The 144,179-nt window shown below is 40.3% G+C and overlaps 4 protein-coding genes across 14 annotated transcripts in view; 3 read left to right on the top strand and 1 right to left on the bottom strand.

The window, feature by feature from the left end:
• Positions 1-1,396, top strand: part of tead1b (TEA domain family member 1b) — a 45,187-nt gene extending 43,791 nt beyond the window's left edge. For all 7 annotated transcript variants that reach the window (XM_035628310.2, XM_035628309.2, XM_035628312.2 and 4 more), the window contains one exon: positions 1-1,396. This exon is cut by the window's left edge and continues 1,899 nt beyond it. The gene's annotated coding sequence lies outside the window, so the exon portion shown is untranslated.
• A 2,105-nt stretch (positions 1,397-3,501) lies between these two features.
• rassf10b (Ras association domain family member 10b) lies at positions 3,502-5,666 on the top strand. The gene has a single exon (XM_035629397.2). It carries the CDS (start codon positions 3,745-3,747, stop codon positions 5,071-5,073), a length of 1,329 nt encoding a protein of 442 aa, XP_035485290.1. The 5' UTR covers positions 3,502-3,744; the 3' UTR covers positions 5,074-5,666.
• A 14,686-nt stretch (positions 5,667-20,352) lies between these two features.
• On the bottom strand, positions 20,353-26,064 carry btbd10b (BTB (POZ) domain containing 10b). 5 transcript variants are annotated; one of them, XM_047331664.1, is made up of 9 exons: positions 25,935-26,064; positions 25,404-25,554; positions 24,661-24,857; positions 23,889-24,204; positions 23,621-23,723; positions 23,183-23,303; positions 22,340-22,537; positions 22,130-22,240; positions 20,353-21,380 (listed from the first exon to the last, which is right to left on the bottom strand). In XM_047331664.1, the coding sequence occupies exons 2-9, from the start codon at positions 25,505-25,507 to the stop codon at positions 21,055-21,057; spliced, it is 1,476 nt and encodes a 491-aa protein (XP_047187620.1). In that variant the 5' UTR covers positions 25,508-25,554; positions 25,935-26,064; the 3' UTR covers positions 20,353-21,054. The 5 variants fall into 5 exon arrangements, with proteins under 5 accessions (XP_047187620.1, XP_035484770.1, XP_047187621.1 ...); XM_035628877.2 differs by having other exon boundaries at positions 23,889-24,198; XM_047331665.1 differs by having other exon boundaries at positions 24,661-24,854.
• A 48,041-nt stretch (positions 26,065-74,105) lies between these two features.
• galnt18b (UDP-N-acetyl-alpha-D-galactosamine:polypeptide N-acetylgalactosaminyltransferase 18b) lies at positions 74,106-142,472 on the top strand. The gene is made up of 11 exons (XM_035629164.2): positions 74,106-74,813; positions 103,961-104,156; positions 106,304-106,470; positions 113,618-113,801; positions 114,437-114,634; positions 115,380-115,494; positions 128,846-129,031; positions 131,411-131,548; positions 134,822-134,917; positions 137,989-138,153; positions 142,177-142,472. Exons 1-11 carry the CDS (start codon positions 74,576-74,578, stop codon positions 142,321-142,323), a joined length of 1,830 nt encoding a protein of 609 aa, XP_035485057.1. The 5' UTR covers positions 74,106-74,575; the 3' UTR covers positions 142,324-142,472.
• Positions 142,473-144,179: the final 1,707 nt, after the last annotated feature.

The raw sequence follows: 144,179 nt of genomic DNA, 5'->3' as shown, positions 1-144,179 counted from the left end.
CATATGATGTATTTGAAGAAAAAAACGATTTCTTTGCTTGAGGTCAAAGACTGAAAGACCTGCTGATGACGCACAGCCGCTGACTGAGCGCAGGATGTCAACTCAAAATCACTGCAGCCGTCTGCTTCGTGCACACTTGCAGGTTCAAGTGTTTAATTTTTGATTTATTTTTTTTGAAGTGAACACTTTTTGGGGGGTAAACATTACATTACCTTTGACCATGACGTGAGGTCAGGGACCAACGAGCTTTTACATTTATTATCTCTCGCAAACAAAAACTTAACGTTTAAAGTTTATAATCTTTTCATCATTGTATGTAGAGCAATTTCTTCAATATAATTTGGAACCGTTTTAATTGAGGCTAAATCTGAATTTTTTTCCCAAAACCTGTGCGAGATGCTTCTTCAGACACAAATCTCTCCCAACTGCTATGGACGAGGCCGTCGAGGTTAATATACTTTTCATCTTCAAGGACCATAGATACTCAGACACTTACTGTTCCTTACATTTTAATCATCTAATGTATTTTAATCAAAGAAGCTCTAGATAATTGCAGACAATGTGTCTGGTGGATGCAGATAAAAGTTCAATCATTCAGTATTTTATTTTGATTTTGTTGCCACAGCCCTGTGGACACCGGAGTGTTCAACAGGCCTTTTCTCATGTTTACCCTGTGTATCTGTTCACATTTATTGATTACTAAGTGAAATGTTCTTATTGTTCTTGTATACAGTCGTACTTGGTTTTGTGATGACATTGTCTGTATATTGCAAGCCCCATAAGGTGGGGATGATGTTACTGCTGCCCTGCTGGTACATGTTGACATGAAACACAAAAGAAAAAAAACAGCGGCAGGGCTGATGCCTTCAGTGGCGTGACTGTCTGTTGGACCACTTCTAGAGAAAATGGTCACCTACACACACACTGAGGAGAAAAAAAATCAGATACGTTGAGGAATCATGCTCCAAACATATCATCAGTTTAGCTCTTGTAATTTGTAATTCTGTAGGTACTGGTACCTTTTTTGTTTTTCTGACCATTTTATTTCGATGGTGGCTTTAAAGTGACTCTACACATCGCTCACATATAGTCGTCCTACACACACCTGGGTTTTGTGTGGAGACATTGTCTTTTTTTTTGTAAAAAGGTGCTTTGTACAAAATGATATATCTTGGCTTTTCTTGGTACAGATGTGTGATATCTTGTCATATCCCAGACGGTAAAGTGCTGGAGCAAAGGAGAGAAGAAGCAGCTCTGCTATGTTTCTGTGTTCTGCATATGGTCGTGTCTTTGCTCCGTAACATTATGATGCCTTCTTGATAATAAAGTAATTTTGTAGCTTTCTAGATACTTTCTATGTATGCAACATTGAAGTTAAATAAATCTGAAACATGTTCCCCTGGTGTTGTCACTCCGCACGAAACATTGATCATAATTATTGTGCTGAAGCAGTATTGTCCAACACACTGCGGTTTATTCTGTGCTGTGTGGACGGTTTTTACTCTTTAACTGCAAACAGCTCGGATCAACAGCAGATGGAGCCTGTCACTTTTTCCGCTGTCCACATCCCTGTTTCACATATTTTGATGTGGACTACTGTAGTGACAGAAACCATCACCACGGGGAGACATTGTAGGTGTAAAAGCAAATACATTAAGTACCAATAAGATTTGAAAATTGGCTCATTTTATCAAGTACACCCTTACTGATGATGATTTGAATCATGTGTCAATCAAAAAGTATCAAAAAGTCACACAAAGTATTAAGAGTTTGAGTGACAAGCGAGATCACTGTCTAATAATACTGTAAATGCTTGACTGTTTGACTTATGACATTATTTATAAAATATAGCATCATAAATCTTTAATAAATGTGAAACTCCTGTCCCAGTTTAACAGGTGGTTATAGAGGTAAGTGTGGAACAAAAGTATTTAGGATTAGGAGGGCCATCAAACCCAACAACAAGAATTTAGTCCCATTGACCATTTGGCACATGAAGATTTGTTATCTATCTTTTTTTTTTGTTTCAGTGCAGGATTTGAATTTACACTGCAAAAATGGGTTTGTCTTTTGTAGTGCATAGCGCCACTGTGTGGACATATATCGAACATTACACCCTTACAGATGTGAGGGGTATAACAAAATTATTATTCTCTGGTCCAAGGGAGTTTTTTTCATGTACATATCAACTGTAAGTGCTTCAAGAGTTGATGTAATTTGAACTGAGGTTGGGCTGACACCAGTGTGACGAATGTGATTTGGGTCAGCGGTCATTAGTCTCACCGACTCAATTTTATATATTTTTATCGTAGTATCTAGCCATACAATTTAAGTTTATTGAGTTCAATTCATAGGATTGTTCCCTTCGGGTACTTTAGTTTGTGAGATGTTCTGACAAGGTTCTCTAGTGTAAAGGGGTTCAAAGCAATGATGCTGACATGGGCAGCACTTTAAGTTCAAGACTCGCCATGGCTGAAATGTGGAAGTGATTCTGACAGCATTGAGTCAATGAGAAGGAAAAAAATAATGATGCTAAAGCTCACAGAGTCAAAATCTTAGATTATAAGAGACTCCTATGGAGACAAAAGAAGACAACAGAGAATCAGTGACATTTCACTCTCAGCCTCATCTAACACTTGTCCAACATTGAATTAACGCTCAGCTACACACACTCATGGTTTTAACCCTCAGGTTCTGCAGATGCTGAGCCCTCTCACTCATATTTAACAAAAGCAACTTGACTGGGAATATCCAGAACACTGAACACTCCACAGCTCTGCTCACATTTCCTGTTGTCTTGCGCCTTTGTCTTTCTATTTTCAAGTCACTGTTGATATTTTTGAAAAGGAAACCGTTTGGGGCTGCTTCAGATATGAAGATCACCTATTGAGACCCTGCGTAGAGACTTTTTACCCAAATTAGTTTCATTGCAAAAAGATAAAATCAAGAAATCAAGTAACAACACTTACACCTGAATCAGGCAACGTGAGAGACAGTGAGGCTAAACAGCTGAGACCATTTCCATCAGAAAATGAATTATCTATTTAATTCTATATTTTTTTTAAATGTTTTGGAAAGATATTTTTCCAAGGAGCTGGAAGACCAAACTAGAGCTAATTGCATGTTCAGGCTTAGTCATCTTTCTGTCCCCATGCAGCTTAAAACAAACAAACAAACTATCCACCACATCCATTTGTGATCAATAGTGATAGTGGAACCTTGTCCGCTCGGTAACATTTTAATAAATAAAATATTTCATGGTGGTTTAAACAAGAAAAATATCCTATCCTTTTTTTTTTTGACCACATAAACCCTCAGATTACATCAAGGACCTGAGATTGCCGCCGTGACACAGAACATCTCCAAGATCCCCGGCAGACAAAACATGGGTTTTTCAAATCTTGTGCATGTGCAACTCAAGTCACTCCGTCAGACACAGAACCACAGGCCGCTCCGTGGGGACACTTGGGTCATGTGACCACAGCGGAGGCAGTTCTTCTGAGGGGCGAAGTGTTTCCTTGACTTGGCCCCAGCGAAGTGCACGAGAGGACACATGGAGCTCCGACAGCTCCAGCCGCGTCTGCGACTCCTCAGATGCGTCGGCGACGCAGCGCGCGCGCACACGCACACAGGGACTGAGTTTGGACGCCGCGGCGCTTCTCACCAAACATGTGGATTCAAAATGATTTCCCAAGAATGAGATTTTGTTCTTAATTGGCGTATAGAACACACACAGTTTAACAGATGGAGGAGAGTAAGATATCGGTGTGGGTCTGCCGAGAAGAGAAGCTCGTCCTCGGCTTGTCGAAGCGCACGACCTGCGCAGATGTGGTCCAAGTGCTTCTGGAAGACCAAGGCGCACAGCGCGGCCTCTCCGCGCCACAGTCGTACTGTGTCGTGGAGAAATGGAGAGGCTTCGAGCGGATTCTGCCGAACACAACCAAGATTCTACGGCTCTGGGCCGCGTGGGGAGAAGAGCAGAAGAACGTGAAGTTTGTTCTGGTGAAGAGCGACGCGTCCTTGGCGAGCCGCGGAGCCCGGAGCGCAGAGGCGCGCGTGGTGCTCAGCACACAGAGCCCGTGGGTCGCCAAAGGCTCCGCGAGGTCTCCGATCGGGGGCATCGCGCCCGAAAAGCAGCGTAGGGTTGTCAGGAAAGCCTTCAGGAAGTTGGAGAGGATCAATGAAAAGAGAGCGCGAGTGGCGCACAGAGACGCGCGCTCCGCCGAGAAGATGGAGACTCTGGTTCATCTCGTGGTGTCTCAGGACCACACGGTCCGGCAGCAGGTCCAGAGGATCTCGGAGCTGGACGCAGAGATCGAAAGCTGCGAGGCAAAGGTGCACTCTGACAGAATCAAGCGGCACGGGGTTAACTATGTGCAGGACACGTACTTGGTGGGAGCGGCCGCAGCCTCCAGCTGCGACGGGGACGACCCGTGTCCACCGGAGACACTCGTCCAGCTGGAGGAGTACGCGCGGCGGTGTGAGGAGGTGGTGCGGCTGCAAGAGGAGCTGTGGGAGCGGGAGGCTCTGGTGGACATCATCGCGACGCAGATGCAGGAGGAGCTGAACCACCGCTGGATGCAGAGGAGGAGAGCGCAGCTGCACAACAGAGACTCTGAGCCCGGCGAGGGCGCGCAGCCCTTCGCACGCCGCGCAGAGGCAGACGGGACGGCCGCGAACGAGCTGCAGCTGGAAGGCGAGAGGCTCAAAACGCAGCTCGATGCGAGTTTATACATCGGCCTGCGCCTCAACACGGATTTAGAAGCTATCAGGAGCGATTTGGAGCTGAGCCAGGAGATTTGCGCGGCGAGGGAGAGGGAGACGAGGGATTTGCTGGAGGAATTGAGCATTTTGGACACAGGGGAAGGGGCAGCCAGTGGGGAGAACTGTGACCACGGCACAGACGACAAGACGGGGATGATGAGCACTTTGGAGAGAAAAAGTGCGTGGGTGGAGCAGGCCAGGGGTCTGTCGAAGGCTCACAGTGTGAACGACGACGACTCGGACACTGGGTTGAGTTCCCTGCACAGTCAGGACTCGGACTGCCACCCGGTGTGGGAGTCACTGGTTTAGGACTCCACCAGGGAAGTCTGTCATCTGTTGGTCGCCTCTTACCACTTCAGTCTCAGGGATCCTAATCACTCTGAAGTGGACCATGGGTCGCAGTGAACTGGGACTGGACACTGACCTTTAAATGAACTCCATCAAGAAGGTTGTTGTCTCATGTGTTAGTTTGATTTTCAGCAGGATTATGCAAAAAGTATAGGGGGAAATTGATTTGCGCCACACGTCAGTGGAGGGATCGGGGCCTGGACAGGGGCAGAAACACGCAGTGTGGATCCAGGATTTATCATTCGTCACCTTCCTTGACTTTCCGAGACAGAGCATCCGCTAACACCTTTGTCAGTTTCTCAGGGAATAACGTGTGGATAAAGAATAGACATATTTGTGGTGTTGAGATCTACGGCTTTGGCCAGTTTGATGCAGATTGTTGGACTACTTCCCCTTTTCTTTTGACTGTAAGAGCTAGACAGACGCGTAGTGTAGTTTGGCCTCGGTGGAGTCATACACTCCACCGAGTGCCATTTTTATAACATCGGCCTTAAACTTTGTTTTTTTCTTATTGTTCTCTTCAAAGCTAAATAAAATCTAATACCGGTCTTGAATGTCGAGTTCATTTGTTCCTCCATTCTCTTGTTATTGTTGGATCCAGGGCTGCAGGCTGCTAGTCAAGAGATGATACTAGACCAAAGTACCAAACATGTCCAAAAATCACTTGTTGGTAAAACTGATCTTTTCCACAGTCCAAGTCAAGCCAACACACACACACACACACACCTCAGAGACAGCAGGGCAACACAGCCAAAGCATAAAGTCAGAGGTCTTTGGGATTATCATGCAGAATGTCAGCGTCTCAGTTTCCACCGTGACCCAGACACAGAGCAATAAAGCAAACCTCTTTGCTGTGAATCATGAAAGTCATAATAACATCTGAAGTCAAAACAGTGGAGTGACAAAGCTCAGGAGGTCTCCTCTACGTCCTGGACGACTCAAAGCAGAAATGACGTCTCTCCCTCACAGAAGATAAGAAGTGACACTTCACACACACACACAGGCTTCGTCTCCCTCTCAACCGGAATAGTATCAGGGCCGAACATTGTTGAGGTATTTTACATGAATCAAAGTATCAAGGTCTTTGACACAACAGCATGCGGCCTTCACATTTCATCTGCCAGCTCCTTTTTCTTTTCAAATCTTAAAGAAAAACAAACCAGACTACAACATTTTTTTAAACAAATTAAAACATGGCATGGAACCAAATCTTCAAATACACAAAGAGTCAGAAAAAAAAAGCATGAAGACTATTTGGATGTCGACTCATGTGTGAGGAGGCTTTGGTCCCAGCTGTATTTACTCGACTGTATTTCTTATTGATGTCACAGTGAGAATGTTTTTACATTTGATAGTTCACTCTTCGCTCCCTCTCACTCGTGACGAACGCTGAGCTCATGTTCTCTTTTATATATGTGATGATTTAACTTTGACCACATCTGAGTGTGCAACAAACTGCACCTGACTTTTCTGCAAGATTAAGGATTCGTTTTAGCAGCCAAGTAAAACCTGTTAGCTGAAAGCTATTTTAAGGTTTCAGACATGACATTGTTACCCAGCAAATACCATTGTCTTCCAAGGACGTCGACCTTAATGGACCAGGCTTCGGCTACGATGAGACCAGTCCTCAGTTCCTCTGTCATTCGGTCACACGTGAGCCTCCGACTCTTTTAGCGCCACCCTCCCGGCTCCCGACCTCCCGTTACTTTCTAGCTGCAATTATGGCAGCGTGCTCATACTTTCAAGATATCTGGTTGTGTTTATTTTTCAGAATATATGATTTGTAAAGCCTAAAAAACTTCAGCCCCCAGTATTATTGTGTACCGAAATTTTGCTATTATGTTTTATAGAACGTCAAAATTTCTCAGTAAAAATTGGAGAAAAAAAACAACTTCAGTGTGATTTCAGCTGTTGCATCATGAAACGTGGCACATTAGTGTTTGAATTTCATAATTCTTCTCAAACCACACACATAGTAACTCTGGGGCTTACAGACAGAGCTCTGAGTTTGATCTGTAGCCCTGGAGCATCGTTTACATGAACACCTCTGCTCTGCTTACATACAGTACGGTAAACTACAGTAGACGCCACCGCCTAAGAAATTAAATATGATATTGCTGATGCTCAATCCTTAATAAATTGAGTGTTGAAAACGTTTCAAGCTTCACCACTAGAGTAAAAAAAAGTGAGACTATAGTATTGAGTTTCCTCCCTCGATAACCCCGCCCATGTGCTGCTTTATAACTGAATACAGTGATATGCGGGACAACAGAAAAGTATACATTACTCGTCAACCGAGTTCAATACCTACTTAATAGGTGTATTGAATCATTCAAAATCACAGGGATAATAAGAGAAGAAGCCAGTGTTTTCTCAGCATATACAGTGACCGAGGTACGGAGGACGTTGCGTAACTGTCGTATGTGTGCGTGAATATCGAGGATCATTCGGTGTGAAGTCTGCGTTCCCATGTGTACTGTGTTACACAAGCAATTGTTTATTATTATAATGATATGTTGCTGACTGTCTAACTAATTTTATCTTCCAGAGATTTTCAGCTTAATTAATTATTCACCTATAATAATTTTTATAAAACTTCTAATCACCACTGTGATTGTGCAGTAATGGGGTTTTAAGTTCCAAAATATAGAGCCAGCTGGTTTTCTTTTTTCTTTTTCTAAGTTTAGAAAAGGACACAGATGCACAGCTGGGAATATATGTTAATTCTGGAGCGAAAATGAAACAGCAACAACCGCAAAACAACTTGTAGTGGACTTAAAAAAAAAATCCTGCCCATTTTGGGACTTAACTTCAATATATAATATAATATAAAGCTGGGTATGAAGCAGAGCAATCGTCATGCACAACAACCACAGAGCTGAGAATCTTAAAAGTAAATATTAGCTGTAATTTGTAACATGGTAAAATGTCATAATTACTGATAATACCGTTACAATGATGCCAAATGTAACAGCAAAAAAAAAAGTTGTCCTTCTTACATTCGTCTTTCAGCTTTCAAATCTTTTGTCATGCGATGTTTAATATCCCAATTTGACGACAAAACAATTTGCATGTGAGTCACTGATGAAGAGGCAGAGAGAGAGAGAGAGGCAACACTTTCCTCCTTCTTAGTAGATATGGGAATTTAACTTTTGAACTGGCAGAGAGAGACACTAGAGGAATTATTTACTGTCCACCACATCTAAATGTCCAGCAAACAACAGCACCCTCTCTTCTTCTGTTGTCAAGTGGCTGGTGAGTGTACAGTGAGGGAAAGCGCTCTGCTTCTAAAACTTAAAGGTATTAAAAATGCCACGACAACATTTCAGATGTGCAACCTTTGGTGAGGAACTGAGGATTTTTGCGATTTGCAAGAAAAACAAAACTGAAACAGAGCAGTGTTAGTTTGCAGTTCAGCAGAGAACTGCCTTCAGGGCTCCGGGCTGCTCCGGGCTGCTCCTCTTAACGTATGTGTGTACAGCTGCTGAATTTCAGCGGCTGTGATCGGTGAAGTGTTCTTCTTTTGTCTTGCTCTGCAGCTGAGGTCTTGAAAAGAGCTCTCTTTTAAAAAGATAAAAAAACTAAAATGGACAGAAGAGGTCTCTCTGAGAAGGAAGAGGCAGAAGAGCGGCATCATGACAATCCAAGAGTGAGAAATAGTGCAGTAATGAAAGGATCCTTTGATTTTATTTATCAAAACTTGTTTTCTGCTAATCAACTAGATGATTCAACTCCACCACGGATTAAGAGCCACGGACATATTGCTGAAGACAGCAAACTGTGGGTAAAGGCTACAGCTGCAGTCATTAGGATCGACCACAGCGACTGGATTAATAACCATGAAAAACCAGATCATGGTCAAGAACAATTCCTATCAAGGGATCATTTGCATATTGATTTACACAAAACAACTGTTTTGTTCTCCAGTTTTCCTACATTTGAAAGTCTGAGTACAAACCTCACAAATACTATGGACCCAACTTTCTTAATGCAAGTGTGGACACGTTGTTATGCATTGAACACGGCAGGTGGACTCTGTATTGTGCTCTGCAGCTTCCCCCATCAACTTGTTGTATGTATGCATCATTGTTCAAAAAGGATATTTCACATATATCATCCAACTTAATGCAGACTCCACAACTTCAGTGTTATTCCAGGGCCGGAGCAGCAGATGTGAACTACAGAAATCCAAACCCTCCCCACAGCAGGGTTCACAGTGCTGCCTCCAAGGCCCGACACATCACTCCATCCTGTCCACAGTTTGTAACCACCCACTGTCAAAATGAAGGTTGTTGTTTTTTCTCTTTACAGGTGAAAGTTAGATCTAATCAGTTTTGACGAGCAACTAGGAAGATTTCAATGCACCCTGCTCCTGGTTTACTGCGACTGACCTGAGCCTGTAAGTTTTTTTTGGTTAAGAGGCAGCTCATGTGGTATCAAACATGATTTGAGATTCTAACAAACAAACTCTATCAAACATTTCGGCCCAGTTGTGCCAACCATCAAACGTCTCTCCTTACCAACTGGAGGAGCCAATGCTATCCATGATTTCTATTTCTTGCATTTATGTTAAGATGACATTTCACCGCTCAGCCAAGAGGCTTCTTCAGCTCTAACTAAGATGTGGTGGAACCCAGGTATTAAACCTCAGCGTGGTGTGGGCAGTGCTCATTGGTATTTTTGGATGGCATCTCTAGGTCTAGCCCAGAGCCGGAGCCAGTGGAACCTGGTGGAGCAGCACATGAAGCAGAGGCATCGGGCTCTTGAGCACGAGTTGTGTTGACTCGTGCAGGGGCCAAAAAATGATGTGTCCAGGAATCCTTTCGGGTTCCTGGACATCTTCTGATATCTTCCTTCCAACTCTGCAATCTTGTCTGCCAGACGGCCACATCTGATACATGGATATGGGGAGAGGCGAGCGGAGCCATGAAATGGTAGATGAGAGTGGCAGTGGAACAGCTTGGGGGGCTCAGGTACTTACAGTACATGAAGGGGCCTCAGCGTTGATGTGGTTTAGCACAAGCAAGAAAGGAGCGTCAAGCAGCAAGAAACTTACCAACACATGCCCAACAAGAGGCCCTGGTACAGAAATAACAAAAAATCTAAATTAAGTAGGTAGTGTGTGGCATTCAATCGCATAGGTCTCTTATCTTGTTGGATCATATGGCCAGAGACGTGGCTTCAAACTAGAAAAAATATGTAGATTTAATGTAGAGCATGTAGCGGACAGACACAGCGCCTGACAATGGTATGTTCCTTCCCACAACTATGACTGCATGCTACGACCTGAGTCTGATCCTTTGTAGAAGTGAGGAGCATATCACTGGCACAGCGATGTCTTCATCATTGTGGTCAAACTCTAGTTGATCCCCCCAACGATAAAAGTGCAGGGACACAATCATGTACAAGCCAGACCTTAAGTGCCTTTGTCCTTTGAATTTAGGGCAGCGTCGTTGTCAGACAAGGGGAAGAGGCGTGTTACATGTTGTGTGAATGGCAGCCCTTCCTCCCTCTCAGCGCACACCGCAGCACTCTCCTCTGGGCTCGACTCTCGTGCGGCTTTCTTTTCACTGGCCACTTTGTGAGACCGACGATCATAAATTAACCTGACCTGATAGAAAATACAACGCGATCAGGCAACAGTGTAATACAGTATTCTCAGAGGAAAACAGGAGCACATTCCTTGCCCATTGTTTTCAAAAGCGCAGTCTGCGTGGAGCATTTTTCCACATCTCTGAATGGAGTTGCATAAATGTGCAGTTTTAAATATGTGGAGTGTTCCCAGAACTCTGGAGCCACTTGAGAAGATTTGCAGGAAGCTGAAGTGTCCTTCTCCAAAGCTTTTCACTGAGCCGCCCTGATTAAAAAGACAAAAGGTTTTCAGGAATGTCAGTAATAAGATGGAATATTTTCCTCCCTGGTATGCGGCCACAGCTTCCCAGAGCCTGTCTGATAGCCCCTTCGTCTCCGTAACCACAAAAGATTATGTCTTTAACTACAACCTTCTGGCCTTCATGTACAGAAACATGTACAACTCACATCCTTGTGCACCCTAACAAAAACATGCCTGGTGGGAATAAAGAAAACGTCACAGTCTTTGTTCGAGGGGGTCACCGGTGTTCAGAGGTCAAGTTATCAGAGGCCGAAGTTACTGAGGCATCGCTGCCATCTGACTCTTTCAGCCGGGGGGGTCATGAAGGTGAACAGTGGGGAAGCAGGAGCTGAGAGACTCGGACTCTGGCCCCTCGTGGACACGGAGCGGAGGGTTTCCTGAGGTGGGGCCAGAGGTCCCTGCATGGCCACTAAATTATTGTGTCGCCTTAGTTAACGCCAGAAAGAGCCGAGTCTTTCCATGCATCAACGCTGTCTAAAGGAGAAAGTGACATCCTGAAGAAGAAAAAAGTGGTGTGTTTGGATAAATAATCATGCAGGGTTCTGCAGGGTTCAACAACTAATTTAAGAACTTTTTAATACTGCATAGATTCAAATTTAACGGCAGTTTCACGATCATATGGCGGTCGAATTAAGAAAATCTGATCGAAAACCAGTTGGGAAATTACAACCTAAACTTGCTTATTATTATCTACATGTTCATTCTGAACTTTCCAGCAGTGTATACAATAATTAATATAAATGCAAACTGAACTCAGATTAGTGTATAAATAGATGGTTATGGTTAGAAGTATTGGAAGAACTTTAAAAACATAAAGTGCCGCAAATTCTGTGTGAAAAAGAAATACAAAAAATTCCTGTATCTACTTTCTCATCTTTTTCTGCAGCACCAAAATAAAAATGTCATGTATGCGGCCATGCACACGTGAATATTGTCTTTTGTCAAAACTACTGTTATTTGGTGAATCAAGTTTTGCTGGAAACTGGAGACATTTGAATGGTTCCAATGATTGATGGATCCTCAAAACATTTGCCCATTAACTTTTCATTCTACTGATTAATCCACTACTCACTTCAGCTCCACCGCTGCAGGTATTTAGACAATCTGTCACTTTCACGTGTACTTTCTTCTCTAATAACTACCCTAACACGTCAGGCACCAGAACATCTCTGCTACGGTGAAATATGTCAACACCACTTTTAACGGCATCAAACTGTTGAGTGGAAGAAAAAAAGCACCATGTCACATTAATTACACTGAAATCAATTTTTTTTTTCCTTCCTGTTGTCAAAGCAAATTCTTGACATTTCAAGAAAAAAAGAAGAAAAAAACAACTTTCTCTCTCTAATCCCTGGAATGTGTCACTCTGTGCTGCCGGGCCTCAGAGAGTGATCTGCCACGAAGTCACTAATGAAGGTATTGACTCGAGAGCCAGGACTTCAATACCGGCGCTGAGGTGTGAGCCACTCAGAGAGCACTTTGCCTGCTGTTGGCGGACTGGGGCCGCCAGTGTGCCCTCATTAGACCTCATTTTGCTGGTGGCAGGTGTGTTAATCCTGTAAGGCTGGGTGCTGACCCCGGGACCCCGTCTGGGGGATACTGTACAGCCTCTCTGTGAGCCGCTCAAGGCCTGTCGCCTCCTGTAGCAGGAGATGTAGCCCAGATCTGTCACCAACAGGCTCATTAGCCTCCAATAACCTTTCCCGGTGGAAGGAGGTGGGGCAGGTCTGTGGTGTCTCACCAGGAGATCAGATCATTTGAAAACATCTGGAATCAAAAGTGTATTTAATGGCACGTTTCCTGAGCGGATGACACTGGAAGGTGGCGTTAAGAGACGACAGCCATCTGAAAGAGCCACGCAAGTTCAGAGTGCACTGGTGGACAAACCCACCGGCCGGCCAATGTTTCCATCATACAGCTAGTAATGCAAACATAGAGCAGCTTTAACGAAAAGAACCTGCAGAGGCAGAGGAGAAGGCTTAGTGGTGGGTATTCGGTTTGCTGCAGCAGCTCTTGTTGCTCTCCGATTGGTCAAACTCTCTCAGTTGGCTTTCCATGGCTCTTTGCCTGGATTCACTGGTCGCACTGTGTTCAGTTTTAATTGAAGTGTCTCAGGTTTTGGTGCAACGAAACGCCACATTACATCTGACAAATGTTCAACAGCTTCAGGTGGTCTGTGGCAAAACGGTGTCACACCCATAGAGTTGCAGCTCAGTTATCTCCTCCTACGACACAAACAGTCTCTTATCGTACACAAGAGAGGAGGAGTCCATGGGTGTGCTTGGTGTATCAGTTACAGGAAAACTCAAGATGTCGTCTGGGTGTTTCTGAAATCCACTAATAAATTGTCTTCCTCTCCACAAAAGTGAATGGACTTTGCTCAAGGCAAAAAAAACTATAAGGTCTTTTCTCCAGAACAATTTCTGTAACCCACCCACCCCCTTATCAGGCTAATGGGAAGGTTTGGTCTCGCATACAATGGGAATGGATTGTGTTGCAATACCTTTGTGGGTCACACACATACACACACACACACACACACACACACACACACACACACACACACACACACACACACACGGATGTTTGTGATTATGTTGCACCTGCTAAATGAAGTGAGCATTGAAACTTGATAGCAGCTGTTTTTTTAATGTTAAATATTCCTCCGATTACACATGAACTTATAAGAATGTTATAAGAATATTTGTGTACAGGGCCTTTCACATTGTTAGTACAAAGGCTTTCAAATTTCAGAAAGAGCTTACAGTAAAGAGCTTAAGTTTTACTTTTAATTGTATGTTAAACCGATTATTAAATGTATACTGCTTATGGATGCTAAATTAACTAAACTTAACAAACAACAAGTTCCCCTAACTTGGTGTTTGTTAAGTTTCTTTGGTAAGTTTTGACTGATTTGGAAGAAATCTGTGACAATGAAGATGAAAATGTTTGAAGATTATTAGTATTAATTCTTTGCTGCTCAACAGCAGTTTCCGAAAAATTACATTTGAGATGTTTTGATTATGATACCAGTATCAGAAATGTCTCTTATACTTCCGAAGATAAAGGATCGGGCATCGGCAAATAAGCAAAAAAAATTACACTTTCCAGCGCAAAGTATTGCCAAATTGTTGACATTTTAGCTAACAATGGTTAAAGATACACTACTGGAAATCACTTCTTCTTCATGGTCTAAAAACAGCAGTATCGGATTGGTACTGCCCATCCTCATCTTCAGTGTCACTAAGGGCAAAGCAGTGGGTTCATGCAGACACTGATTGTCAATGAATGTACATCTTCACAAAGATAACTGCAAAAGTACAAGTTCAGGATGAAGTTAAAACATAATATTTGTCATCATAGTGATACCATATATACAACAAATAAAAAAAGATGTGTCTACTACATAAAGTTCTATGTGGAAGACCCAGATGGAGCCTTACATTGACTTCAAAGTGCAGTTTTTTCAAAGCCCTCTCCCTCTTTACCCCCACCACAATGTGTGCCCAGTGGGTTCTATGCAACAATTCCAAAAGATAGAGAAGCAAATCAAACCTGCAGGGATGATTCTATCTATCTTGAGAGACACACCAGCTGCAGAACTAGACTCATAGGTCTCTCAGCAAATAACTCCAGAGATGACACTGATCAAAGACGCATCACAGATCACATATCCAGACTTTGAAGAGAGGACTCTACTCTCTCTCTCTCTCTCTCTCTCTCTGGTGAAATCTGGCTCAATAGCCAAAGTTAAACACAAAGCAGCAGTCAATGTCTTATCATTCCCCTTTCCCAAGACCATTACTTATTCTCTGCTCCATGGACAAATGCTCAAAGACTGTTCCTCAAACAGAAAAAGTAAAAGTCAAGTGTGCAAATAAAGAAAAAGGAATTTCTGCCAGTTCAATATGTGCGGGCAGGAGAACACCCACAGCACTCAAGTGCAAACCTCGCTAATGCGATAATAGGTGGGGCCTCTCCTGAGTGTTTCCATGGAAACCAGTCATTTAGACATCTGTGGGAAACTAAGCATCATGAGGAAACCAAACTCCCAATAGGTGCTGAAGGAAGAAACTTAAATATCGATAAATACTAAATAAATTTTGCCTTAGTGTTTTCCCTTCTTGAGAGAAGAGTCATATCCAGAGAAGAAGCACAGGGGCAGTTCTGGCACATTTTCCCCGGAAAGGCCAATTGAATAATTTCTGAAAGGAAGTGCTTGTCTTAGCCGGTTGATAAGACAAGTCAGTCATGTAAAGGAACAAACCAACAATATGCCAACAGTAATTGTTGAAGCGCTGCAGGAATCATGCTTTCAAATTCTGGCAAACTACAATTTCAGTGGATTTTTAATGTAAATAAACATTAAAACAGGTACTTTTGAAGAGATGGGAGATGACATGGTGAGTCAGATGATAAAAAAGACCACAATCATTTGGCCGGAGATAAGAATGTTTACTCATGAGATTTTGTTTTGACTAGTTTTTTTTAACAGATAAACCTTGTGATTCAGTGTCTTTTATTCAACAGCCACAGTTTTCATGAGTGTGAACTTGGACAGACATAATAGAGGATAGTCATCATCTGATCAAAGCTGCCAGAGAAAGTCTCTTTGAGACCAATTTTACCATGAAACCCAAATGTCGCAGCCCCAGCAGCCCCTGGATATGTTAAAAATTTTTCCTCATGACTCACTCCTGACAGATTGCGCGGTTGGTTGCATTAGGGTTCGTGATCACGATCAAACAGTCCTTGTCAGGCTGGATAGAGAATTTGCAACAAGGGTATATTTGAGAAACTAGGGTTTTGGTATATGTTCTGAACCATAAATTATAGTTTACCTTACAAAAATACTGAAATCCATGTAATAAACAACAGTATCTTCATTCATGTAGCTCAGCCCTTAATGACACGATGAATTAAGACCATTAGCTTTTCATCAAGATTCCAAATTAATCTCTTTAATAAGTGAGACTGAGACAAACATTATCAGACATCCTGATGCCATGCAGCTGACATGCACTAATTAAGTTTAAAAATTCAAATATATCATCACATTTACATAGTTGTATTCGACAGGAGCAGAGTAGCCACCTTTATTTATTTTTTTTATGATTTCTATGACACAGACACAACAGACACTAATCTGTCCATTAATACATTTTAGTCTCACGTTACTTTTGTCTGACTTTGACATTTGACCTTTGGCATCGTTGTCCCGTCTCTGGTTTCACATTGTGTTGCTACGTTTTTGTCACATTGTTGTTGTTCAAGTATCAAGACACAAACTGTCATGTTTGGTTACAGTAGGCGGACAGGAAAACTGAAGATTTATAATGCTTGATATAGACAATCTCTATAGACTTACTCTCTATAAAGATGCTCATTCGTCCGGGTTATAGGACATGGACATCTACACGTATGTAAAAGTATCAGACAAATGGACGAGACAAAGTGTCTCTGAAGAACCCAACGATGAAAAATCTTGAGGAATAAAATGACAAATTGAATTGCCTTTGTGGCAGTGATTGGTTAATTCTTATTTGATTTAGACAGATATGTCTCAGCCTCAGAGAGTTCAAGTTTTTGTGTGGAAATGTAATATTACATGTCCTTTATTTTTCCTGAAACACAACTTGTTAGACCTTCAAGCTAACTTTTTGAGACTCTGTTTTCTTGTTTATAAAAGCTCTGCTGTCATATGATTTAAAACTTAGGTAGCTTTAATCTGCATAGGAAACCTGATATGATACGGCGAGAACATATTCTTCTCAACCCCTTACAATTACAGAAAACACTTTTTAACTTAGGGTTCAGAAATGCAGCATTAAAACAGGCCACATATTTTTCATTTGATTTCCCGCACGTCAGTATTTAGTGCACTGACACTGCATTCTGCAAACAGAGCAGATGGTTGGATGCAGTTTAATAAGGTGTAATGTTGCATGTTCACATGTCTCGGGTTGAATTATATCAAATTAGAAGACACTAGACCCTGTTCTCACCCATCTGTTGAAAAAGAGGGTGAAAACAACCACAAAAAATCTTACTTCAGAATCTATCATTTCTTAAAAGTGTCCTGAGTGTCTGATGGAAACCAACGAAGAAATGTACCGGTCTGATCTCAGAGCTGAACTGGATATTATCACATCCATTGATCCAGGCACGAGTTACACATCAGAGCTGAAGACATGTTACATGCATCTCCAGCTGCGCCTGTGACATATGCTCCAGTCTCACAGCCAACACACCAGATGCTGCAGGTGTAAATGAGAACACAAGTGTGTGTGTGTGTGTGTGTGTGTGTGTGTGTGTGTGTGTGTGTGTGTGTGTGTGTGTGTGTGTGTGTGTGGACGTGCGTGCATGTGTGTGTTCTGGCCTCTTCCCAGTGCAGATGAGCCATACATTTGCACTTTGAATCTATTATATTTTTGAGAGATTTCACAGACTTTTAAAAACCTCTTGGATTAAAAACAAAATTAAAATACAGTATATTATTCTTCTGTGTTGCACTCTGCTGCCCTCATGTGGTGAAAAAGGGGCGATGGCATAAAGTCTGCTAAAGACGTGATCTTGAATGAGGTCATATTGAAAACAATGCCTCTTTGAAAGGAAAGACTTTTGATTTCTTGACTTTCCAGCTTATGTAAATGTGATTATGTGTGTGCTACATATATTATATTTAACCTCCTCTCCCTTTTCCCTACGTAAAACTTCCAACTACATAACATCCAATACTACCAGACCCACAACTGCTGCTGCTGCAAACAACAATCCTAATCACGGTGGCCAGTAAACTGAGGTCAATCCTGACACTTATCAAAGACAGACTGTTTTCTTTTGATATTGATTGCTATTTCTATTTTTTTTTTTTCAAAAGCCATTTATGAAGCAATTTCCTCAAGTCAAATGAAAATAGAGAGTGGTTGCTCATTATTCCGGGACATGTTTTTCATCCGTTTTAATAAACGATGCCTTGTGTCTATGTTTTAACAGTGGGTGAAGGAGGTTTATCAATCAAGTCACCTCTTCAATTATAGCCGGCTGAGACTCCATCAATTTCTAACGTCCTCGGGGACATTCTGTTGTGTTGAAACAACTTGCAGCTTTTCTGTAAAAGCTGTGTATTTTCCTGCATGTGTTGTCAAATTGCTAAATGTGCTTCTGAATTTGATTTATTTTTTAAATGTGTCATATTTTTCTGTTGTCAACTTGATGAAGAAGATTTCTTTATTTGGATTTGGATTAATTATAGATTGAAAGATCAATAATTAGTGTCAGATGTTGATGCTGTACCATAAAATCCAATTATTCTGATAAAAATGAGAACATGTTATACATAAAGTTTAAGTTCAGTTTGATCTGATGAAACCAGAGATGCTCTTATCTTGCCACTAAAACTAAAAACAAAATTATTACATGATGTCACATTGGAAGCTCATATTACTGACTTAGAAGATCAAAGGGATAACTTTTACAACAAAGTCTGATTTGATATCAATGCCTAATGAATAAAGTTGAATTCAATATTTATATGCACTCATTTCTCATCAAAAAATAATTATGCTCAGATTTAATTTTCTTGATTGATGAATAATCCAATATCACTAAAATATTTTTAAAAGGCAATAACACAGTGAAAATGCTCGTTTACTTTTTAAGGCCTGCTGCCATTTTAACATCTTTGCCTCTAGAACAGCTGGGGATATAATTACTTATTTCATGAAGATGACATTGCTCATTTAGCAGAATGTCACAGGCAAGGCTTTCTTCTTACAGTGTCTATGTACAGCGATCACACTGATTAGTGTGTGGTGGGCTGATCTGCTCTGGTGGAATTGCAGAGCTCTGATGTGGTTTCTGCAGCAGAATGAAGCAATGGGTGAAGAGAGAGCTGCAGTTCATCTTACCTGTGGACAGGTCATCCATTATTCGCCCTCGCACTCCTCAGTCGCCGTCTGTTGCAAGTACTGCAGATGAGAGAGAAGATCAATACCAACTGCTACAAGGTAAAAACAAAAGACGGCTAATTCGTCACACAAAGAAGCTGCTGGTTCAGTTTTATGATCACAGGGACCAAAGAGGTGGAGCACATTGTCTCTTCTTGATACAATAGTGATGTAAGTAAAATTGCCCTTTTCTATCCTATGATATATCATGTTGTATCACACTGTTTCATGACATTGTTTATTTAATACCATTTTCTCCCCTTTTTCTACTATACTAAATTGTATATAGTACCTTTTTTTATTGCTCAATATTGATCACTATTAAAATTTATCCTCTCTGCACCACAAATGTGTGAACCCACTTTCACTGTAAACCGTCCAATAGTTTTTAACTAAGATGTCAATCTTACTGTGGCACTGGACGAAAAGTAAGACCATCACCAGCCCAAGCAGGACAGGAACCATAAATATCCATGAGGTAATTGCTGAGTCTGTTTGACAGGATGACATGTGATCTTTCCTCAGTCTTTAAAATTTTCTTTGATAAAACAATCCTTCTGCTGGCGGACCTTACAGTTGTTTATGATCAGCCTGGTTTGGGTTTATGGGAAATCCATAGTTAGTCATTTAATTTTTTTTTTTTTTTTTTCCAGTTGTTGATGATAAGAAATCATGTCTTGATTAACATTTGTATCACTATAGAAACATTTTAAACACAAGGTACTGGACATCAGAAAATATTCAAGAATATTTCACCTTATCTCCTCCAGTCCCATGACTGGGCCCTAGTTTAACCATGCAAGAGTAATGATGAACGCACAGAGGTGCGTCTTTAGATCGCTCACCTGCTTTTTTGGTGTGATTCTTCGGTAGTTGCAGCAGCATAAATTGTTAGAAGGGGGGCTGGGGTGAAATATAAATCAGGTGTGGAGATTAATAAATTCACTGGTCTCATTGCTCCGAAACAGTCAAGTTAATCAAAGCGATGCATGATAACAGCACAACAAATGGAAAGAGGCTCCCTCCAGAAAATTGCATTGTTGTCTGGGTGTTGTGGAACAGCATCTCAAATCAGTCATTTACAGAAATAATTTCTGTACCTCAAGTCAAAAACGGCCACATCATACAGCTTTTTCACAGCAATGCATTTTTAAGAATAAAACATTGCTGAAAACAACAGTGGAAAGGAAGCAATGACTCACAATTAATGAGGCACTATGACCGGATATCTTCCTCTTGAACAACAGAAAACAGAGTAACAAGGGACCAGTATGATGTGCAGTAATGTATGAGGTTGCTCTGCAGCAGTCTGGTGTCTGGTGAAATTCATCATGTCTGAGATCAATCCAGTGAAAACTGTCTTGGATCTATCATGGATCGAATATACAAAGACAAGTGTTATTTTGAGGTCTTTATTTCATGATTTGAGATTTTTTTTATCATTCAACAATTTCAAGCTTTGCACAAAAAGATTTTGAACACAAGAGCCCTTGCTCTGCTTAGTATCTTGGCCGTGGGAGGAGCATAACATCACATATCGGATCCGGTCAATAACTACATAACCCTGTTACAAGATTCAAAGACATGACGGGAGTTCAACTGGAGATTATGACACTAAATGGTTATTACCGATTTTCTCCATGACCAGAAAGTCATACTAGCGAGTCTTGGATTCCCCCCGAAAGCACATTTAGTAGTTAGGCCACCCAAGACAATAAAAATAAAAATCATCAGTGAAATAAAACAGTGACACGAGTGCTCAGCCAAACTTATCAAATTAAGGTACGATAACATTGTAAATAATATGTTATTTATAAGTGTTTTACCGATTTTTTTCCCCCCCAAAAAGAAAAATAAATTCCTTTGTTCAAGTAAAAAACAAAAAGAAAATAATAAGAGTGAACTTTTCGTTTCACCAGTCTGGTATCCCTCATGTTTCTTCTTCTAAAGTCATCCAGGTTCTTGAGGCTCTAAGGCTGCAAAGGAGGTTTCAAGGCAATATGGTTATGGTGCCCGTGGCGCTCCACGCTGCAGCATGCTGGGAGTAGGACTACAAGAGTAGGAAAGGAGCAGAGGCATTAAAAGAGGACCAGAGCGTCCTCAGACGGCAGGTGAAGGGGCATCCGGGTCTGGCTCGTTGCTGTAGTTGTTGCTGTAATGATTCCCACTTGGTGGGTGATTAGGTAGGATGTCCAGTTCATCGACTTGGGGGCCGGGGTGCATCAGCTGGTCCTGGGGGATGTCAGCTGCCGCTGCCGCCAGGTTGGTGATGGACTTGGACTTAACACACTGGAAGTCCACGTGGCGGCTTTTACCCTCCTCCTTCTCCCAGGACATGCGGATGAAGGGCCTCTGGACGTAGTTGTATATGACCTCTGGACGACCTCCTGGACGTTTCTTGACTTTCTCTTTATATGTAGGGTAACCTGTCGCAGGCAAAGATAGGATAAAACTGTTGGCTCAGTTCATTTTATCCCCCAGAGAATACAACACCTGTCATAGGTGCAGACAATATCAGCAGGCAGATAAACAGTTGCTCAGAGGATGTGCTGATATAATACAGTGCATTCAGAAAGTCCCTTTTTTCACACTATTATGCTTCAGCCTTATTCCAATATCGCTCTACAATCTACACTCATCTCACAATGACCGAAGCAAAAAAGTTTTTAGAAACATTCTCTAATCTATTGAAAAGGAAAAAATGAGCATTAAAAAAGGATTCAGTTCTAAATTTGCTGAGATATTACATTCATGATAATGAGACAAACGGATGGACGGTAACAAACCAAACATAACGCCTCACGAGTGTGAAGGTCTAAAGAAAACAACCTGCTTTGAGATATTAGTTTTAAAAGGTCCCATTTTCCTACTACTTTAATTTAGGTTAGCCACTTAACTGGACACCAGTTAACTGATGTTTTTTTTTTAAATTTGCATGTTAACCATTTTCCCTGTACACCAAACAGATTTTTGTTTGTCTTTTCTTTCTGTTTTCTGGACAACAAGCATGACTCTAGTAGTAGTAGTAATTTGCTCATACATGCATCTGCCATTAGTGAAACCTTTGGCTTGTTTTACAGCACATGAAACAGTGGTTCGTTTGAATAATATGAATTTCACTAAACGCTAACACTTCTGAAAACATCACCGGTTATCACTGAGAAGTTCCACCCACCTTCAATGCCCAGTCTTATTTTCTTTAATCCTCTATCCTTTAAAACGGACTTGGCAACATCTCGGTTTTCGATATACTTGAAAAATCTGTACAGTTTTGTGCTGTAGATTACTGCAAGAAGAAAAAGACAGAAACAATATTGTTCATCACATATTTGTGTTGTGTTCATGCATAAATCTGTGTCTGCACTCTCTGTGTTGGCGTACTCACTTTGTGAATACTCTTCTCCCATTTGCGGTGGATATTCTTCATCCCAGTCCACCACATCATCATCAGTAAGGACAACAATGTGACATTCCCTCTCTCCACTCTGAGCACTGGCCACCATCAAAGGCAGAACCATTTCCTCCAGGTAAAACTCAAACTGTCGCCGAGCCCCATCGTTGGAAAGCTCATGCATCAGGGCACCTGACAACAAAGGAGATTGAGAACACGGGTCAGCGGAGCGGAGATGCTGCGTTGGACATAGTGATGTTAATTTGAGTTGACGACGACGCTTGTTAAAGTACTTTGTCAAACCACCTCTTTAACAGCCATGTAGAAAAACCTGCCACCAGAAGCGCCTGAAGGCAATAAATCACAGCAGCAGCAGAGGGAGGAGGACAAGGACTGATATGTTTTATATTCTTTCTTTAGTGGCACATAACTGAGCTAATAGTGACTTAACTGTTGTGCACATCCCCGTTGCTTCTCGAGAACATAAACATTAATATTCACAGAAACTATTTTAACTTCTATATTTTTTTCTTCCCATGAGAAGACGTGCCATGTTGACCCACAAGCCATATCATGACACAGTGGCTGAGGGGTGTAATCCATCAAGTTTGTACAAGAGATTATTGATTACATGTTGGTTTCATTTTGTAATTTTTTTACAGCGTGTGTTTTCCCAAAGCCACATTTAAAAGCAAGACAATGCAACTGCAAAGCAATGAGTAACATTGACTTACGCCAATACATTTTTATGACCAGTCAAAATCATATTTAAGTTATATACAAGTTGAAAGGGTAACACTATCAAGTCCTGACCGGAGCCCCAAAGGAAATACTCACTGAGGTCTCTGCATTTGATGGTGCTGTAGTCGAAGGAGATGCATAGATAGTCACATGCCTCCCGTAACTCAGGGATGGAGATTCCATCGGGACAACGGATTATTCCCGATTTGTAGTAGTCCTGTCAACAAGGCAGTAATTTCAAACACTTATATTGCATTAACCTATAATATAAAATATACTTATTTTATATTATATATATTATTAGGTGAAACGCTCACTATATGAAGTCAACACATACATACATACATACTAAATTCCTATAAATGTCACCTCTATGAACTTATAGTGGTATGTTGAAGCTATCCTAAAAGGGTTGTTGACTTATTTTTATTAAAATTTTAAGAAGTTATAGTCTGCTGTTAAATTGCTTTAAATAATAATAAATAATTTAATTATAGTCTACATTAATAGATTTCAGTAAAAAGACAGACTGACCAGAATTGCTCGGAAAACCGTTGAGCTGATTCCCTCGGCCACCTCGTACTCCCCCTTTTCGTTGGGCCGTGTGAAATTATGTTCTCTTCCAGATCCAAACATTCTGAAAGAAAGGAGCTGTGGTTTATTCTGTGCATTACAGAAACACTAAATTAGAAATTTCCATAACACTGAACATGCATTCAATTCATATATTACTGACAATTATTGTAGCTACAGTGAGTAGACATAGTCAAAGAATGATGATGAGGATAAAAGTGTATCATACCTGCCCAACATGGTATTGGGCTGTGCAGTGAAGATGGAGGGATCTACTACAAAACGTGTATTGTCGACAATCAGAGTGACTCTTTCTGAGGTTCTAATGTTTCGGTTCCCGACAGTGGCACTCGCTCCTCCCTCTTTGGGATTCTCGTAGACGAAAACCATTTCTCCGACTCCCAAGCTTTTGAAGGTTCCTTCAGTGCTCGACAGGCTGCTGTTGCGACTGCTCACCATCCCACTGCTGCTGGAGCCGCTGGGAGAGATCCTCTGAGGCCGTGGACTACTGGGCCTTGATGAAGGGCCACCATCACGCTCACGTTCTACACATAGACAGGCATAACAATGAATCACTAACGACAGTTTTCCCTTTTAACTTGGACATACCATTAGAAACTACACGACATACATTTGCCACCATTTAACATCTTGATTTGCAAGTTATTGTATTCATGAAAAACATTGGTTTCATCATTTGCATCTATTTGAGAAAAGGGCTATGGCTGGTAGGAAGAGATCTGCACCAACCAGACTGGAAAGGGCCCCATTAAGAACATTTGTCTGGTATCTACACAGTCAAAGTACAAGCAGACTTGGTCTGAACACAAACAGGTGGATTAGTGCTGACTTGATCCATTCACAGCCAAAAAATGCAGAGATGTAAACCATGTCTGAGTGAGTTGACATATGCGGTCAGCTGTCCAACGGTAGCTGCCAAGAGCTGCAGACCCCTACCATGACATCCACATAAGCCTTCTTCTCTTTCCGTGCATACTAACCACTGTTGTGCTGGCGGGTGGGTGAGGTGACATTGCGAATGCAGGGGGTGAGCTGGCCTTCTCGCTCGTGTGAGGAGTCCCTGGAGCGATCGCTGGAGCGGCGGCGGTCACGTGAGCGGTCACAGCCACCACTGGCACCATGGAGACTCATCTTCCTCTGTTCTGCCACCACTCGAGATCCTCGGGCCTGACTGCTGCTTTTCAAAACAAAAGCATCAAGTTTTTATTTTACAGTTGTTATGTTACTTGTGACACACTTGCACCTCAGTCCCATGGTTCACACTGTCCTTCATCCTGTATTCTCAAAAGTTTGAGGTATGTAAAACACGGGTCTCTAAATCACAATACAATTCCACAGTACTACAAATAGCAGCCTCCAAAATTACCATGAAACAGTTTCAACAAAAACTGAATATGAAGTTATGATTTATTGAAGGCCAACTGTATAATAAAGCATTCGTTTTAGCTTCTACTGGTTGCTTTAGAATTAACTTCACTTGCTACAGGACAATGGAGGCAGGAGCAATGTACAACATACAGATACATATGTTACAGATAGAAAGTCTGCATTTATTTGAAATGAACCAAACAACTTGCCCCCTCATTATTCCATATCATCGTTTAAAGATGAAGAAGCGGACTGTGACTGGTCGTTAGCCCATCATCACAGTGACTGACGCTACGTCTCTGCTGAGCCGCAGGGGTCCGACAGATGTTTATTTTTTTCTCTCCAGCTGGCTCACCTCGAATGCTTGCAGAATTTGCGAGGTCGGCTCGTCGCGTTTCGACCCCAGTTTTCGGTATCACTGGAGTTGCTGTCATGTGACTGCGAGCGCGCTGCTGCCATCACCCGCACAGGGGGGAGTCCGGTCTGGATCTTTCAGCGTTCATAATCTGGTTGATGGCAAAATCAACAAGTTCAGCTCCATCTTCAGACGAACCACAGGCTCGCCGCTAACAACAGGGTGGGTGAGCGAGTTCGCGTGGGCCGTCGACTTGTCAAAGGTGCTTGACGGTCGCTCTGGAGTTGGTCGGCTGCATTGGAACAAAGTCCTGACATCGCTGCAGTCAGACCGAGTCATCTTACGATCGGGTTAGCTAGTGCGCTGTTAGCATTCGCGGCTAGCTACCGTTAGCTGGCTTTGCTAGCGGTCCGTTAAAATGCACCATAGTGGGAGACTGCTCCGTGGCTGGTGGCACTGTACCAACACTACTGACATGGCGGCTGTCATATCATGGTCGGTTAAGGCAAAAGTATTAAACATCACACCTACCTGGCTGTCTACGGTTTCCGCCGAAGAATAATCCGACTCCTTCCGTCGCTCACCAGACTACTCCTTTCAAAACACATACCCGGGTGACGTCAGGTGTGACGAGCGTTTACGGCCTGACGTCTTCTTCTTCTTCTTCTTCTTTTTTATGGCGGTTGTCAAACAACGAAATGTTGCATTACCGCCACCAAGTGGTAAGGAGTGTGGATCAGAATTACAAAACAAAACTAAAAAAAAACTACTATATTATTATATTCTCCCTCACACCTTTATTTCCCAAAGGTACAGTATTAAATGACTATAACATTCATCCTGCCAATTTTGCTGCAAAATGTTCACGATATTCATCTTGAGCTTTCTGGGGTTCTGAGTGAGTCCTGTTCTCTTGGGCCCTTGTCTTTTTCGGCCTGACGTCATGACGCACAAAGATTTAAATTATAGCCCCAGCAAAACTTTCAAATTAACTTGGACTTTTGGCTGAAAAGATAAGTGGATTAAAAAATGTGATTGTTTAGAGGGTTATTGATTTGTTTCCGGCAGGTGGTGGACGATTCTTACTGGAATTGGGGAGCTGGGAGCTGACCGAGGTGACAACAGGCATGCCATATGTTTCAGGAACGCACATGAATAGGAAAATAAAACACAAACACACAAGAATATCAAAATTAAATCTAAAAATCAACAGTGATAGAAAAAACGTATATAGATATACATATATAAACACATTAAAGGTGGCTAAAGAAGTGTTCGATGAGATAATGTCCTTTTGTTACAAGATTCAGCAGTTCTAATGTTCTCTGTTCTAACAGTCTTTGTAGAAAACTGAGTTGAGATATTCAAGATTTAGAAGTAAGTCAAGTAATAGGCTTGTGGTAGGTCCAATATCTGTTTTTCAGACACCTGGTAAATGGGTGTCTGAAGGATGGAACAGGCCCCCAGCGACACAGAAACCATGGTGTGCTGGGGGCTCGAACAGGACAAAAGGCTCGAGTCAAGTAGAAAGCGTGATGACAGTGTGGACTGCAAAAAAGAGGTGGGCTAGAGACTTTGCTTTTAACCCATTAAAAGGTTTATGGGTGTTCACATGACATGACATGACATGGATAAATTAATAGGGCCAACATCCTATCTCCAATACTGTACATACAATGTGATCTTAACTTTTGAACTTAACCATTTAAATAATTTCTTATTGATCATTTTGATTTACAAGACACTTGAAAGCATCTTTCTGTGCTCTGGGTAATTCTGACAGGTATTTCTCTCAATGATAATGTAAATACTTCCTCCACCACTGGCCAGCATTTATCAAATTAATGGCCAAATTTATGAGGGAATACTGACAGACATCATCAAAGTCGATTATTAAGGAAGCAAGTATTTATTTAATCAATTTGTGTCAACTGTTAAATCATCAGGCTTCTATCATTTTTTATAGATACAACTAGATGAAAAGGATACATTTTTTGTAAAGTCTAAGAAATAAAATTATAAAAACTTACAAGACAATTTACACAGTGAAAATTACAGCTACATCAATGCCAATGTCATTCACATAATTTTAAACTCAGTGAGTGTCTAGGTCAACTTTTGTAATGTTCCAGCTCATTAAGGACACTGGAAAACAAAGAGGTGAAGAGGTTACAATGTTGGAGATGCACAACAGTGAGATTTTGACGATAATCTAAAGATTGAGGTGAGAAACTTCAAATGGAAATAATTTCTACAAGAACTTTTGCAGAATTAATGTCAGTGAAATAAGGGGTAGAAAAAAAGGAGCAGAGTAAAATGTCTCAATCTGATTCATAACCTCAAATTACTACTTTACAGCAAAGTTAGCAAGCAATAACTAAATTAAGCAATTACACGAAAAGATGCCAATGCTGATCAAGTGAAACAATATATACAATAGATGTAAGACTAGCTGTTTAGTTGGTCCCTATTTGCACATCATGATATACAGTAATCTACATACTGTATATTTAGAATATTTAATTTTGACACCAACAAGCCTTAATATTATCTTTAAAATAAATAACGTGGTGTATGAAGGTCTACTTTTTCTTCCATATAAGGGCCTGAGATAATCATTCTGTTGATCATCAATCCTGTTGCTAGACAATGCAAAAGAATGTAAAGGAAATAATTAAATAAATTACAAATTAAATATTTAAAATAAAAATATATTTAATACATATTTAAATAAAAATTAATTAGAAAATAACACAAAAGATAAATCAAATAAGGAATAAAAACAGATAAATAATTAAAAATAATAAAAACAAAACAAAAATATAACAGCTAGAAAAAAACATTCACTTTGAGTTCCTCAAATTGTGAATGGGGCTTCTGTGTATGTAAGATACATGACAGGAAATTTGCTGTATTCAGTTTTTCCACCTGTTCGATCCAAGAACATCATTTGGAAAAATATTTTTAATATTCCCTGTATGTCCATGTTGTGGCTTGGCACTGGCAACTGTGATGTCCTTTAACTTTTCCTGAAGCCAATCCTGTCTGTCTCCAACTTGTTTGTGTTCCCGCACATTGTGCATGAGCTGTACCTCACTGATGGTTCTCTTTCTGTTAAACAAAAAGAAATAGAAAACACAACTGAACTGAACTGAAGAAGATCAGCATCATTCATTATAGTTATCAACTTATCATTATGTATTTTCACTCCAAAGATGATATTTCACACTGTAAAGACACAAACCAAAAACAGCATTTACCTCAGTGGTTTAGCCTCTATGTGTAAACTGGTGAGGCAGATTATCAGAACCAATGTTTCCAAGAACCTCAAAGAGAACATGTTCAGTATCTGAAACAAATCAAATTAAACACAACAGTGGTTAGAAAACATATTTTTTTATTGCTTTCTGTGTTTGTCAATCATATCCAACTTCACAAATAGAATTGCAGATACTGATCCACTGTCATGCCATTCTTACCAGATTTTCTGTTCTTATATCCAGAGAGTATGGCAGGTTTCGTTGAGATCTGTACTGTATCAGTAACGCCAAGTCAAACTTGGTGATCAGTCTTTTTGTGCGAAGAAGGTTCTCCCTTTTATACACAGCGTAGCCCTCCCCTGGTCATCAATAAGCCATTTTCACTGTCGATGTTGTCACTTTTTCGAACGCATCGATGGGGACAGGCATCTGCATGACACCACCTCCACCACCACTCACTACTAACTCATCTTTCAACACCTCTGCGAAGTGCCTTGGTCATCAAACTGTTTTTGAACTTTTCACCCTTCGTGCTAAATAATGAGAGTTTCGTTCTAAAGCATATGTGTACTGTATTTTATGAAACACTGGTAAACAATTATTTTCTTATTGGACAGAATGTCTCTAATTGGACATGTCTCATGCATTGGGACTGCAGTGAAAACATATACTCTTTGAAATGGCAATGACTGTCACGCTTAATTTATTAGCAACGCAATTTATTTTATGGTTCACCTCATGCAAGCATCTAAAGGTTGTGAAGAAGTGGAAGTGGGTCAGCCCCAAGGAAATGAAGCAGAGAGACCAATCCAGCGCAGATGAATAGCCGCTTTCACCCAGAGAAGATGTCAGAGGAGATAGTCTATACTTTTTTAATGCAGGATGTTCATCATAGACCCGGGGAAGGCACCTGCTCTTTCACGGAAGTTCTTTCACTTTCCAAATTTCCTGAAAAAGTCATACCATAGAACCTATAGATTGCTATCTCTTGCATCAGCTGTGGAGCTGTCACAGCCATGTGGTCTTTAGGAAATATAACGCAGATCTGAATCACTTCATAATCAAACATACCAACAATTTCCTAGTGTTTTTGATGACTAAAATAGCATTCTTATTTAATTTTTTTTAATTTATTTTGCTTTCTTCAAGAAAAAAAAAGTATGCTGCTGTATGTGGATTTCCACAGTGCACCTTGTGTAGATCACACATAATATCAATATGAATAGGTTGACAGAGCTATATATATATATATATATATATATAGATAGATAGATATACTTTTTAAAAAAGCAGCTTTGACAAACATAGTTATCTTTCTCTTTTCAAATGTGTAGCATTGCCGTTATATGATGTATGGGTTGTGGACAACCTTGTCACTGTGTCACAAGGTGCATTAGGTAACCATGAAAGACATTTTCTAAATGTGGCAAAGGAATGGCTATGCCATGACTGAAGGAATAGGTGCCGCAGAAGGACCTATATCTTTCTGTCATAAAGGTTCACTGCACAATATGGTATATATTATACACAGTGTCCGCCAATAATAATGCACACTTTCTGTAGTATTTGGTTTAGTTCATAAATTTTAATTTATAATGTGGCATTGCATCATTTTATCATCCCACTCAAATGTCATGAGTATGTTAATGATTCAGTGGTTCCATATTACCCTATCATCAGGGTATGTGATCATCGCATACTGTACACGGCAATAGCTCAATCTAGTGTCAGATTAACTGTCTGAGTATTGGACACTGCTCTGTGTCTGTAAAACATCACTGATCTCAGCAAGATTATAATAACAGCCCAGTATACCTGGCTGAGGCTGGTCCTCCTCTGGGAGGAACAGAAGGGTAGAGAACACGCAGCGCCATATTGCTGATGCTGCCCTTGTCTTCGTCAGCCCTCCCCGTCATGCACGCACTGTAAAAAACACTCGGCACCACCTGTGGTTTCAACTGAGCTGGATTTTTTTTTGTGCACATAGTATGCTCATAGTTTTCTCAACCAAGTCGCTCTCATTACCTCATGCAGCCAAAATGTGAACCATGTCAGCAATGGTATGCTGCTGGTGTGCAAGAGGACTTGACAGGGATTGATGGGACGAATTGCACACATATCATTAACATGGGTCACCCCCATGTCACAAAGAAAGTAATGCACATAAAAATGACTCCTCTCTTTGAACTATATATAAGTGTATTGGCTGTAAATAGGCTGCCTTCCATACACATTAGGGTTCTCAAAGAGTTTTAATAAATTTTCAGATGGTTACATTCACCATGTTTTCTACTTCTTCGTTGTTCTGTCACACGTGTTCCTCCATATATTACAATAATAATAATTTGGAAAGCAAATGCAATCCAGTGTATGCAATATGTTTTCTGAATGCATGTGTCCAGCAGGCGATAGGTTCATGCCCGTGGCCTCTGTATTGTATGTTTAAAGATATGGAAGGACAGCGAGCCCATGTAATGCTTTCCCTGAAATCTATAAATGGAGTTACTTTTGTCATGAAATGAGGTCACCTTGCTTGGACGTATCATGTAACGAAATAGAGTATATTTAGATTGTTGACATCATCCCGCCTTTGCCAGTGACACCAAACAAACACAGAACACATATCTAAATCATGCCAGCTGGATAAAGAGTTATTGTTTCTGAATAAATCATCCTAATATCTTTACAGCCAACTCTCAGTGTAGCCACTCAACAGTTGCCAAAGTAAATGTCCTTCCTTTATTCCATGAAACAGGTTTGCATGGATAAGCCATGTACTGTCGGTGTCATTTCAATGTGGATAGCCACACTCACATCAATCTATCACATTGTTTTGTAATGTCCATCTGACATACCAGGCACAGATGGTGGTGGTGTCAAGTGAGTAGTTAGTATCTCTTCACTGTTCACAGACTACAAAGAAAGAGCCCGCCAGGAGAGGGCCAGCATCTCCACTTGACCCCGACACCGATGCGGATGGTAGGTTTGGTTACGTTACCTTTTTTAGCAGCCACACAATTCAACTATTTTTAAATGAAGTTTGTTGATTTAACAGCATAGCTTGAGAGGGTTTCTCTGTCACTGCACACAAGCGCTTCAAGTCCATCCTAGTGCCCAGTGTGTGTGTGTGTGTGTGTGTGTGTACGTGTGCGTGTGTGTGTGTGTGTGTGTGTGTGTGTGTGTGAGTGTGTGCGTGTGCGTGCATGTGTGTGTGTTTTGAGATTGAGATTTTGATCTAAGAAGGAATAAGACATAAGAGTCATTGTAGTTGTACGAGGAAATTTTGTTTGGTAGCTCTCAGAGACACCAGCAGCAATATAGAAAACAACAAGAAAAATCAAGAATATATTCAAAATTTAAAAAGTATATATACATGCTGGATGTATAGACAGTTGGACCTGGTTTAATCTGTTGTTGTAGCACAGCGTCAGTGGCCTTGTACTGATAATGGATGCATCTTAACCAGTCCGAGGTATCAAACTGTCTTTGGTAATAAGCTACTTCCTAAATTTCACTGCAGTGTTTAGATATAGTGTAATATACAGTTCAGTGTTGTCAAACAGTATTTCCCCAAGCCTGTACATTATAATTTAAGGTTTTATCCACAAGAGGGCGATCTGATGCAACAGTTCAGTTTAACAGAACCAAATCCAAGGAAATGCTTCTTTTCTTTTCTTTTTCTTCTTCTTGATATTGTTATTAAGATACTTTGTTGGAAAGACTTTGAGAATCAGTATGTTGTTTGAACAACACTGAGCTCATAGTCTGCACCTTTAATTTGAGAAGTGATGAGGCAAAACAATTATATGAAAACACAAAGAGATGTGATATAATAAAGAAATACAGAGCCCCCTTGGTCTGACAGTGAAATAACTATAAAACTAAGGGCAAAAACATAAAATGACAATCTAAACTTGTAATGAAAGACAAGAGATTCTTCCAACATCCTGACCCATAAGGAGATATGTCATCGAGACACTAAATTTAACACCGGGCAGTCAAAAGGAATCAGATCCAAACCAGCTGGGATAATCTTTAAAATGACCAAAAAACATGGCAGCTATTGGAAGGTCTTCGTCACTGTGCCCTTTATAATATACAACACCAGAAACCAACCAAAACAACAGTTCAGTTTAAACACTGTTCAGACTACACAAATGTGCAGGTATACACGCGGTTTAAATTAACATACACAGTATTAAGAGATTAGCTTCTCCAACAGAAGTGAAAACCTGCCTGATTGATTAGTATACACCCGATAAACTATTTATCCGATACCTACAGTACATGCTTGTGTACTGTGTTTCTGAAATAAACAAACCAAAGGCACCTTCATATATTTTCTGGTATCAAATGAAAAATAACAGACCAGCATTGTCTGGGATAAAGAAAAACAGCGTTAAACAGAAAATCACACAAGCATCCACTTTTAGCTGAAGAGAAAAAAACACCTCCTGCTGGACTTCTCGGTTTACACTCTGGTCCCATGTGGTTTGTTCTGAATGCAACACGAAGCCAATGAGATGGATTCAGCGCAAATGGAACTTACAGTAGAAGTAGCTGGTCACTGCGTATTCATTTATGTTTTAGTGTTGTTACTGTACTTATCTTGCTGCGTTCTCCTCTGCACAAAGCCTTGTACGTGATACAGCAGTCAGTTTGCTCTAATCACTGAGCACAAATGTGGTCTGACGGCTGCCACTTTTCCAGAATGTTGATTGGCTTTTCATATTTTAGTTTGGATCCGTGCCACATAAATGTAACTGTGGTAATGATAATGTGTACTGACCCAAACTGAGCCACTGCTCTGCAAGCTAAATGGCAGAGTTGGCTCACCAGCCCAATGTACCTGCTGCACGATGGAGCCTATAGAGCTTACCACTGGAATAACCTGCAGAAACTGCAGCGACCTAAAGAGTGAGAAAATGCTCCATGCAATTAAATTGGTCAAACATCCTCCAGGAATTTCATTTTTGTGTCTGTCACGAGTATACGCTTTTTCCTGATTTTGATCAAACCTCATGACCTTTCAGTTGTACAGCATAAACCTATAAACCAGAAGCAGCCACATGATGCTGACCTGATCATGAACCTGATGGGTAAAAGAAGATGTGGAAAAAAACTACAGTTCATGCATGAGAGTAAATTGATGCAAAATTATTATCCCCCGGCCAACTTTTTGCCTGAATCATTTTCCATTTGAGGATATTTATCACTGCCAGGGCTTCACTACATATCACATGCATGAATTCAATTTCTTTTTGGTTACTTTACTATCCCATCAAATAATTAATAATCACCCTTTAATTATATTAAACAGTAACACTGAGCTATAACAGCTTAATCAAAAAATCTCAGGACTGAGTCAAGAGTATTAATTTCATTTAAATTACCTACAGTGCCATAATGATTCATCATAAGTGCGGCAGTTTTTGTCATTTCATTAATCTGGGGTTACTGCTCATATATATTTGTCTTGAAGTGATTGGTTATGGATGACCACATACACACAGATCAACCAGCCTTTCTTGAAGTGCTGTTGTTGAGCCTATATCAGCATGGCAATAGCAGTGTATATTTTTTTGAAATACAAGCAACAAAAGTGGATTAGTAAGGCATGGTTTGAAATAAAAAAAAAACAAGACCCTTTTCCGTTGGTGTTCTGCGTCACATATTGATTTTTCTGTCAAATTTATTTTCAGAGATTGGTGCATTGCCCACAACCCAAAATGAAATTCATAGGAGTCCAAATGAAATTCATAGGAAAATACTGATACGTCCAGACTATAATTAGATCTGATCACTATGTCCTATGTTTGGAAAATGATTTCTCACCTGATTGATTTTCCATCCTCTCATGCACAGTTAAATCTTTTGTAGATAACCAGTATAATCTTGATAGTTGCACATGCAACAAAAACAAAGCTCAGACACAAGGTCTGACACCTTCACCTTCTGTATAACATGAATAATATAGCGTGCAAATGTTGTGTGTACATTTTAAGAGTCAGATACTTCATGCAGTAACTATCATGGAAAGATTTTTGGCTTGTAAGCCTCCACTGTGTTTACACTAGAAAACTGAATAAAAACTGAATAAAGATGAGAGCAGATGCAGCCAGTGTGTGATTCATCGTTTTGAAGCTACTATTTTCAAAGAGTCAGGTAAGAATCAATCACCTGGGACGAAAACACAAACATACAGGTAGGATTGCTATAGAGGGACTCAGCCACCCAATGGGGCCAGCTATTGAAATGTGGAAACATTCAACTAATAGAGAGAGGACCGGTAGACAATCAGTCATGCTTGTTTTGATCCATTGATTCCTCTCCTACTGTGTGACAGCACTTTAATCTGCTCATGGCAGTCAACAGATTCCTGATTCACTAAGATATAACTTTAATGAGCCACTGCGTCTTGAATAAGAGAAAGATTGCATGAAAACTATATTGCTCTGGAAATTAACAGCTTTGACGTGCCCCAGTAGTGCCATAGCAGGAAATTGCCATTGCAGGTGGTGTTAAATATTTACTGTAAATCATGTGCTGTAAGTTTAAGGCTCATGATAGGAGGAGAGGAAACCTGCAGCCTATTAAAATGCGTATGAGGGGGGTCAGGCAGATCAGAAACAGGCAAGAGGTCAAGACACATGTAAAAGCAGATTTTTGGGAGCAGTGAACAGGTTGGCAGGAGAAGACCGGGGCAGCTGGAACCAAATGGCAGGGAGTTGATGATCTGGCAGACGGAAGAGGGTAAATGGCCGGTGTATTACTGTTCTGGTGCTCACGCCAAGTTCATATCCTATCATTAATAATGTTTCTAGAAACAGCGGTATTACCATAGGGAAACACCCTTTACATCATCCTCCTGTTGTAAATCCCAGCCAGGATTCTCTGACAGCTACAATATCTTACGCTTGGCAGAAAGAACTACATTAGTCTTTGCCAACCTGACATTACAGGCAGTTACATCTAAAAAAACAAAAACATATACAGTATAATATATATATATATATATATATATATATATATATATATATATATATATATATATATATATACACACACACATATATATCAACACCATTACAAATGATTCACATAATTAAAAAGCATTTCTTACATTTTGCATCTGGGTTTAACAAAATATGTGATTCATTGCCCTCATGAGGTGAGAGAGCACAAGACCAGTGGTATCTGTTTAGAAAAATAAGTGCGGCTGTGAAGGAGGTTGAACATCCAGTGTAGGGCGAGTGTTAGGCATGGTTTGACCTCTCCTTCGCCACCAACAAATGACTGCTGCAAATGGTAATGGCCGTGGTTTGAAGGGGGGGGGAGGAGTGTGTGTGTGTGTGTTGGGTCTGCAAGGCTGTTGCTGGACCCTTCTCTCAAATAAGGCCAAAGTGGTACGTTTCACTGGGAGACAGCGGTGACGAGGAGGAGGAGCAGAGGCAGTTTGCTGATGAACTCCTCACATAGGAGTCACTAGACAGTCAGTCGATAGCAGTGGATGCAGGGGCAAGGGCTATAGGAGTATGTGCACCACCTGTTTATCAGGAACTCCTGAACAATGTAATATGATCTTTGAACAATTACTCTCCTTGTGACCGATCATGCTAAACTATCAGGAATGAGTGATCATTGTGTTCCTCCCTTTACATATGGGAGGAAACAAAATAAGAAAATCCTTGCTATCTCTCTCTTTATATTTTATAATTCAACTGAGTTAAACAATCTAAGCCTTTGAGCAAACTGTCACGAGTCCCTTTGCAATAATACTGTATTTGTGAAGTGAGTGTGTGCATCTGTTCTTCACACTTTCAGCAAGCAGACTATTTCAGCAGTGAGCAGAGGCACTTTACAGCGACATGTCATATTTTGTGAATTGTTTGCATCTTGTCAAATTGTTCATCAGTCCTGATTTTGTATCAACATATTTGATTCGTAGCAATTTGGTAAAAACATGTAGCTCTGATTTCTCCGTGATTATCTGTGACTTGTCTGAAGACACTGCTCCAAGTCAAAAAATGATTGCCTCATGTATTTTGGATTTTGCTCAGACTTGCCGCTGCTGCTTCAACCAGAGAAGAGAGTTAAGATAAGATGAGATACGATGCATTGATGGATAATGTTTTCAAGGTCTGTGAAGGATAGAGAGGAGCCCACTAAGAAATGCACAAGCTCACTTATACTCGGCAGATTTTTAAATATATTTGGGAGCAACAGATGTTGTTGATGATGATCTTTTTTTCAAAATCTGAATTATTCTCAAAGCAACTACGCTTCAAGTCTATTTTCCATCTTTGAATATGTGGAGTAGCATGATGTGTTGGTGAAAACCACAGATTAAAGCTTATTTCACTTTTGTTTCATTATGAACTAAGTAAAAGTAAAACAGTTGACATGTTTTTTGTCTACAAAACCAATTTGTGACTGCACACTTCACTCAGCCTGTACCCAACAAAAACGTGCAATGCTGAACAAAAGGACAAAAGGAAAATAGATGTCTTTGGCTATTATGGAAATTTATGTTGCACTTGTATTTATGTATTGTTTATATATTGCTCTTAGTTTCCATTTGAGTAGAATGAAGATATAAACAAGCTTATTTCAGCTTGTAAGTTAAACCAACATTGTTATATTTTATGCTTTGCGGATGGAAAATGACATTTGTGTTAGATATTCTTAAAAAACAGCTAAAACATTTTACAATGAGTGAAATCATATAGATACAATATCGATTATAATTTACTGTAATGGTAACTCTTTATCGGAACCCACCTTCTTTCCCATTTAAAATCATTTAATAAATGGATCACAACATTAGATAGTTGTATTTTGTATTAAAATGTTCAGTATTCATCAGCAATTAACCTTTGTAGACATTTTTTTTTCATTTCATCATTACAGTTTTTTGTACTATCGTTGATTTCCGTTTATACAGCAACGTCCACTGATAGGTTCACATAGGAAAAATATAATTGTTGACAAACAAAAATTAAAATGAATAATCACTTAAATCTACTTGTACTTACATTGCAGTTTATCATAAACAATGTATTAAATAAGCAGCCTGTATACTGCCTATAAATGCTGAACAGAAGATTAACTTGGCATGAGAGCAACACGGTTTATAATGTTAAGTTACTGCCTTTCAGGATACATGATGAAATACTGCTTACTGTCTCCATGGTAACCTCAAGAACTCTGTAACTATGGTTCGCAATTATCAGAATTGTGGAGAAGGGTGAAGCCCACTTGTTTAAATCCTACAGTATATGCTATATTAAAAGCGGACCATTAAAAGAGAATTGTATTCTGTATTCGAAGGACAGCGGACAAACTTATCCTCCACTTGTTTGTCTCTAGCTGTGCTGGTCAGTGCAGCTGCAGGGGCTTCAGTTTGGTCTTTTTTTAGGGGTGAAATGGATTTGGAATTGAGAGTGATAAGAGGTTATTTGCAGTTTATGTTTAAGAGTTTTGCAAAGGAAAAAAAAAAAGGAAAAAGCAGGCAGTGCTGCACTGCTCTAACAAGGAGTGACTTCTAACCTGCAGACTTGAACAGGAGACAGGTGAGTGCTGAGACTGAAAATGAATTGCAGCATTGTCAACTAGAATAAACCACAAAACCAACTCGCGAACTGTCCCCAGGTTGAGCATTGCAGAAGCTGCTCTGTGCACAGGAATTACATCACCAGAGATGAAAATGTAAAAATTCTTACCTGAGATCCTCCTGAAATCCTTCAGTCTGGAGCAAAACGATTTTTCATTAAAATGCTTCAGTGCTTATGTGTATTTTCCTACAAGCCATGGACGGAGTGCTAGATGATTTCTGAGAAATCTTAGACCTTAACATAAATCCAAGTGGTAAATGTTTATAAAAAAAGTGGCATCTTCTAACCACACAGAAAAATTAGTAAAATTGTGGCAGCAGTCTTTGAAGGAACAAAAGGACTTTACAATAAACCAACGGTAAACTACCAGCAAATGACTATGCAGTGAAGTTTGAAAGTGTTTTTTTTTGTTGGAGGTTGAATAAATAAAATATGTTTGTATCAAATTGTGTTGATAAGTTATAGTATGATAAAAGTGTTGGGGAGGTTAACAATGGCCAAAGGATAAACTCAGAGAAAGAGACGAGTAAAGCTCTACCTCAGTGAGTCAGATGTTGGCAGACTAATCTCTTTGTACCAATCAGAACATTTTACAGCTTCAGAGGCCACGTGGGGATGCAGCAGACCTGCATATTAGAATCTTTATTTTGGTGTGCAAGTGCAATGAGATTTTAAAAATGAAACTGAAATGGACAGAGGACTATAGATAGAGCATTACACAAGGGCAATATTCGAGATTCACGTACAGCATTGGTCACATGCTCATACTGTAGTGAAATGCAGGGTGGTGTTTTCCTAAGGCTGTTAAATAGGCAAGTGAGCAATCTGCGTCAATAGAATGCTGTGTGATTTTTTTTTGTATAAAAAAAGTTACATTAACATATTATTTTCATGAAATAAAATGTTGTACATATATTGAAATCATAAATGTCCAGAATTTCCCAAACAACAACAACAAGGTCGAGCAAATACAGAGGGCAGAGTTCACCATCCTGATGGAACGAGGCTTTTCCTCTCTGTGTTGGACGTACGAGCTCCAGGTGATAAAGCTACTAGTCCGCCTATCTATCAGATTCTCTGGACACGGACTCCTACACTTGGAGTTGATCACCCTCTCCACAAGTGTCCTATTGATCCCCCGGGATGTGTTACTTACTTCCTCTGTTGCTTCATCACAAAATCCACAATCGTCTCTTTGGAAATGCTGACATTCAGTAAGCAACCTTGACTTGCAGCAACAACCTCAGTTAGACGCTGCTGAAGGTAAACTGAGGTCTATTAAAACCACAAACTGATCCCGTAGCTGGAGATTAAACTTAAATGTGATTCTATCATGGTTCCTATGTATACAGTATAAAATGTGCGTCAGTAATATTAGCAAAAAGACCTGTTATATGACCTGAACCACCAAGCTACCTGCTGAGACTCACCAATTTGTCACAGACTCAAACACACACTTAGACTGTGAATTAAATTTCATTATGCATGTCTTTACAGTTTAGTTTTTTTAATCTTTAAAGGGTGTAAGTGAATAATTTTCTGCGGTAGGAACCCTGGCTTTAGAGATTAGGCTCACTGCAGCTCCAAACGAATTTTGAATTTGAGAAGGTTGCATGCACAAAGTGAACTGCAGTCTCCCATAAACACTGCTATCGGTGAAAACCTTTGTTCTCTCGGGTGTCTGGGCTTAGACCACTCGTTTCCACACTGTCCTGTCAACAAAGACAGGATTTGGAATTTTGTTCCAAGGTGATGTTTGCAGAGGTTCTATGTTTATGAAAGGAAAAATAAAGTGCTTACCAACAGTGTGGGCAGTGCGTACACATCATGATGCAGATGCATGTGCATAACTAAAAGTAAAACAATATAATTAGAATTCAAACATTTGCTTAAATGTCTAACACTCGGAAAATTTGCATTTGGGAACGGTGAAACTATTCTCACAGTCTCTCCTCATGAAAATCATTATTTCTACCTTGGAGCAGAAAAATAATTCATAGCAACAACAATTACTGATCAGTGGGTATATGGAACACTTTTACACTGAAGAGGAGTATGAGATTTGGAGCCAATTATTTCAACTTATTCAAGTGTCCACCATAGTGAAGTCTCACTTTGATTGCATTTCATACAAATACTGTATGAAATGTAAAAAAAAGAAGAAAAAAGATACAGTTACATTTCCATGATACCAGATTTCTATGCAAAGTAATGTAAGATGGTAAAATATAATTTTTTCCAAATGTTAGATTCTGTTAATTGGCAGTTTGTATGAACCTTTGAACACATTTCAACAGTTAGCAAGAGATACAGAGACAAGGGTCTTTCTTTTAATAATCTGCGTTTTTGGGGATAAATCCTGTAAAGTGGAGGCTGTCTGGTAGAGCGACGTGGTCATCAAACATTCTTGACCTTTTGACTGCTGAAGAGACAAGCTGCTCCTTAGTGTCAGATGTCATGGAGCACAATGCAAACTTACACCAGAGACATTTGTGATGCGAGTATTGTTATGTACCGAGCTGTGTGGGAGGGAGAAAAAAAACAAGCTACCAGGTTTCACTGCAGCAATGATGTGGAACAGGGGATTTTTATGCAACTTTGAAACATGGATTCCATTAGCCTGATATCATAAACTTTGCATAATTCAGGAGTCGAGAAGAGATTAAATCAACTCCCTTCAGTCCAACAAAGGAAAACCTTTATTCAGAAAGATTCCACAAAACAATTTGTGCAAGCATGATCAATAAGGTGCGATAAACCTAGAGTCCTTGCTAACGATGTGGTCCAGCGTGCCTACAAGCATAATGTGGAAGTGTATAAATGCCAGTGCGATTATGGCAAACACTAAACAACTGGATTAGTACAACACGCTCTATAACATGCACTTGTTCATTGAAGTATTGTTTATGAACAATGCAAGAGCTCTGATAATTCTCATTCCATAATCTTAGGATAATACCATTTACAAAAATTGAAACAAACAAACCAGAAAAAAAAACTGTGTTGCCATCAATGACTAAAAGCAATAAATCTCACATGAATTATTATCTCAAAACAAAGATCCTTGTTTATTGTAGTCATTGATTTTCTTAATTCAGGACTATGTTGCAGCTACAATATAAACTGATTAGTGTCTTATTAATGTATTTTTTTATTGTCATGAGTCTGTATAGGGTCCACTGTTTTTTAAAAAAATATTTCATATTTAATAGACCCTTTACAAAAATGAAAAGCATTCGAAGCATGTTGTGCAGCGTTGGGCAAGTATATTTAGATTTTCTTAACTTCATCTTTGCAAAATGAAAATGTCAGTTATTGATATACTGGGTCTTCTCTTCAACAGGGTCAGTGGAAATGCTTCACCTCCCAAAGGGTACTAAAGCCTCTTTAACACCTCATACAGGTACAGTAGTTTAGAAGTCAATTATTCCTAATGGTCTGGGATATTTTTGATCCATGGCAATTCCCTAAATGAAAAATCACTGAAATGATATAGGCCTATAGCAAATATCTGTGATAACTGGATGCTACTTTTAAAATCCATGTCCCCATGTCCTCCATGTATTGATCTCATAAAAAGATGTTTTACATAAAATTGTGTAAAATGTGTCCTTAACCGTCACCCCTGATAGAAAAACAAATTTGAATGTGATGGGGGCGAGTGGTGCTGACAATGAATACATGGTAAGATTTGTCTTCATACAGAGACATGTTAAAATATAATTGCAACTATTATCATATCATTAACATTATTATAATTTCATAAATGCATGAGCCAGGAATGTTTGTTAACTAATTTCTTACAAATCCAGGCTTGTGCCCAGAGACCATGCGGCTCACCACAGGTTGTAATGAGCCTCCGACTGGCACCAGTGGGGGGGCAGGGAACAGATGAGAGTAAGAAGGACTTTTATTTCCTCGGCTGTCGTTCTCCTAATGTGAGCCATATTGCATGAATCTCTGTTGGCAGACACACGTTTAAACACTGCCATTCAGCATGCGTCTTTGTGTATTAACACTGCCCTTAGTGCTAGACGTGCTCTGAATGTCGGGTTTTGCTAAGGCTGCTAATGCTGCAGCAAAAATCCGGCAAAAGAATTGTGTAGTGTGAACAATGAAGATCTAGATCAATCGGCAACAACTACAGCAAATCAGAGCGCAGGACTACGGCGTGGTCGGGGGTTACCCCTGGTGAAAGATCATGTACAGTAGTGTGTGACCAGCTGTCGCCGGTCAGTCATGTGGCATGAACTCACAACGACTGCAAGGCTCCTGATCATAAGACAGCAATTTGCGTGGTGTGAACTGCACAGTGATCCGCCGACTTTGAAAGTCAGGAACTTGGCATAACATAAACAAGGTCATTCACAGAGACACGCTTTCAGGTAAACGCTGATGACAGCTGTATAATACAGAGTAAAATTACATGCAAGCATAAATCACAAAGGGACTGGGCCCTTCCTCATTGTTTCTTTTTCTGTAATTGTTCATCTGATGGTGACATCTATAGAATATTGACAAAGATACATAAACATGTGCACCAAACAACACAGTACAATAGCTGTGTGGGTTACAGTAAATGGTACCTTAGTGAAGCTTTTTGGTTGAGGCTGTCAGAGCTTTTGATAAATGTTTGACGTTGTAGCTATGTGGTGTTGTCTTGGAGTGCATTTTGTTCTGCAGGTGTTCAATTCAGTCCGTTCCCTCCCTGATCCGAAGCACAAGAGTGAAAACATGAACGGCCACAGTACAGTTCAATATACAACAATCACTACCAATTGACATTTGTTTCAACAACTCACAGCTTAATTAATGACCTATATGTTTTCTGCTCGGACCTCAAGCTGGTCTGTGTGGAACACTGCACTGTGCCGCACGCACGCACAAACATAACGACACACACACACACACACACACACACACACATACACACACACACACACAGAGAGGCTTTCATCATTCCATGTACCTTGCGGTCATGACAACTGTGGTCAAAACAGGGAGGGGTTACAGGTTTCCGTCTGTCCCCAGGCCTTCTGCTCAGGCTGAAAAAGAAAAGCTGGATATCTGAAGCAAACAGCCAGAAGATTTCTCCTTGAAACTGAAAACTTAAAAGTTAAAATATACATACATGCACTGCTGCAAGATTCAGGATGACGAGTTTCCTATAATCTTCTTTTGAAACTTTTTTTTCCCAAAAATCACAAGTAAGTATACCCACAGGATCTTTGACATTTTGGATGATCTTTTATGTGATGCATAGCTCTTGTTTAAATGTGCACCACTAATCAGCACACTCTTTTGTGTTATTGTCTAATATAAACAAGTCAAAGCAGTCAATGCCAGAAATTAGTAGAATACTTTCAACAAAATGAGGTTCAGTCAACTTAATCAATCTTTTCTCAATATCCAGCTAATAACTTTACATTTAAATAATTTTCAATCAAATCTTTTCTGTTATCCGACAACACATTTTTCCCCCCTACAAAATATTTGATCTTCCAGTACAATATCCACCTGCAGTGACCAGAGCACTATTAAACATTATTACAGAAACAAAGAGTTCAGTTGTGACATCAGACACAACTGATTTATTTACATTCAACAAAAACTATGGTGACAGGTGACAATGATGACAATGGATGCAAAGTCTGGTCCCTGGTACGACAACCCAACCACCTCCTGGCAACACTGCTGCTGTTAATAAATGTAGTGGCCTCTGAACATAATCCAGCCAGCGATGACCATCCCTACAAAATGTATTTCCTATCGTAGATTAGTTGCATAGAAACTTAATTTCTAGAAGACAGGGTTGCCCAAGGTTAAGGATTAACCTTCAGGCACAACAGGAACCGGATGTCCTTTAAGAACCACCCAAGGAGATGAGGCGCTGGTTAACATTCAAAGGGGCTCTGGGGAAGTTATTATCTTTCTCCTACTATATCAGGATTAAGCGTTACCAACCACAAGGGAGCTGATAGTGTATCTTATCCATAATAAGCTTTGCAGCATCCAACTGTAACAAACTATGATGAGGCCAATGGGAGACGCTGCGCAAGACCTATTCTCGTTTTATTTTCATTCTGAGGCCAATAATTTGGTCCAAATATCTTTTGCAAGTAAAGTAACTGTTTGTTTACCTTGTTGTTCTGTCTGTTTTGGATAATGGATGGAAGGGATGTGGCAGGGAATGATGAGGTAGAGAGAAGGCCTGACGTGCAAAGACAGATCTCAAGTCTGGTGCCGTGTACTACTACATTTCTTCACTTTGAACATGCTTATAATTTCATTACAATGGGAGAACTGACTCATTCTAATGGATTTCAATCATCCAACCCTCATTTTTGGGAGGTTTAAAAACATTTTCAGATTCATGTTTAATCAGATGCATCCGACAATGAAGCTTTTAATCAAAATTGTATTTTTTACTTTCACTGCTCTATACTGTATGGTGTGTACAGATGTGTACTGTGTTACTGTGGCAATTTTTGTATATTCTTCAGAGAGAAGCTTTACAACAGACCAGAGTTTTTGTCAAAGGAAGTGTCATGTAGTGAAAAAAGCTCTCTGCAGATGCCTGGTTGTTCAGGCCCCTTTGTGTTGAACGGCATGCCTGAGGATGTGGATACAACAACAAGGATGCGGAACAGACCATCAAAACACTGGGGTGAATACAGAAGAGAGATAATAAGCACAACTCCAGATTAACAGTGTTATTGTGTCCTGTGTGAAGATGCCAGAGCTCTCATACGGGAAACAGATAAGTAATACCTCGGGGTGAAGGGGCTGCCTGCAAATAAGTGGTATTCACTGGGGAGATGAACACTACAGAACATGCTGGAGCAAAATGATCTAGATGACTGAAAGAGGAAGTTAAGAAAATGGCTGATGTTCTTATTTACTGGCGGTAAATCCCAGGGGAACACACCAGACACACCATCAGAGCAGTGGCAGCGGAAAAGTAATTAGACCCTCCCCTAGGAGCATGGCCATTAATTGGAATTATTCAAGGGTGTCATTGTAGTCAGAGGTCAGAAGGGGTGAACGAGAGACAGTCAAAAGAAGTAAAATGTAAGGGATTTAAAAATACTTTTTGGCAAACAAACCGGGGCCAACAGAAAATAAGAAACAGAGGAGCTTCTCCTTTCTCGCCTTTAGTATGACATTTAATTTATCCTATGCAATTTTTTGGTATTTAAATATGTAATTGTCTCACTTAAGTTTTGAAAGCAGGTAGTTATTTTGGTGCCTTTTTTTTAAAGGCCTAAAGAAAAAGTTCAAGCTGTAATAAACCATTAGTAATGTGTTTTACTTAAAATCTTCTTTTTTTTCATTTTCTTGTTTCCAATCAAGGTGAGTTACTGCGTGATTCATGGCAAAATAAATGAACTAGATGTTTTTACTCATACAGCAGGTCCATTGCCAGACCTAAGAAGAAAATAAATCAATGTCACAAGTGGACAAATTATGTGTAATTTAGCAATATTATAATTTTCATTCTAGTAAATTAAATATGAGGTTGGTCCTTCTTTGCTAAAGTAAAGTAAAAACACAGGCCTGAAAGACAAATTGTAAAATCTTTTACCTTTGATTAACACAATCTCTGACAGGGCTGAACCTGTGAGCCACCGCCATGCTGCTGCGTAAAGTCACTGATTCTCACACTAATAATTTCACTTAAGTTATATGTGCCCTGTGCAGGTTCAAATGGCCTCATCACTCATTCTTAGTCCCAGGTCAGATCATCCTCACTAAATCCCTTCCGCAGTATGAAACCTAATCAGAGATGGTCATTTATCCTGCTGAAGGAATATTACTGCCACCGCTGAACTAAAAGTGCTGTGTGTGCAGGTACACTACACACGTTTAATGCCCATCAACCTGCTCATTAATATTATGAACCTATTTCCACCTCCTCTCATGGGTTATTGCACTCACATGCACCACATGCTTTGTTTGGCAGATGGGGTTGGAGATGGTGACCCGGGGCAGTGAACGCACCACATATTTGGCAAAGATAAGGAGCTCTCATGCCAGATTATGAAACAGAACAAATCATGAACGCCTAGAAATGACAGTGGTGCTAATCTCATGTTAATAATTTTGCATTTTCTCTCTCATTTTCTGGCTTCCATGTCAATAAACAGAAGTTACATTATTAGAGCATAACTTTAATTACCCGAATATCCTGAATGATGACAATCATTTTCATCTACAGCACCCTCAGTTACATGTCACCAGGCTTTGGGCTGTAACTACAGATAAAACAGATGGCAGACAACTGTACTGAACGAAAAGAAAAAAAAAATCTAGTTTGACATTTTGCATTTGTTGGCTCAGTGCTCTGAGCCCTGACTCGTGTCGCAGTGGATGTCTTTTTTGATACAGGCAGATGGGAACAGAGGACTGCAGATAGAAGAAAATAGGTGAAAAGAAGAGAAGGTGTAATAAGTTGTACTTGCATGTAACCTTTTGTTTAACAAATCACATCCATAAGCGACTACCATTTTTGTCAGAGTACAACCCTGGTTATGGCCCCGTTTACACCTGGTATTGGGATGTGATGGTTTCTGGATAATGACATCTGATCCATGGGCTGTTGCATTTATGCCTGGTGTTAAAATGCGTAAGCGTCAACATGGATCACTTCTTCAAAAAGTTTCATCTGGATCAGGACAACCAGGACTACTGAAAACCCCATGTTCTGCTACAGTATGCAAGAGCAAGTATCTGTGCCTGTTTGTAAAAGCAACATTTTATTGGTTCACCCATCACATTGTAGAGTACTACAAAGACGAGCAGGTTGAATAGCCTCCATAAAACCAGTGAGTTCTTTGTATTTTAAGGGACAAGAACCTGCACAATAACACTAAATACATTCATTGGATTGTCAATTCCTTTTAACCTCATAACTCTAGGTAGCCTAAAGTCCACTTTATCACTATAATGGTTAAATAAATTGAGTTAGAAAAATAAAAAAATGTATACATACTACAGGATACAAATGTTGTATTATGTATTATTGGAACAATTTCTACTACATTTTATTCATGAAATCCACCCTGAATCCGCTCTTCTGCTGGCACCAGGATAATCCTGTTGTTTGTTTTTTTTTACCTGATTTATACTAAAAACTCTTTTAACTCTTCTGATATTCTTATTATTCAACTCTGTCTGTAGTCAAATAGTTCAATGCTTCACCTTAATATACTTGACCCAGCTGAGTGTGCAACAGGTATCATAATAAAACAACAAATGGGACAAAAATTAGTCAAAGAGAAACATGATGAGCTGGAAAGTGACAGCACGGAAAATCCCTGTCACATTAAATCAGTGAAATGCAAGACGGTGTCTAAAAGGGAGGAAAAACCGACAGCTCAGCACACACTGAGCGGGACCCACGCACTCAGTGGAGGCTTGTGTAAGCAACGGATGCTGTCACACAGTCAGCAGGCAGGCAGCGACTGTAATGATGCAGCCACAGACCGGGTTCCCAATAGTCGGTGGGCATATTAATGCTGTGTGAAGAAGAAGGTGAGGAAAGAGACTGTCAGTCACAAACTAGACAGGGATATAGTTGGCATTTGACAGTGAAAATAGAGCTCGGGCTTAAAATCGCTTTTAAGTGTGAATCTCAAGTTTGAAGATTTTCGCTTTTGAAGGGAGAAGTTGGCTCCTGTCATGGAGTTTGACAGGAAAATGCCCTGGTGGCTGCATACATTTCGTTGGACCACTAACAGTAAACACACATCTCCTGACTTACTATGAGTGAAAAAGTAACACCTACGCCGTTGGTGATGAAGTTTCCCAAACCCACAATGTGTCTCTATTTAATACATTCGATGCCAATAGGCAACAGTGTTGTTTAAAATGCAGCTTTGAAAAGATAACTGCACCACGTGTTCACATAGACAGGCATGGAATGAAACTCAGCAGCTACCTACAGGGCAATAGAGATTCACATCTCTCAGTAATATAATAAATATAAAGTATTCAGCCAAGCCAGATGATAAATGGTATTTTATATTTGAAAATGATTTAAATGGCACATGGGTCAGGTAGGAGGGCAATAACTGTAAAGAGCAAAAAACCATACACAACCTGTGATTTGTCACCTTTTTCAACCTCGATGAGTTTGAAAGCGTGAAACGAGGAGACAGAGGTCAGATAAACAGAGCGGTGAACAGAGTGAAATCTATCTCAATCATTATTCATTTCATCATGAATGAGCTGTCAAACTAAACTGTCAACACCTAGATCATTATTCACTGACTGGATCAACAACTTTGTGCGTTGGAGCTCCACACACAGGCGACTGAACATGCAGAGGCTCTGGCTGAGCAATTAACCTGACAATGTTGGTTGAATGCTGCTGCTGTTGTTGTTGTTGTTGTTGTGTCTGAATAATCCTAACCTTGATAAAGTGCAACCGTCATCTCAACATCAGCAGCAAATAACAATGTGTATTCGCGAGAACTGCAGCCGCCCTCCCTCTCCTGGCTGCCATGTTTACAATGGAAACAATGCAGGAGGCAGAGGTGCTAAAAAAGTTCTGCACTCATTTAGAATTGCACAATCGATTCAGCAGAACCAGAGACACTGTGCTCTGTGCAAAATGTTGCTTAGCAATAAAAACATGGGTCATAATACGCCGCTCATAAAAACCACAGACGTTTTTCATGTCCTGATTTAAAAAAATCTGTAACTCAAATAGATGTTTGGGAGGCATTTGCAAATGCGTGAGGTAATTAAATCAGTTAAAACAATATTTTGCAGTGGACAGGACTTATTAATATATTGTATACAATACATCACAATCAAACTTGATATACTCAAGGGGATATACATCTCTAGAGTCCCTGCAAACTAAATGGATTTTTTTTTTTACAAACATCTCTGAATAATGGCACTGATAAAGCAGACTGAGACATCACAATCATCTGACAAAGACAAACACAAAAGGATGAAAGACAATGTTAATCTTTATAAAGACTGGGTATTAATACCTGTAAAAAAGAGACAAAGTACTAGCTGCAGCAAAAATGATAACTAGCGGGGAATATATGGTTTGAGATGAATGTAAGGGCTTTAGTGTATGCGGCCAAGTGGATTCAGGCAGCCAAGGATGAATAGATATGACATATGAGAAGAGAATGGGATGGGAACGGGATGGGAATGGATTCAGCAAATGCTCTTCTGTCCTGCACTGAAGAACAAATTTGTGCCGAGGCCGGAATGAGCCAAATCTATAACACTATAGTACATCTGCTGAAATGATACACAGATGCTTTATGGAGTGGGGGCAGACAAACATACAGCACCATCTCATGAAACAAGTTCAACAAAGTCGAGGTTTCTGTAATGTAGTCGGCAACTGAGAGCTGTTTAGCAGGCAGTAAAAATGGGACACGTGGGAAAGAAGTGGATCAGTAACACTGTGTTTGTCTGTAAAGAAGAACAAATAATGATCACATTGAATAAATATGAGCAACACCAAACTGCAACATTAAAAAAATAACAGCAGCTGCTGCCAAGCTCTGAAAGGATGACTGGAGGAAAACTGTGAGTAAATAGGCATATCACTGCCAGGTCATTAAAGCGCCGTGGGGCTTTTTTCTCATCAATAGAGTACAATGTCTTCACACTGAGGTGGTGGATGGATTTTCAAATCACAAAGTTTGCTTTGCTCTGCGGCTGCACTCGTGTGAATATGAGTGCAGTCGATTGTTTCATTCTTGAGAGAGGAATTTCAGCACTTGTCACATTCAGTGAATCAGTGAATACATTCAGCTGGTATGACTCTCTTTTGTTGCCTGGATTTTTTTTTAAACAGTAAATCATCATGTTTCCTCCTTCGTCAGTAAGACTTTGGTCATGTTTTTCACCGAGTTCATGGCATTTTGATCCTCACAGGCCACAGCAGGTTAGCTCAGCTTCAAACTGAGTCGTTGGCAGTGGGACAGAAAAGCCAGGGGTAAGCCCAACTTTAGTTGGGTAACCTCCTAATCCTTCTTCGTGAGAAGGGGCCTTGAAAACAAAATCTCTATGTCAGATCTAATCCTAGAAGTCCCCATCCCCCAAAATTCTTTTCAGCTAAGCTTCATGTACCCAGTTGCAGTCCAAAGTTGAACTTGTGAAAGGAAAATTAGCTGCTTTCATCTTTCATAGCCTTCACTTTTACTTGGGTACACTTTACCTGAACGTTTACAAATACTGTGGCTGCAATTTAATATTTTACAGCCTCTATTTTACCATATATACTGAATATGGTTTAACAAAAAGAAGAAAAAAAAGCCCCTTGAAGAATTCGAACAAGGTAAAACACTATAATAAAAGCAATGAATAGCAAAGCAGCCTTGAAAAACATTCCTGTAGTTTCATTGGAAAACCAAATTACCTAGATGGAGTCGAGATCTTTTGTACATAAATCTACAGTCAAAAGATGAGGACACCTTTGAACCCTAAAAAAATTAAAGAAAAGTTAATGGATTGATTTTATTACCAGGACATGACTTTAAAATAAATATTTTCCCATTTTAGTTCGTGGTTACGGTGTTGTGTGTCAGATTCAGTTATATTCCCCTGCAGTGATGGAGAAACCGCCTCTCCAGATGTCACAATAGTTACAATAAACAATAGCTCTCAGTGGAACCACGCCACTGACCTCGCTCTCAACTTCTTCTGCACACAAAGTCTCCCCTGTTTCCTTATCAGCTCACACAGACTCGTATACTCGGCCCTCATTACCATACCAAAATGCTTAAGATATGTGATATACACCGGCTTTCTCCTCTAATCTCACTCAGTGCAGTTGTTGTAACATGATGCACATCAGATAAGTCTCCGGTCTGTACCCTGTGTTCCTGACTCACACAGGTGTGCCATTCATATTAACCAACAATTCTCAAAGTATTTATGTAGACAATTATTAACAGAATGACTCTGTTTTAAGGAACAGATAGATACTCAAAAATGTCCACTACTAACCAATAAACAAAACTGCAGAGTGCATCAAACTTAATCTGTACATAATGGAAATTCATCTGAATGGACACAAACGGACCATCATCATTTTGCACCATCGCTGACTGGTGCAGAATCACACAATGTTAATTATTTATAAAATGTGATGCATTGCGCGATTGTAAGCAGAAAGTAGTGGAGCATATAGACCATGGACACCACTTTTTTCATTCTATTGTGGAGTATTTTACAGTATTTATTGTGGATCGATTACTTTGTAAGTTGAATTACTTACTTTTTAACCACCACCTCATACATGGCTATGTCAATTTGCACAGACATCCGTGGTTGTGGAAGTGTGAAGTGTCCTGAACACTTGATCACCAGACCTTTCCTATAGTGCTTGCTGACAACTGCTGAACAGAATGCCATGAAATTTGGTGCAGATATTCCCCAGCAAATTATTACTAATCATCTTTGATGAGCATCTCACTTTTCCTCTATTGCTGCCAGCGAGTCAAAATTTCAAAACGTCCTTCAATGAACTGGTACAACACATCTGATAGAAACATACAAACTGATAGAATCTTAAAAATAGTTTAAAAAAATAGGTTTTGTGCGAATTAATTAATGTTATCAGGCAAACACACCCAAATAAACACACTGTGGGTTAAACCAGTGAAAACATGGTAAACACGCAAATGAAACATCAGCATGTTAACATTGACTCATCAGTTTGCTGATGTAAGACTGTACCTGAGTTCAGCCTCAGAGCTGCTAGCAGCGTTATACTAGACTCTGGTGCTTTAGGGTTGAGATAAGGCAGAGCCCTTGAGAGAGAGAGAGAGAGAGAGAGAGAGAGAGAGATTTTGATTTTTAAAACACAATGTTTATTAAGATTTACCAGAGAACATCACGGTCCACTACAAATGAAATGAAAAGAAACCACACACAACAACAACAACACAAAACAAAAAAATAACTGAAAAAACAGAATAAATCAGGTCATAAAAGATGAGCTCTCCCTCCTTCACTGAACACACAGCCGTGGTGAAACACCACTGGTTTAAAAACTCTTGTATGTCGTTCATCAGAGAGTGGAACCTGAAATCCACTCTCACCCTGGCTCTCACCAGAGACACGTACATTTTTGTTAGCCCTTGTCCGGACACATTCCCTACCTTGTCTTTCCTGCTTTTATAAATCGACAGTTTGGCCTGACCAACCACAAAATTCAGAGCAACTTCTCCAGTCACTCCAATGGACCAGTTTTTTTTTCTCTCCCAGCAATGGTGTCAAATGGAGCTACTCGATGGTTCTCGGAAGTGAACAGCAGCGCATTAGAGTAGCGGCAGAATGGAGTCAATGGACCATCTGTGTTGCACTTAATAGGGTAAGACGTTTGAATAATCAGATTGTATATTATCAGCACATCTGAATCAAATCTACATGTGCATTAAAGCATGTTAGTGGATTATGATTTATCATGCATGTCGGTCTACTTTATTGTAAATCGATACATTCATTGACTACTAATTACCAAAAATGGCATTTCTGACGCTCTGAATAATGGATTCGAATTGCGCGCCAAAAACTTGCAAACATTTTGGACTTCCGTGTTGACGACTGTCATTCAACGGCGCTGGGATATGTGTTTTTCAGGACACGCCCCTCATGACGCCGACCCTCCTAGCCCTGTGACTGGCTAATTTTAAAAAGGAATATGGCGCGTACTCACAAAGAAGCACTCAGGCGCTAGCTCGCGTCAGTCCCTGGCATCGCGTGGTTCAGTCCGCTGTGTGCTCGGTTCACGGTCATTCACCATTAACGGATCGAGCTTTATATCCACATCTCACCCCAACTCTCTCCCTCCGATCCGGACCCGGACCGCGCGGTCCGCTGCCCGTCTTCCGGGATCTACGACCCGGCGCCCGGTGCACACAACACAGATGCAAACCGGACAGGAGGTACCACTCCTACTGACTTTTGGGCGACGTAATAGGGACTCAAAGACTCATAAGCCTTCACTTGGATATAGACTTGTATATATTGACTGTGACTCAGGGGTTGGGGAACAGTATTCTTTTGTGTGGTTTGTGGAGTTTGCACGTTTGTATAATGTACACTGTGGGGGGCATTGACATTTTATTGCATCGTGTTACTTTTTTCTGGCTTGAGTGTGTTTATTGCTGGCTGTACACTGCACTGTTAAACTTGACCACTACCTCCTATTAATATTATGGTGCTGTTATTGGGTTTGGGTCTGTTACATCTCAAGTGGCAAATTTCCCCATAGTTTCCCCACAAATAAAAGATTTTCATATCTTATTTTTTTATGTCATCTTATCTTTCTCTTCTCATTTGAGAAAAAATTGAGACATCTAGTTTTCACATTTCACCAAGAGAAGTGGACAGAGATGGAGAGAAAACGTACAAACTTTATACTTATTTTTTATTAACAACTAATTTTAACACTTCAAAGCAAGATGACGGTTTTCCTCTCCATGTCTTACTGGTGGGATTTCCGGTTCAAGTGGTGCATCTTTTGCTGAAAAACCCCTCTGCTCTTATCTCCACCCTGAGCCCAGGATAAAACAGGACAGGACTTGCTCTCTTAAGTTGGCACTCTTTTGGCAGTTTGGCTTCTTGCCTGTATCCTATGCTGACCTGGAAATGAAAGGCATACGGTGAGGGCTCTGGAGAGATGACAGAGCTGTGTCCCGGACTTCCTGACAGAGCTGATCTCTAATGCCGCCATGCCTCTCCTTAGCTGTCAATCTGCTCTCCCTCCACCCGATAACCGGCTGCTCTTTCCTTCTCCTAATTGTGTCTCTTAAGCTTAAGTTTGTCATAACATATTGGTGCACGGCATCACGGTGGTTATGAGCATGGACAGCGTTGACTGCTCTGACAGCTTGGTGCTTGCCAGGCTTATGCCTCAGATGGCCTGTGGTGAAATTGAAGATTTTTTTTCCTTCTTGATTCTTGTTCATATTTTAGCAACATATATTGCGGTGCAGAGGACAGAGTGTAAGACCACATCATCCATCACCCCGCAGTGTTGCAGCATTCCAGCTGAGGTATAGTGTTTACCCTTCACTGTGCATTCAGGAATCTGGGAATTAAAACATCAAGCAAGGAAAGAAATTAAGCTGGCAATAACCTGCTTATTAGATATAGGAAGGTATAAATACATTGCTATTGAAATGGATAATTTAAGTGCAAGATGTGCCATATGGAAACTTCAACAGCATCAGGCCCCTAAATGACTGTGGAAATATGTTAATATGGATAGTGCCTCTCTCTCAGTCTCAGAGTAAACTGATCAATCACAGGGGAAACCGAGAATGTCGTTCTAAACTGACATCACATCCACCAGTTTGCATACAGATAACATTGCATCTACTACAAAATTATTTGCTGAACTATAAGAAAGATCAGCCTTCTGCAAGTGTTTGACCTGTTTATAATGAATATGGACATGAAAAAAAAATTGTCAAAAACAATTAAATTGTGAGAAATCCAACATATTATCATTATTGTAGACAGAGGTCAAGAATATATGTTCTCTATCCAGTAATTTAGAAATAAAGCCCATGTACAGTATGACGTGTCGCACACTCATGTTAAGCGTGGCCCTCTGCAGAGGTGCAGGTCAGTTGACTGGTTTTAAGAGATTGGACAGGATAAGTCTCAGCCTCAGTAACTGGCCTTGCTGTGCTACAAGGACTAGACTACTGATATCACTGGGTTTCCGACCTGTGAGTCATGCAGTCTCTCGGGATTCAGCTGACTGAACATCTGATAAGTGTTTGGTTTTCTATTGCCTGTTCTGTTGCCCTGATTATTAACTTGTCTTTAGGTCTGTAGATGTCTCATTCTAGAGGTGTTGTGGTAGCTTCTGTGTCCCAGACTCTTTTTCAGTTTCTTCCCACGATCCAAATGAACAGAATCATGAATCTTGTTTAGGGTATTATCCTCCTATCTGCAATGTCCCCATAATAATGCATAAGAAAAAAAAATACATTATATTACTGAATAATGATAAAGAATAATAGTAAAAAAGTCAACATAACAAGATAGTTAGACTTTACTCTTAACTGCAAAATAATAAATAAAACAATTTGAGCATCATGCATAAATTCCCACCAATTACTGGACAGTCTCTAATGATATTTTGTATATTCATGTCCCCAAAATATTATTTATAATTCTTTTGACCCCTTGCACCTCTGTCAGGTCAAGGAAAAAAAACAACCTTTGTTGAGCACATCCATGCTTCAATTGGGAATAAACAAACATACAAAAAAGAATCAAAGCAGATTTTTATCAGGCTACCTTGCCTCTAGCACCATCCTCAGAGCATTTTTTTTTATTTTTGCTGCATAGCGTCATAACCATGAATGATAAAGGCTTGAGGGAGGACTTAGGACTTTTTGACTTTGTCTGTACTCAATTATGTCTGAAAAAGAAAACATTGCTATGTGGTGATATTTATCAAACTCATAATTGGAAAACTACAATATCCTACGACATCAGACAAGCTGCAGTCTCATTGATTTGTCTTTGTGTTGCTCCACAATACATGAAGCCAGTTTAACCTTTTAGGCAATAAACCATACAAAGAATATTGCTGAGTGAACATAAGTTAAGCTGTACTACATACTCAACCACCCAATAAACAACACAATGAGTATTTATTGACTCACCCCTAACCCTTACATTTCCTGAGTCAAACCTTGATTCAAAAAATACAACAGTTTGTCTTTACAAAGCATCTGTGATGGTTAAGTACAAACACAGGAGAAGACTGAGTAAAAACAAGCTTGACTTCCTGGATGATAAACACGACAAGTCACAAAAGGTGGAATTGGTTTAGAAATATCACTTTCTCTACACATATCTTATCAGAAGTAAGGCACAAGCCAAGATTAGAAAAAGTTTGTGTTTACCTGGCTGACACAAGTTGTGCATGCGTTGTTTCCACAAATGTTTGGCCTGATCGTGCAGTCTCTTGGCAACTGCCCTAAAAGGACCACTAATTAAAACCTGCATTTCAAAATTCTAACAGAGAGACCATCATAATGAGTCATATTTTTAGTTAAAATGATCTATAATGCACAACAATTTGTTTTTTATTGTACTGTAGCAGCAACACTCAAACGTTTATTTGACACTGGCTCATGCTAAAGTCAAATGGGTTTTTCCAGATGACTGCAAACTCAGCTAATTTTCACAGTATATATATTTTTTTACCCAGTCATTTGTTTCCCCAAATTAATTAAGTTTATTGAGGTAAATTGCCGGGCCGCAGACACTTTTCGGTGTCTGTTAGGGAGCCATGGATGAATGGGAAATGGGTTTGGAAAGAAAAAGCTGGCAGATAAAAACTGAACAAAGGAATCCCTGAATGCAATTAAGCAAAAGAATTAGAAGTGTCTGCAGTGAAAAAGAAATGTCCTGCCTCAGTAGATCCTCACACTCATGCAGAGAAAGGGAACTTTGGTGTACTGATAAAGTAAAGCCTTTCATTCCTCTATGCTGGGAACCCCCGGTGTCCAAGAATTGAGGGGAATTTCATACCTCATCGTCATGCTGGAGCCGTGAAGTCAACGTGCATAATATTAAAAACACCTTATTCACTCTGTGGTACTATATTTTCCTCTCACAGCAGTGGGTGCTGTCATATTGGATATTAGCTCATTAGTGATGATGTTAAGATATGATTTGACATAAAAATGTTTCTCTATTGTAATAATGTGTCCACAGACTTATCATTATCACCAGCCTGTCTATGCAGTGAGCCGTGATAAATGTATGCAGTGTATTTACAACTGTAGATCTGCGTGCATAGTGCATACATTATGCATTATACAGTAAATGTTTACTTTTAAATACTCTTGGATGATCAGGGGATAATTTACTTTGAATGAATGAAAACCTGTGTGTGCATGTGTTTATTACATATAGCCAAGCTCTGCCTGCCGCTGAGAATTGTACACTTTCCGCGTGGAAGGAAAAAAGATACAAATAGTCAAAAGTGAACATCAAGCCTGTAACAACACATTAACCTTTTGGGTTTTGATCTATGTTGGAGGGATTGATCTTTATCAGTAACTGCTTACTTTGGTAAAGACAAGAAACATTTGAGGGTAAAATTTCTTTACAAAGGTTGCGAGAAAATCACAATGAGGGATTTTCATCTTTGATTGTTGCACTTGCACATCATCATTAATTGATTCCTCTCTCACTTAGCTGATGATACAATTCAAGCATAGAAGCAGATGCACAAGATGATTGATGTGATTTGTTGAATAGATGTTGGCGAGAAACAGAGGATGCTTGACTTCTGAATAATTTATTCTTGCGTGATTTGTGGTTTAAAAATAATTTTGGCAGAGTTTGTCCTGTTTAAAATAATCTGTTGGATTTAGCGGTGAACAGAATTTTTATTCTGGAGCGCAGTGAAGCTTATAATAACTAAGAGGGAAGAAAGCTCATGTGATAATAACAATCAGGAATAGTGACTCAGATAGTTTTTTCGCGTAAACTTTTGATTTAGTCATCATTACACATAACACATGACAGCAAACAAAAATCGGACGTCTACAACCAGTGTAAAAATCGTAATAGCTTTTACTTTCCCTGAGAGTTTTGACACAAAAGTTGGGGAAGTCCTATCAAAAACATCCAGATTCCCTTTAATTGCCTACCCAGACATGATTAACAGCCACAATTTGATTCTGCTAAACAAGATATAACCGTACATCATGCACCATCTGCAATGTTGAAGTATAATGATATATACTGTGATATACACCATATCATTCACTGTTCTTTTTATTGCTTTGTTTACTTTCACAACAGCAGGCTGTAGTGTAGCTAACCTTAGCAAACAGAGCTTACGAAAAAGTTATTAGAAGCCCTGACAGCTTTGATTCTAAGAAAGATTTATGGCTTTGTTTCCCCCTCTTTTTAATTTAGTGTACTGACAACGTTCTCTGTTTTAACCCGGTTGTGTGGGAAGAGAAAAGTGAACTTTCGAAACGCAAGCATTTACTGAACTTACAGAGGGGTTTATTAGTTTTGTTTTTAAGAGCAGGAACAGCACCATCAAATTACATTATTATGTCAGTCATGAGTGATTGTTGAGTGAAATGTGGTCCTGCTCTTGAAAGATGATTATGATGATAATGTCTACTCTGTTCGTCTGAAAGAAGCTTCAGTGACGGCATCATGTTCTCGTACCAAAATCACAGATTAAGGCAGCATCTTGTTTTCGCTGCTTGTCTAAATTTCAAGGTACTGCACTTGTACGATGAAGTATTGCTGCTCTCACGTTGTTAAAACAGTGAACGAATGAGTAAGAAAATTTGTCGATTTGTATTTGTTGCTTTTCTGTTTGACTAAGTCCATTATATGGAGAGTGGCCAGCTGCCACTGCCGTCATTGACTAGTGTAGACAGACGAGGACTGTGCTTGCTCTACCGTACGATCCAGTGTTCTCCTCTGTGCTCCTGTGTCTTTATCAAAAAGTCCACTCACAATTAGAAACTTACAATCCACCTCTAGCTTGAAAAAGAAAGGACTGTTTATTAGAGGACATGCAGTAAAATTGAAATTGCATGATCCAGATGATCAACATGTGGTTATTATGAATTTTTATATTTGAAAAAAATGTTACTCCGCAGTAACATTAGACGTGGGGGCCATACATAATCATTTTCAGTAGCCAGAGGCAAATATCTAACATGGATCTCGCAGGGTTTTGCTTCTGTGCATATGCAGCACATTGTTGGAGCGCAATGCATGACTTCTTTATTTTGCATTTTGAAAATCCCATCCTGAGCACAGTCTTTCAGCACAAAGCCTAAAGGGCATCCTTTGTTAAGATGCTAATCTTTTTAATACCCGACACTTAGAGGATTAAAGGGGCTGTGTGGGTATGGGTGCAGGCAGGTAAGTGAGACTGCGGGGTTCAGGCAGGTCTGCACCTGAACAAAACACTGGTTGGTCAGACATAAGGTTGTGGGTGGAAACATAATGTATTAACAGCCCTGGAGGAGTATCAGTGCTCACTGAAACATAAGAGCCACGAGATGCTGTTTGATAGAGAAATCAGACACAGATGCAGCTAAAAGAAACAGTTTTTAAGTAAGATCTTACTGTATGTTTGTGGTAGTTGGAGGTAACATTGGTCTTTGGTATAAAGTGAAAAATAATTGCAGCAAATAGCTTTGGGATTCATTTTTTGCATTCTACCTTAGATTTTAGGCAACATCATAAAACACTGTACAATCAAGTTTCAGCAAGCTAGAAACCCTTCTACTTATTACCGGTCAGTGTCCTCCCATCCACAACAACATAATGATGCTTTGTATCAGCAGTTATACATGAACATAATAGACTGTTGACTGTCCTCTACATCTGTTACCAGTTGGAGAGTGACAAGTTGATTTATGGGACTTGGAGGAAGAGCAATGAATCAATTATGTTGATAAGATGAGCTCCTCAAGGTCACTGTCCAGTTATTCATGTACTCAGTGACTGGAAGTCAGATAAATATATGCAGAATGGGAACTAATAATCAGTGAATTATTATACAAAGACCAACAACAGGCATCAACAGTCATCCTTGTTATTTGTTTCAGGTTTATGTATAGTCTTTTACATAGACAAATGGGAGACAAGCTTCCAGTCAATTCAATGTTGGGCCTGGGCTGCGCTGACAACCCCGATTTTTTTCCCGGCGCACACACAAAAGTGACAGATAACGGACGGTAAGGAAATATTTGCTGATTTTTACTAAACTTGTATTGCTTTAGAATCGCTTACCGCCCCTTTAGCTCTGAGTTTGGACTCCACCCACTCTGTCTCTGTCTGTCTGCTGTTTGGTTTTGAACAGGCAGTAAACAGTTTTTTTGCTGAAAGCCTAGTGTGCCTGCTGCTATGCAAACAACACTATGAGATCAGTGAGAGTGAACCAAAAAAGTACGTTGTGGGCGCGAAAAACCAAAACCACAACAGTTCATTGTTGTGGTTTTGTAGGTACTGCAGGTAGGTTTCTATCCGTTCATGAGCGAATACTTTTGCTTAAATCTATAGTCACATGATCCATTGTCAATATAACTGTATATAATAACTAAATGTTATTGTTATGTTCTTGTTGTCTAGCTCTGTTGTCCCTGTTTTGTTTGTGTTAGTCTTTTTCTGTGTAAGTACTCTGAGAGCTCAGGAAACCGGAGTCTAATTCCTTGTATGTTTACACATGCTTGGCCAATAAAGCTGATTCTGATAACTATTGATTATAACTGCTGTTAGAAAAATACCTGAGGAAAAAGATGAGTCATATTAAGCACTCACTTTAAGGGATGAAAATGTCCTATATGCATTTTAGCTTCTACAGACTGACCAGAGTTTAGACTTTTTTTAGACTTGGAGAACAGGGTCTGAGAAGGTTTCTCCACGACACATAAAATCTTTCCTTCTCACGCTCAATTCACAGAAGTTTCCCTCCAAGCGGTTGAGTCCATTTGCACACCAACAATCCCCTTTAACTTCTCCTAATTTATGCAGCAGCTACTGAATTTAATTTAGCCTCAAAATGAAGCTGTCACCTGTAGTCACGGCCAATTTCTTCAGTTTAACAGAGGCTCGGGCGACTGTAGAGATTCCATTGATTGGTCACAGGAAACTAAGAACTTCCACTTTGCTCAGCAAAACGCCCAAGACTTCTTTCCGAGGAGGCCATTAACTCTGATCAGAGGGCGTAAAGATGGGCAGACTTTACCAAGGCTGAGGCTGTTAAATAGAGCCTGTCTGTGGGCTGCAGGTTTCATTGATGAAGCTATTGAACGTGCTCAAGCTGTGTGAAACTCCCATAGTGACCCAGCAGGGAGCTCGGGGAAAGAAACAATTTAGCCAGCTCAGTGTATAAGCAGGCGGCATTACATCCCATTTGCAAACATAGGTATGGGATTGGATGCTGTTGTTTGAGTGAGCCAATGTAATTTTACTGCTCAATATGGCTCAAGGACAAACTCTGTTAGTTTGTGTGCATGAATGGCTTGTGGTGCTCCCACGTCTCAGTGAAAACATACCAGGGGTTTAGTCCATGGCCCTGCCTTACTTTTTGACATGAAAGCTCTTATTTTGTATTACAACCCAGGCTCCTGCTAATGTGTTTCAAAGGAAATGTAATGCCGCTTTAATTACTTATTTTACTAATGCAATGCTGAAATGTTTTAATGACATGAATGTTGTTGCACTCTTTCTACACAGAGCTACATCACCGTTGTTCTGGAGTTGCGTTTCTGGCAATCTGGTCAATATATCACCTCAATAAGTCCAACATACACTCCTCGTTAGCTCTGTGTCTCTGCTGTGCAAACAACAGCATGAGATCAGTGACAGTTAACCATAACACAGTAATATGTTGTGGGCTAAAAACTCGTTCACTGGTGGCACGTTTAATTTGTTGCAGTGTGATAATGGCTTTTGTGGTTATCTTTGGGCACACATGGCACTGGCATATTCAGTGATGAAAAAAATCAGAATGTTACTAAGATTCGACTGAAACCACAATCTTTCCCTGATCTGAAGCAGCCAGACCTACAATGGATCAAACATAATCCAAAAGAAAAGAAATCAATCGCAGTATACACATTGTTTCTAGGAGACAGGGTTGTGTATTATTCTGTAGTATTTGACGTGGCTACTATTGACTTTGAAGTATAAGGTTGTCTATTTGACCACTCAGCTTTTACAGGTGAACACATGTTTGCAGTTTAAAGATCTATGCACTCACTAACAGAACATATCACGTTGTTAATAGAGAAACAGAGGTGTTTCAGCAGGATGGGTTTTTGTTTTTTTCTTAAGCTGAGATTAAAAAAAGAAGGCTGTTTTGACACTGCTGATGTTATACCTGCTAAACATAAAGCTGTGAGACATGAGAACTCACAGGTTCAGGCAGTGGTGTCCCTAGGAGCCTAATGTTGCGTTCACACTGGACGTGACGTGTTGCTTTACTCGTGCGTGTTTGGTCAAAGTAATTTATTACATACAGCGCCATAAATAAGTGGCATCACTTCTTTGGGTGAGACGAAAACGAATTGTTAGGATGACAGTTAGAACCAGTGGGTATGAAATAGGACATAAGTGAATGAAGCCAAGATTGAATTTAACTAACGTTTGCCTGAGGGGGTGAGATACCCCTTTGTTTGAAGTTGCATCTTTTCCATTCGTTAGATCTCATAATTAAGACAAAAGAAAAGCATTGGCTGAAAGAAAGGCTTGTTGACTGATCTTGGTTACTGTTACAACCTCTGTTATCATTTCAAAACAATTCAAAACTGAGTGCTAATTGCAATTAGTAGAGTTCTGCAAATGAGTAAAGAAGATAAACTGTTATAATTTTCGAAGCACTTGAAGATCCAAGCATCACTTAACTGTATGACATGCAAGAGACCCAATGAAAACATCATATACATTATAACTAACAGTGATTACCAACTTAGAAATAAATATTTCAATTGTTTAAACACAAATTAATTAAATGAACTTAAAATTAACAAGTTAAGACAATTGAGGTTGAACAAATTTAATATGTTTGTGTGTTACCAATTTCAGTATTTCTTTTTCATGGTATTTTTTCTTTTTTCAGTGTGTATAGATTGATCCGATACATTGAGTCACATGCAATGAAACATTCCACCTTAAAAGTTGCCACAACCTTTGACCAGCACAGTAAATGAAATTACTAGTAAAGATGAAAAGGAAGCAAAACATCCTCTCAATCTTCGTTCACTCTCCTGACGGTTTCTTTATTACAAAGCCAGCCTGTTAGACTTGAACTACTTGTGCTGCATCCACAGTGTCTGCTGGAAATGAAAGAAGGTTTAGACACTGTATGATCCCAAAACCCAGCCTGTTAGATGATCCTGACCTCCGTCTGCTCTGCAACCTTTCCTCGGAAAAGATGTTTTAAATGTGGCTTCATTTGCTCAGCTCAGCCCAAGCAAGCGAATGAAAGCATCACTACTTGCAACACCAACTGCTTGTGTCCATTCGCCTTTATTGCTTAATGCTATGTTCAGAAACTTGTACATCCAGTTATAGTTTATTAATATATCTAAATTTGTTGCTGTGGAAACGAGCCACAACCCATGAACATACATGTGCATCACTCCAGTACGAGCAACTAGCTCTACACCTCTGCAAGTCTCTGGTCTAGAGACTGTGATGTTCTGAGTGTTGGCTGCTGCTCACAAATCCGGTTAATATAAAGTAAATGAAGCCTGCTATTTTTAGACATCAGAATAAGGTCAGAGATATTTTAAGGTAAGCTAAGCAGCACCTTAACATTGTTGGGACTAAGTTGTGTTTTATATCAGCAAAGCAGCCCTGACTTCATAACCAAAGGAGACAGGGTGCTGTCGGATTACTGCTGTGGATGGAACAAAGGTTAGTTGCTCATAACCCCTCAGCCCAGCAACCGAGGAAACGATGGGAAGAAAGAAAGTTGCGTGATTGGAAGCTAGAGATCGAGTCACTAATCAAAGCGGCTCTGATCTGTAACTCCACCGGCTGGGTGTGGAGAGCTCCCCCCTGCTCGTCCTGATGGCACATTCACACTAACCTGCAGTGACAAGACGGAACAAAGATTCACATTTTAAATGATTTTGCTTTTTTGTCCTCTTGTTTAATGAACATCAAATCAGAACGAACTGGGGGCAAGTCTTTCTTTTCTTTCTTTCTTTCTTTTCTTTCTTTCTCCTGTCCATGTCTCCCCTGTTTCTCGCTGTGTTGCTTTGAAGTGTAAATCAGATTCGACTGATGTATGAAAGTGAAGTGCAGACTGTACACCGGAGACCATTTTACAGTTCTGAGGGCATGCAGGGTGTAACCAGATGTAAGTGTATCTTTTTCACCAAGGTCATAATTCCTTATATAGCTAGTGTGTGTGAGTGTATGTAATGCCACTTACCAAACGACTTACCTATTAAAATTTATGAGGCTTCATAGATATGAGAGAGTAACAATTTTTTATGGCTTTACCTGTCCTTGTCCTTCATCTCTGCATCAACCGTAGTGGGCAGAAAACACAAAAACTATAAAGTGCAAAGCACTTTTGCCAGCTGCTCTCTATTTTTGAATATAATCCCTTCAATTCACTTTTAGCTTTGAGTTTTGTGCTTATTCTTTTGTTTCCTAAGTTTTCACAACTAGGGGTTGTTTCTCCTTTTGAGGGTTTTAAATAAAAAGCATTTACATTTTTGTGAAAAGAAGCTGAGGTTATAACACATCATTTTAGAAAAGTTTTCCCGTAGTTCAAATCCTTTTTATAATTTTGATCAGTTGTTATAGAGCCCTATGACTTCTGCTTCCCTTCATTTCTCTTCACAGTCTACTTCCTGTGATTTGCAGAAATTTAATTTAAAAAATGATAAACAAGATAAACAATAATCACTTCAACCTGGGTTTACCTCATCGGTGTTAGTCATGAAAACAGCAAGCAGTACCTCTCAGTCATGCAGGCAGGCAGTAATTTCATATTCTAGTCACATGTCACAAACCATCCACTCATACGTTCATGTCCTGTCTCCATCACTGTTTGGTCTCGGGTGAACACACAAATGCTGAGCTCTGCATTCTACTTTCAGAAATTAATTACTTCATCAACACTGCATGAACGTTTCATTAAAAAAAAAATAACAACACTGGGTGGTAATCTTATCTTTGCTGACTTCCAGTCATTTATCTTAACAATAATGTACTTCATGGCTCTTCTTTGGGAGTTGCAGTGGATGATGGGACACAAGGTCATAACAGTTACAAGATGCAGTAGGAACCAAAGTTTGGGAAATAAAGTGTTTGTCCATCTCCGCAGGTATGGTACTTTCAGGTAAACTGGAGTAGAAAACAAATACTCCTTTGTCAAGCACATAGTTGAGATTCTGTTTGACTATCAATGCACACTTTCTTTTACTAGTCCCATGTGTTTGAAATACGTCCCTCTTTAAGATTGCATCTATCAGGGATGAAATGTTACATGTATATCTCAGGGGCAGCAGTGGCTCAGGAGATAAAGAGGGTCGTCCACTAACCAGAGGGTCATGGGTCGATCCCCGTGTGTGTGTGTGTGTGTGTGTGTGTGTGAGACATTAACATAAAGCGCTTTGAGTCATCAATAACACTAGTAAAAGTTCTATATAAGTACAGTTCATTTGCCATTTTTCCATTTATGCCCTGTGGAAGATGTTTTAAGGGTTCATGTTTGGAAAGGTCATGGTCACTTGACATGTGTACCTCAGGATGCTCTTTATGCAGAAGCGGAAACACTTTCCATGCGTTCTATGTACATGGAAGAAAGAAATAAACCTATAATGGCTCATGTGCAATAGATATTTCCCAAGAGAGCTAAACTGCTTTCTCTGTGTCGATTCCTTTCTCAAATGCATGCAGAGAAGGAACATTGTCCCTTCTTCACCGAGAAGACACGTCCTCCAGTGCTTTGTTAAAGAACTCTCACTATCAATAGTTATGGATGGTTTTTTTTTGTTATCCGAGAGGAGGAAGGAAAATGAGAGTAAGCTATGTTCCACACATTTTCCATAGTGAAATGTGCCATTTTGTCAACACCTTTATGGAATCGTTAATTTAACCACCTCATTTAGATTCAAATTTTATTTTTCATGGCCATTCTCACAATGTCAGCCACATATGATTTGGAGATTGCTTTCAGCAATGAAAAGTGCTCTATAAATGAAATTTATTATTATTATTATTATTATTGTGATGTTGTCAGTGGTCACTTCTTGGACTTGCATTCATTTCCTGTAGACATACAGTGAGCTTAACCACCACTGACTTAACCCAAACAACTGATCCAACTGAACTGATTTAGTTGTGTTTTGTTTAAGTTTTGTTTTTTTTGACAAATTGAGGATTAGCATGGAATGCTTTGATTTGTTAGTTATATCAAATCATTCCTGGCTTAAAGGCTTATAAACAAAGGGATTTAGGATGGAATTTTTTTTTATTTTCCAACAAAGCTTGTATTATCAGGATTAAACTTGAAGCACCCAAAGGTGAAAACAACATAAAGCAAAAAGAGAGAACCAAAGTGCTCCGGGAGAAAAAGAGTCACATTGCTTATTTATCATGATCATGACAAAAGAAAACCACTCTGTAAATCACAATATTAAAACCAAATATCCAAAGAACCTTCATGGAGTAGGTTACTGTTGACCATGAATAGTCTTGGATGACTGAGAATTTATCCAAACCCCCATGATGCCACAAAGTGCACACAGAGTCTCTTGGGATTTTGAGGGACATACCTACAAACGTCCATCAATTCCTGAGGAACACCATGGTCATATAGATTAGTTCCTCTCTTTGCCCCCAAAACAACCTCAGCTTTTTCATGTGGTGGATTCTACAAGATGTTGGAAACTTTCTTTTGAGATTCTGGTTCATGTTGAGATGATTTTATTCAACCATTTCTGCAGATTTGTCCCCAGGGACGTCAGAGCCGACTCTACTTACTGAGCCGACTCCTAAAACTGAGTCACAACACTGCACAATATTATTACGTGAATACAACTTAATGTTATAGATGTAAATAGTGCAGAAAATGAATATTTGATGTGACTTAAGTTGGATCTCTCCAAAGTTGACACATTGTTAATTAGGATCTCCTGATCTTTACTCTGTATATGACGAGTTTGTCGGGTTGCAAAGGTTTATATCACAAAACCAAAGACACAAAAGCAAAAGGCAAAATTAATGGATTTAACGTTGTCTTATTAAGCTAAAAATATAGGCTATTGTTATCATGTCCGGCTAACAAGTTCCTTACCTGCAGTACTTCCAAAGCCAAGGAGCACATCACACCAAGACTCACTCTCGGGTTGCATTTGATCATGGGGTTACAGATTATGTTTACAAAAAAGGCTGCAATGCAAGAGCAATGCTGTATAATTGTCCTCTAATTTACACAAATCATCAGCCTCAGTCTATGCGTTAGAGTGTATTCTGAACACGTGTATGTGTGTGATTTCTTCAACTTCTGTCTGGAACAAGGACCATGTTATGGAGATTTGTGGGGGTTCAATCTGCCACAGGTATCGTTGTAAACTGTGTCTGTTGTGTGAAAACAGAAGCAGGCATAGCAACAGTAACTAAGGTCTGCAGGCTTGAGAGGACAGTCACTAAACAATTTAACATCTTTAATTATTGGTGCAATATGTTTTCTAACTGGATCGAGAAGCACTGTTAATATGCGTAGTATTTCACAGTAATAAAATGAGACTGCATAAAAACATTATTAATTAGTTCATTTTAATTTGGTAGATGATTTGTCTCTTGTTGCTGTCAAATGTCTCAGAAAAGTTAAAAGCTAAATCTTTTCACAGCATAATGATGTGACTCGTATTCTGTTGAGCTTTTCACTGGGTATATTTTGATGTCTTTTTTTTATAGGTTATGATGAGGTTGAGCCATCACAGCATAACTTCAAAACAATATGTCCTTGAGTCAGAACATTAATTTTTTTTTCAGTACTCCTTAGAAAGAAGAAAATATATTTAGGATACAGTGGAGCGAAGCTGCCGCTGCATTGTATTTGAAGGCTAATCCTTGACAAAACTGGCCTGCAATCACATCAGTGCTTCGATCCCCCAGCTGCTGTCTATACTTGTTTCTCTGTTTTTTCAGTTCGAGTATGTTTGACCACAAAACAGAAGCCACGATTTTTCTTACTTTTCTAAATCATCTCCAACCTCAATTGACTCTGTCTTGCTTGTGTGGAGTGGTAATTTTCAGATGTAATTTTCAGGGCAACAAACTGAGCTTGTAAAGTCGATTTCCTCTTAAAGCTCAGGTGAGTACACCTACCTCTATCCTTCATCATTCTGCTTAAGTCGACTGCTGCTTCTCCACAAACCCTCTGTCATCATTTCCTGATACATCAGTTAATTTTTCTACATCAGAAAACCCCCTTGAGTGCCTCCATCTTGCATGATTGCTTCACCCCGACAAGGAAGTGAAAGTTAGAACCAGTCCCCTCGCTGGTTTCAACGACCATTTTATGAGCTCGTGTACTCTGTAAATACTTTCCGAAATTGATTCATTACAGCTGTGTACCTACAGGACACTTGTGGCATCTCATTTTTGGTTGTTTCATTTTTGAAGATGATTTGCTGCACTTGACAGGCGGCCTGCGTGGCGCATTATGATAATGCTCAAATGCACAGAGAGATGGGATTCCAAAGATAATTCTTGTATAGAACTTCAAATGAGATTTCAACTGTGACTGCGGCAAGATGAAGTAGGAGGTTTTTCTTTAACCCCCTCTGGATTTGGGTTGACGAGGCAAGACGTGATATCATGAATAATATATTTTGTCCAACATAAACAAAATGAAATCAAAGTTGTTGATTTCATTTTGTCCCCAATAACTCACCTCTGAACAAATATGATTCCACACCACGTGAACTTTACAGACCACCACCACAAAGCATAACTTCAGAGTCAGGTCCTCGCTTACACAAGACTAAAACTATACACTGTGTTTCCAAAAGGAATTATTCATTGCAGGACTGTTAAATTCAGTTGCATTTGGTTGTACAACTACCTGTGATATCATGTTTAACCCTTCATTAAACAGACAGGTAAGGCTATTTCTAAGTCTTGCGCTTTGTTTGCTACCTTGCATTTCACTTGTTTCATCATGTCTTACAGCACTTCATTTTGCCATGTGGATGATTATGATTAGAGAGATCTAGACATGCTTCTCTGTGGGAAGTCCAGTGAGACTGCACTCGCGATGAAGGGCTCTATAAATAAATCAGCTTGAATTTGATGTGATTCTCATCTCACAATCCCTGTGTCCACATCGCAGCTACTTACCTTAATATGTGGGCTTGTTTAAGAGAACAAATATTCAAAACACTAAAGCTTAGATTAAAAAATGATTCCTATCAGCATGTCTGCCCTTCAGCTGTTAACAGTGAAGACCTATAAGATCAGATGAATCTTTATATGTTTTTTTAATGAAACGCAGCAATAAAAGTCAGATGTTAGCCAGACAGAGAGCACCAGTGTAGTCCTCATAGCAAACTCAATCCATCTAATTCTTATGTAAATGTTACATGTGTGAAAATAAATTAAAAGAATAGCAGCATAAACTTTGCAGTTGTCCATGTATGAACACACGAGCTAATCAGAGGGAAGAATTGGAATCGTATCTTTTTTTCCCAGCGACACTGAATCTATATCTGTGAAGTATATGTCTGTGTAGATTACTATGGGAGCATCGGTGCATTCATGTCTATATGTATAGATGTAAAGATACGTCTGTGTGTGTAAGAGTAACTGTAACTGGTTGTGTTTACACCATGATGTAATACAGTCCATATTCAAGCAAACAGCCTCACACTGGACACCAAAGTGATTTAAAATTTAATTCAGTGGGGGTTTTGAATTTGTTTTTGGAAAATTAGATTAATTAGCTTCTTCCAGGCTCCTGTAAAAACAACTAGGAGTGTGCACCGGTCAAACATGAATTAACCGAGGGACATCCCGTGTCTCAGGAGAAATTTCCTTTTTCTTGTAAGCCTGCCACCCACAGAGAGTTCAGAGCGAAGGGCCAGCTCCCTCACTCCATTTGAAGGGTGGATTTGTGTCAGCCATTTCTACTTTTTAATGGGGGGATTGTGAGAAAGTCATGGGGTCAGGCTCAGAGAAGCAGTGCTGGTCTGGGGAAGAGATTCTTTTCCAAGATCTCTGCCTCAATGTGGAAAAAACTTTACTTAAAACAACAACAACAAAAAAAACTTATTCAAAGGCATCATTTCAAAGGGGGGGGGGCTCAAATTCTATGTAAAATTTAGCACAATTATTTACTTATCTTTTCTGTATTGTCGAGGCCTAATTATTACACCTCGCGAGTGTGGTTGGTTGATTAATGTTCGCTGTCTCCACAGCGAGGAACTTCCAGCGCCAGTGTCTTTGCCTCTCATCTCTTTGGACCTCACTGCGATGATTATAGGATAACCCCGTGCACAGTAATTAATCAGTCCAGAAGAAGCCCATCCGCTCAGACTAAATGTGACAGCTGCTTGGCTGGGTGGATCACTCAATGGGAGAATCATAGGTACCTAATACCAACCTCAAAGTGTCCCTGAGGCTGGCTCCGGTTCAAAAGAAATCAATAGAAGTCGCAGTCCTAACACCTGCAGGTGTTTACGTCTTGTCAGTTACAACATGTTGTCTTACCTTGTGAACGGACATTCTTTCACAAGGAGAAGTTTGGGTTATTCAGTGGTGTCCTTGGCAGAGGAGCGGTCAAAAATATAAAGTGAAACCAGAGCCGGGACCGATGACACTCATACATCAAGGTGCACCTCGCCGTTAGTTAGAAAACAAGTTCATCTTCGAATCTGCCCTTCACTATGACCGATATAAGTTTTTCTCATCATAATTCAAATCCACTTTCCACATTGGTGCTCAGCTCAACAATGTGCACATGCTGCAGTCTGAAACGCATCACGCAGGCCATTTGAACTCAGTGACAGAAAATGATCCCAACATTGGATTAGAATAATTGATTAGAATAAATGAAAGTATATACATTTTCCGTAGATGATTAATTGATCATTTCAGCTCTAAGAGGCTAACATAATGCAGAATTACGTCTGACATATAGTCAAGATTTCAAACTTACATGATTGACCTTGACAGTTTGTCCCAACTTTGGGGCTCAAAATCCCACAAATAGTCTATCGACTTTCAGTGGATTCTCTCGGGTTAAGATGAGTTATTAAACGGCCAGAAAGGGAAAAAAACAAGAAAACACTTTTCATCATGTCGATGTAACTAAAAACAGAAAAAGAAAAAAAACCCTTTCAAATTGCAAACCACAAATACTCCCTTTTTTTTCACTGTGGCAGGTCTGTTAGCCGAGATGAATGGGCAGCATGCTCCTGCATTGATCATCTCACTCCCATAAATGGCCGCTGCTGAGCAGACAGGACCAAGGAGCTGCTCAGTCTCGATTATTGAATAGAATATAAAGTAATTATTGTCATTTGATGGTACAAAATACAACAACATTAAGAGTGCAACTCCTCCTTGGTGCGTGAAATTTAAAATGATAGAAGTTTTAAAAAAATGAAGCTTTTCTTTTTTTAAATGGAAGCATATTTCCAAATGGCATTTCAATTTACAGATTTCGCCCCCTGTGTATTGTGCTTAATGATGGAGTTGTATAATGGGAGTCGGCCACAAAGAATATGGTTCAATCGCAATTTGCTCTGAATAGCCAGCGACTGTGGATATTGCTGCAAACAAAAAAGGTTTGTGTGTATTTTCTCTACTTTTTTTTACTTCACAAACATGTTGCAGTCAAAAATAAGTGTTAAAATAATGCCGTTCATGCTAAAATAAATAAATAATCCATGCAATTCATTATTCTTTTCATCATTGACTTTAACGCTTTCCCTCTGGCAGCCTGCTGTGTGGTAGATGTCTGGCAGATTGGATGACAAAAACTGTTATTAGCAAATAATCATCTGGCAAAGATGATACTGGAAAACTGTCAGAACACAATCAAGAAGTCCTGTGGAAATATAGTAAAAAAAAAAGAGAGACCTGACATTCATTCAGATGCGGCTGTTTGTGCAGTGACACAGGATTGTGAGAAAAATAATACAACATTGTGATGTTCATAGGAGGATGATTTGCAAAGAAATGACGAGTCAACCAGCCTCAGAGACACGGGCTGGGAAAAAATGACCAGCTGCTAGATACAGACAAAACCCAGAGACTCTGCTAAACAGAGCACATTGCTCTCTTGCAGATATCAGAATTAGTGCGTGGTATTTTTGAGAGTGAACATGGCGCAAAACCCTCCACACAATGGCTGCATTTTTTATCTTTTTGTCTTTTAGCTGTTTAATGAGCCTCTTTTCTTCTCCGTGACCGCTGCAGAAATAACAAGAACTGAAAAACCATTATTAAAAATGTTCACATGCTCGGGGATTGAAATTCACAGGTTTGGTAGAAAAGGACCAATCTGCTTCAGCAGGTTAAACTGCTGATCCTCGACTTCAGCGCGTCCGCAGTCTTTTCCCTTGGAGCAGTCGTGCTGCAATTAGTCTGCCTGGTATCTTTTTCCTGTTTGGGTCTAATTACAGAGGGATGTGAGACGAGAGGAGAGGAGACGAGAGGAGAGGAGAGGAGACGAGAGGAGAGGAGATGAGAGGACAGGAGACGAGATGAGAGGAGAGGAGACGAGATGAGAGGAGAGGAGACGAGATGAGAGGACAGGAGACGAGATGAGAGGAGAGGAGACGAGATGAGAGGACAGGAGACGAGATGAGAGGAGAGGAGACGAGATGAGAGGAGAGGAGACGAGATGAGAGGACAGGAGACGAGATGAGAGGAGAGGAGATGAGAGGAGAGGAGACGAGATGAGAGGAGAGGAGACGAGATGAGAGGAGAGGAGACGAGATGAGAGGACAGGAGACGAGATGAGAGGAGACGAGACGAGATGAGAGGAGAGGAGACGAGATGAGAGGACAGGAGACGAGATGAGAGGAGAGGAGACGAGATGAGAGGACAGGAGACGAGATGAGAGGAGAGGAGACGAGATGAGAGGAGAGGAGACGAGATGAGAGGAGAGGAGACGAGATGAGACGACAGGAGACGAGATGAGAGGAGAGGAGACGAGATGAGAGGAGAGGAGACGAGAGGAGACGAGATGAGAGGAGAGGAGACGAGAGGGCAGGAGACGAGACGAGAGGAGACGAGATGAGAGGAGACGAGACGAGACGAGATGAGAGGAGACGAGAGGACAGGAGAGGAGACAAGAGGAGACGAGAGGAGATGAGAGGAGAGGAGAGGAGACAAGAGGAGAGGAGACGAGATGAGAGGAGAGGAGACAAGATAAGATGAGACGAGAGGAGAAGAGAGGAGAGGAGACGAGAGGAGAGGAGAGGAGAGGAGAGGAGACGAGATGAGATGAGAGGAGACGAGAGGAGAAGAGAGGAGATGAGATGAGAGGAGAGGAGACAAGATAAGATGAGACGAGAGGAGAGGAGAGGAGAGGAGACGAGATGAGAGGAGAGGAGACAAGATAAGATGAGACGAGAGGAGAGGAGAGGAGAGGAGACGAGATGAGATGAGAGGAGACGAGAGGAGAAGAGAGGAGAGGAGAGGAGAGGAGAGGAGAGGAGAGGAGACGAGAGGAGAAGAGAGGAGAGGAGACGAGATGAGATGAGAGGAGACGAGATGAGAGGAGAGGAGACGAGACGAGATGAGAGGAGAGGAGAGGAGACGAGAGGAGAAGAGAGGAGAGGAGAGGAGACGAGAGGAGACGAGAGGAGACGAGAGGAGAGGAGACGAGATGAGAGGAGATGAGACGAGAGGAGAAGAGAGGAGAGGAGACGAGATGAGATGAGAGGAGACGAGAGGAGAGGAGACGAGACGAGAGGAGAAGAGAGGAGACGAGAGGAGAGGAGACGAGAGGAGAGGAGAGGAGACGAGATGAGAGGAGAGGAGACAAGATAAGATGAGACGAGAGGAGAAGAGAGGAGAGGAGACGAGAGGAGAGGAGACAAGACGAGAGGAGACAAGATGAGAGGAGACGTGGTTTGATCAAGTATTGCAGCATTTTAGGAAGCATCTCATGGCAATATAACTCCAAATGAGCTTTCTAGTCGTTCTTGGGAGTAGCCTATGGAATACTAACAACTCTCAGAGATGTTGCGTCTTAGCTGTCTGTGCGTCTCGCTGCTATAAGGGAATGAGATGAAACTTCAACTGTGCAGTGTCGATCGGATATATAGATGGGTTGTGGTACTTTGTGCCCCGGTCCGTGGAAGAGGTCCGGTCAGATCCACTCCCACGGCGAATCCGTGCGCAGCAGGGACGCGTGCAGCGGGGAGGCTGTCGGCGCTCACCGTCCCTCCCATTGGCTGCAGCAGGATGCTCCGCGTCTCTCTCTCTCTCTCTCTCTCTCTCTCTCTCTCTCTCTCTCTGTGCCCTGGATCCTCACACGCATCCGGGCGCGACGCAGCAGGGTCGCCAGAGCGAAGCTTCACCTGTAGATGTTTGACATCCATGCGCGTTCCGCCGTCGCCAACGAACCGCAGGGCAGCTCCAAAGTGAACGCTCGGCGCTGCGCAAATATCGCAACGCTGCACAGCCGCTGCAATCAACTTCACCATTCCAGTTTCTTCTTCTTCTTCTTCTCCTCCTCCTCCTCCTCCTCCTCGCGGGCGCACGGTGTGACGGGATAGCGCGGGCTGCATGGAGGCATGTCGGCATGGCTTGCACCAGGCGAACCAAAACTTTGGTGTCCACATGCGTGATCCTGAGCGGCATGACCAACATCGTGTGCCTGCTCTACGTCGGATGGGTCACTAACTACATCGCCAACATTTACATCAAAGTGCCGATGCCTTTGCCGGAGAGAAAGTTGGAGGCTGACAAGCGAGGCGACACCGTCCGGATCATGGAGAGGCTCGACCGGCTGGAGAACGTGGTGCACCAGCACATACAAGGTAAAGACTTCCACAGAAGACCAAACTCTCCCCGCATCACTTCGCAGACACCGTGCTGCGCCACGTGGACGTTTCAGTCGGTTAACACCTTTGACCCCACGTGCAAAGTAGTAAAGGTGCGTTTTGCGTCGGAATTGTCCCGTTGTGGATGAAAGCGGATAGAGCAGCAACTTCCCCCCTGTCTGTTAAAGATCAGGTGGGGTCGACCGCGTGATGTAGAGGACAAAGGACAGGGAGATGGATTACACAGTGGCTGCGAGCAAACACATTTGAGAAGGTCGCAGCACATTCAAGAGCTGAATAAGTAGACTGCATTATGAGAATATTTTATTCGCCTACATCTCAATTCATTGTGAAACAGATTTGTGTCTCATTCAGTACATGCTTGTGGCTTCACTGAGGTTCATTTGAATGGTATTGCTGCACATGCTGTGGAGAAGTGCTCCTCATATCTTGTACCACACTCCACCTGAAGATATGAAGCAGAATTATACATCCTTTTTTTGGAGAGCCACAATCCAATGACGTGATAGAGATGCCTGCAGCAGCAGGTTTTTCCCCCGTACCTCCGGATCTGATTGAACTGTGTTTATATATGAACCTGTTAAAACATACACCTCAGGCACAATTTGACTTGAACTTGTTCTTGTACAAGGAATGTCTGGAATTCCCTTTTCCCCCTCAAATTCCTTCTTGCCTTCCCCTCCGCCCCCCATGTACAGTTGCTTCATGCTCGATCACACGCAGTTAATTTGCCTCCACTCTGTGTCTTTAAAGGAGCTATTCTTGTCATCGCGGGAGGTGGGGTCATTTTTGGGCAGATCCTGATTTCAAACGGCACAGCGCTGTTGCCGCAAATGAAATGCAGACTGAAATCTGCACATGCTCGTCTGAGCAGCAGGGCTCCATGCTAAGCTTGGGTAAACATTCCTGCTGGAGGCAGGTCTCCGTTTCACCTTGGCACCCATAGGCCTCTGCGGGGCGGAGCCTTGTTCAGATGCCCCCGGTGACTCCAAAGTACGCGTTTCTAATATTTCTGTGGAACCCCCCGAAAAATCGGCATGCTTTGGTTTTTCTACCTCGGGGAGTCTTCATTTAAAATTGAAGATAACTCTGAAAAGAGATACTTATAATGCTTTTACAATAAATCTCAAAAGGTTGATCTGCCCACGGTCTCAAAGGTCAGTAGGCTAATGTGAGCTTTATTCAAGCAACATTTAGTTAGATAAGTAACATATTTTTGACAGACCACACACTCTGCCTGTCAGCAGATGGATTTTAGGCAGTTTTAAGAGACATAATACAGAATACACTTATTTGCTTCCTTTCTTGTCTCTTCTCATCTAACCCTCTGCCAGAAAGAGAGTGAGAGTGTTTCCCCAAATGTCGATTACTTGCCATAAAAAAACTAGCTTGTCTTTTCATGTCACTGTTAAAAACTAGGACATCCATTCTGTAATTAGTTCATGAAAAGGCATGCATATCAAACATTTTCACTTCTTCTGCACTCACCAGCCATCATTGGTGGCTGCTTTGGGTGTTTGTACTCATTTCAGTTTAGGAACCTGCATGTCTCCAGGCCCCTGATATGAATTGTAGGGACATGACAGGAATCACATTAATACCAGCCGTAAGTCTCTGTGCTTGTCATTTTTAGAGTTTTAGAGCGCAGGGCCATTGTCGACAACAGAGTCAGTTGGGGCTAATGCTGGACGGGACTGTTGATGTCATATTGATGCACATTTTCAAAGATAAAAAAACTAACAAAATAACCTGTCGAGAATGAATCGTATTTCCTGGATTTCCCTGATAATTGCTCTCAACGCTGCAAATAAAGAGCGATGGTCTGAGTCTGTGAGTGGCTGATGGCATCAACAGTCCATGAGCTTTAGGCAGAGCCAGAGAGTCATTAGTGCCCCTTTGACATTCTTTCCTTGTATAAATCATGTTGTGGGACTTGTGCAGAAATATTATATTCTGGCTCTTGCATTCTCTAGTTCTTCACTATGACTTGCACAAAAGATCAACCTAGTCACACAATAGGGTTGTGCAATATAACAATATCATGTGATGATAAAATGAAATGTCTAGCACTTCATTTTATTCTCTATCGTTTATTCCATTATGCCACTAATCCCCGTTTACATATGACATTTTTCCGCGCTCTGAAGACATTTTGTGTTCTTCCACAAAACGTAGATGCAGGCAGGAAATTTGCATGAAGGCAACGCAGAGACATGGAGGAGAGTAAACGTGACAGTGGAGTAAGAGGGGGAGGACCTCGACAAAAGGAGGAGCTCTTACCTAAAAAAAAGGGGGCTACTTTTGTCACATGGACCTGGTTTGTGTATGAAAAGTCTGACACAGGCCCAAAAAAAAGCTCTTTGAAAATGATGCTGCAGACAGATCCCCACAGCAGACTCAAACTATACTAAACACCTACACAAGAACTGTGTCAAGCAGTACAGAGAGAGTCTATGGATGAAAGCCACAAAAGTACAATAGAGTGCTTAGAACAAACCCCAAGCTCAGAGGTTGCAAGAGGCTGCACTCGCTTGGCACATAATCATGAAGGTGGAAGGAGATAAAAGCTGTGAAAACTTAAATCTGCAAAGACGTGGCCTCGACTTCCAAGGTCGAGATAAAAAGTTATGAGTAATAATATGTGTTGCTATCTAGATATTAAATTCCCGTTACCAGGACATGATATTTTAGTGATATCTCACAGTCCTACCACACGGTCACATACTGTACATGATGCACTTAGTTTAAGTGCTGTGGAGGCCGAATCACCACTGGGCAATACTGCATGCGAGACTGAAACATTTACCGCAGCTGAGTCACTGTGGACGGCCGAGCGAGAAGTCTCTGGTGTCATCTTCCCACTCATGGACGGGACAGAAATATTCCGCAACTGAAACTGTGTGATAGAGTGGCTTGTTACCGGGACAAAGCAGCAACATGGCAACGGCATAAAACTGAAGCCTTTCTTGCATTAAGTACAGTCAGCCGAGGAGAATTTATTGGGTAGTTGGTTCGAGCAGGTTCTCACACGTCCACCATGAGGGCTGTTTGCTGCACTCTCTGCTTTATGCTCCAAAAAAGAAATCAGGCAAAAAATTTAGCAGCTGCGTGATATTGCACTAGAGACAGTCTACTGAAAGCTTGGAGGTCAAACCTCAGTATGTTTATGACGGAACTGGAAACTACTTTATGTTTGCCAACTTGTTGCAGAGACTGTAAATTAAGTAATCAAATGTGTTTTTCTAAGCTACTGTACAGCTAAGTTACTGTGCATGTTTTAAAATGCTGAATGATATCTCCATTTCTCTATCAAGGCATAAGTTTATTATCAGAATTCCACATATAGAAAACTGCTATATATATATATATATATATATATATATATATATTAATCTGTCAATGATTCTTAAGATGTCGTTATCAAACCTTTATGACAAAGAAATGTAATTGAGGCTTGATATTTTAGTTTAAGACATAAACTTAAGTCATAAATAACTACAAATTGAAAAATTTTTTTTACAAATACAACCAAATAAATAGAAGTTGAGGAAATCTGAAAATAATGATACTGTCAATAAAGAGTTTTAGCGATAAAAAGCACAACCTAAAGTCTGATGTCAGATGTTTGAATATAACTGTATGGTGTTTGATTTATTATGGTGATGTTTATGAAAATGCAGCTTTATTTGACCTCTGAGGATGATTATTACCAGTTTGCCGTCTGATTGAAAGGCCCTGAGGCCTGTGAGAACTAGTCATTAACACAGTGCTTATTTAGCTGCAAATGATAGTGACAGTTCCCATGATGGCTTTGAGCAAATCCACCAGTCGAGTCAATTGAGAAGCTCCGGAAATCAGCACATCCGCTGATGCTCAGAGGACAGTTATATTGTTATTTTTATCTGATGTGATATTCCAGAGTGACAATGAATACAACGATAGAATAAATGAGTGTTAGAGACAAATGAGAGAGCTGCAAGCGTGTGTGTGCCCGCGTGTGTGTTGGTTTTGTGTGCATGCTTGTGCATGCAGGTTATGGTATGCAGCTCGGTTCCACTCATACCTACTTCCAATGTCTCAGTCCTCAGTCCTTTGGGAGGAATAACTGACAAAACACTGTTTGCATACAGTTTTAAAGGAAGACAACCTTGTTTCTTCCGGGTTAAATACTTTTTTCTGTTAACTTAAGTTTTGAATGATAATATAACACACTTAGATATGAGATGCCTGAGGGGGGGGGGGCTTAGAACCATGAAAAAAAGATTACATGGAGTACAAGTTATCAAGGCAGTATGTATATTGATTCAAATATCTCCAGGGCTGCAGAAACTTGTTCAAATCTCTCCTGGGTTTAATTTACAGACACCAGCTCAATTTGTTGCGTCTTTTTCTATGTAATTGGCCACATGGTGCAGCAAACTTCGGTGCAGTTGCCATGATGCAGATTTATTTAATTATTTTCCTGCAGAATCAGCTTGATAGCTGGTAGAATTATTCATAACAGGTGAAGATGATTTTTATGTAATTTGTTTTCCAGCGTAATAGATGACCGTTTGGTGGGCCTCTTCACGTGCTGCGCTGACAGAGTGTATTTGCCACAAACTTGAAAAGAAATGAGTTGATTAATTGGGTCGCAGTGGCACAATGGAGCCGGGCAGAAGACAAGCAGTCACAACCTGAGTGGCTAATGAAGGTGACTGAGGGGCAGGTTTCCTGGCAGGTGATGAAGGCAGCAGCAGCTGGGGAGTGCTGCTGGAGGGGAGGCAGCGTCTGGAGTCACTCGGATCTGATAGTGACACGCAGACCAGTGCAAAGGTATACTGAGGTGAAGATTCCGCTTTAACCGTTGGGCCTCCCATGCACTAGATGACTTTGAGAAGACGCTGAAAAGACTTTTAAAAGACTTCAGTCTGAACCCCGTCCTAGTGTGTGTGTGCGTGCAATGGTCTGTACAGAAAATATAAGCCAACAAGAAAAAGAGAAGACGCCGCAGAATGTGGAGACGACTGGAATACATGCTGCAACATCGCATGGAGACTCCGGTGAAGCCGCAGTTTCAAAACTAACAGGTAGTTTCTACCAGGTGGTTTTCGAAACCGCAGCTTTCGAGGCTTCACCGGAGTCTCCATGCGAGGTTGCAGCATGTATTCCCCGACCCCTACGCGCTTTTCTGCTTCCCGTTTGGTTCTGGAAAGAGCTCACCTATTGGTTGTAGGCAATGTTCACGTTACCATCTGCGTGAGCGAAGACTAAAACTTACGATAATATCAAACGTGAGAAAAAGACCGACTTAAAACAGCTCAGACCAGCACCTCACACCAAACGATCGAGATGACGGGAGCGCGCCTCAACTCGAGCAAAACTCATCTTATCCTCGACAGTGAAATCGCTTGAAAGTCGTTCGGTGTAAAGCCCGCATTAGTTTAAGAAATCATTCGGATATAGATGACTAGTTTTGGGTTAGGCGGTACGAATTTGGACCAAGCAGGTAGACACGGATTGAGGGGGAAAAGGAGGAACAGGCTTATTGAGATCTTTGCAGAATACTGAGCAGAGGCAGGCCGGGGATTTGGTACACCTGTAAGATCAAATGTAATCCAGAGCAAATATTTACCCATAAATTACACCTCTACAAATATAATGTTCAGTTTGAATTGACACTGTTTGTGATTAAAATTAATGTTTTTATTGAGGTGGTAGAACTGGCCCTGATTAGATATATGTGGTGTTTCTGATATTTTTTTAAATATATTACGAAAGACGATGAGGAATGATTATTTATCACAGATTAAACAGGATGATAAGTGTTGACAAAGATCCGATGGGGAGATATTGTAGTCGAGGGCAGCTGCCCTGAGCAGCAGCTAAAATAAATCCCCCTGTGGAGACCAGACGGTGGTGATGGTGGTTGATGACTCGCTGAGACTGATGAAGGATGGAGGGTGGTGAGGGAGAGGTGGAGGGCGTGCGTAACACAGCACCATGAGGGAACTAAGGCAGGGAGAGAAATCATATTTCAAAAGACAGCAGCAAGATGATAGGCCAACAAGGCCGGTGAGTTGCAGTGCTACTGGATAGATGAGGCCAGCTGATCGCTGATGTGAAGGCCCAGGGAGACTGAGGGTGCATGCGTCAGAAGACGAAAGGCAGGATGAATGGAATTAAACTATGACAGCAGTCTTCTTGACTAAACTGAACTGAGTATTATATAACTACATGGCAACTTTCTGCCTCTTGATTCATTTCATATTCTTTTCCCAAGAAGTTTTAATGGTTTGGTCCAGAATGTGGTGGTGTGACTTGTCTTCGATCAGCCGGATCCTCAACAACCAACTGGATTGCCTGTGATTGTCTTGCACACAGAGCAATCAGTCTAGACTGCTCTCGCCTGTGTCCCGGTGGTGGAACGAGCTAATGCTACCAGGGCAGGGGCGTCTCGCTGTCCGTCTTCAACAACCGCTCGAAGACTCCTCTCTTCCGAGAGCACTTCCTCTTCTAACACCTTTAACACACTAACTGGTGCTTATCGTGCACCTCTTTGTCTGGTCACTTTTGTCTCATTCAACAGATTCAGCACGCAGTGTTTACTTGAGGTCTCCTACTGCCAAATGACGAAATACAAAATCCATTGTTTGATATGCTCACCGTCTTAGTTTAGTGTGTGTTTTTGTGCTTAATTTATCCTGAGGGTAACATACATAAACCATAGTTTAGGGCAATAAATCAAATAGTTGTTGAGTGTGGAGCAAAGTCGTGGACGTCTTGGAGCCATGTTGCTAGTATGAAAAAAAAAAAAAATCAGTCAAAGGATCCCTTTTTTAATTAAAGAATTGTGATGGATATAGGCAATGGATGGTGTATCAGATGTATGTATGTAGATTTGGAAAATAATCTTGTCATTGTTGGCTGGTGGACAAACTACGATAATAATATCTTTTATATGAAGTTTCACTTTATATATATATATATATATATATATATATATATATATATATATATATATATATATATATATATGTCCATATGATACATAGGTACGACACTGGGGACACTATAAAAAATGTAATAGTCTAATCTTTTTAAACATGTTCATGATTTCGTCAGCATACAGTGATTGTGGTTTTCAGTTGAGTTAATATAACTAACTTAAAATGACTTCTTTTGAAAAAGAGAAGCGAGAAGAGGCTCAACTTTTCTCCATACCAGATGCACATAAAATGAATGTAACTTTAGTTTTCTATAAACATTCTGCTATAGATTTATTACGAGACTGATTCATCTCCCAGCACTTGGTGTTTGCACCCTGTTAGCCGCGCTGCAGACGGTGTGAGAGAGCGAGAGTCTGTGGTTAGGAGCTGTAATATAAAACATGGTGATATTCTGGGTGGTAATTCCAATAAATCGAGCAGTTATTGAAATAGAGGGATATAAATGCACTGGAGAGTGTTTGGTAATGAACACAATTAATTATTCTGACTCCAGAGGGCAAAATAATCATGAAGAGAATAAATTAGACATGTAAAAGCCTCTACAATAGTGCCAATTCAAAGGTCATCCCTTGACAATTTCTACTAAATAGATCAGTTCACTATTGCAAATGTGGTTTTTTTTCTTGTTTTTTTTTCCCCCCTCTGGGTTTCTGCAGCCACAACAAAGAATATGAAAAAAACCTTTGAAAGATTGGTATGGCTGTGACTGTATGGAATTTAATTTTACAGCTCAAGTTGAAAACAGGCCATTTATCAGTATATGGTGATATACCGTGATGTGTCGATAAGCACTTCATGGCTTGGAGTTGGTAAAAGTAACACAGTAAATATTCTCAGGGTAGACTTACTGCTGCATTCAATTATTTTTGACCAGTATCAGAATGTCTCCAAAACACAGAAACACATTACTCATGTACTATCAGCTTATCAAATTCTGCTGGCTGACTTCAAATAGCAAATAGCCTATAGGATGGAGTCTTCTTCTGCCAACATGATACAATATAATATAATATAAGATAATATAAAGCACAATACATGTACAGACTGCTTAATGCTCAACGTTGCAACATTGTCTCTTAAAAACTTTTCTTTTCAATTACAGTTATTTACAATATTAAATGCAATTAGTTTTGTTAAACATGATGCTGCCCTCTTAATGTTTTAACAGCGTAACAAAGAAACATCTATATTGAACGCAGCCCTAGCGCAAAATCGGAATATGCAAAACATTCGCAGCCAACATGATATGATTTCTTTCCTGGCAACTAAATGATTCATGTTTTTATGGTTATGGTTACTGAAACCACTTTGGAGAGAAAGATCAAGGTGTTAAGAATAATTTCTGGGGGGAAAAAAAATATGCTCTCTTGAAGCACAAAATGGAAAACCTTCACATTTTAAATATAAAACCATGACGAGAAAAAGGAAGACGATTCAATAAATGCTAAAAAAAAAATCTAAAAGCACATCTGTTCCTTCTCCGTCCTTACAAAATTTGAGAGTGTTCATTTCTTGAAAGAGCGAGAACTGCAACCGCCATCTCTGCTGATCCCGTTATACTTATTTTCGAACACAACCACATGGCAACGCAGCCTCTACATTTTTAATGTTGAGGAACTGATTTTTTGTGTGTTTGTACGTTCAGCAGTAATTCTGCTACATGCATGTAAGACTTTCACAGAGTTGACTTGACTTGTTAGATGCACTTATAGAACATATAAGCTGATTCTAATGGTATTCACTTATTGTTTAAACATACAGAAATGATGTAATTATTCAACTGACAGGAAGGGATTATGTAAGAGCCAATCCAAAAGTGAATACTTTGATTTCTGTTGAATTTTTTTTAAAGCTTTTATAGTTTAAAGGATATAAGTCCATGTTCGTCCGAAAAAAGCCAAGAATCTGTTATATTTTTCCTCATGATGAGCATCGTCATACTCTACTGTAACATGTTTACACCTTTGTGGAAAGTCATCACCACTGCCTTCAGTCAAGGCAACAGCAGGATAAGTGTTTTGTTGCTTCATGCTTTTAAGTTCTGTCAGCAATTTATTTTTCTCACTCCTCTGCACTTTCTTTTTCATAATTAATGGGACAAAGTGAGGAAGTGTGCTCAGCACACCCATGCCATTTTCTGCTAGATGTTTGCATCTTCTGATTAACAAGTGTAGACTGTCATTTTCTCCTGCAGTAGAGCACTGTAAGTTTCTCTTTTCTGAGTTTAGACCATTTCTTTCTGGATGATTTAAACTGCCAGCACATATGAAATCATGTTTTTAATAGCTAAGGTAATTTATTTTTGTCTGTAGATTGACACTACTTTCTGAAGACTTGAAACATCTGTGCATGGGACCACACTTCTACAAACAAAGGAACAATAAAACCACAAATAATGTCAGATTTATATCTGCTATGGTGAAGTAACCTGTGATAGAAATCTTAATCAAAGCAACTTTTTAATATATTAAAAACGCTAAGGTGAATAAAGCAAGCGTAGAAATATATAAGCAAATTTAGTATCTGTGTATGTGTGGAATTAATTTTAATGTTGTAATATAATTCATTTAAGTTAATAGATTCCCTTATTGTAACATTGATTAGTGTTGTAATAAACATGTGGACTTTCTGTTCCATCTTTATCATTTAGTATACTGTGTGAGTGAGCTCATCAGCTTATATCTTATTTGATCTATCATTTAGTAAATTGATTCTAACAATGCAATTATAATTACAAAATAAAGTTACTTCACTTAACATGATCACTTCATATGCAACAGCACAGTGTGTTTTATCACCTACATCAGCAGTGACACACGTTAGGGCTGCAGCACACTTATTTTAATGATCAACTAATGTGCAATTATTTTTGGACTAATCATTTTGGCTATAAAATCTCAATTTACGATAAAAATTGCTGTCACAATTTCCTAAAGCCCTAAGTGACCACCAGTCAGACAACCCTGAAAACGAATAAAAGCAGGAAACGCTGAGAAGATGGAACAAGGTAATGTTTGGTGTTTTGGGACGTTTAAACAATCAATTGATTATCAAAATATTTGACTTTTCATTCTGCTGATCAACTAACTGATTCATCTTGTAATCTCTGCAACAAAAAATCCTACAAAACTGACACAAATCCTCAGACTGGCCTGTGATGTTGCCTGGTGCATTCAACGTCCAATGCGTTGTGCATCCTGCATGTTAGATTTATAATGTGCAGTTCATGTGTGCAATCAAAGTCAATCTTCTCATTCTCTAATAATTTCAATAAACACATATTAACTAACCTCTAAACCAGACTATATAAATTGTGTCAGCAGAAACATTATTCATGCATCTGATCGATACTGCAGTTTTTTTCTTCCACTCAGCAGATCCATGTGCGTGCAAACGAGACGGTGGCCGTTAGCAGTCAGTGTTCGATTCATCTTTATTGAGTCAGCTGTTAGTGGTGTGAGATCATGATGGGGGATGGTGTAGAGATGGATCACAGGATGAGGCGCAACCAGACAGAAGTAAATTACTGTGGCCTCGCATCGGGTTTCATCAAAGATAACCATAATTGAGATCTTCTATCAAAATGCATTTTCCCAACCTTCACTCATCATTAATCCATTGCTGATATAGTCAAAACTGGAACTGTCGTTATCTGCCGAAAGCATTGCACTGATGAGCCACAGACCCAAATCCCGAATCTAAAAGTGAACTTTTAAGGTCCTCTTAAGGACAAACAGTCAGGGGAGGATTCAGAGAGAGTAAAGTGTCCATTCAAATGAAATGCACATTTTCAACAAATTTCCAGAAGGTTGGTATTTCGCTATTCAATATTGCGCTCATTTTAATTCCATATATGGATTTTTTCCCAGGTGGAGAGAAAAATGCACTTTCAGAGATCCAAGTTCCTTTTCCACACCACAGGCTTCCTTTTTATGCTTTTTTGCAGCAAAATTTCACGCGCACAAACGACTTGTAAACGTTATAAATGCAGCACGGCGTATCATTGCACTTCCTGCAGATGTGATAGAAATAGAAGCACTCCTTGCTGCAGACGGGCAGTGTGTGCTTCAGATCAAAGCCTGAGAAAATGTGTCACAAACTAGTTGCAAACGTCTTAATAGATCTTAAATCACATGAGGTTCTCAGCTAAATTGATTCCAGTTTGAATTGAGCTTTAGGCATACAGTTAATTAAAGGGGCAGTAAGTGATTTGCAGAGACCTTGTCTCTCTCTTTGTTGGTGTTGTGATTTTACTGCACGGCCCGGGCCTCGAACCCACAGGCTCGGGTATGGGAGACCGCAGCGCTGACCACTAGGCTTAATTGCCCCTAAGTCACTTATTAAGTTTACTTGTTCTCATTCTACAAAATGGAAATTGTTGGAATGGAAATAACTTTAAGAAAAATTTGTTTGTTTCATTCATCAGTCTCAAATGGGTGAAGGTATATAGAGAGACTTGTCTGCTACTATATATTTATGCCCCCTGTGCAGTGCCTGTTTGATTCACACTGTATCTTTCATCCTGTGTAAAAGTCCCTACATTAGCATCCAAAGTAAGATCTGCCTCGCGCACTCCTGAAGTTTTACAGTTCTGTAATGAATCACTGAGAAAAAAAACTGAAGATCATTTTCCTGAAAGGAAGAGGTTGTAAAAGTGTTTTGCTCCATATAGTTCTCAAACCACTCAACCCTTTCCACCCAGCACTCTGAATTTAATACTCTGGTAACAATCAAAAAGCATCTTAGTATCCGTAGATGAGATTAATGGAGTTTCCTTATGACTCAGTTGTCCCCTGCCATTTCTGACACATATAGTAAAGCCTCATATTTATGACGAACTGTAGATGAGTCTGTCTCTGCACCTGTGACAGAATCAGGTAAAGAGGAATAAATCTGCAAATAATTAAAAAGTTAATTTAGTTGATTTATGTAAATAATGCCCAATTCTGGTTCCTGTCTCTTAAATGTGAAGATTCCTCATGTGTGCTTTGTCTTAGATATTTGTCTGTTATTGTCTATTAGATATTCGTATATGCACAAACACACTACATATAATCATATACTTTTAAGGTTTAAAGTAAACAAGATTATAAGAGGTAGGAAGCTCAAAGCTTATACAAAGACTGCTCATAAAAACTCAAGACAAAATAAAAAATTCATATTTAATAAAAATGAAATGAAAAGGATGGAAAGACTAAAGAAAAAGAAAATGCTGGTGACTGTTACTGAATCTGCTTTAATGTACAAGTGCCATGAACACACAACTTGTTATGGTCATTTTATGGAACAACTGATGCCTAAAGCTCTGCACCAGCATCTCCTGCCTGTCTGTGCCTCTTCTAGAGGAAGTGCAAGCCATCAAATATTCGCAAATGCCTCTTGAATGCAAAATACATAGCATAAAAATAGATTCAATCCATTTTAAGGAGGTGAACTGGTGCAGAAATGAAGTCATTACACAGTCTCCCAAAAGATAATACTCAGAATTTGGCTTTTATTTGCATGGGGATGTCTCGGCTGAATTATACACATGAGGAAAACGATGTTTGCTGCATCACAGCTCCCGAATTATTGTCTAATTAATGTCTCTAGTCCGTTAGCATTTGTAGTCCTCTGAAAGAGGTGCATTTGTATTCCTAAAAATGAAAGCGTCTAGGTGTGTATGCTCACTACACGTGTAATAGAAAAAAAATTATCCAAGTTTTTCTATTAAGGACCCCGAACCGACCCCAGTGTTCCTTAAAGGGGCCATATTATGCTCCGGGCACCTTTTCAGCCTGCCTCCACGTATATTTGGTTATCTGGGGTGTCTGCCAGCCCACGGAGTATGAAAAGAAAACAATGAGTCGTTGATTCGTGGTTTGGGTTGATCGTGCAGACGGTCTGTAAACGAGCCATTCACAGCCCGGGCGTCAAGTGACGTAAGTTGACTCCTGCTACTGGGGCGACCACGCCCCCAACCTGAGCAGCACCTCGCCCCTTGAAGTGCGGAAAAACAGATCGCGTCTACGCCATCATTTTCTCACCGCAAGCCAACGACGAGGAGCGGCTACCGGCGGAGCTCGCGGCCGGCCGGCCGTTCTATCGCCCAGCCCCTTGTGCTCTGTGTGTAATTATGGAGAACTTGTTCGCTGGGCCTCCCGGGTCTCTACGCCGTGTATGTGCCTTGTTACGTGCGACTGTTGTCATGGCAGCGCAACGCCGTAGTTGCGCAGCAGACCCAGGGAGGAGCGAGGAGGAGCATGGCGGAGCGAGGCGGGGCGAGGAGGAGCGAGGTGGAGCGAGGCGGAGCGAGGAGGAGCGAGGAGGAGCGAGGAGGAGCTGTGCGGAACACGAAGGGAGGGGGGCGAGGAGTGAGCAGGAAAGCGCTGGAATCGACCGTAGTCTCACAGGGCTGTTTATACAGAAAGAGGAGGGTGCCGTGTGGCTTGATCCTTGAGGTGTTTTGACATGGAATGGCAAAGACATGTAGTGCACACACCTGAAAACCAATGTAACTTGTGTAAAAGGGGGCACAATATGGGCCCTTTAAATGTCGACAGCTCTGACTTTAATGTATATTTTAATGTGATTTTCACACTAAAACTTTGCTTCGCCCTGTCATCCCTTTTATAGGATTACACTCTAAAAGCTTTTGTAAAAGGTTTTCTGGTCTTCGAACAAAACATAATGGGGGGGTGGGTACAGCCATCAGGCAGTGCTTTGTCAGCCTGGTACAGAGTCCAGTGGCTGCCATCAGCAACCAGCCAGCAGCCATTCAGTCTGCCCGACTAGCGGTGCAAACGGGCACCGTGCAAAAATTTCCCCCGTCATGTGCTTTTGTGGGCATCTGCTGTGCGGCGATAAGGACTCGGCTCTTTCAGAGTTTGAGGGCTTCTTTTTTTTTTCTTATGTTGTTGTTGGAATAAATGTTAGATCAAATTCTCCCTCAACCTATACCTGCTATAGCAGAGTCATGAGTTGAGATAGTGTGCGAGTACAGAGAAGTATGTAAAACAAGCCTTTTTTTATGATGTGCAAAGTGTAAGAGCACATTTTCAACTGAACCTTCATATTTCTGTGCTGAGCGCTCCCTTTGCCTGAGCCTGTGAATCAGCAGCCTCAGGTTTAACCCATGGACTCGCTGGACTTGTCAGTGATCGCTGTGGCTCTACATGCTGAGATTTACTGCTTTGTAACTGTTGGTTGGTGGTTTAATGCCGGTCTGCGCCTTGTCCTACGCTGCAAACAGACAGAATATTTAGTTAGTTTTTCTGCATTGCGAAGACAATCCATGGCGTTGTATTTGACGATGATGAAATGATGACGTAAATGTTGCAGCAAAGAAAGTCAATTCATACTGTATATTCTCTGTGTTTGTTCTGACTTGTGGTCTTATTTAGGTAAAAGTGCAATTATCAGAGAAAAAACTAATATCATTTTTTTTGCCCAAATTGGCACCTTGCACTGGTGATTTTTGGTACTGAACAACTACGAGGTTACGGTAATTTGATCGGTCAATAGTCGGCAATAAAGACAGTTGATAGACCAACAACTATGGATCATTGCTACTTTCCTCTACTTCCATCAGTGAGTAACACACAGTTTGTTGAGTTGATGCTCTGCTTTGTAGTTGTGTGGGACGAATGATAGACTGTAAATAATAAGCCAATGTGCGAGTGCCTGGAACATGAATTCTCTGGAATGACCAGCAGAGGGCGACTCACTGGTTGCAAAAATAAGTCTGTCTCTATAGAAGTCGAAGAGAAAACGACTCTACTTCTCACTTTATTTTAAAACGTCAGTAAATATTTTCCTGAGGATCTATGGTCTCAATCTCTAGTGTCAAGTCCTCTTCATCTCATCATGATGATCATTTAGTTAATGATATCTCTTGAACTACTTGATTTTCAAAAAAAGAAAGGGAACAAAGTGGTTGCTCTAAAACGTTGAATGTGTCGTGTATAGCTCATGGCCAGTTCTCTGTGGGCTTGGTGAAAAAAGGGGGGGAAATGTTCCTCTTCTGAAAATGAAATCAAATTTACACAATATCATTTTTTTTGTAAATTATAGTCTGTTATATCCATTTTCTTGAATTTAAATTTCAACTTTAACATGGCTTCCTCTCCCAATTAAGAAACTTTTTTTTACAGATTTCCAAACTGTTGTGATGTTTCTGGTGTTTCACTTCTTTGTTTGTTACCAGCAGCCATTTTTTCACCAGTGCCACGATAAGCCTCATTATTGGCCTTTAGCTTGTTTCTTCACCCTTAACGGGTGATGTGAAAGGTATGACACATTTAGCCAGCTGGTCTTGCAAATGGAAACAGCCTGAGGTTATTTTTCTCCATTTCCTCATGAATGAGCATGCCAGTTCATACTTGCATCTGGGCTGTTAGGTTTTATGTGACTGAGGTTAATGACACGTATGATGACAAAACAAAATGCATTTTATTTTGACTCAAATTTGGTTTTAATTTCCTTGTTTCTTTATTTTCCATTTATTTTTCTGTTGTTTTCATCATGTTTTATTGATTTTATTCTTCAAGTGGCTTTTGGACTTAAGAGAACTTGTAATTTTTGTATTTTACTGTCATTAACATGATGACTACAGAACTGTTGAATCACTTAAGCAGCGGCTTTGTACTCTATGCTTTATAGAGTGCTGCAGGAAAACCTGGAAATAAATTAATTCTGGTTCCTTCATCCTAAAGTCGACCGTTAAATCAATTAGAATTATTCAATATCGAGTGATTTTAATTTTATGAGTTGAGAGACAATGGTTGGAGAAGTAAGCAAGGAAAGGGGAAGAGTAGGATACATGAAGGGGAAAAAATGCATTAAAGCTGTTCAGATTTTTAAATGTGTTGAAATTGCATATTATTAAATCATTTGAGACTGTTAGAATAAAAAAAAATGGGGTCAACAAAAAAACTCAGGCTACACTCTTTTTTAAATGACGTTTAACATCACATTTATTTATTATTACAGTACTTGTGAAAATCCTTTTTTCTCTTGTTAAATCTTTGATTTCCACCAAATTTATGGATCCTGCATCTCAACCTTCCATCCATGACTCGGTCTTTGATTTCCTCAGCTCTTAATTTACAGGATGCCATGTTTACTTCCACATGAAAGCGATGAAAAAGGAGGAAGGAGAGAAAACCCCCCACAGATGAGATAAAAACAAAACCTCAAAGGGCTCATTAAAAAAAAAAAAAAATCTCTCCTAGCAGGGCAAGGGCAAACAACAAATAAGGACTGACTGATCCAAAAGCCATGTGTGGCAGAGGACAACAAGGAGAAACCTGTCTGTGTTTTGTCTCCTTAAGCTAAATAATAACAACACAACATTTGATTATAATGTAAGCTGCAGTAAATACACAAATGTAGAGCTGATCATTTTTCATTTACGATTAGTGATGCTCGAAATGGTTGACAAAGAAGTCCACCATGTATTTTGATCGCTTGAATTCTGTGGAATCCTCTAGGATTGACGACACTTAATCTCATTTCAAGCTGGTGTAATCTCTCTTCCACAGGAGGCTCTGCGGGTTGACCTGCATGTCTCGTCCTCTGAAGAGAAATGACGAAAACTTGACTGATATCATTGTTCAGGCCTTCTGCTAACTTGCAGATTGTGAGAATGGATAGGCAGTTATGAAACTTTAACAGCTTGACCATTCTTTATCTCAGCCCATCTACCCCATGAGCCCATTTTTTGCTCCCAAGCATCTCACTTTCTTGACAGCATCTCACTTTCTTGACAGCCTCTCCAGCTACAATAATGTTACCATCACCACAACACTGACTCCCTTTGAGAAATGTCCTTCCGCAGCGTTTACATCCCCCAGAAATGCACTATACGTAATCAGAAAAGAAAAAGAAAAAAATCAAACTGTATTGTGGTTTTATTTGTCTGAGGGTTTGTCAATTGAAATCCTAATTCTGCTGCCTGTGAGACAGGCAGCAGAGTTTCCTCGTTTGATAGAGGCTTTTTCTTGAAGTGGATGGGCAGCACATGTTTTCTTAAACTAGCTTCCACACTAGGATCAATGACATATAATCGTGTCTAGAAATTCGAAATTCATAAAAAAAACATGAATGAATTACATTTCTTTCAAAACATATTTGGTGTGGCAGCGTATTATATTGTATGGAAATCTAATTTCTAGGGGACAGAATGTGTGTGTATGTACGTGTGTGTCAGGACTCTGATGGTGTAGGTAGAGATCGGGCTCTGCTTCATGAATATGTTGCATATAGTCAACTATTTTGAGATTAATCTGGACGTCTGTTGGACGTTTTCAATTTTTGTTGGACTTTTATTGGAAATAACCATTGTGTCACTCTGTTGCCAAACATATACTTTACATTTGATTTCTTTGTTATGCAGAAGTGTACAATTGAAACACAATACCAACGGGCAACACACTTGTTTAAAACAAATGAATCTGGGGAAATTAGAGTTTCTTTCATTAAAGGAGACATATTCTGCTTTTTCAGTTCTTCCCCTTCCTCTAGTGTCTCTATAATTTTTGTGTATGTTAAAGGTGTGAAAAGTTAAATATCCCAAAGTCTGGGGTAAAGGCAGCTCCTCTCTCCGACAGAAAACCCTGCTCCTGAAGCTCAGGACTAGTGCACTTATGCACCGGCCGATGGTACGGAAGCATCGGCAGTTGCGTAAGTACATGCGTATCTAGCGGCTTGTATTGGCTCGAGATTCAACAATTTATAGAGACAGGAGTTATAACCAAGCGTTTCAGACAGAGGCTGGAAAGAAGAGCTGCAGGAATGGACAGTATGAGGAAACGGATGTGTTTTCTGAAGATAATAGCATGTTAACATCCTCAAGAAATAATCCAAATGAAAATTATGAACCTGAATATGAGTATCATATGTCTCCTTTAATCCCACAATTGTTTTGTTATGTAAACATGATGTTTCAAAGACCAGTTTACTGAGGAAAACTGTCATCAACTGTCATTAGTTGCATGTGAGCCCTGCAACAGACTAAGCAGGCAATTCATTTTCTTTTTGTTCATTTACTATTCATGCTGTTGCAAACAGTACACTTTTGGTGACATTATCAGCATCCGAGGAGATTTACAACTAAAACTTGAACAACTTGAAAACTGACTTTGACAATTGCTGCGGTTGTTGACCTCTGCCTTATTTCCCTCCAAACTCTTCAAGTGGTAAATCAAGGAACTCTCCACCTTAATAATTTATATTTTCCCCATACCAACATGAACAGAATCCATGATCAAAAACAAAACATAAAATAAAATACTGGATGTCTATGTCTGTCATCCAAATCCATGTAGGCTTCATTAATAAAGACCAAAGACTTCTATTTCTACATGCAGCAAGTAAGAAAAAGACAAACTTGGCAGTGTTTTAAAGATTCTGTTGCTACTTGTCAGTGAAATATTAAACACAGTGTGTCAGAAACCTTCACACATCTTAAGATCTTTTCCTATTCATTAAAAAGTCTTTTCATGGAGAGATGCAGTTGTAGGTGAAATAGTTTCTACTGTTCAGCTGAAATTAATTTCATTGCTAGAAAGGCATCAATTAGTAGAATGTTGAAGAAAGTCATTGTCAATTATTGACATACGTTGACTTGTTGCACTTAAAAGTTGCTGTTCATATCCCGGTCCATATATATTCTATATAGATGAATAGATAAACCATGTTTTGATTCATGTTCTGCTCCTCAGGCAAGTTAATCTGGTCATGGTTTACCGTGTGGATTAATCAAATGGTTGAGGAGAAGGAACTGTTATATTCTGGATTTAAATTTGATCACCCTTCCTGAGCAATAAAGAAGGTTGTCAATTATATGATTTTCTTAACACAAACACAAACCTTTTGCTTTTAACCCACATTTGTAGTTCTGGGGTTGAAAAACATTGCCAGTGAATAGATGTATGGATGTCCTATGTGGTAGAATAATAGCACCCCCCCCCCAGCCTTTCCATATGTTTCATGTTTGTTTTTCTGCTTTCTCAGGTTAATGCTCTGAAATATGTCAGATTTATATTGCTGATGAGCGCTTTTCTGAGAGAAGTCTACATCCCAGACGCCAGTTTATAAAGAAAACATCAGCAACCTAAAAGGGACAAGTGTTGTTAAACCCATGGAATAGATAAAACAAGATGTGATAAGATATGGAGAGGCTGAGAGCTGAGGAAGTCAGATCTGATAGGAGGTTATTGAAAAGGCATCTCAGACGACTGAATTTAATGGAATGACAAATCCAGCTTTAAAGTTGGAACTATGGAAATGAAAAATGTGGCGCAGGAGCAAAACGTCCAGAGCTTGATATCAAATTACGTCTGCACTGTCTCATAATATCTTCTGTTGTTCAAAGGAAGGAAAATATTGCAGTGAGTTGCTCAGAATTTTGTTGCTTTTAATGACATTGGAGCATCTCTAGAGGAGAATCCTGCTCCTAAAGCACAAAGAAAGCTTTTGTTTCGCTTCTGAAAGGTACGAGTGATTTCGGCGCTTTAATGAGGAGAGATGAACAAAAGGGTAGAGATGACAAAGGCTGCTGCAAGTAAACATGACCCTCCTCCTAAATTCTGCCACTGTATATCCCCATCTTAGGAACAAAACCAAGAGAAAGACAAAGCCACACACCCCTCTATTCTCTCAAGAGGAAAATGTCAGTGTGACGTGCCAGTTACTGATGCATCCTAATGAGAGAACCCCCCCCCCCCTTCAGAGCCAGTCACAGATTCCCATACAGCATCTATACAGTGGTGGACACAGTCTCCCACCCACACAGTAAACAGACTAATTGGTTATTAGCTGTATTTACTGTCAGTAAAAAGTGGACTGCTCATTTTATAAGTTGCTTATCAGTTTACTGAACTTACATTAGTTGCATTTTGGCCAACTTGGGGCAGCAGAAGGTGTAAATACAACATGGACATTCTGTCACCGTGTTAAGTTGTTGTATGTTGTAAACAGTTGCCTACTTATTCAGGGGCTTGTACTATGAAGCAAGGTCAAAATAAAAATGTGTGTGCCTTTGTGTGAGTGTGTGTGTGTTTGTGTTTGTGTGTGTGTGTGTGTGTGTGTGTGTGTATAAGTGTATGAAGCTGGTTATTATCTCACTCATGGTTTTCCTATTCGGCTACGAGTGCATTCATGTGAACAAGGCGGAGTTGTTAATTGGTAGCCACATTGTGAATTAAGTATTAAGTATGATACAAAATGATTACATAACTAACATAGAAAAGAAAAAAACAAAAGCAAGACATCATTTATTTATAAAGTCAGACTAAGGATATATTGTGAATAAGTAAAGGAATTATAAATAAGTGTCTCGCCGAGTGAGTATTTTCTCTTGATAATGAACAAGTTATGATGGATATGTGATGGCGATAGAAAAGTGGTCTAATGTTTCTGCTGCCATTATATATCCTGCGTTTTCGATCAGTTTTGTTTGCATTGTGCGATGCTACAGAATTTAAGTCTTGGCACAAATTGAAATTAAATCAGCTGATGGTTCATTCCGCAAAAAGCATCAGATCAACTGGTACTTTACTTTAAAAAAAACAACTTTCCACCTGCAAATGCATAAAACCAGTCATGTAGCTTATAATGAATACAGGTATATTCATAATCTGGCATTTGATGCACAAATTAAAACCTTGGAGTCCCTGTGGTATAAGAACCGAATGAATGACTGACCTGAGTGGGTGGCCTGCATCATTCTGTTCAATAACAGTAAGAATTGTTGCAGAATACAAAGATGAAAAACAGTTGTGTAAAACCACGACAATGTCTGGTGATGAAAAAAGATCTTGCACTGAAGGCCAAGATCCCCTCTGCCCTTAGACGACTATGGACCAGCCAGTTATTTCTCTCCGATCTAAGACCTTTGCAGTCGAGTTCTTCCTCATTCTTTGGGGACTAGAGATTTGATTTGGAACCCGCCGACGCCGTAATCTATTAAATCTTTAAATTGATTCTGAACCTCAGAGGCAGCCAGTGCAAAGATGATAAAAGGGGAGTAATATATTGTAATTGTGTCATTTAGCTGCTGTTAGGAGCCTAATCGCAGTATTCCCTTGCACCTGCAGCTGAAGGGGTAAAGGCAGGAACAGAAAAGGTTCTGTCATAAAGTGATGAGAGCATGACCTTCTGTGAGATAAGAACAGTTTTAGCTTAACAGTATTTCGGAACTGACACAAAAAGCCTCTTTGATCACAGCTACACATTGGAACTAGGTTGTTAAAAAGAGGTGTAAAAGAGGCCGTCTGCGTCAAACTGTCACAAAATGGAAATGGTTATATTTTTCCATTAACTGGATACTTTACTTCTGCAAACATGGAGAAAAAAAGATTCAGAGACTGTAGCCAAGATAACCTTCCAGTTGTCCCTCATCAACATAGTTAATATTCAAAATATGCATGGAAACAGCTGAATGGCAATTTACGTGATGAATGATATATATATATTTATTTATTTTTTATGATCGCTTTCACAGCAGCTTATACCTCCACTCACACGTGGTTCATGCATTTAATGAAGGGTCAAATGAAGACCCTGTGTTATAGTGGCAGATATCTCTGTTCTGTGTTGTTCCACTCCAGCATTTGGTTTTACAACGACATTTAATTTTTAACTCTATAACTGAATTATGTGACGAAGAAGAGCAATATACACAATGAAAAGTATTTCACCACTCAGCTAATGACTTTTATGGAAACCTGAGTAAAAGAGAAGGTCATATTTAGTGTTCAGCAGTAAAACATGTACTAAACTGAATCACATAGAGTCTTGGAAAGTATCAGTAAGGGTGGTTAGGGCTGAGAAATGGTTTTTAAATTTCTGCTGAAACTATTATTTCTGAAACAATGAAGTCAAATAATCAACTAATCTTACCACTGATTAGTTGATTGTGGCAGCATGCAGGATTTTCTGTTGTCAAAACCGCCTTGAACGTGAAACGTTTTTCAAATGACCTAATGATCTATCTTAGCTGACAGCTTCTTTGATACCAAGTGGTTGAAACACCTGCCTCCTGAAATCTTTATGTGGATAATCCAGGGTTTTTAAAAAAAAAATTTACAGCCTGTAGTCAGCCTGTAGTCCTTGCAGTCATGTCATTATGAATATATGATTAATCTGACTGCATCACATGCATTTGATGTTTTGGTTTCATACTCTGCCCTTAATTAAGGATGTAAGATGGATGTAAGATGACACAATGACTGAGGATAAATTACAAACTGCCTGCTTTAATTGAAGAGTGTTTACAGAGAAAGGAATCAGTAGCAAGCATTGAGTCGTTTTTTCAATTTGGTCAAACGGAGACCCTCATCTGACTCAGACAATATCCACTTACCACTTTTAGTTTGAAGTCAAACATCTATGACTTAGAAAAGTGGCCGATATGTCAGAAATGGTCTGACCGTCTACTCTAACCCTGAAATTCATCTCGTTTTGGTTTAATTAGATTTGTTCATCCAAATAATTTGTATAATAGATGCCAATAACAGTTGTTTTCACTTGAAGCCAACAGATATATATATATATATATATATAAAAAATTGGGGGGGGGGGGATTTATACATATCATAGTTTTACACAGACTACAATAATCATCGACCTTAAACTAAAGTGAGCGCTTGAAATTCTGTGTTTCCTAAAGCGGTACTTCAGAGAGCCTGCTGTCAAGTGTTTCAATCCAATTGACATAAATAGATTTTTCTTGTAGTCACTTCTGTAAATCACTTTGTCTGTTAGGCTGTTTCTTGCAGATGTTAAAATTACGTTTATGGTATAATTATGAACATTATTGAAACTGTTTCAAAACTTGACCCTAAACACTGAGTTTGCATATTGTCCTTTTCCCATGCAGTCACATGGTAGATGCGATCATACACAACAAAACCCAAGGTTAGATGCTACATCAGTGTGCCAGAATTGAATTCCCCTTTCAGCACCACGGATAGCACCACTGTGCCAGACGTGCCAAAACACATATAAACTTCAACATATAATGGACTATTGAACATTATTTCACTATAAATCAAGCCCAAAATTGCAACAGTGCAACGTGCTGTCAACATAAAAATAGGGCCGGAAGAGAAAGTCCATTTCTAATGTCATCGTGTGCTCTACACTTTTCTCCCCTTGTGGCACTTTATGTCGATATGTTTTGAAAATATCTTAATAGGTATTAGCTATTGGAGACAAAGCATTAATCAATATGAGATGGGTTGAATTTTGTCCCCTCTGGTGATTGAAAACAATTCAGCAGTGGCAGGGAAATTGCTCCCAGCAAGCAACGATTCATCTGAGAAAATTGCACTGCCTACATCTTTTTGCAGCACATTAAACAACATGTATACACATCTGCAAATGTCACTTAGGTCCATTTAGATGCAGGTGTTGTCTTTGCTCCTCGGTGCCACTAACAACGTGCTGTCTTCTCCCGTGTTGTTCTGTAGCTACAGAGCAAATTATGTTTCCTGTGCTTTTCTCGTCTGCGGTGAACATGGCACATCCTGCCAGCTGCTGTCAATCAAACAGACGCCGACACACACGCAAAAGGGGCATTTCTGATATTTCCACAGAGCTTCTTCTTTTTCATCCGTTTCATCATAAAAACTGTTGGGGAAAAAACACGCTGACATTATTTTTGACTACAAAAAAGGATGAGCACTGTGTACTGTACAGCTTGCCTTCCTTTATAATTCATGTTCCTGGGTGAAAGTCAGTTTAAGAAGGAGAACTTTAGTACTTTATGACTCTGTTATTCAGCAAAAATTAAACCTTCATATGCGAATTTAGAAACTGGAGGATCAATTGCGCAACTGAGCTCTGGAATTAAATTGGGTTTTTCTTTCTTTTCAAAAGTTTAGACTCACAAATGAACAATGACAATAAAAACTTGTCATGTTTGGTCGCTCCTGTTGGTTCGGGAGCTTTTTGAGATGGAACTTGTTAATCTGTGAGAATTTTTAGGTTAGAAGTTAGCTTTAGGTTGAGAAGGTTTATAAATGGAGCTCATGGTAATCTTTAAAGCATAAACATGCTTTTGGCGAACATGGTTCTGTTCAATAACCAAACACAAATTCATCCGCAAAGTAAATGTAATCACGTAATTGTGTTGTTCCTCGACGTGATTCTGCACTGCACACAGCATTCTACTTACCCCCCCCCCTCTCAGGTTAAGTCTCCTGTGCCAGCAATGCCTTCATGCTCCAATTCTGCTCCAGAATCGTATGCCTGATCAATAGGCATGAAATATCTTTGTCATCAGCTGCTTCAGATGAGCCTTCATTTTTGAAGTTACTGCCACCAAAACCCTGTAATATCGAACTGCTCTGTAATATACCCGACCTGCTGGGACTGCACCTTTACGTTGCTGTGACTGTAGGCATCACCTTTAAACCTTCACACTGAAGAAAAAACAGCATACGCAAACTGTGTCTCGGGTCTCAAAAAAACCCATAAAACATACATGGCCAACGCCAAAAAAAAGCGATATTGATCTTTTAACGCCAGAAAAGTAAAAGAAGAGAACAGGAATAAAAGATATTAGGCCCTGTAGTGACTAAATAAATAAGTCCTTAAGTCCTGAGGTATGTTTTTTTCAGCTTAGCGAGGATGTTCTACCTCCAGCATCTGCAACATCTGGTTTACAGTAAACATCCTTTGACCGGGATTTTGCCCTTTCATGGATTTTCACTGAAACTCTTACATCGGCCAAATGTTCCTCCCAGAATAGAGTTTAGGTTTTCACAGTTACAGTAGAAGTAAAAAAAAAAAATACAGGCCTGCTTTGCCTGTTAACGTTGCCTGAGACAGCGTTTTCTCTGAGGTGTCGAAATTGATAATGATTTGCATTTGAAAATCAAAAAATATTTTCCTCTCCACCGGCAGGAGGGGATGAATAAATATAATTTGATAGAGTCTTTGTGCATCCTGGGCAGTTTCATTACTGTGTGGACTAACTTTTATGAGAGCCAGTTTAATAATTTAACATGGGCTGCTGTGCATCGACAATGTAAGTTCATGTTGGCCCTGAAGGTTCGTTGTTCCTTTTCGCCGTCTTACCCAGCAACTGTTTTTGTTTTGTTTTTGCCTGTGATAATGACAATGAGTGTGTGCTTGTTGTGTGCAAATCTTCTCTCCTGCCTCTCTCCTCCGTGGCAGACGGCTATAGCTCAGTTGCCTTGCTGCGCAGGCAATGGAAGCACACTTAGTGCTGCTATACACACACGCCTGGAGTGCTGCTGGGAAGCTTAGGGAAAACTTTCCCTGTCTACACACACACACACACACACACACACACACACACACACACACACACACACACACACACTCACTCACTCACAGACACACACACACACACACACACACACACACACACACACACACACACACACACACACACACACACACACACTCACTCACTCACTCACTCACTCACTCACTCACTCACTCACTCACAGACATACACACACACGCCGGTTTCTACCTCAGGTGTTTGGCTGTGATTTACTTGAGTTAGCACCAAGGTTAGTTGACTGAGTGTGTACTCAAGAGGAAACCATATTCCAAACAGCAAGGTTACACCAAGTCACATGATCTGCTTGATGGAAAACAACTTGTGTGACATACTGTAAAATCGTTTTGCCGTCGGCGATCTATCCGGACCATGACAAAGGTTACACTAACATGTCTGTCAGGTGTCTTTTTTGTGTATGACGCCGAACAGACATCCTAAACAGACTACAGTTGCCAAGGTTACCCTGTCCAAACAGCTCTAACCTGGCCTAACCGCTGCTTCAGGGATTCACTTCTGAGGGAACTGTCTCTGTAGGCTTAATTAATCACCACCACATGAACGGGCCTTCAGGCACACTTGCCAGGACTGAAAGACTTTTATCCCGTCCTTAGTCTAATCACAGCGTTGCCTTCTAAAGGGCTGAGACACTTTTCCTCTGCTTCACAGCAGTGCAACTTTGACAGCTATATTGAATGTGAGGAGCCGAATTTATTTCGCCTCAGGCTTGTGACGTTCACTCTGCACTGTTCTCTCCACATGGATGTTGGTGGACTCTTTGGTTCGGTAATGTTTCGATGAGTAATTTTTTCTGAAATACAGCTTGTGGCGCGAAAAAAGATGGAACAACTCTCTGTGCATAATGCTGTAGAACATTTGGTATTGTGAGAAAGTTTGGTTCCTCAGGAATTTCTTAGTTGTAGCTGTGGCAGCTGTAGCTTTCATTACAGCTGAAATATAAACATTATCATGGAGAATAAGGCAGTTTGCTTTACAAATTTTTCACATTTAGTATTGTACTTAACCAATGGATGTACAACATTTTTACACAGTACCACATCATCTAAAGCTAAAACACATATGTACTATATGGCCACACTCTAACAACGATATCTGAGGAATAAATGATCTTGTAGCTGCTGAGATTTTAATGTTGAATAGTTCAACATTCTGTTAAATATGCTAATTTGCTTTTTTCGCAGAGAATCAGATCAGAAGATACCGCTCTAGTGTCTGTACGTTGAATGCCAGTACAGTATGTACAGTAGCTACTAATATTCTCTGCCGTGTTATGCATATTTTGTAGTACTCAACTCTATTGTAGTTCATTGTGTTTCCACACCCGGTGCCAATCATCTGCCCCTGATTATCCTTGTTGTCACCCCTGTGTGTACCCCTGTTTCCCCTGCCCCCTTGCCACATTGTCTTTGTTTCCCTCGTGTGTTCTCTGCTTTTGAGTGTTTATCCTTGTGTTTGCGTCTGTGGTTTTTGACTTAACTCCGTTCCCTGGTATATGGATTTTTTGCCGCCCTCCTGCTGGCTTTGTTTGCCTTTTCGGACTGCCTGTACCTGTGTGTGAACTTGTGGACTGTCAGTGAGGACTTTTTGAACTCAACCTTGCCTCCAGTGAGTTCTCTGGATCAGTCTTTGTTCCGACCAGAGTTACAGCAACTGCCTGCAGCCAGTTAGCTTGCTTGCAGATTGTGAAGTGGTGAAGCCTGTAAAACCACAGCCTGTCATTTTTACACCGTACCTTTGCTGCCGTGTAGGAAATTCACACACTTTGCCAGTATGTACTGTCATATTGCTCTAGATGAAACTGTACTGATGCATCCATATAGAGGCAGGGATTGGGATTCACACGTCCCAAAAGGCATCTAGTTTGCAATTGCTCAAATATATTAGTCTGAAATATTCAAATAAATATCTCTGCAAGATGGCCTTTTCCTTTCCCTTCACCTTTTATATTAACCTAGCGACAATTCTGGGCACACATTTCGTCGAGTATCCAATCTGTTTTAGCTCTGTTTTTGGTCTCTACCATTTCCACAGGGAAATATCTGTCTCGTTAACTTCCAAAAGCCCCACTATAGTCACCAGTTAGCCTCCACTGTATCTGACTGTTGTTTGGTGAGGTAGCGTTGCAGCTTAGTGTGTTCTATATAGTTTTGGATTTCATTCATGTAAAGAATATTTAGCAAGGGCTGGGCCTTCCGCATGATTCCTAATGTAATTCCCTTAACATCTGCCTCCATATTGTTGTCTTAGTTCTTATTTGGCTGACAAGGTTTGTCACCCGAATGTTAAAACAGTCTGCCCATGAATATTCACATTTGCAAATCTGTTTAAAACATTTGCATGCCTGTACACACTCACACACGCCCGCGCACACACACACACGCACACACACATCTTATTCTCATATTGTTGTTGGTGATGGAAATCTCTATTCATTAGTCATTAGTGTCTATTAATCTTTATCCTGTTCCTACTCTTAATCCTCTAAAAACTGACTATGATTTAAATGGCCAAAAAGAAAAAAACATATGACAAATATAAAATAATATATATTATTTAAAAGAATAATTAATTTGTACTACTGTCCGAGCTTCTATTTCATTTTTCTCTAAACAAGAAAGCAGAACTGTTTGACAGGTTATGAATTATTCCTGATAGCTTCAGTTTGTCAGAAGCTTTATAATGGAACTGGTCACTTTTTTTATCTTTACATAGCTTCAATATACTCTCATTAGGTTTAATTTCCTGCTGATTGGAACATTTTAATTAACACTATTGCATTATTAGACATGCCATGAAACCCAGTTTCACTTGGGGGTTAGGTAAATCATTATGGAACTCTTCATTTTTACTAGATTGTATAAAGATTCATTTCTTTATATATACTATACTGAAGCACTTCATGCAGCTTTCAATCTTTAGACACTGTAATCATGCACGATGCAAGTGCAGTGCAGGTAAAGTTGTTAATATATATATAAAATCTTGAAGATGATATCACTTCTCCTTTCATCTACTTCCTCCACTGCATCTTTGGCATTTACACCACGCGCCTGTGGGTAAAGCTCCCTGACTCCCTGTCGACTGTTAAGATGTTTGCCTCTGTAAAGTGCATTAAAACATCTTGGAAGCAGGGCAGAATTTTTAGCAGATGCTAGCAGTTTTTATGGAGTCTGGACATGAACCGCGTCTATCAATAATGGGCCACAAGCAGCAATATACTGTTTGTCACACTAAGCCAGTGTTTGTTAAATGCCTCTGCTCTCAGCGCTGTCAGTGCTGCTCAGCTATAAAGTGAGTCAGGACTTGACTCATTTTCCTCCCTTTCAATATTAAAGGAGTTCTTATGCACTGTAAGAGAAAAAAAACAGACAGCTCTACTTTCTCCAAATATGATCCCACTTTGAAGCTTGATTAAAGGAAGCCTGTGTGTCTCGCTCTAGTGGTACCTTGAGGGAAATAAGGTTCACGTTCCCCTCTCTGTCTAGGTCAAAGAGGAAAGCCAGCTTCAGAACAGCTCGCCCTGCTGGTAGGGATTGGAATGTTGTGTTCAAGGGCACTATAACTTCTCGTCCTGTGTATTTACTCCTGGCGCTTCTGTTGAAGGACAGCCAGTCAGTCTCTTTAAACAAAAGGCCACCTTTCATCTGCTAACATACATTACAGCGCAAGGAAAACAACATTTATCACAGTGATTATATAAGCACCATCATTTTTCCACATTCCTTTAATGTCACCGTACGCACACCCTCACCGGTAGGTTGAGAAACTGTGGCCCAGACAGATGCTCATGCCATTTGTCTTCCTGTGCCTCCTAGAGACTCCAGGGAGGGGAGAGGATGGTCAGGCGGACACATCGTTCTCTGATTCATCGCTGTTCGCTCACTGGGGTCAGGATCTCAGTCCGGAAAACCGGCGAGTGGCGCTGAAGATGTTCCAGTACTATGGCTACAACGGCTACCTCAGTGATCGTCTCTCTTTAGACAGGCCGATACCAGACCTAAGACCGGAAGGGTAAGAGGTGCAAATGGAATGCTGTTCAAAGACTGTTGTTTTTACATACTAGCAAACTACACTAGACACTTCATACTAGACACTTGCCCTGTGATTGAGTAGATTCATTATTTCACTGTTGTTTTCTGACATAATCTAAATGACAGATAGAGAGTTATGTGCCCAAAAGGTCAAAAAGGCAGTTTGACTGGGTGTAAGCTGATTTTTCTCCTGACTTACACTGGCACTGAAACAGGTGAAGTATTATATTGTGGTATCAATTAATAAATATGTTTGTGTGTCCACACAGGAGTGGGCGACATCAAGGGATATGTCATTTGATATTTTGATATGATTTTCCAGGGAGGTATTTGCTAATATATGTATATATATATTTATGGTACTGCATTAAAAAAACAAGTCTCCTGCCGTTCTAGAGTCACTATACGGCTGTGCTTTGAGCTAAACGCTAACATCACCATGCCAACATGCGCACAATCAGGATGCTAAAATGCTTATGTTTAGCGGATGTCTTGTTTATATTACACTGAAGATCATCTTCATTTTGCATATTGTAACATTTGGTAATTACCAGTAAACATAAAGTACAGCAGAGGCTGACGGGAATTCAATTTATTTTGCAGATACTGTAGTGGTGCTGGGGGTAGATAAACTTGCTTCGACAGCCACCATTACGTTTAAGAAGAAAGTACCAAATATTTGGCTTTTTTTCTTGAAAAAAATAAAACAAATAACTAATCATCAAAATTGTTGCCATTTAGTTTTATGTCAGACGACTAACAAACGAATTATCTCACCTCTAGTGTCATTGGATATTCCCTATCTACCATGCGGTTCTGTGAATTAGTGCTGAGGACCTTTCACTTTTCAGTAGCAAACAAGGGAACTCATGAGTTACTATGCAGGAAAAGCACACTGTTGTTCCCTTTGAAACACTGAGTGCCTCTTATTGAAAACCAATAATGAATTTACTTCTGCCTATAGCGTTCAGTATGGCTACCTGCTGTTGAGTAAATCATGTCATGCAGACAGATGAAAACTCCAGACAAGGGGCTTGATTAGTGGTCATACTTATTGTACCGATATGTCTCAGATCCACATGGCTGTCTGGAGTTGGCACGAAGAGGAACATGCCTAAAATCTGCAGCCCATAAATTAAAGGCCAAGTGCGTTTTCAAAGCCCCGTGCTGTTATTTATGCACCGTGGGCACTTTGATTAAGCCCCAGTCCGAAGAATTGTTAACACAATGTTGGTTGACTGTGACACGGTTTCTAACCCAGCCTTCGCGTTCACATCACCAAGGTTACAGCAGCACACACGGTGACATCCTGGTGCAAACGTTTACACAGCTCAAAGATCTGCAGGGCATTTTCTCCTCTGCACGTCCCTTAACGCCCTTCAGACCATCCATTCCTATTTATGCTGACTCCGTACACTCGTCCAAACTGTTCCAGGTAATATATCAATGACAAACATTTTGCATTCATGTTTTCCCGAAACATTTCCCAAATTTGCTTTTCTGTATATAGAGAACACGCTCTCAGCGATGTGATTTTGTTACGTTTGACAGGCAGGTGAGATTTCAGAATCCCAGAACAATTCACTCTTTACACCTAAATGAAGGTGAATTTGTTTCATTTTGGAAGCAAAATACATTACAATTTCAAATTTGATATTGATTCAAACATTACCTCATACCTCATGGTCATATATATTTACGACTTGCTCTCTCTGTATTGAAAACAGGCGTCAGCTGCCTCTAAGAAGTTGCTGGACTACTGAATAGCAATGTAAATGTCAGCACAAAGTCGGAAGAAACAATGTCTTAAAAGGGGAAAAAAAGACTGATGGCAGACCCCACCACACAACCATGCATTTATTCCTCCTGAGCTAATCCATTTAATAACTGAATCACACCACTATCGGAGTAGGACTCTGATTATTTGTATTTTTCAAATGCTGGGAGCGAATAGATATATACCCTTCATGAAAACAGGGTCCTGATGTCATTTGCCAAGTACATTGGCATGAAATCGAACACAACCCCTCTCTTTGGGAATCAATGATGAATTTATCTGTTAATACTTTAGACAGGATGCCGGTATAAAGGTTGACTCACCAAAGGTTTATTGTTTGTCCTTCACAGGTGCAGAAACATCACTTATCCTTTAAACCTTCCTCAAGTGAGCATAGTGTTCATTTTTGTGAATGAAGCCTTGTCCGTCATCCTGCGGTCCATTCACTCTGCTATCAACAGGACGCCTTCCTACCTTCTCAAAGAGATAATCCTGGTCGATGACAACAGCAATAATGGTAAGCGGCATCGTTTTATAATACAGCAGTTGACAGATTGGTAAATCACTGCACCCGCCAGTGTTTTTTGTGTTTATTTTGTTAACATGTTAAGTTTGCATGGTGCTGTCATAAAAAGGATCCTCTGCATTAAAAGAGTTTATGAGGTGGTGAAAATGTAACAATGGATATAACAGTGGGATTATCTGTTTCTCAAGATGAGTATACAACCTTCATGTCCCTTAAATTCATTTAAAGGGTCACTTCATCCCCAAATTACCAATAAATAAATAAACAGAATCCAATTAAAATGCAGCTTTTCCATAGTGGTGTCTGGCCACTTAGATACTGTATAGTCGCTAGTACAGCAACATCTCTTTTTTTGCAGAAACACTGCCATTGTTACTCTGGATTGCCCAGATCCGCACAGCACAATGATTGTTGATGATTATTGGAACTACTTTCTTCTGCAAAAATTGTCCCCATAAAAACTGTCAATAATGTGGTCTGGGGAAACCACCGCATCCATATACCCAACTCTACGGCCTCACTGGAGGGCTGTCCCTTGGACCCCCCTTGTCCCCCTCTTCCCTGACTAGAGACACATTTTCCAACCCATGGAGTTTACATTAGTGTTTCACTTCAGCCGTCATTTCAAACCCACGTGACAATTCGTGAATATAAAAGAAGAAAGTAAGAATTATAAATTGTCATGACAGCAATTGTGTTGTTTTTTTTTCTGCGATAAAATACATTACATAAAATAATACACTTATATGTCCTTCAGCGTGGTCCTTTCCAGTTGAATGTCTTTCAATGTCCCAGTCAGGGTGAATGAAACACACATGTAGGCCTGTAGCGGGTTTAGTGTCGCCACTGCATTGCAAGTATAATGGCGATTATAAAAAAAAAAAAGGAAAAGAAGATATGGAATGACACGTTCCGGGAGAAATGGACAAACAATTTTCTTTGTTGAAATAAAAGACAAGCTGCATAGTTTGCAGGGACGCAGAGAAGAAAAATGCATTTTGAGCTTCATTGAAGCTGGAAACACACTCAACCTAATGAGTTGTACGGAAAAATGCTCTTGGGTGGAAGATAACGTCAGAGTTTAGGGGCCCAACGGGCAGCTTTAACAAGAAAGCATTCTGAAAGACAATTTTACGCAGGCAGGCAAGTTTTGTGGTGAGCGAGTTACTGTAATAGCTAAGAAGCATAAACCTTGTTCAGAAGAAGAATATGTGAAGGAGCTTTGTTGCCATGGTAGAGACAAAAAATATTGGAGAAAAAAAACACTTAAGGGCACTGTAAGAAATTTCCAGGTTTTCTCTCTGGCCTGCGATGAAACAACAGATATATCAAATTGCACCCAACAGGCCATTCTTGTTGGTGGGATTACTGTGCTGAGTCTTATACGAGGGAGAAATGTCTGTCTTTGCAAGCCATGTGTTCTGCTGGCTGCACTACCAAGGGTGAGGATTTGTTTGAGTGAGTTGTTTCGGCTAAAATTAAACTGTGAGTAGCATCGTCATAATCACTGCTATCTTACATCAGATGCCTCGCCAAAGAGAATCGTGCCGGCCAGCGCATTAGAGAAGTTTGTGTTATATATGTGTTCAATAATTTAGTATGGCTCCTGAAGGATGTCATAAAAACTGAAATGGCTCTTCAATGGGAAAAGGTTCCCCACTCCTACTCTACATCTGTCTGAAACTAAGGACTTGGTGTTTCATGAATGTGCCAAGAATATCTGTGGTAAATCTGCAACTGTTATTGTTCAAACTGTGCATTCAGTTTGCTGTGAGTGTTAAAGAAACAGTTTGAATTCTCACAAACATTTAAGAAAATATTGTTGAGCATTTTTGTACTATGAGGGACCTATAGTTTATGTATTATCGCCTCCTGTGTGGAGAAATATGCATCTGCGGTATGTACCACTCGTCTCGTGGCCTCTAGACTCCTTTATTGTTTTTAATTAGTGGCTGTGTTCACTGGATTTAACCGATAGATGAATAACATTAATTAGGTGCAAAGCCAGGATATATTCCCCGAGGCAGATAACAATCCAGCAAGGTGATGGAGTGTTTGCACGTATCTTGTCTGCATTTGCAACCCTAATTGTTGCATTTGCATGCATTGGATGTAGTGTACACGGTATTGGGATTAAAGGATTTCCAGTATATGCTGGAAATGTACAATTGCTGAGCTCAGTGAAGTTGTTATTATCGAGATGACTGATGCGTGAACTTGACCTGAAGTCACCTGTGAAAAAGGGGACATGGTAATGTTCACTGCAAGACTTAAAACTACATTACAAAGGCAGAGCGCAAGCTATAAAGAGGTAAGAATACTGTGCCAAGGTCATTTATAGGCAATACATTTTCAAATGGTCTGCGTCGCTTGTAAAAAGGACTGAGACAGCCATTAGGGCCAATCAACATTGGAAATACTGGGACTGGGAAGAATATGTTTACCAAAGTCAATAATGCACAGTATGTAATCTGGCCTGTGGCTTTCTGGAACAGAATATATCACCGCGGTATGTCTCAGTCACTTATCTCAACACATTGGAATAAGAATGATCATTCTCTGTCAGACGTTAATTAACCTGAAAGTTGAATATACCCAAAGTAAACCGTTCATTTACAAATCTAACTGTTCAAACGCGGCTGTTTGCTCTCACTCCTTCGAGCGCAGGAGGATTATCACATCACATCTCTCCAGCATTCATATTTCATCACATATTTTGGGAGCAGTTGCCTTTAGCTCCTTCCGACATCCAAATCATGCACATGACATTTCGCTGATGGCATTTCACCCTGTTTGCTCGAGCACTCTGTCACACTGCGACTGATAGGCCTGGTGTTCTCATTATAACCATGACTGTGAATCTCGTCTGTGCTAAATGCCGTTAGCCTGTTGACCCGTGATGCTGCAGAGATTGCTGAAGGGGTCACCGTCCACAGCCAGCCTCTCAGACATCCACGGCTTTACATTAGTCATCGGCCACTGTCACAGCTCACCTCCGAGATGCATTAGCATGCAGGAGAATGTGTAGCCGTCAAGGGTGAGAAGGGCAAATTGACCTCGCTAAATCCGCCTTAATTGGATAATGTCCCAAGCTGTGGCCCGAGAAAGGCTTGCCTGTGTAAGAGCAGGGTTATGAGAACAGTCACTTATTAGACCAGCTGTCAGAGGACACATGATTCGTTTCTTTAAATGAAACCTTGAATAATTCAAGATTCAGTTTTATTTTCGCAACACTAGACTGCGCGGAAAAAAAGGACAGAGATGGGCTGACGAATTGCTAAACTTCATCCAACAACATCCAATCCCTGTGCTTCCTCTTCCAACATTGATGATTGTATTTCTGTCATGTAATCATAAGTACTCTGTGCGTTTGTAACAAAGGTGAGAAAACTGCAAAGAAAAAATGAAAATAGTAGTTTTGAATCTACGTGAGGTTGAAGGATTTTGTGATGGGCCTTTTTTTTGCCGATTATTTTTCTGCCAATTTTCATACCTTTTTAAAAATCTTTTCAGCTCGAGTTGAGATGAAGGTTTTATTTTTCCTTTTTCAAGAGAGACCTGTACATGCAGGTTAAGCATTTACAGCAGGTGACGGTTTGTTGCTGATCAGATTCTGTGGTTTGCCTACAATCTCATGATGTGGATTCATTGAACACCTCAGGTGGGCAGGGAAGTTCCAGCAACTGTTTGAAAACAGATGGACATCCGGCAAGCAGCCTCTGCAGGTTTAGCCAACGAAAGCTGAAGGGCACACAAAAGCTGGAGGGGTGTCAGCAAAAACCAACTAAGCTGTGTTTACAGCTCATACGGCCAAGTATGAAACACAACAAGTGCTCTAACTTCGGCAAAATGCGTTGCAGGTTTTTTTTTTAACAAACTGCCAGTGGATGCAGGGTTGGAGACTGGGGGAATTGTGGAGGAAGAGCGGGTCTCAGTCGGGTATTTTAAACACAGGTTTTTTCACAACTGTGTCGTTGTGTAGTGAAGAATTGCCAAGTTGTGTAGTGCAAACTACACAGCCGCTGCGAGAGCTGCATCCATGCTGATTTGCCATCTGCTGTGCTAGCAGTAACGCCTGCGTGGTGATGAACGATTTTAGTTTGAACATAACTAGCTCCGTTTAGACATCCAGTGACATTCAGCAATGAAGCAGCAACAGGTCTTGGAGGAAAAGACAGGTTCTAAAATCCTGTTCATCAAATAAATGTCCATTGTCTGGCTATACACAGAACTACATCCACTATATACATGTATATGTATATACATACACACAGTATATTCAAGCTGAAGAAAAAGATTTTAAGGCCGCATGAGGTTTGAAAGATGTTTTGTTTTGTATATACAGGTTTCACAGTGTGGTATTTTGAACTGAGAAAACACTGCACAGTTTGATTCAAAGGTATCTTGTCATATTGCATATGGAATAGGATAGAGGTGAGTTAAATGGTGCATTCACCATTTTGCCCCTCACCATGAGCTTTGCTCTTAATCTCCCCTGAGACAAATTCTTTTATTCTTTTTATCTGAGAATATGTTACCGGATTTACTGCATAACCGCACAGTGATTTTAGAGACTTGTTTGCATGTTGTTCCGGCCCGACTCAATCCCAGATCCCATTGCTTTCCTGCTGAGCTCCAGGAGCATATCAGTCCTGAGAGATTGATGACTGTTGGCCATCAGCCATTCCTGGTGTAATGAACTGTGCTTTATTTTGATTTGATGTGAGGCACAGCACTTCACATTTCTTATTTCTAATTCACTTACACACCAGAGTGTCTCAATTATTAATGGAGTGAGAATTATTGTGGATACAGTAATCTGCTGGAACATCATCAGCTGCACATGTGTAGCTAGTAGCTTTCATTTTAGCAAAATTATGTTTTAGGATATTTCTTGGATAAGTGCAGGTTGTCAACCCTGGCCTTTCTCATCCAGAGTCCCTCTGATTTAAGTTCTTGCATGTAATTGTGAGGTAGATTTACACGTGGGCCATGACAGAAGACAGATCAGTGCTGGCTCTGTTGTATGCAGTCTTATTCTGGCATGATAAGCATACTCTGACACTGGTATCTTTTCTACTAAATATATATTTCTATTTCCATTTGTATAAATTTTTAGCTGGTTGTGAATTGTGGTGTTACCATTATCATACTTGGGGCACACAGTCCTACCGCTGGGCCAACAAGGAGCAGGGAGAAACAAAATTGAAGCAGTAAAAATATATAATGATATTGTCATGGGTACGGGCACAGGTAAAAAATGTACTAAATGCTGGTTGGTGCCAGGTAAAATAAAGAAAAAAACAAACAAAACAAAATTGGACCCGTACAGGATTCTCATACACATTGCTGTTATGCCATTATTCCATCCAAAGAAGCACAGTTTCACCAACAAAGACAGTGAAGCTGCACAACCAAACCTGACTGTAAAAAATGAACAATTTTAAGAAGGAAGGTTTTGTGAAGGAAGGAAATCTATTCAGCATTTGTTCGGCCTCCAGGACACACAACAGTGGACTCCACAGGACTCTGGGCTTTAACATTGTCCTGGACATGAAAACTCATAATCCTCGTCACTCAATAATGCATCGATTCATGATTCATTTATAATGGGCGCATACTGTTTTGGTTTTTAATCTCACCGTTGCATTGTATTTTTCTCATATTCCTGAAAAACAACAGATACACTGTACTTAAAAAGTTGAGACTTTACTTACTATTTAAACAAGATGCCTTTGGCAGTTTATCTGCATCTACTTATGTAAATGCGACATGGCAGTATAAAGATTATCTCCTCTTGTAATACCGTTGCTGTGCATAGAAAAGGAAAGGGACAAAAACATAATGAGACTTAAAATTCCACATATGGTGGAAGATTATTATTACATTCCAAACTGCTGAAGGGATTTCTGATGAAAAGATATGAGGTACAATAGTTGTTGTTACGCAACTGTGGGCTATCAAAACTAACAACTAACACGTTTAAGTGTTGTGGATGGAGACACGCTTACCTACAGGTGCCAACATTAGCTCCTCACCAAACAGCCTATATTTACTGTTTGAACGGTAGGAGACAATCAGGAAACTGAACAAATAGTTACGGTGTAAATTACAATTCATATTAAAATAAATCAGTGCCCGAGCAGGGTCAAGGGTTGCTGTGCCAAGTGCATTGTGGGACTGTACAGAATCTTTATTTTTGAGTAAAACATGCTGCTTTAATCATTTTCTGTAGACAAATTTTGAATAACACTTCATACACTTTATGATCAAATGAACTGCCTCTCAAAAACATTTTCAGTGGTGTTGTATTGGAAAACCTATGGGAAACAACTTCTCTCCACCTCATAACATGCCTCACCCTGCCCAACCTGCTCCATGTTCCCTTCAAACTCATAAAGCCACACCACAGGTTAACAGTGAAATAGTGAGCACATCGCCTCAGGTGATATGGAACATGTGATGTGCTGATGAAAGTTTGATTTTTCCAAACTTAATTCTTTTGATTGTACAGTTTAAAGTGATATGATGGAAGTGTTGCTTACCCATTACCTCCTGCTGACATTTCACACCAAAAAAGGTATTCGCCTTGAACTTTTTTTCGAGTTGAAACCCATAAGGAAACTCTAAAACACTGTCATAAATGATTGTATTTTTGACATATTGTTTCCACATAAAACCTGTGAGAGGGAGAACTATGATTCTTTTTTCCATATAGGTAGCACTGACTCTTTTTTCTCCTGCAGGGTATGTCATCATTCAGTATATAACTCAGGTAATAATGGCGGTAAACTCTGAAGCCAGACATGAAGCTGGACGGACTTCCTCTATCTCCTCCCCCATGTTTTGAAAAGCCTTGCAGGCTGGGTCCTCAGTATTGCAATATCCCGTTATGACTAGCAGGCTTCATGGAGGTCAGCCGTGCTGGCTCAGGCTTCTGCCTCTTTGGTCCAGTGTTCAAAACAATAGAAGTACAAGTAATTTTGACCCCATAAAATACAGTGAGGGAGGACATGACTTGACGTCTTGTGGGTGGAAGTTTGTTCACAAGTAGCACTCTCTCCTCTTCTCTCTTTCTCTCTCGTGTGTGTGTGTGTGTGTGTGTGTGCGTGCGTGTGTGTGTGCGCGCGCTTTGTAGAGGAGCTGAAGGAGAAGCTGCAGGATTTTGTTTCTGAAACCAACAACCAGCGACCAGGATTCATCAAGATGGTGCGGCATGCCAAGCAGGAGGGTCTGATCCGGTCCAGAGTGAGCGGGTGGAGGGCCGCTACTGCCCCAGTTGTTGCCCTGTTTGATGCCCACGTCGAGTTCAACGTCGACTGGTGAGTCACCCACAACGTGAGCAGCATGATGTCAGCACCGCTCAACACAAGAGCACTGCTTCTTGAGTCACAGCACTCTGTGTGGGTTTACTGGAAATAATTTCAGAACTAAGACTGCAGATTGACTGTATTCTGTGTCTATGGCAAAATGTGAGCACTACAAATTCCTTTATTATCATTTAGCGAATGTGGTTAAAAGTTCTTATGAAAATGTCTAATTTAAATGATCCAGGCGACAACATTTAACGACATAAAATACCACAGTAGTGAAATATGCACATTACTATCTTGTCATATATGTTATTCATGTATTCAGAGGTGGAGCATTGAGAACTTTTATCACTAAGGGGAAGACATGCAAATTGAATGTTTTAAATTGTTTGCAAATTAACATTCAATGAATATATTTAAAAAATTGTCATCCCCTAATATATAATTTGATGACAGAAATATTCCTTCAACTTGTCAGATAGGAAATAATGCTTTATCAGACTAGTCAATTAAATTGAATCATCTCATGCAATAGTGGGTTTTTTTAAGTGGCCCTACATGAGAGACATTATGACCAAATTAATGAATCAAACCTGTCAAAACAAATTCTTACATTAAAAATGCTTTTCTCTCTCTGTTTGAAGGGCTGAACCCGTTCTGCAGAGGATTAAAGAAGACAGAACCCGCATCATCTCCCCGTCATTCGACAACATCAAGTACGACACGTTTGAGATTGAAGAGTATCCGCTGTCTGCCCAGGGCTTCGACTGGGAGCTGTGGTGTCGCTACCTCAACCCACCCAAGTCCTGGTGGCACAAGGGCAACAAGAGTGCACCGATTCAGTGAGTGAGCACAACCATGTCTTCATGGCCTGAATAGAATGTGATATGATTAATAGAATGTGAACCTAAAATTAACTCAATGTATTAACTGAAAGGGTAATTTGTGCAGCATTTATGAAGAGATCTTATGCTGCGCGAGCTCACATTTCTCTACTTGTTGCTCCTGTCACTATAGCAACTGTGTCACGCTCATAGTACCCACGCAGACTACAGCAACAGACAAATTAACCGATCTAATGTTATAACAGTTATTTCATTTGAATTCCAATCACAAGCCAGGAGTAAAAAAAAAAAAAAAGGATTCAAAGGCAGTTTATTGTAAGAGATTTGCAGATGGGTTCGGTGGCTTAGCTGGCAGGTTCTCAGTCTCCAATTTGGCTGAGGAACTGGAACAGCGGAGCGGAGCGGGACTGGGGACTGGGCCGGGCAGACTTTGGAACTGAGATCCAAACAGGGTGTTTGCAGATGAGGACACTGCTGGACATGGAAGGTATAGGGGCAAGCAGGCGTGGAGGAAGGCAGGTGTAATGATGTTGAAGAACAAGCAGAGCATTGAGTTAGAAGAGAAGAAATGGCACGAGAACCCGGAAGCCAAACCCAGCAAGCAAACACACGCACAGAATCTCAGAAATTGACAGACTGGGCAAAGGCATGAAACAGTAGGAAGGGTAAACATCAGGACCACACAGGAAACAGGTGAAGGCAAAGCCAATACCCTGACATCTACGTCACATTAATCCCCCAGGAGCCCGGCCCTGATTGGCTGCTTCGTGGTGGATAGGCTGTACTTTGAGGAGATTGGTCTGCTGGATGAAGGGATGGAGGTGTACGGCGGAGAAAATGTGGAGCTTGGAATCAGGGTGAGTAATATTCTGTCTCGCCGTGGCCGTGGGCCATTGTTCATGCTGGTAATGTGTGGAAGATTAACTGTGATAATGACACTTAATGGTTGGCTAGTGTGATATTTTTAGCAAATGTGACTCAAATGGGAGTAAATGTGTTTTCAGCTCTGGATTAATACACATTTTGTTTGTCATTTGAAATATGTATATAGCCGGAGGATGGTGTATATTGGGACTGACCTAAAGTACACAACAGTACAGTACCAGCAATTTGGAAATACTGAGGTAGTGAGTCCAAAGCTGTTTTCAGACACGAACTCCGCACATGAACAGCAGCAGATTGTCCGAGCCAGAAGTGTTCTCAACAGCAGGATATTCTCCGGAACATTCTAGAGCATGTAGGAGGCCGGGCATGATGACAACTCGGCTGCGGAAAGCGGTGTGTTCGTTTACAATCATCAACACACGCCCACTCTGAGGTTTGACGAGGAGAATGGCATGGAAAGTTTTCAAAAAAACAATCAGATTTTTTATTTTCTGACTTTAGCGTATGAAAAACTTAATACGTTAAGTTCAATGAACAGGTTTTTTTCTGTAATTGGAAGAGAATGGAGGTCTGTGAATAATCAGACCATGGCCACACAGGTTATAATGATGGTAGGATCAATTCAATGTTGGTGTTAGTCTTTTTTTACATAATCTACAATTAGAAACCTATAAAATACTGCCACTAAGATTCTTAAAACGCTTTAACACAGCACAGGTAACTGAAAACGAAATGCTAGTATGTACACACTTTGACACGAACAATTTAAAACAGGGGAGGGACTCGTCTTTTGGGATGTGCACCCTAAACACCCCGTGACATGCTCTCTCTTGTGTAGTTTTAGCCAGAATAAATAATCCCTTTTAATTCATTCTGAAGGCGCAACAATCACCTTCATCCTCTGCTGATCCCAGAGAAGAGCACATCTGAGAGTGGTAGGACTCAGCCGTTGTTACTCTCGGCAGTGATGTGTGAAGACAATGCCGACATTGTTCAGAGCAAATCGACGCACTGTGTCTGCTGTAGTCGTGTGGAATACTTGTCACGGTGCTATGCTTAATTTGTATATCATCATCAGCTCTGACTGGGAGGTGAAAATCTCTTGGTGTGTGTTCAGTCCCGCAGTGCCACAGGCAGATGGGCCGGAGAAAGAACAGTCCTCCTTAGGGATGTATAGCTAATGATAGCTCACATCTACTGTACAAAAATTACTAATGCAGCTATCAGCCTGTTCAATTTAGGAGCAAGAAGTGAGGGACAACACCCTCGCTAGATTGCGCTCTGAGAAATGGAAATGGAGACGAGCTTATGACAGGAAGCCGAATGTGGAAATATCCACCCTCACTAATGACAGAGATGCAATCATCAGAAAAGAAGGGAGATTAGTCCCCTACGTCATTTTCCCTCCAGAAATGACATGCTTTTTGGATTCCTAGGCCTGATAATAGCTTCACCGACTGCTTTATAGTTCTGAGGATTTTATCACATGCAGTGGGGTCCGTACGTCTCTCACCACTTTCCCTTTGTGACTGGGACCACAGACCAGGGTCCTAGATCCCTATGTTCCCTAGTTTGATGAATCGCTTTGCTTCACTGCTCAGTTTCTCAGTTCAGAGTTCAGTGTTGGACTGAAGGAACTCACATCTGCCTGGAGGTTATTGTAGTTTAGAGATCAGTAAGGATTTTAAAACGGTGGGTGACGGAGTGAGTGAGGAGCACAAGACAGGAGGACCCTGGGTTGGTCCTCGATTAGCAGTGACCGTCCGTCCGTCTCTGTCTCCGTCTCCGTCTGTCTGTCTCTCCGCTTGCCCGTCTGTCTGTCTGTGCGTGCATTGGTCATGCCTCCGGACCACCTGCCAGCACACACACTGGCTGCTGACAGATCCTCAGAGACGCTCAAACTAGGCCAACAGCTTCAGGCTTTGGCTCAAGCTTGAAAGGGCTGTCCTGGGTAGTGTGATGGTGAAATGAAGCGCTGCTCTCCGCTCACATTGGTCACAACGTGGAAGAGGAATTCTTCAACCACGATGTTGGAGGATTGGCGCACGGGCACAGTGACACAAAAGTTACTTTTATCATGTGTCAGTTTCATGAAACATCCGTCTTTACAGTTGTAGATGTTGTAGTAGTGTGTGTGTGTGTGTGTGTGTGTGTGTGTGTGTGTGTGTGTGTGTGTGTGTGTGTGTGTGTGTGTGTGTGTGTGTGTGTGTGTGTGTGTGTGTGTGTGCATTTGCACATTGTATGTTTATACGGAAAAATAAACGTGTGACAAATTAAAGGAAAACCTTAAGAAATTAGTGGAGAAATAACGAATGTAGATGCTCTGCATTCCAAGCAGTTGACATCCAATCATGCTCTGTGGCGGGAAAATGCAGAGCAGACTCAGGTGATTCCAATTTTTTTCTAAGCATATGTTTATAGAAGGAAATATGTATGAATCTAGAATTGGTACACTTTCTTCATCTGGGTAGAGGGTGGTGGTAAGCAAGCCACCATCATTGCAGTTGCACTTTACATAATAATATTTTGGTCACCTCAATGCCAGTGAAAAAATGGGGAAAATCCCCCAAAAATAAATAAATGATCAAATCCGGCTTTAACAGACAGTTCAACATCTGTTCACCTATAAATCACCAAAAACGACGCCGACTGTTCCGCGCTGACGGAATGCGTAAGGCTCTGCTACATTGCATTGAGTCCTCAGATTTGCACTCTAAGTGGCATGCCAACAAAAGGCCAATCACAGGCCATGACTGACTGAGTCATCTGCCTTTGAGGTTCCACTGATCTCTTGTTAGCTGGGTACAATGTCTGAAATGCCATATGACAAATTCAATATATAAATAAATGTTTTCTTTTCTTCTTCTTTTATTGTTCCACTGTAATAATTGCAGCTTTGGAGCACAAGACACGTAGTGGCTACCAGATTTCCCTATGACACCCCATATTATATATATCTATATATATATTATATAGATATATCTAATGATTCATTTATTCAAATTTGGTCCTTGTCCTCTATAAAACACATAGTAAGACCCACTACACAAACTTTTGCGTGTTACAGCTTTTTGAGCTTCGAGTCAGGATGTGTTGTTTGTTGATATATATATAAATGTATATATATAACAAGGTGTTCCTTAAACCTAAACTGTAGAACACAGAAAAGTGGACAGGAGTGTGAATCATAATACAAATGATTTCCTGAAACACCTGTGAATGATGGATAATTTGCCAGTGACAGTCAACAATGCGTCAGAAGACCAAAGCACTACATCATCACTCTCGCCAGAACGGTCGTGTGGAGAAATGAGGATCATTGAGGCATATGAAACCAATTATGATGAGGGCTCCGTGCACAGTATTTATGAAAGTTGTGAAGTAAACACCCCTACCATCAAAATTGTGATTTACAAAGTATTTGGCAGGTGAAATATGTGTAACATTATAAATAGCAAAGTTAAAAAAGCAAACATTACTCTACTATATGCAGTATAGTAGAGTAATGTTAAGCAAATACAGCAATGATATTTATTTAAATCTTAAAAATTACCATGATTTGAAGCAACCTGAAGGACAGTTGTAATACTACTTTTACTCTGTTACTGTTAAAAAAAGAAACATTAATGTTAGTAGTAATTCATTATTGAATTAAAAGCCAAAATAACTATGAGGTACCATGATTGATAACAAACACTAGTCCTCAAGTAACTCTGGTTCGTTTAATTACTCTGGTTCATTAGGAATTGATTATAAATGAACTTTCATTGCCTGCAAGGCATTAAAAGCCCCAGAAGAGATAGTTGAACTCTTAACCATATCAGCTTTAATTTTGTTTAAACATTATTTGCACCTGTTCCTCACTGTGTTGTTACTTTCTATTCATTGTTAATGTCTTCTTTCTGAAAGTGTTACACATATACTATTACATTAATATCACTACATTACAGCTACAAAATTACCATTGATACAAAGTATCACTATCACTGTGTGTATTGAGTAAAAGCACAATGATTTGTCGGCACTATGACCTACTCTAACTAATTGTAAGTGGTGTGTTATATTTCAGTCTCAGTAGTGTGGTATATTTCACAACAACAGCAAATTTTTCTTTTGCTTCTTTAAACTAATTTTTGAACCAGGCAAAATTATGCTCTCGTCAAAACAGGCAGGGCTTGAGTTGCTTTATAAAGAAGACAGACGATGGAGCGGATGTGGGGAGCTCAGTCGTTTAAAGGGTAAGAGTCTTGTTGCCATGAGCAGGAGCGGAGTGATCTACAGTCGGAGGGTGAACACATTTTGGCCACAGCAGGGTGGAGTGGATGATTTTAGTACTGGTTTATATTCACTAAACATCTATAAAGTAGATATTTATTCATGTAACGGTCACATGTAAGAAGTCCTAATATACGTAGACTGCTGTGGAGGTAGAGTACTTGCTTGGTTATTGTGTGAAATGTGTTACCTCAGAAAGTGTTATGATATTATTAAATTATGATATTATGATATATACATAATTCAAGTCCCTCATTGCGAAGATTTTGGTTCTCAGTGGGTTCAATTTCGCATCCACACAGCGAAACTGTTCTCCTCGGTGCTCAGAAGGAAGGATTTTATTTGATAATAAGCACCTCTCAAGCAGTTGTAAGTGGTGGGATCTCCCGAGTACAGATGTGCCAAAAGATACTTGTCGTTTACTGCTGAGTTAAATTCTCTATTGTGTTGCTTCTGGATGAAGAATCAGTGTTCAGCATTACAGCAATCACAGTAGCATGTGGGAAGAATTCAGTTAGATTCAGTGCATATAGATGTAAAATATAAGTATTCTAAATCTAGAAAATCCCCAAAGTGTCCTGTTCACAAATTAGATATTATTTTGAATTCTGCATTACATAAATGGCTGCCTATTTGATTTCATTATCCACACATAAACAAATTAAATTCCTACAAATACCAGCAAAAATGAACACAGCAGCAGTTGCCTACGCCTATGTATGTAAAGCGATGGTAGCAATGATCAGATTTCTGAAGTTATTTGTTATTAAAAGAAAAAGAAGAAGCACACGTTAATCTTACAGGAAAAGCCCCTGGACAATTAGATAACACAAACAAACAGTCAAGAAACCCATCAACAGCTCTGCCCCGCTGGAAAACTCCACGTTTTTTAGTTAGACAGGATGTGGTGGTAAGTGGTACATTAATAATTCAAGGCAATGAATCTTCACTTGGCTGCCTGTATGCAGTCCTGTTTCCCACAAATTACATTTATATGCATTTATTCTTCATTAGCAATTTATGTTCAAGGGCAACATTCAGAGCCAAGTGAGGGTCAGCTAAGTCAGAAAGAGAATGTAGGACCAGCATGTAAAACATTAACCCTTAACTCTGGCAGCCAGTTTTCATTTCTCTTGTCAAATTAAAACCTGATTTCATCCAAATTGCCCGTCACAAATTTTCCCTTGCACACCTCTATCCGAATCGCAATCTCCATAGTCCTCGCAGCTATAGAGAAGTTCAAGTTGCATATTCATTTTATCTTATGTTTTAATCTAATGTCTATTTACATGGCATCCTTTTGCCTTATTAATTATCAATATCTGGAAATAATTGACTAAAGAGGTCAGGTCGGGAACTCATTTTTGATTTATTTACATACAACATGTCGTACATGTTGCGTTTAGTGTTGTTGAAACTATGACCAATGTGTTTTGACAGTAGCTGAGGTGAAAAAGTTAAAAACAAGTCAATTTTCCTGGGATTCCATGGATAGAGTGTCCCTGCTCCCGGGACAAAAAATGTCTCATTTTCAGGAAGGATATTAATCTTTAGACTGTAGAGCTCTCGATGATCCGCAGCTCTCATTGTCAGCCGTTTTCATGATGACTATGTCTCCAGTATGAAGTAGTGGTGATTCATCCTACAGGGACCATGATTATTGACACCGAATTTATGGGCAAAAGATATTTTCATTTACAAAATAGTGGACTGGCATTTTGTAAGTATGTTTAGTGCAGGGCTGAAGCTAGTTCTTTTTGTTTCTTTTTTTAAAGATTATGCAGTAATGTGATGATTATCTCTATTTATAAATAAGCTGCGTTGCCAATGACAGGAATTAGGATTTTTTTAAAATGCCTTTCACAAATTCCTGGTGCCCAAGGTGACAATTCAGATTTTTTTTTTTTGTCCAACAAACAGTTAAATAACAAAGATATTTGGTTCAAATAAAACAAGGAAACGCACCAAATCTCTATAATCAAGAAGTTGGAACCAGCACATTTTAACATCTTGTCCCTAATACTACTTCTAATACTACTAATAATTGATTCCAACATGGAATCAGTAGCACTACTGGCTTCACCCGTTGTTTTGGTAGCTAACTTGTCTGTAATAACTATTTAAACATGATAGGAGTAGGTAAGGAGTAGTTTTACTGGAAAATACAGCATGTGAGTGGGTTTTAAAACCTAATTTGCATTTGAATGACTGTTTATCTCTTAGCTGGTTTAATGAATGACTGTCGTGGGCGTGTGGGACGTCCACCCCTTCCTCTCACTAGTCAAAACAAGCCTGTTGATCCCCTGATAATTTTCTCATCATTGTCACCATTTAATAGATTTTTTTCTATGTTTATGGATGAAAATTGAATATAATGCCGGGGGTATTCAAATACAAGTCTTAATGATCCATTTGCCAAATTGTCCAGAAATATATTCTGTCATCCAAGTTCTCTGCAATATAAGTTGTTCACTATATCCGTAGTAGAACATTCTTTTTGTAAATTTAATTCACATTACTACATTTTGTATATGATATGACACCTTCAGCTGGTGAAGTTTAAAGAGTTAAATCAACTGTCTGTTGATGCTTTATGACTTCTCAAAACGGACTGAAAATTCACTAAAATAATCAGCTGGTTTCCTCAGGTAAAATGCATTTATTTTTAAAATATATTTAGGCCTAAACAGTTGTAACAATCAGCCTTCAACCTTGAGTTTTCCACATGCCCATTCCACTTAGGCTTATGATTTTGATAATGTTGCCGTTATCCCTGGCTACAAGCGGCAAAAAGATAAATGTGAGGTGACGTGATAGAGATGTGTCAGGTGTTAGTGATCTCAGTCAGGACGGGTTGAACCTAAAATTGTATTTCGATCAAGACCTGTATCAGAGTCCATCTATATAATGATGTGGCATTCAGGGACGTCTGATGATCATTGTGGTTTTCTATGTTCAACCTATATGCCACCATGACCTTTAATCAAACATGAGGGTGACATTTTAAACTGCCAGCACCTTCATGGAATGAAGATATTTAACCTGTTCTTATACTGTGAAATATACACGAACATTTTCTGGAATTGCTGAGTGCAGGTCCGCAGTTTGTGTTTGAGTTTGAGAGACACCGCCTTCGTGCTTGAGATACATCACTTGTCCAACTGCCATAATTGTGTTTGCGGAGGCTGAAGGACAGTAGAAGTAGATCGTCTGTAAATGTTTCAGTTTTCTGCGAGGACGTTGGGGAATTGACTCCCCCATCAGACAGGGCAATGCTGCTGCACATACAGTGGAAACTCTATGCCAATTGTCTGCACGGGTTCAACTCGGTGCTCTGGGCAGCGAGGGAGCAAGCTCGCTTCTCCTTAAGACTAAGTCTTTGCTTTGATGTGAAGGTTTTTATGATCACAAAATGTTGAGGATATGTGAAATGAATGCCATGGGAAATATTAGGCAATTCCAGTTCGTCTTTCTGGGTGGACGGCAGAGGTGGTGCGAGGAGATGAATGCAGATATAGCTTCAGATACAAAGACAAAAAAAAAGTATAAATAGAAAATCCTAAAGCAGAATGATAAATCACAAGAATATATGGAGCAAAAACATATCCCAAAGTTCTGCTAATCTTATCAGGAGTCTGGAGAATCATATGTTTCCTTTGCTGTGGCACTTCACTACAGCTATCAGCGACAAGGTGTCTCCACATTTTCACATCACATCGGGTTGCTTGTAACATCATCGCTTCACATATTTCATACCGAAGGAACAGAGGAGGTTTCGGTCATGTGGCTTTTTAAATCCCACTCCGCTCTGCATTTTGGTCGTGGTTTTGTCTTTGTGTTGAGCTCTAATGAAAAGAACAATCTCTTCACCAAGAAGACTGCTGGAAATGCTGAAATACTTTTCAAATTTCTGTCAGCTTTTATCAGGGAGTATGATGCTTGTGATGAAAATGTACCCTACCTCATCGTATCCACACCTCCAGCTTGCAGTGATGACTCATAGCATGACTGATCTGTGAACTCGTGGCTCTGCAGATCTCAGTCTGCCTCGCTTGAAATGAGACCACACCATCCTTTTTCTTTTTTTTGAATCCTCTGGTGTCTCGTCTGTTCACCATCTTCACTGAGGGATCACATGTCCCAGAGTGCTCTATCACTGACTGGATGTATACGTCTCCAACGAGTGTTGATCTGTCCACATCTCCATAACTTCAACATGGAGTGAAATCCAATATGTTATATGTATTGATATACGATACTCATTAATTATTGTCTTTCTATTTCAACTGGGTTTTGTTGGTGTAAAATGTGTTCAATTACCAATTCAAATGGGGTGAGAAGTGGGTTAATATTCTATTAAAAACATTTTCTATTGGCTTTTGTTGGAAATTGCACAACAGAGACTTTTAGCATTTAGCTGCTAGAACAAGACTCAGTATGTGAATTAGCAGCAGAAAAACATTTTTTTTTTATCCTGCAGGAGTGGATTTAATCTCTTACATCTTACTCCTCTTGTTTTTTGGCTGTGAACATTTTTGGAATGCATTGTTCCTGACACGACTCAAAGCTGCAGCTGTTCTTAGTGAAGGAGAAAAACAAAAACATGTTACCGTCGCCTTTCAAGCCTGCGAGTGGTGAGCGGTTGACAATCTAAAGATAGATTTTAGGTCGAGCACTTTCAGACTGTGAACCGTACCCAATCCAGAGGTCGCCGAAAGTTGAGGAAATTATTAATTATATTGGCAAAACAAAGAAACGAGTTCAAGCTCGAAGTTTTTTTGTAACTGATTCAGCATATTGCTGCACCATAAAACTGCATTATTGTTATGCCTCATATCTGCAAAGAGTTTGTGAAATAACCTCAGGAGTACACCCATCAACGGCCACTTAAATTCAAAAGACTTGTAACTGACACCACTGTAGACAGAACAATTAACGAAGCACTTCCACTCACATTACATTTACATTAAAGCTTTTTAGCGTTTGCTTTTATGTCAAGCAAATTATTATGAGGGCAGCAGTAGAATTAGCTAAGGCTCCGGCTGATGGCGCTCTGATAATAGATCCAAGCAAACACATCTGTAATGAGAGACCACGTCTCCGCTAGAAAAGTTCTACTAAAAGGAATTAGACGAAGAATGGCAAGAGAGCGAGGAAGATCGGATTCAGACAGACGCCTATTTGCAGGAGGGTCTGGTAGACAGGGATGTGATACAAGGGGGAGCGGGGGACGTGAGTTATTTCATGAGGAGATGAGCTTCACACTTACAGGGGAAAGGAGTGTTTGTGCCGTCCTGACTGAGACTGTCCCGTCATTGTGCCACAAAGACCTGAATTATAATGACACAATGTAGAGTCAAACTTGGAGTGGTGATTTGTTTATACCAAAATGGTGACCAAGTATGATAGCACTCCCCGAAGGACTTTGACCGAGTGTCAGACGTTTGGTTAACCCAATAACTATTCTGCAAATGTTGGTGGTGGAGGTCAGAACCCTGATCCAACATCACATCACCCTCTTGTGTATCATGTTTGCCGCGGTGCTGTTGAGCAATGCTTTCTGCTCCAGCAGCATGGAGCAACTTGGAAAACAGATTTGAATGAGTCACCACGCAAATTAAATGGTTTGATCGGTCAAGGCGAGCGCACTAATATCCAACTGTATGCAGCTGCTGTATTTTGAATAGAAAATAACATTTCGGCTCTCCGTAGGAATGGTAGACTCAGACTAGCGTGACAGTAATGACCCGTTTCTTGTAATTAATTTGAAAAAGGCAGCAGATAATTAGCGGTTAACTGCAGGGATGTCACACAGGGATAAACTCTGAGGCATTTGTTTCAATGTCAGAAGAGAAAGATGACAATGAATTATGTTTGGGCCGAGCTGTGGTACAAGCTCTAATTGACCGTGTTCTTCCATTTTTGTCCCAACGTTTTTCTGTGGCCCTTTTCAGCTTGAACAAACATGTTGTGTATGTAGCTGGATCTGCGGAATAAGAGACAAAATAAACCATTTTACTTGTCAATTAATCTGACCGCGTTACTGAAGCACAGACTGAAATATCTCATTAAGTGTTGCATGGATTTCGGAGATCCATTGTGCCCAAAGGATGAATGCTAATGACTTTTACTCTAGCACCACCCCAGTCACATCCACAGTTTATGTCACATCTGATGTTCATTATTCATCCGATGATACTTGACGGAAATTACAGATTCACTTTCAGAAGTAAAGGATGTTCATTGTTCTTCATATCATGGCACAGAAATTTCAGCCTTGTTCAATACTGAACTACTTGGTATCAAATGTTATTTAAAATGCCTAACATCACTAATCAAGAACTATGTATAATGACAGCCTGTGTCCTTAGACCATCACATTGGACGAGGGAAAATCCCTCAACAGGAAAAGACAAAAATGGAAGAAACCTCAGGAGGGCGGAGGGGAAGAGGGCGGATCCATTTCAGGACGGACAGACATCCCATAGATGTCATATGCACAGAATAGAGCAACAAAGTAGATTTATAGTAGGAACAACCAGGATGGAAGCATTATACTGTAGATTGTAGACATGGTGGAAGAATATGGTCTTGGCGGACACCGAGCATCCTCCAGGTGCTGTGAACAGATAGGAGCCACACAACCGTCCTCTCCAGGAGGACGCACTACACAAACATAAAAGAGGCAAAACCAAGCTCATCATACACACATGGGAGACGAAAAACTCACAGAGGGAGAGACGAGGAGAAGGCTGGACCCCTGGGGAATGGAGATCCGGACCCAAAACATCTACTTTAGATCGAGGCAACGCCAGGAGAGGGAGAGCGGTCTCAGGGGGCGGCCGATGGTCCGGCACTGCGCACGCAGCAGCCCACCACAACTAGGATTTTTTTTTGTGGACACTTCACCATCGCCAGAGGAAGGGATGATACTTGTAAATTTTGTGATTCATCTGATTTCGGTTTCTACAGGGAGACCGTCTTAATAAGCTGTTGGCGATGATAGTCTGAACACTGGCTGGGCATATCAACTAAACTACTGGACTCCAAAGCCACACTACCTATAAATCTAACAGACTCTCCTATCACCTGTAACCTGCCAACCAAGTCCCCGATGTCAAATTTAATTTAAACCCCGTCTACATTTCTAGACAAAATAGTTGTACCTGTTCCAGTAAGAAGGAAGTGGTGCCAGCTGTTGATTAACAGGAGCAAGTAGGAGAAGGAGCCCCACAGCCATTGTCAGTCTCCCAGAAAATGTCCCGGACAAATGTTAATCTCAGCACATTTAAGTGATTTCTGAACATCCTCCACAGGCTCTGCCAGTGACATCTCCTTTGATAACTCCGTACAAATGTGAGCGTGTAAATAGAATAGCGCTTCGTTCCTTCTGCAGGGTGTTTGAATTGCTTTGGGATGCTGTTCAAATTCTCCAGATACTAATCAGCAGCCTTGTGCAGCCGTTTTCATTTCCTAATTCGTTTCCCATCCGAGCCTTGATTTTCATTTTGTTCTTTTCAAAGTTTTTGTAACTCAGAAACCCATATGCTTTATGATGCTTTAATGTTAATTAAAAAGAATGACGGGAGAAATTGAAATGTTGATTACTCATATTGGTTGTAATGGCTGTTAATATAAATAAGAATATGAATCAAGCTGGTATACAATAACCATAACCATTAAACAAACTACATAAATCTTGATTTCATGTTGATAAGGAATGCATGGAGGAAAGCCTAGAATATGGCTAGTTATGCAATTGTGTCTGTACAGTAAGTAGCAATTTAACATGTGCATTAAAGCTGCATTGGTTTCTTTGGTCTTAGCTGCAAGAATGCAGGGAATACGATTTGAGTAATCGGAGAACATAATGTTAAACAATATGAAAACGTTCACACGTGAGGCTGCAGAGCAATTGAAGAAACTGTAATTTTATGGACACAAAACCTATTCACAAAATTTCCTTTTAGTCCTTATGAAGGAATTTGTTATAATTGCCCATGGAGGCATCACAGTTGGGAAAAGATTGTAGCGATTCCTGCAATGGGCTCCTGAGCCTCCCAGAGGTCTTCATTATGTGAAGAGTTAGTGGCACTGGCTTTTAGTCATCAAGGACTCTGACTTCACCTCCTGGAGGCTGGGACATTAACGTTTCCCACTACAGGGACTTAATTCTCACAGTCGAGAATATATGAGGCTGCAGAGGTGATGAAGGATCTTTGCTTATCCATCAGTAAAGTACATGCTTTGAGGAGAATAGACGCCATCCTTGACCGCCTGACTGCGTGGACATCCGCCAACTGGTGTCATGTCTGTGTTTAAGCCTGACTAGTGCAGTGCTGGTTCTCAATGTGGCCGTCAGTAGGGGCTGATTGCCCGATTGCATGATTTACGATCTCACAGTGCAACAGTCCATGATGTTAAATTTCTCAATGTCTTCTTAATGTCTCAGAACCCTCTGCCAGTGTGATGGTTGCATGGATTGAATTAGATTTTTTTCAACAACCGCTCACCCAAGAAAAACGCCACAGTCAACACTGCACTTGCTTGAGTCCACAGCAACACGCCCGCAAAGTTTAAAGTCAATCATCAGATGAACAGTTGTCAGGAAAAATGTTAATACAGAGAGACAAACAGCCAGAGATTCCTCCGTTTAGTTAGATGTTATCATCAAAACAGACCCATATACGCAAATAGTAAAAAAAAAATTCCCTGGCAGCATGAGGAAGTGTGCTCTACTTAAACTTTTTACTTTGTACGATAAACTCCAGACATGTCTGAAGTGCTCCACGGAAACACAACTTCTTGATTGCATAAACATCAGGGGCAAAGCTCATGCAGTATGTCACAGCAGCATCCGTGCAGTCTTTGTTACAGCTGTGGTGTCAAGGCTTGAAGGTTATGTGTCTGTATTGTGACTTTCAATTAGTGCGAGACCACAGATGAACATTTTTACCTGAAAGGCAAGCAGACCTGTCGCTCGGTTGTTGTTGTAGATGAATGACGATTGTGCTCTTTTCTTTGTTTTTGTGACACTTTTATAACCAGGTGTGGCAGTGTGGCGGCAGTGTTGAGGTCCTGCCCTGTGCTCGCATCGCCCACATTGAGCGGGCTCACAAACCCTACACTGACGACCTGACCTCCCACGTGCGGCGAAATGCCCTCAGAGTTGCTGAGGTTTGGATGGATGAGTTTAAGAGCCATGTGTACATGGCCTGGAATATTCCCCTGGAGGTGAGTGATCATGGTTATCACGTTGTTTTTTGAAAAGGTTTGACTCTCCACGGTAGGTCTAAATGTGATATACGCTCACAATAAATCATGCATCGTATCGGGTGTTACGCTGCAAGTGATAATCTGTGTTTAGTAAAACAAAAGGAAGGTTTCATTTGTCACAAAGGTGTGACTGTTTTCTTGTCTATTTTGAATATTTAACAAAATAGATTAATCTAATTGATTTAAAAGAACAACAACAATACAAAGAACTCTGAAAATCAGCCTTTACAATTACAGTTCAATTTACCACTCAGTTTTTGGATCACTTTGATTCCGGTGTATAATCAGCAACTTTTTTGATTCACCATTTTTACATTGAGATTATCTAGCCTTTACTAGTTGGAGAGTGTTATGGCATGCATTTTTACCACTGAGATTTTAAGTTTTCCCATAGCATTTCCCATCGTCATATGAACATGGCCTTGGGCATGGTAGCCGGAGATTACATAAACAGCATATAGATGGGCGATTCCTCAGCCTTGGCAAGGGTTTGTGCGCTCGGAGTGCTCTTTTTGGAAGAGTAGTATTCAGAACATTTTTACAGCTCTGAACAGTGTTTTCTTAGACCAAGAAATATAAAAGCTGAGAGTTGTGTAACCTAAGAGCAAATTATACCCACAGAATTGCATTATATATTCTCTAAAGGCAGAAAACTATCATGAGCTGTACTTTATTATGTAGTCGTCTCAGCTTCACAGACAGCTTGGTTGAAACAGTATATGCCATATTGAATGACATTTGGATTTTGTCTGTATTTTCATATGTCCAATATCTCAAATTGAATATGATGAATATGTTTTGCAGCTGTATTAGTCTTTTATTTTCACAGTTTGCTGAGGATACATATTTTTATTTGATCTTGAACTGGATTGACTAAATTTAAATAAATAATCGTACTTTGTTGCCTTATGTTAAATTTAGGATCCCTCAAAGGCCAAGTCAAATGTTTATTCACTGAAGCGTTTTTTTTCTTCTCCTGCATAATCTGTTTAAATATGTAAATCCATGTTATGAATAGATGAACATCTGCATGCGATTCATTCAGTCAATAATGAGGCATTTAACTGAGTCTGTATTCAAGAACCATGAAATTTTGCCCCAGCTTTAGCCCCATGAACTACACGACAAAATTTACCATTGAGAGTGTGTAAAATCAACACAGTGCCAGCGTTTATATTTACTTAATATATGTAACAGAACATGTAACATTGTTTGATCCCATTTTTGCCTGAGGTTGAGATAACCACTCTACTTTAGATGCTGTTAGACCTTTTTATTTATTTCAATGTCTTCCAACCTCTGGGTCTGGCCCCTCAAAGGGCCACAAAATTAAAGACAAAAAAGTACAAACGTTGTGATTCAAATATCTGTATTGAATTTATGAAACATGACTAGGATCCCCTCTAAAAAAACTAAAACAAAAGTCACTAGTTTAATCCTAATAATCTTTTATACTTAGTTTATTATATTGGTCTATGTGCAATCTTAATCCAGATTATTTATGCAGCAGCTTTCAAAAACGATACAATTTACAACCACCACATAAACAAACAAAATATCACAAAATGCCAAAATGTCTGCTAGAAAACCAGGGTAATATAAGTGGGTTTTGAGGAGTTTCCTTAAAAAGCTCAATTGATCTGGATTATGTAATAGTGAAAGGTGAAGTATCCCAAAGTTTACATGCAATGATAGCAAATCACTGCCTCCCTTCATTTTAAAGGGGCTGTAAGCGATTTTGGAGAGCACGTGCCCCTCTCTTTGTTGTTGTTGGGATTTTACTGTACTGGCCGGGGCCGTGAAACCGCAGCCTCTGGTACGTGAGACTGTCGCGCTAACCACTGGGCCAAAACCCCTCAGTCGCAACGTCACCAGCCAGCACGTCTCTTAAGGTGTCGAAGAGGGATTACAAACTGCACACACAGTGTTGTGAGGTGGTCTGCACTATTAAAAAAAAAATAAAAAAATTTATATTGTCCGATCAGTTTCGACAGTCATTAGATAAATGGAGTGGTAGAAAAACAGAATATTTGCTCCTGGAATATATTGAGGCAGAAGTCTAAAAGTGCATACGATGGAAATAATGTGTAATGTTGATTATTGATGATTAAATGATATGTAATAATAAAATGGGAAAAAATCATAGCTTCTCCTCAATGTACCATCATCGTACTCTCTCTCTCTCTGTGTGTGTGTGTGTGTGTGTGTGTGTGTGTGTGTGTGTGTGTGTGTGTGTGTGTGTGTGTGTGTGTGTGTGTGTGTGTGTGTGTGTGTGTGTGTGTGTGTGTGTGTGTGTGTGTGTGTGTGTGTGTGTGTGTGTGTGTGTGTTGAATCCAGGACTCAGGGATTGATTTCGGCGACATCTCCGAGAGGAAGGCTCTGAGGAAGAGGCTCCAGTGTAAAACTTTCCGATGGTACCTGGTCAACATCTACCCTGAGATGAGGATGTACAGCGACACCATCGCATATGGAGCAGTAAGCCGCCACCGCCGCCTCCCTCTTCATCCCAAATTCAATTCAGTGCCCGCAAAAGCAAAGACGGGGCTAAAATGTGCCCGGGCAAATCATTCTAATCCCTCGTGGGATCCGGATGGCTGCAGTCAGGAGCACAAACAGTTCAAAGACGAGGGTTTGCTGCAGCGACTTTGACTCTTTCCCCCTCTCTTAAAATGTTACTGTTGAGTTGGTTTTTGTTGGCTTTAGGTGATGGAAGTAGATATATAGATACATACGTTTTAAATATAGATGTAGCAGCATTACTCAGAGGAGCAAGAAAAACCGACAACCCATGGGCATGCTGGCAGTGTTTCTATTTGCCCCCTAGTTCTTCTCAAACAGCTTTATTTCCACGGTCCTCCCACCTTGCATCACTGTGATGCTCCCTAATACACAGTGACACACATACCGCAGTATTATGGCACTGCTCTCTACGTGATATGGGTAGTTTTTCTTGTACAAACTGACAAATGGTAGATGAACGCATTCAGGAAACAGGCCGACCTCATTACTTTCCTTTCTTTGACTTAGTCGACCTCATTATCCTTTATTTGCGACATGCGTTTGATGGGTTTGCCAGTCTCAGTGCTTGGAGGAGTCATTGCTTGAGAGCAGATCGTCATCCCTGTTCAGCCTGGTGAGAAAAAAGAAAGAAAGGCCACACAACTAAATAATGTAACAGTGAAATTAAAAATACATTCTCTAAATCCAAATTGTTTAATTATCTCTTGCTATGTTAAATATATGACAAAAATTAAGTAACTACAATTAACTACAATTTATTCTGGGAAGGGGAATTGCTGCTTGTTGCAAATTTCATGACAATCCAACCAAAAGTTGATAAGATATTAAAGTGTAGATCAGAGTGGATACAGTTGTTCCTACGGCTGTTTGATGGCAAGAAAAATGTTTCTACTCACATTTCAAAGAATATATTTTCTCATTTATCCATTTCTGCTCCCTCCTCCTCCTCCTGTTCTAGAAAGTGCAGGTGAGGTTGTGTGGGTGAAGGCCACCTGTCACTGTCCATGTTCGCCAAGCCATCCCCACACCAGGGCCGTCCAATCAGATCTGAGGGATTTGATTTAAATCTCCCTTTAACTTATCCTCCACACACTTACTATCGCTGTTTTCAAACATTGGTTCCATCCAGACATTTCCAGGAGTTTGTCGCTAACATATGAAGAACTGTGAATTCGCTGTGAATCTTCTGGAGCAGGCAGGAAAATGTGCGGTGCAACATTTGCGGACGTTTGCGTTTTCAAATACAGTGCTTTCCAGGAAACCGTAAAAGGAGAATGTCCAGACTTCGGTGCATGTCTGAAAGCAGCTTATGATTTATTCAGAAATACTTCGCATTACAGAAACAACAGATGCTCTAACTGCTGTCTCGCTGTGGTGGCTTAATGTAATGTCGTCGCCACAGTTGTCTCTTAGTGGGGCAATTTTTTTTTTTTACCCATATAGTAGAAGTGTTAGGACCTGAGCTGCTGCACGGGACCGTGTGTTGCCTGTGGATTTAATGATTATCAGACAGAAGAAGACACCTCAGGGGCCAATGTGGAGCTAAATCATCCCTGACTGAGTTCCTTTGATCCCACGTCTTCACCTGATTCACACAATCCTTTGTCATGACACACACGAGTAACCCTCCGGGCCTCAAAGTCTGAGTCATGTTCATCAAGCGTAACGCTTCTGATTTACATGTTTACATTTTTGAAAATGAATATAAGATGATTCAGAGTATGATTCACATTTTAGATTGCTCAAGTCCAGCTTACGCTCTATTTTCTATAAATATCTGTTCAAATCTTTATTCTGTTCATGTGAATCCCAGTGAAGATGCCTCCCGGATGCTGGTTGTTGCCGTCGGATCTAAGCATCTTTCTTCTTTCTCTTTTATTTGTTTTGTAGTAAAGCAGCACTTAATTCTCGGATAATTATTCATTCCCTCTGTTGTAGAAATAATGCACTGCAGAGTGTTGCAGTTGTTAGATTCATCTGCCTCGCTCTCACTGTGTTTTGTCAGGAATTAACTTTTATCATTATTTTCCATCGAAATTCAAACAGGCAGCACTACTCTTCAGTGCACTGTGCTTTTTTCACCTAATGTTTTCATGCCTTCATATCAGAACAGTAGATACATTTTTTTTCCAGTTCCCTAAATTATAATGTCCACAAATCCCTCAGGTGACTGAACATTAATTTTTTTTAAATATAACTTCAGCATCACTCATTTTTCAATACAAAGTATACCAAAATCTCTCTCCTCTCTCACAATTCATGAATAACCCCTAACTAAATTCAAAGAAGGTCTTTAAAACTCTAAATCTTTCTTCATGACATTACATATTTTACACAAAATAAGCAGAAATAAAAGCTTAAGAAAATTCCACTTTTTTTGCTGTGTTAAACTACATGTGTTGTGACCTTGCAATCTATTGATCATGCTCCCATTTTTGGTGTTTATTGTAACATTAGTCATTTTTCCCTTTTCGGGAGGAAACCTTGTAATTCTGTCCACTTGAGCCCACAAAAATCTGTGAAAGAAATCTTATCTGACAACCTGACGTCATACCCCGGGATAATCTGTTGATGCCTCACTAAACTAATGTTAAGCTCAGCTGTCACAGTCTCAGCTGTCAGTGAAGCAGCAGACTTGAAGGGGACAGAAGTCACTCCATTCAATTTCACCTGAATACAAAAAAGGCACTTTTTGCTGTGTAATAAGTTTCAGACAAATTATCTGCCCCCTCCCTAGCCACGATGTGATACCAAACACCCCGAACACAGCGCCTCCACACTGCCATGCTGCCACCTTGTCCCAGTATCCCAGGATTTTACTGTTGTAGTTGTTTGAGGTAGAGCCCTTTGTTCCGTTGTGTATCCAACCATAACTAATGATTATTTTCATTATGGATCAATCTTCAGATTATTTCTCCATGAATCGAGTGATTGTTTAATAGTGAGAGATGCCATCATAATTACCCAGAGCCTAAAGTGACACCATTAGTGTATCAAAAGTTCACGTGAACAGTTTTATTCAAATTCATTATTTTAATATGTGGGCCAGATATGCATGTACACACTGTCATATTACTCACTTTACTTCCTATGTATGATGCATTAACAACTGCGTGTGTGTGTGTGTGTGTGTGTGTGTGTGTGTGTGTGTGTGTGTGTGTGTCTGTCTGTCTGTCTGTCTCTGTGTGTCTGTCTCTGTGTGTCTGTATGTCTGTGTTTGTCTGTCAGCTGAAAAACTATCTGAAGAATGATCTGTGTCTGGACCAGGGACCTGACAACGACAATGTACCCATCCTGTATCTCTGTCACGGGATGACACCTCAGGTTAGAGCACTCCTGAGCCCTCTCCCTCCCTCTCCCTCTCCACGCCAATATTTCATGCAGTGTGTAGCACATACTCAGATTTAATATATTACCTCTATATTTTACTCCCATCCTGGGTTTTTCTTCCTCAATAAAACCTGTTCCATCTCGCCTTTCCTCTGCTTTTTGATTGGATCAACCTCAGGTGTCTTATCTTATAAAACAGGATCGAGTTTTCTGTTTTGCCCTTTATGGAAAGGGTCCTCATTTTTACATACATATCCATCTTTTCAGACACCTTAATTTCAGGGGTGACATGACCAAACTGAATCCAGCTCAAAATAAAATACTATTTTATGAACAGAACATAATTTGAAATCCTGAACATTTCCTCTTTCTCTAGCTTTTCTTGAGTAGTTAAATGTCAAAGGTTTTCTTAATATCACAGTCATTTAAAAGATTAGAACGTAAATGGTTCGGGTTCGGAAAAACTGATGCCCCCAGGTTTATTTCAGCTCCTTGCTCATTGGATGTGTTTTTCTTGAAAGTCTTTTTAAATTGCATCTCTGGATTACTGGTTCAGGAAATATCTCAGCCCAAATAACAGGGAGTTTAAGTGTTTGCTCAGCTGTTTATCATTTACTGTCTCCGGCTTCCTCCAGCTCTTATCGATCCCTCCACCCCATTATGTCTGAGCAGATTGTTTTCAGAGATTATTTAACCTTGCTGTGACAGTTATAAACTTGTTTTATAGAGTGGGATTTGATCTCCACTATCCCTCTCAATTCAAATGAACCTATTGGACATATCAAATAGATTCTACACTACAGTGCAAATTAAAACTCTTTCAGGAGAAACCTTTGTTGAGAAATGTATAAAATCTTGTGGAATCTCATAACACATGTTCCTTAAAACACTATTAAGTGAACCTCTGCGTTCCTCCAAGAGACCTAGATAACTTTAAAACTTATGAACTAATTCTCAATACGTTATGTGCTATAAATCTCTCATAAATCCAGGCATATCAAACAAAGGATTTGGAGGAGCACCAGCATTTCTTATGAGATTAGGGATCTCTTTGCAAGACAAATCTTGTCTGCTCTATTTTTATGTTTCGGCGTTACATTATCGAGAGGGATTGGCCCCTGGATTGCCTCTTTAATGGTACGGATACATAGGCTGGTGTAGAAATTTGCTGTAGTCAGTCAAAATGTGTCATTGCAAGTTCCACTTGCCCTTTGGGAGAGCGGGGTTTTGTATCACAGGTGCTGCAGTAAAAGACGAACATCAACGTGCAGAGAGAAAATTGCGCAGGCACACATGAAAGGGAGAGAATTACAAAGCTTACAATCAAACACGTGGCTGACTTTACAAGATCATCTTGTCAGCAAACCTACAGTACAGCACTTCAGCTCGAGCAGCAATAAAACATACCGACTCTAGCACCGCTACAATATCAGAAACCTCACACACGGCCTGGCAGCCTGCGCCGCTCCAAAAATTAGCAGCATAAACACAAAAATCACAGTCGCTCGTCTTTTAAACGTCTCGTGTGAAAGAGGCGGGAGCTGCTTGGATGTTATCAGACGAGTAAGATTAGAGTAAAACGATAAGGGCAATAAGCAAATGTGGCCCTGGTTTGTTATTTTTAATAAAATAAAATATATATTGGGGGTCCTGAGTCAGAAGCCTCCAGTCTCAAAATCCTGGTCCCACTTATGAAATGTAAAGACTGCTACAGACAGAGTCTCTGCCTTTTGGCTCGCTCGCTCTATTTTCTCTGATATGAATAAGACTCCCTCGTCCTCTTCTGGTGCTTCTTTATTGTTTGGATTCTGCAAACCAATTAATCTGCCCTCTCTTTAATTTTGTTTTTGTTAGTTTGTTTGTCGAGCCAGACAGAGGCGATAGGAGTACTTGGAGCCTTTAGTTAAGTACATGTACCAGTAAAACTGTTTTAAAATCACTCCATTAAAAGTCAATTCAAATTTTTTTTTAAATACTGAAGTAAATGGCACAGTAAAATTAATCAAACGGATCGACTCATTCTACAGTCACTCTGACTGATGAATTATTGTATTTGACATCATCGGATTGTTGTTACAGATGCATCAATGTTGAGGTGGAGTTTATTTTGACTATTTTATACAGTATATATTGTTCTGAGATGCTTCGCACTCTTTGAACGAAAATAGGAAAGGTCTGCTTCACAATTTTGTATTCATTGTTTATCGACTTTTCTCAAATATTGGACCTTTTTGTAAAACGTTTTAAATTTTGACCAGTCGTTTAAATGTCTCTTTGGTGAAATGGCCAACAAGGCACAGATGTCTGAACTCGACATTAGCCGCTGTTTTAACAATGCATTGTTCTTCATAAGCTTCTTACATATTTTTTATGAAAAAATTGTAAAGCTGTAATTATAGCTGTAAAAAGGAACAATATTTTGAAATGTAGAGGAAACATTGGGGAAGTACCGCTTTTACAGCAGGATAGACCAATTAACAACTGTATTTAATCATACACAGTACACCATGTTTTTTCACAACTTCTTGCTTATCATTCTGTGCAGTGCACTAAATTAAAAGTGTTGCGCCAATAAACTGCACTGCGCTGTAAAGACAATTAACAAACTCTCTCTCTCTTCACTCTCTCGTGCTAATACCACTTTTAATTCTCTCGAATACATGCTTGTCCTGAAAATGACTTTCAGGTCGTTTTCAGCTTTGTATGAGCAAACAACTGCCCTACAAAAACAATAAGCGCAGTTGAGAAGGATTCCATCAGAGTGCACAATTATTTGGGTTTTCTCCCCATTTCTGAATTAATCATGAGCTTCTTTTGTTTGCCTTTCCTTGTCCTTATTTCAGTCAGGATAGCTGTATAAATATGCTATTTTTAGTGTATGTAAATCAAGCCCATAGATGTCTCTTTCACAGTCAAGACAACCCAAGAGCAAACATCATTATTTATCACCTGTACGGTCATATGCAGCTGAGGAAAGGCCATTATCCCAATGTCACCCCAGCCGCCTGAGCATTCAGTGTATACAGTAGCAGTTTGTTCATAGCAGGATGTGGTGTCTGTTGCAGAATGTGTACTACACCAGTACTCAGCAGCTGCACATCGGGCTCCTCAGTCCCACTGTGGACGATGATGACAACAAGTGCCTGGTGGATGTGAACAGCAGACCTCGCCTCATCGAGTGCAGCTACGCCGCAGCCAAACGCATGAAGCTCCACTGGCTCTTCACTCAGGTGACGACGCGCCACACAGCCCCACGCACGGTCGGATTGCCGTCGATATGCGGCCTCGCTCGCGGTCATTTGAAGCCAGCAGTTGGGGTATGGGCGGCTTAATTGGGCAAGTGTTTTAATCTGCTGTCTGACCAGAGTTCAACCCCAATCCTCGCTTGGAGTCACGCATTGAAACTGTGTTGTAACAGAGCAAGCGGCCACGTTGCAGAATGCCCCATGACAGTGGGTGAATATAGATTTACAGCATGCTTTGATTTGGGCTCAAAATACCTCATATTGTTGTCTGCTAAGCCGTCAGTGCGGTGTTGATTATAGATTCCTGTTCCTCTTTCAATCCTGAATGTGCTTCATATTAGACTCTTGTTATGATGAGTATGGTGTGGGCTGCCACTTCAGGTGGGTCTGTAAGGTTTTACAGTGTAATTGGCAGCACGCATGAAAAGGTTTTATGTGCTTTAATCTCGCACTGAACTTTGAGTGATATTAAGTTAACTTTGCATCTCTTGTCTCTGAAGTAAGGCATTGGTTACTGAATGGAGATGTCTACAAAGAACAGAGATATTTATTTTGCACAAATCCTTATTAACTGATGTTATTCTCAATCTCCTTCCACTGTACAGACCTCAAAATGGTTTTGATCAACCCTGGTTTGTGAATTGGGAAGGAGGAATGAAACGTGTGGTTGAATGTTAAGATTAGTCATGAGTTAGTGGGTGCTGATTAGAAAAAGCAAACACATGTTCAGTGGGTGGGACTGTATGGTGTTGGTTTTCTGTAATGAATTCATTTTGTTTTGTATATAGTGTAGTAAATTTAATGCAAACCCCAGCAAACTAAAGTAAGTCACAAAACAACCTTCCCCTATACATCATATATACTGTACATTCATTAGCCAGCTCCTGGAGGCTGTTTAAAGAAGCAGCACCATGATGTTGTATACAGAGCAGCTTTTTTTCATCAGTTGATGTTCCACATGTTCAGGGTTTTTTATTCATCCCAATAAACGCCCACGTCTTTTAATTTGTTCAGCGATTCAAACAGGTCTGGTGTTGAGCTTAGTGATGGCTTTTTTTCTTCCAATCAGAGCATTCTTTAGGCAGGATTAGTAACAGGGATGTTATCGCTCTGTGCAAGATGCATAGAAATACGTGCGTCAGTGAATTGAAATTGAGTTTACAGGTTGTGGTTAGTTGAAGTACAAAAATAAGAAACGTCAACAAATATATCAGCTTAAATGAGCATAATGTCAGACTGAATTAATGAAGTCATAAAAATGTACCCAAATAATTCGGTAAAAGCTATTCTTGAAGGAGGCCCCTCCTTTATAGCAGGGGTTTTCGTAGTTTGACTCCCAGAGTCACAATCAACACAACTGTCTGAGTCCCAGAAGCTTTAATAGAGAAGCACCTCCATTACCTCCAGCAAGGAAGTTAAGTGATTAGTTCTGTCTGTCTGTCTGTCTGTCTGTCTGTCTGTCTGTCTGTCTGTCTGTCTCTCTGTCTGTCTGTCTGTCTGTCTGTCTGTCTGTCTCTATGTCTGTCTGTCTGTCTGTCTGTCTGTCTGTCTGTCTGTCTGTCTCTCTGTCTGTCTGTCTGTCTGTCTGTCTGTCTCTCTGTCTGTCTGTCTGTCTGTCTGTCTGTCTGTCTGTCTGTCTGTCCGTCTGTCCGTCTGTCTGTCTGTCTGTCTCTCTGTCTGTCTGTCTGTCTCTCTGTCTGTCTGTCTCTCTGTCTGTCTGTCTGTCTGTTTGTTTGTTTGTTTGATAGCAGGATTACTCAAAAAGTAATGGACGGATTTGCATTTTTTTTTTAAGTCAAAGACATACCATGGTAGCAGGTGGTAACAGATCCGAATCTGGTTCCAGGAATATTTTGATGGGTTCTTCATGATTGTGATATAGGGCAAAACGTGACATTTTGAGAATGTTTTTCACAAACATATTGATAATATGTTGGTCAGATGGACATGGGAACTCAAGTTTTGGGTCAATCAGCATACACACGGGGATTGATCAGCCTTGGCGAAGGTCGTCTCTCTCTGAGAGCTCTTGCTAAAGTTTATTTTCAAATGTAGAGTCGGCTCATTGTTGCCCCTTTGAAGCTTCTGGCAAAAGCAACACACCTCGCTACAACTGTGAATTTCTGCCCTCCATCTTCAGGGAGCAGCATTAGCAAACTCACTTTGATAAGCGACACAAAGGTGCGGATGTTTATCTGAAGTGTTTTCAGTATTTAAACATATTTCTAGTTTAAATACTTGTAATGTAAGATACTTTCATGTACATTACATAACAATTCAAAATTGAAGGTTTGTTGCAAACAATAGCTTAGGAAAAGAATTTCTGACTTTCAAACGCAAGCTTTCAACCACATGTTTGGGCTTTAGGTTCATCCGCACATGGAGTATCTCAGTTGTCATGGAGATTTGATCATGTTTGCAGGGGATTCTTTCACAGCTCGGCTGGAAGCTGGTGTACCCAGAATGAAGATTCAATTCACAGCAGATTTGAATGGATCTGGCTTTATACAACTGATACACTAAGGCCTTAATTGCACTTTTGAGCTGGCTCATAAGTGGCTAAGCGCTTCATTACATATTGGCCCATGAATACCTACTTACAGCCTTTAAACGCCAATCTGTTATGTGTAAAGAAAATGCCTCTTGGACCTTAGTGACAAAAGAATAATTTAGCTCGTCGTCTGCACAACCTGTCCAATCCTTAGGTCTATTTTCTCCCCCTTCCCTATTGGCATAGGGATTTCTCCACGCATCTGTCCCTACGCTGTATGAGTGTTGACGGTTTCCTCTTCAGTCACTTGCCCCGTTTTCATCCCTGACGCTGAAATGGGAAAATCTTGACTCCTTTCATCAGGACATGGGGGGACATTTTTGCTGAGCTGATGTGCTCACTCTGTCCAGACCGGCGACAGCAGACATGTTTTGTAAATGTTTTGGCCCCTACTTTCTTATCGTACTAAATGTTTTGCTCCTCCATACCTTTCACACCACCGGGCCAAGTACTTCTTCAAGCACTCTTCTTGAGTACATCCAATTTTAATGAAATAATGCATACTACAATTAAGTACTTTAAACACACAGTGTACAAAGTTTAGGGTTCAAACGTAATTGGACAGACAAATGTGAAGTCAGCACCTCATCAGTCAGCAGGGCAGAAATCTTACAGCCACAGCAACTAAAACTAAGCAAGCTTTTCAAGGTGAAGAGGTGGAATATCGCCGCCTGGCTGAGTCACCTGATCTCAGTCCAACTGAGCAGCATTCCACGAACTGAAGACCAGACTAAAGGCAGAGTGAAAGAGGCTGCAGGGAAGCTGTGGGAGAGCATCACCAGGGAATATGCAAAGTGCCTGCTGATGCCCGTGGGTCAAAGACTTCAGACAGTCATTAACTGCCTGGGATTTTCCACAAAATATTAAGTATGTTGAATGCGTTTGACTTCCTTTTTCTGTCCAATTACTTCTGTCCCCCTAAATTTTGGGCACTATGTGTGAAAAGGGCTGAATCTCCCACACATTTCTGTAAACCTACTGAAATTCAAGCTGACATTTGGCACTTTAATGTCGTGCCCATTATTTTATGTCAAACTGAATGAGCCGGAAGAGCAAAAATTATGAAACTCTCCAAATATCACCTCAGCGCCAGATGTTTTTGTTTCTGTGGATCTCTCTGTTTTGTGTTTTGTTTTTTTGTGTGCTCTTTGATTCAGTCTATTCATCCTGTGCATGCTCTCACAATCTTGGCATTGCTCAGAAGAGAGCTAATGACCACACTGGCAATTGCATTGTTGTTTTTGCCTCGAAACCATGTTGATGTTATTTGGTGGGCCCAATGAGGAACGGTTGTGTGAATCAGCCAAAAAACGGCCAGAGCTCAGGCCGCTTCGGCGCCTCACAAACGCATTCATTCACAGCAGTGTGGGCTTCAAGAGGAGGCAAGTTACAAGAGCAAACAAATTGTTCTTCTGGAGCTCGGCACAATTTTAACCAAGCCTTTTTTATCTTTTCAGGGAGGATCCATTCAGAACAGGAAATCAAAGAGATGCCTCGAGCTTGTAGCGAGCAGTGACAATGAGTTCGGCTACCAACTGGCCCTGCAGAAATGCACTGGACAGAAATGGTTCATCACAAACGTGCTCTTTAGCAGCTTATTATGACCGACTGCTGAAAGGAACACCTGAGCGAGTAGCACAGTTCAGATTTTTTTGAGTGTGTGTGTGTGTGTGTGTGTGTGTGTGTGTGTGTGTGTGTGTGTGTGTGTGTGTGTGTGTGTGTGTGTGTGTGTGTGTGTGTGTGCGTGCGTGCGTGCGTGCGTGCGTGCGTGCGTGCGTGCGTGCGTGCGTGCGTGCGTGCGTGCGTGCGTGCGTGCGTGCGTGCGTGCGTGCGTGCGTGCGTGCGTGTGAAGGAATATAAAGATGGTGCATGGTTGAGCATGTTTATTTGGAGCCCCGCGATGTCCTCTGATGAGCAGCGGACAACACATCATTAATGTTACACATTTTATTTTGCCTACTGGATCCAGCCATAGTTGGCGGATATTTTGCAGATTTCACAAGGTAGTATATTTCGTATATTTTGTGGTAAATAGAGTACAGTCAGATTTTCGTTGACTCAAAGTAAGCATAATGGGTTCGGTATGTTTTTGTACTTTGTCCATATTTGCTACTGTGTAGCAAGCTTTCTGAACATGTACCTGCTGTAATTATTTTATTTTAGTGTCTCAGGTTTGTAGGTTTATTATGCGATTCATCTGTACAATTGTGGGAAAATGTTGGAATAAATCTGAAAATAATAGATAATTTTCTAAATGTAAATATTTCAAACATTTGCAATATATAACAGTAAATTGATGATTACTGGTGTAAACTACTTGGTGCAAGTGCCTCTTTTGTTATTTGAATATTATCAAAAGGGTCATTGAAACTGAAAAGACTAGACTCCACTGCCAGTCCCAAAGAGATTTCTGAGTGTCAAAACCTGAGGTGCACTGAGAGTTCAATACACTGTAAATAAGGAGAACACTTGCCAATGTACAGAAAAAAATGAAATTGGAGAAAACCTCTTTCAACAATTGTGACAGCACAAACAATTACAGAAATGCTGCAAGTTGCACAGAACAAAACATATTTTTTTCATAAAACGAAAGACATGATAGAGCAAAACTATTTGCTGTTCTTTAATATGTGAATTATTTTATCAGAAACTGAAATATACTGTACTTGGTAAATTGTCAGATCATTTACTTTCAAACACAATACAAGTATTGTGATTAGTTCTCTCTGTCTATACACAAGTATACTGTAGTTTCAATTCTTTTTCCTCATTTATCTTAAAATAATAGTCAGGTGTCTATTCATACACTTCTTTTTTCCCCAAAATCATTCCTTCTGTTCATACTGGCTACCAAGAGATGCCTCCAGTGTAAGTGATGCGGAATAAAATCCAAGACAATTATTTTAAGTCATTCTTAAAAAAACATTGTGAACATATCCAACAGTTTTAGTGGATTTCTGTCTGTTGATCTCACAGAGTCACCAGAGGTTTGTCCTTGAACAGGGACCTGTTATTGAATAATGCACACACATACAGACTAATGTATATGCAAACACATAAGGCAGAGAGTCGTACAAGTGGTGTCGTCAGTTTGTAGTGACAAATGCAGGGGCTGCGGCTGAGAAGCCGTGTGACTTTCTGCTCTGACTGTTGTGAGCACCTGGGGAGGAGACGAGTGCCACAGCCTGTTTTTAACATGCCAGTCCATATTACCATCCACATTCAAGCAGAGCTCGGCGAACCACGGCATTAAATATACATGGAAACCCACTTTCATCAAAAGGATCACTAACACAGCTTAATATATGCAATAAGAGCGCCGCTGCATGCTCAAACTTTTGAATGAAAGAAATTCAACGAACCAGAATTGCCATGCACGTTACTTGCATCTTCTTTTAGTTGACCTTTTGTCCTGACTGCTTGCTGGTGCACTTTCCAAACATTATTTCCACTCTTAAGA

Source organism: Scophthalmus maximus, chromosome 4 (genome assembly GCF_022379125.1).
Source record: "Scophthalmus maximus strain ysfricsl-2021 chromosome 4, ASM2237912v1, whole genome shotgun sequence".
Classification (NCBI taxonomy): Eukaryota; Metazoa; Chordata; class Actinopteri; order Pleuronectiformes; family Scophthalmidae; genus Scophthalmus; species Scophthalmus maximus.
Note: the sequence above shows the minus strand (reverse complement) of the source record. Positions and strands in the feature narration are given on the sequence as shown.

Excerpts from the sequence above, each read along its gene's own strand:
- galnt18b (XM_035629164.2), top strand. The coding sequence starts at position 74,576 with ATGGCTTGCACCAGGCGAACCAAAACTTTGGTGTCCACATGCGTGATC. Across the intron at positions 115,495-128,845 it reads ATGTGGAGCTTGGAATCAGG|GTGTGGCAGTGTGGCGGCAG; the intron begins GTGAGTAATATT and ends TTTTATAACCAG. Across the intron at positions 129,032-131,410 it reads CCTGGAATATTCCCCTGGAG|GACTCAGGGATTGATTTCGG; the intron begins GTGAGTGATCAT and ends TGTTGAATCCAG.
- btbd10b (XM_047331664.1), bottom strand. The coding sequence starts at position 25,507 with ATGGCAGCAGCGCGCTCGCAGTCACATGACAGCAACTCCAGTGATACC. Across the intron at positions 24,858-25,403 it reads AAATTCTGCAAGCATTCGAG|CAGCAGTCAGGCCCGAGGAT; the intron begins GTGAGCCAGCTG and ends TGTTTTGAAAAG. Across the intron at positions 22,241-22,339 it reads GGGAGAAGAGTATTCACAAA|TAATCTACAGCACAAAACTG; the intron begins GTGAGTACGCCA and ends TTCTTCTTGCAG.
- rassf10b (XM_035629397.2), top strand. The coding sequence starts at position 3,745 with ATGGAGGAGAGTAAGATATCGGTGTGGGTCTGCCGAGAAGAGAAGCTC.